Raw genomic sequence first — 144,179 nt, forward strand, 5'->3', positions numbered from 1 at the left:
GCCCAAGGACAGAACTCAAATGCCCTTTTCTGTATAATTTCCGTTCTATTTCGCTTTAGCAAAGCAGCTTAATGAATTCAGTGTGTCAGTCAAGGCCTCCCCAGCTGACTGACTCCCTGGAGGCCTGGCTGCTTCCTGCAGGATTACACAGCACAGGCCACCATCCTGGGAGTCAAGTCAGGGGGAGCATCTCAGCAGGCTTTCTGCCCTGCAGCAAAGCTCTGCCATGCCAGAAGCTTCTGCAGAAGCCACTGACTCCCCTGCAGCTGATTTGGGCTGCTGCAGAGTTTGAGGGCTCGGTCCATCACAAGTATTCTGGAGTCTCTTGAGCACATGGTCTTCAGCAGATGTGCTTAAAAGAAGTCCACAAATGCCTAATTATTTCCCTCCACGCCTTCTCCATGACCTAATTAGGACCTGCTCATGGATACTCCTGAACTCTGCACAGTGATGCCAGACTTGTCTTGCATCTCCAAGATAGTCAGAACTAATCCTGGTGATCTTGCCCTTGTGTTTTTGGGCATTACCACTGTGTCTTCTGTATCATCTTTTTTTACCTACTCTCGTTGGTGAGAGGGAGGCCTGTCTCCATTTTCCTCCATTATCTGAGGGAGTGCTACACTCAGGAATGGGTTGTTCAGGAACAGAAGGGAACATTCAGTGTTTCTGGAGAAAACAGCTTGATTTTGCACAGAATAATTCAATACTCATTGGCAGTACAGAGAGAGGCTTATTTGACTGGAACAGAAAGCTATGGAGCCTCTGCCCCACAGAGTGCCTCATGAGGAAAGCATAAATGGGCGAGGAGACACTGGGGCAGACACTGGAAGGCTGGCCTTTGTTTGCCTGGAGTGCTGTGCTTTTACCACTTCCCTGCAACGGCAGGCGGGGCAGATACTCCGTGGTGAGCACCCTCACCTGAGGGTGGGCAGTGCAAGTTCAGACAACTGCTGCACTACTGCATTGCAAAAGCTGTGATAAAGCTTCTCTGGATGCCCCTGAGTGAGGTGCTGTGGTGCCAGGGGCTGATAGTCCTGAGCTGTTTGCCTTGAACACCTGGGCTGGGTCACATCAAGTGGCCCTTGGCCGCCACACACTGGGATCCCGACACCCACCTTCCTCTGACATGACTGTAAAAGGGGTGTGCAGCCAACTCCCTCTGAGGGGCTGGGCAAATGCTTGTTTATCCTTCTTAGTGCATCTGTTCACTCTGGTAGTAAGCTGTTTATAACATTTCAAATGTTTTCGGGGATTAATTTCCTTCAAGGGGCTGTTCTTTTCCCCTGGTGCTTTGATAGGTGGAGGTAAATATGTTTTTGTCTGCAAGTAGCTTGAGGGAGAGAATTGTTCTTACAATGTAAGAGCAGAGGCTGGTTTTAAAACAGTCTCCCATCAGATGTGAACTGGTGTCTGCAGGAAAAATTCTGCTACACTGGGGATTATCACTCAAACCCTACACCTGTGATGTGCTAAACACAGTTCAAGCATTCGGTGTGCGTGGAATCAAATACAGCTTGTTTTCATTTGCAGGATGCTTTGCACCAGCTGTATCCTTGCATTTGGAGAAAAGGGAATTGAGTTTGCAAAGCATCCTCTTTTCTGCTGTCGTGCAAGACAGGATTTCATCTTTCTAGGGTTCACTTGGTGAGTGCTTTCTGCATTGTCTCAGCCAGTGTCTAAAACTGAAACAGAGGATGCTGGGATATGGTCAAAGCACAGTGTGATCCCATCAACCCAGGGTGATCAATCTGTGTTTTCCCACTATGAAGGAGGAAGGGGGAGAGGGATTGAGATCCACTTTGTAGGTGGAGAGTAGCATCAATGTCTCTCTGAGAAGGGACGTGATTGATGCAGGTATTTAGGAGATGCTAGAATCTGAAAACCTCATTTTCAGTTTTTAACTTAGATAACAAGTGCCTTAGTGCAAGCATGTTGTCAAAATTGCAGAGGTCCCTGATAGGTCCTTTCTCTAATTCAAACACTGATCTTCTCCTGCTGTATATTCTTGGGAAAGGGATGAATTTCACCAGCCTTCCTCTGACAGTTCAATGTCAGGCAGCTGGATAGAGGAGCATAGCCTTCAATTTAGATGCAAAAGTTTCCATTAAAATTCCAGCACATAGCCTAAAGATTTCTGGCTCCTGTTGAGTGGCTGACTGGCTTGGTAGGGGTGTGCTGCATTCTCCATTAGTCACAAACTCACTCCCCAGCTGGAGGCAGCAGGAGCAGCTCGGGGCTTCTCCCTGCATCCACAATCCCCGACAGCTGAACCACAAGGAGTGGGAGGAGTGCAAGAAGCACCCAGCAGATGTCTCTGCCATGCAGCATTCCTTGCCCACATTGCTTTTGGTGTCTGACAAATACCTGCAGATTCATATAAAGTATATTAACCTTTAGCAGTAGTTATACAAAGTCTTGTAAAGGCGTAAGTCATGAAAACGGTGCCACATTTTCATTACAGTTTCTTTAATTGCTTTAAAATACCCATTTCACCAAACCCTCATGAAATAATTTTGAGATTAACACTGAAATTACTATTTCCCCTTTCATGAATACAGTTGCAGTGATACCAGTATAATGTAACCCAGTAGGTGTCTAGGAAAAACAATTTGGAAGAGAAAAGAGATTTTCACAGATTTTTTTTTTATCTGTCCCACTTTTCTCTTTGAATTTCAGTTGGTCTGAATGTTGATGCAGCTTTCTGTGGTGTGAAAAATAAAAACCATTTTATTGAAGAGAGAAAGCAGTTTGGCACTTCCTGGTCTGGTAACTGAGAGTTTCTCTTCCTGCTTGACCATGGTGAAGTGGGCCAGAGTTGCAAGGCCAAAAGGCAGCTGTGAAAAGGCTGAATTCTCCCCAGCCACATCAGCCTGGGGTAGTGGGCCCGAATCGTGGCTTGGCTTGGATTCATGCTGGAGCCTGGAACACATCATCCACCTTGTGCTCAGCTTGGGTGTCCTGTGTGGGAGCAGAGAGAGTGGTGCTGCACAGGGTGCAGCAGGGTGCAGCAGGGTGCACGAAAAGGATCACTCACAGCAGTGTTTGCAGCACTTTGCTCTCTGAAGGGCTGCAGAGCTCAAGGATGGGAGGGCTGGGAGCCTCATCATCTGCACCAATCATCAAGGTGATAATGATAATGAATAAGAGTTCCAGCAGTCTCCCAAGAGACCACTTTACCTCATTCATGTTGTTGCTGTGTATATGAAATCCATACAGATGTCAGTCAGGCTTGTCAATTTGGTCTATTGTAAATGACAACAAAAGGATAAACACAAGAATGCACTCAAATATTGCTGCCTAAACAGTGAACTCCCCAGGCAGAGGAGAAGTTTTACTATATGTGTGGATAGAGAAAAGATCTGTTCTGGTTTTTGCTTTTTTTTTTTTTTTTTTGGGGGGGGGGGGGTTGGTTGTTTCTTGGTTTTTTGTTGTTTTGGGTTTTCTTGTGGAGTACTGAGGCTGAAGTAACAGAGTATCTGTTTTACATTTGTTCTTTTCCTGGAGGTATCACCTACAGTGCCTCAGTGGGTTTGTACACTGGATAAGAACTTTTGGGCCTTTACTGTGAATCTTTTGACTGGCACAGAAGATCTATTTCAGTCATCACTTAGAAGCAGTGTTATGGTACTCCAGGAGCAGCTATGCTCTGCCTATTTTCCTAGTAGACCTAGCTCCCTAGCCCATATTGTTTCCAATTCAGGAAGAAATAACTGGTAAGAGCATATATTCCTCTTTACACTGCGTGAAGCAAAGGAACACTGAAGGTCAGTGACTCAAGAATAAATAACAAGCCTGGAGGGACAATACAGTTTGAGAAGAGATGTCTCAAACACTGTTCCAGAGTTCTCACAACAGCATCAACCTTCTTCCATTATTTTTAGGAATCTCTATTAAGCAGTATCATCAAAGATTTGATGGGAGAGAAGTGTCCTCTCCTTGGCTGCTCATTGGGCAAGGTAGTAGTGACATTTCCTAATGATCTTTGTAGTACACATGTGTCCTGCAGGAACCAGAGTTGCCATTATTGTGTAAATGCCCAGCTTACTTCAGTTTAGTGGATACATGGTTCAGCTACAACTGAGATGTGAGCAAGCTCATCCAGCATTATACAAACTCAGTTTTGGTGTCACTCATTCCTGAGTGCCATATGTAAAACCAATAGTACTTGACAGCATAGCCCACCATGCTTCTTTCATACCCTCTGAAATAGGGGTTGAAATGTTGAGAACACAGAGGAAGGAAACTGTGTCATCAGCCTAAGTCAAGGTCCTTAGTGTTGCTATGTACCTTCCCAGAACCTCTGGTCAATTGGCAACCACTTTGCATTAGTTGTTCCCTGTGCCAAGGCTTGCAACCTACCTGGAGGGCTCCGAAACCTGTTTCTGACAGTATTGATGGAATCGTTCCGACGTTACTCAGATTACTCTTACAAGCCAAGCAAAGATGTCAGCCACACCATGTCTTCTTTTTTCAGCATCACTGCCCCGTGCACTGTCGTGTGAGTAGCAAGTGTCTGTTTAGCCTGAGAGAAGTTGGAAGCAGATACTGTAAGTTAGAGCCATTCCAGAAGAAGTGTGTGCAGCTAGGGAAAATGATCCATCCACAGAAGCAGAGATTAGCCTTTCTGTGCAATCACAATGAAATAAAAGTCCCATGCCAGTTTCCTCTCTCTTTCTTGAATGATTGCACTGTGTGTAGGTCTGCTGGACTGTACCAACACCTTCGTGCAGCCCATAATTCATTGCCATGCTTTTGGCTCAGTCCTGCAGCTCAGATATGAAGTGTTTGAAAAATCAGCCACTGCTTATGCACGCTCAAGCACAGGCAGAGACTTTACAAGATATGCAAAATCTGTGTGCCAGCATATTTGTGGGCGCTGAGCCCTTAAGTTTCAGAATATTTTTACCAAATACAAAATACTGATAAAAATGCAACAATATGTTTATGCATGGTTCTAAGAAAAATTTCTGACTGTGTGCAAACAGTCTCATTGGGCTGGACTGCCTTTTTTTTTTTTTTCTTTCTGTTTACAGTACATAGCACGGAGGACTCTGTGGCTGTGATCACACTAAGGTGCTCCCACAGCACCCACAGCTGCAATTAAACAGTGTGTTGGAGGTATTTCACAGGCTCAGGAAGAGGTAGTAGAAGTATGTCAATTTCTGCCGAATTGTTGGGGCAGAGAATGCGACTCTTATGGTCTGTAGAAGTCCCAAATGTTTCCCATCTTAGTATAATGCTCTTCTCTTGCTGTCAGTCAGTCCCAAAGTGAGCAGAGCTGACAGATGTCAATTCTTTCAGATTTTCCCTTTCCTAAGGACCTTGACAGCTTCAGCAGCTGAACAACAAACTTACCCTTTTTTTTTCTCCTTACCTGTTTACTCTCACTGTAGCTGTACTCTCTCTCATGAGGAGATGTAGATTCAGTTCACATCATGCAACATCAATACTTTCCACTCACTTTGCTGAAAAGGATCCAAGAAACAATACAACGAACTATCTGTCCTTTTCTGTCTGCTGTTTATTGCAGTCACCATCATCTGTGCTTTCATTTCAGAAGCAGTTAGGTATGACAGAAGCACTTTAGGATAGACACAGATATACAGTGCTGTGCCAATCAAAACAAATACAGTTAAAAACCTGCAATATGCTTAACAGCAAAATAAAACAAATGGAAACAAAAGGTGTTGCAATTTCAGTAGTAATGAGTAACCCAAATTGCAAGATCTGTCTGCATCCTTGCTGCTACTACATTAATTGAAAGCAAAACAGTAGTTGTATGTCATACTCTGAATGGTCACAGCTGCTAATACACAGCTTTTTGAAGATGGATTACACATTCTGGGTCAATATATGGAAAATATGGCATGTCTGGATAGTTCCAAAGTGTATGGCATTGAGAGCCAAATTGGTAATTTGATTTTGTACGTGGGATCTCCCATAAAATAATATTGAGTTGTCTGTAATCTGCAGATACAGACAACTCAATTAGTAATTCACTGTCATTTTGTTTCTTCTTTCTGATTATTCTGTGGGTAAGAATTCTGCAGATGAGCCTCTTTCTGTGTTACTTTTATGTATTTTTGTTTCAAATTCCGTGGCCCTAAAATCTGAGTAGGACAAGCAAAGATTTTTTTTTTTTCTTTTTTTAAATTAGACAAAAAGCTCTACTAGCTGAAACTTTTTCCCAATTCTCAGAGCTCCTTTTTTTTTTTTTTAATGCAGATTGATAGATTTTAGTTCAAGTGTGTGATAAACAGCAGCAGAGCTCTTCCTGTAAAAGACAGTCCTGAGAAAATGCAGCTTAGTTTTCAGCCTGCGATAATGAGGTTATTCATGGAGGGCCTGTCAGGAAAAGCAGCTTGCCATCTCTATGCCGTTTTTAAACAATGTGTATTATCTATTTTTCCCCTCTACTTTTTACAGAAATACTAAGCTTTCTCTATTTTACACTGAAGGATGACAACACAAATGGAGAAAAAAAGCACTTTTGTTTTAAACACAAACATTTTAATCAACCTGGGGGAAGTGACTTCTCTTGGGTAATAGATCCACCTCTCTGCTCCTCTTGCTGCTGATCCCCACCCAGTTGGGCACTTTTTAGCCTCTCTTGCACTGAGATTGTGTGGCACCACTGGCTTTTCCAGCTGGTGGAGCATCAGCAGAGCCCTACACATGAACACAGTGACTCACACTCCTGCCCCTCTGGGGGGAGTGCAAAGCCCAGTTATGCTGTCTGGTAGCAGAGTCTTCAGGTCTCCTTTTCAGCAGTTAACCCAAAAGTCCATTGCAAACCCATCTATGCAACAATATTTTGTGCTAAAAAAACCCTGAGAAAGTCAGGACTGGGGAGAAAACTGTTCATGATAGAAGAAAAAGCCTGCATTTGTTGGGTAGTGCTTTAAACTAGCAGAACTATCTGGTTCAGCCTGCCCTCTCCACTCTTAGGTTTTTTCCATATCTATTTTCCAGCTCTTATTTTTTAATATAGAATAAATGTTTTTTCTGTAATTACATTTAACTTATTTTATGAGATTATAACATTCTGCTTTCCTGTCTGAGCAGGGTCTGTTCCATCTAAATTGCAAAATGGATATAAGATTGCAGTAGTTAGAGAAGGAAAAGCCATATTAGACTGGAGTCCATCATACTGTAAGGGTGTGATATAACACTGTGACAGAGGCCATATCAGATATTAAATTGCTATAATACAGAAGTGTTTTACACTTTCTTAAATTACAATGAGAAAGAGCAGCTCAGGAGTGGATTTCTTATCAGTGCAAGAGCTGGGTTACCATAAGAGAGAGGTAATGCACAGACTATTAGAAGGAACAGTCTGCCAGGTTGGTTCACGTGCTTAAACCTTCTCCAGCCTGAGCCCTTAATATTTGGGACCATACGGTCCTGGGTGACCTGCTCTCATACTTCCAAGCAGAAGATCCTGTTCTTGGGTCTTGGAAAAAAATCTGTGAAAACCCAGTGGGTCTTTGCCTGTTCGTTTGGAGCAAAGCAATTCCTGGCTCTGCACTTCCCAGAGGCAGGAGTGGCTCTGTACCCTGGTACATCCACTGTGTTCCCAGCTCCATGCCCTCACAGGAGGCACTGGGCAGCTGGAGGTGGTGGGTTTGTGCTTAGTACCTGAAGGCAACTTTGTCTTGCTGGGAAGATGAAAAATCCCATGCCATGTTTGCACAGGAAGAGATATAAACCTTTTGGCATCCTGGCTGATCCCAAAATTCAATGGCTCAATTCTGTTTAATTTCTCCTGCATTTTAATTGATGCAGCTGTAACTGGTGCCCTTGTTTCACCCAGAGTGAAGCAGAATTTGAAACAGCACTTTAAATGTATGTACACTCCCCTCCATCCCCCCAAATGCCAAGTAAAACAGCCTTTTAACACATCTTGTTAACTGGTACTGCACATTAATGCAGTTGTGGAAACTGCCACTTTACAAATATCCTCTTTTGTAACTATTGTTTGTATATTTGCTTTCAGCAGAGTATGAAACCATGGGATAGAAATGCTTTTATAGTTTTCTGCTTCAGGATGTATTATTGAGAAACAAGGAATATCTTTAGTGCAGAGCTTTAAACTCTCACAACAGTTTTTTTTTTTTCCTCTCTCAAAACACTTGTAACAAAAATACATTGCACCAGGTGCCCTGGTTTCATTTCTGCATGCTCCCTTCTCAGAGGTTTCACATAACTCAGAAATGGAAAGTCAAACTACACAGTGTGTATTTGCTGCTGATGGGCATATACACAGGGGCAGACTAATAAAAATACTGTATTTTTTCTCCATACAGTGTACATTTCCAGTGCTGGGTAAATACTAAATGCAATGGCTGAAAGATCCTGTTACTAAGGCAACCAACTCCCATGTTATCCTTAAATATATACACACAGTCTGTCTGCTACTTGCAAAGAAAAATTCTTGTCAAGATTTGCTGAACTGAATTCTTGATGAGGTTTGTCTTATAGAAGGCTAAATGTTGTGGGTGCCTCAGACTGGACTTTCAGGTGGACAACAAGAGCAAGAACAGAAGCTGATGAAGAGGATAAGGATTTTCAAGTTGCAGAGTTATGACCAACTTGTACAAAATTGTGGCAGGACAAAACTTTTGTAAGGCCTATGCATGCCGTAGGTGACTCCAGAGAATTAATGTGTGTAAATATTTCATAGCACCTTCTTCTGAGACAGCTCTTGTAACTTGCTGTGTTGGACAACAAGTTTATTTCTATGGTAATTCCTGTAAGGAATGAGCCTAAGCAAAGCAATGCCCAGTGGGATGGAGGTGGTGTGCAGCCTGTACATTTTGCTGTTACTATTTCTTTCCAAATACATATTTTTGATGTTAGAGCACATCATATCCTACAGCTGGCAAGAGGTTATAATTCAGTGTTGCTCCAAAAAAGTGAAGAGTATAGGTGAGGCACCACATGCACAGTAGATCTTTCCCAGCTTTTTCAGCTATGACTGACTTTTTTTTTTTTTTTTTTTTGCCATAAATGTTAATTTTGTGGGCCGCTCAACTGTAGTTTTCACCCAATGTAAAAAAAAAAAAAAGAGTTCTCTCACTGAAGGTTTAGTTCTTATGCAGGTGCAGTGTCACTTTACTTCAGGACTGAAAATTAACTCAGCAGCAGCACCCCAGCAGAGAGGAAGGCTGAAAGCCCATAGCTTCATGGCCTGACCTAAACCATCCTTGGAGGCAACCTTTGGTTTCATGGCAGGGGGCCTGTGGAGTAGAAATGTTTCAGTGGACCTTGGACTGGACAAGTTTGAAGCTTCTTGACCTCATCATGTCTTCAGTGAAGCACTACATATAATAATGAGTTCTGTATTCAAGCTTTAGGAGTTACCTAAAAAAAAAATTAAATGGCTCCAGCTTAGTGCCTTATCCCAGTAGCTTGGGACATTAAATGAAGTTATGTATGATGGTGTTAATCACCCCATATGTCTCTGAAGAGCAGATAATAAAGCAGATATAAAAGAGGTTACAGAATAAGCTTGAGGAACAGTGAAATGGTATTAGGTGAGACTTCCTCCTCCTAGTGAAGTCTTAACCCCAGTCTGTCTCTCAGAAACATAAGTAGTGAGGCAATTCACAAATACTTTTTCCATATTCTATGTTAAGTCTAAGAATTTTTTGTCCTGAACCGGGGAAATTCACCTGTGGGGCACAAAGATCTCTCACTGCTTTGCTTTCCTTTTTTCAACACTGAGTGAAGTGTCTGTGCCTTCTCTCAAATAATGTCATAAGGCTAGGAGGTCCTTATCCATGTCCCTCAGTTGGGTTGCTCTCTCTCCGTGGCTTGAGTCCAAGTACTTTCAGCTCTTTTCAACATCTCAGAAGTGACACCATTCTGTTCCCATTTTTAGAAAATACCAGGGATACGCTGAGACTGAGAAAAATCCTTGCTCCTAAATAAGCTGTTCTGGATAAAACTTTCCTTGTCTCATTTCTAAGTCTTTTCAGAGGCTTCCCTAGTGTGGTCGTAAAGGCGGTGCTTGTAATTAGGGAAACTCATCGTTCCAAGCCCAATTGATACAGTGCTTTTGTCAGTTATCCCCCAATAGGGATAATAGTATTTTATCCTTAAATCCAGAGGTTAAATGCATTTTAACCAAAGTCCCTAAACCCGATGCTTAACTGCAATGTGTCTGAGGTCTGTCCCATACAGTCTTCTGGCTCACCAGCAGATGCTCGAGGAATGCACCCCTCCCCTTGGAGACCTCCATCCATCTGGAGTTCCCAAGCAGCCCTTAGGCTGCACTTCTCCCTTTTCATCAACAATAAGCTCCTTGCTCTCAAAACCATCAGGGAATGTGGATTACACAGGCATGGAAATGGGATTTTTAGTAACAAGTGGCCAAATGCTCAGACATCTCCTCTAAAGACATTTGTGCTTCTAGTGGAAAAAAAGAGCCTGATCCCAATAAGAAGTCTATTTCTAAATTAATAATATTTTTAAACCCCCTCAAGTCTGTGATATATTAAAATACAAGGTGACATTTGAATATGTGCTGTGGGTCAGACTCTGATGCTCTAAGGCACATGGAGTACTGTTTTACTTGCAAGTAGTTCCATTAATTTCAGTGACCCAGTTATGGAGTAAGACACCACTCAGTAAGAGAAGAGATGTTAAAAATCTGTCCACACTATTTGATGATAATTTGATTTCTCTACTGCCTTCCCAGACCCAGTTGCCCCATTCTGCTTTCACCATAGTGCAGCATCTCTTTCATAGATGCTGACATCTCTACATGGCTGTCAGCCTTTGTGATGAAGAATATCAGAATAACATTGCAGCTGTGTCAATAAAGCAGATACACATCCATTCATGAAGAGGATATTTTAGAGCAATTCTTGTAAAATTCCTTGGTTTTTTCTCTTCTAAGTGGTTTTTCAGGTTTCTGTGGTAACTTCTGTGCATTTGCGTATTGTAGGCTGTGCAGCCGCAAAAGGAAATAATTGATTTTCTCCCCAAAGTAATTTGGTGCTCTTCACTTCAGAGATCATCCTTTGGATTATCGACTCCTTATTATTAGTCATTTGCAAAATTATTGCTATAGCTAAGAGGTTCATAGCCTCATCAGACTTTTGGCTTTTTTTCCTGTGGGTTTTCTTCCTGACCAGGAAGGTTTTAATCCTCTTGTACTTGAGAAAAAGAAAAAGAAAAAAGAAAAAAAGCCAGCCAGCTGTACTGGCACCTCCTCCCATAAGGCTGACATTTCAAATCAGTTCTTTATCAGCACATGCTTCTTGCTTGCCTTTACGATAGCCTTAAAAAATGTTGCAAAGAGCTTGGTCAGTGGTGATAACCTCTCCAAAGCAGTGACCTACAGCAAAGAGAGGAGTGTTTCTGAGCAGCCATAGTATAGTACCAAATAAGCAGTTTGTACTTGACTGCACTGTCACTCTTCTCAGTGTTCACATTTGAACTAACACTGTGCATATGCCCACTTTTTTTTTTTCTTTTGTATTTCAAATATATTTATAAAACTTCAGCATAAAGCCTCATTCCAGGTTAGATGGTACGTCAACATTATTTGTATTATTTAGTCCAAAATTTTTGAAATTCTCAGATTAGCTTTTGAAGACTCAGAATGGACCTCGTGTGAGAGCCTTTGTAGTATGGGCTGGAAATTCTTTTAATGACAAACGGTAAAGTTAATGTTTTAGGGGGGAAAAAAGTATTGATAGCACAGGACCTACTTGCAAGTGTAATTTTCAAAGCATTTAGGACTTTGCAGAAGTGGTAGGGATACTATGAATTCAAGGTAATATTTGAGCTTCAGATACAGCTATTTCTCTCCACTCTATATTCATAGTGGCATTTCTCAGGCTTTGCACTGTTCTAAAACTGCAGGTAGCAGTGGGAGTGACTCAGTGCTTCCCTTTCTGTCTGTGGTTCCCCACCTGCGCCTTTGTTGATTTCTGGGTTGTAGTTAAGGTAACCATTGAGTACAAAGGGCCTGGTGTCGTGCAGTTGTATCTGAACTAGCATAGAGGTGAAATGATGGAGCTGTCACAGTAAGCCTCCATGGCACTAGCATGGTTGGCCATCCATGGCACTTGCACATTGTGTGCTATTTTTGGTTGTAAATCAAGCTCTGTGAGCTTCCTGCCAAGCTTATCATCCTGTGGGACAAATAATGTAGAACTGGAACCCAAATATGCATGTACGGTTTTACTGATATTACAGTCATGACTTCCCTAGTGTTGGAGAAAGACTGATGTGGAGAGATGGTGTTTTGGAACAAAACATGGAATAACAATAAGGGCTGTGACTACTGATAGCATTTCTTTTGTTGTATAGTGTTAATTACAGCAGTATTCATAAACATGGGCATTCATGTACAAATACACAAACCCCTTGTTTTCCTTTCTGTTTATTAGGAGCTGTGCTTGTCTGCCTGTGAAGGACTCAGGATCACCTCTGTACAGTGGAGAAGAGCTCTGTATGTCCTTAGTCTTAGCCTAGCCCTGACAGACAGGTTTCTCATCTCAGCCACATATTTCTCCAGTAAAGGTGATTCTGCAAACTTTATTGTAAACTTGTTCCGTAACCTAACTTTTCCAATAGTTATAACATTTGCCTATTATTTAATCTAAATTCCCCCTTGCTGCATCTTAAACCCATTGCTTCTTGTTCTGTTCTTGTTCTCTAATGAGAATAATTGGTCTATGTCGTCTCTGTAACAGCCCTTTGCATATCTGCAGACAGTAATGCTTCCCCTCAGTCCTCTTTCCTCCAGACTGAGCAGCCCCTGCTCTCATAACCTTTTCTCAGAGGTCTTATTTACTAACTCTTAAATCATTTTTGTTGCTCTCATCTGAACTCTCTCCAGCGTCTCTGTCTGTTTTAAAATGCAGTGCTCCAAAATGAGCGTTGTTCTCTGAATGAGGCCTAGCTGGTGCTAAGTAGAGCAGAATAATTATCCTGCTTGTTTAACATGAGGTATTCCTCAGCATGGCTCTTGCCTCAGCTGCCAGGGCTCTGTTCCCTGGCCTCCCCACCCATTTGTTATCCTCTGAAACCTTGCAGAAAACAGGAGCTTTCTAACACAACATTTTTAGGATAAAAATAAATAAATTAAATCCTGATGTCTTAATTATTCCCTGTTCCAAAGGGAAGGTGCTCCCCTCTTCATCTGCTCACAGCATGGAGGGGCTGGCAGTGTCTCTGCTGTCTCCCCACAGTTCCATGTTGGCTCTTGGATAAATCCAAGCCTGGGGTAGCGGCTGCAGGCCCAGGGCACAGAGCTGTGTATGAGCAGGGCTGACCCAGGGCTCACCTTTGGCTGAGACGCACCCCAGCATTTTTTAGTGTGGGTGTGCTGTTAACCTCTTGGCCAAGCCTTGTGACTTAGCCATTGCATTTTCCCAGTCCACTGCAGCTCTGGAGGCCTGCACAGGAGCCTTGTGGAGGTGGGAAGGACAGGTCTGGGGAGTGGGGGGTGGCTGCCACCAGAAACAGCAGAGTCAGAGGAGGAAGAGCGCCTTAATTTTTTCAGTCCCATTCAGCGAGTGCAGGATAACTTCAAAAGAAGTTATCAAAAGTTTTATTTTGTTTTTATGCCCATAGCAGGAACAATTTGCTGGAGCATCATTTCTGATATTTGTTTGGGCACTTAGTGTTTAAGGCTTGAGGGGTGAGGCTGTCCAGCAGCATGGGAGCTGCAGGGGCAGCATGGCCTCGCAGGGATGGCTCAGTGCTGGTGACCGGCAGGCACTGACTCACAGCTCCCTTGCGGACAGAAGCTAAGAGGTTATTTCCAATTCTGTGTGGGCTCTCACCTGTGAGGGCTGAGGTGCTGATACTCCCAGAGGTACATCATCCAAGGAGAACATGGACAAACATGGGATATCACTCTTAATATCAGCCACCACCACTTTGTAGGAGCCTGTAGCAAAACTTGTGTCCCTTTATGTTACAATTTACACCCAAAACACAGGGACAGCGATACTTCCAATGAGTGCCATGTGACACAAACTGTTTGAAAGACTTTGTAGCTAAATCCAGAGCCTATAGTAATGTTGAGATAGTTTTGATGAGGGGAGAGAATGAGGACGATTTTGTTTTATTAGAAGGTTAAATAATTATTTTATTATATTATGTATATTTTATTAAAATTGAATTTGTTAGGTATTTACTTTTGTTTATGATTGTTTATACTCTATTTGTTATTTGATTTCTTGTGATTGTTTGTAATAGTTTGGACACACACACTCTCTTGGTCGTGACAGGACAAGGGAATAAAACATTTTTACTTTGGGTAAATAATTTCTTATATTTGATTTTATTTTTGGTACAATATAGGTATAGTAAGTGAGACAAGAATTGTGGGTTTGTTTTTTTTTTTTTGATGTTTAGAGAATGTGAATTTTAGAAATATTTTTGGGAAGTATTGTGCTTTGTTTTTTTTTTTTTATGAAGAGAAATGTGGCAACAAGAGCCCTCTCTTTCAAACGTGCCCTTTGACTTTGCAGAGCTTGGAGTCGACCCTGGAGACCCTCTGACTGGAAGAGCTGCTGAAGATGATTACTTCTTTCAGAGAGCAAGACAACACCTGCTGACACTTTGTTTCGCCTGCAAAGAATTAAAAACTCAGCAAATGAATTCTGCATAAATGTTCCAGTCAGACTTCAAGAGAGAATGAGAGTGGTAAAAATACAACCACATCTCAGGCTCTGTGTTCAGCAAAGGCGCTGGGCCAGAGCTTCGGCTTTGCTGAGTCTACGTTTGTTGAAGCAGAGTGAGGAGCTGTTTATGACTTCCTAACTCTGTATCTCTGGCTGCCAGCCCACACCAGAGTGGGGAAGCCATGGAGTTGTTCCTGTGTAGCATCTAACAGCATGTCCAGGGCCTTAGTCCCAATGCATACGGATGGTATAACCTGGGCACATCCCCTTGCCCTTCCTTCCCTTTCTTGTCTCTGCCTCCCCTGCTGACATGGGCCTTGGAGCGAAGGTGGCAAAGGAGCAGCAGCACAGTGTGAGGGAACATTTCAGTGCTGGCAGTCAATCATATATGCAGGTAGCACAGCTTTTCTTTTTTACCTCAGCACCTCTTAGGCGATGCAGAGAATGTGCCCAGGATTTACGAGGCTCGTGCTGAATGCAGCCAGCATCACTGCCTGCTACATTTTTCCACCTCGGTGCACCAGTATGCTGCTTAATAGACCTCTGGCATAATGTGCAACAGTACCCAGATCTGTACCTTAGAGCTAAAAATGAGGAGACAGGAAGAGATGAACAGCATAGCTGTTTTTCATGCTGCACTAAGGGAAATTACACAGGAAGTAAGTCACCTCCTGAAGAGACTAGACACAAGAGGAGTTCTCTTTCTCCATTAAATTAAAAAGAATGATTAAATGCCAGATAGTTCAAGCACCTTGGGCAGATACTGCACAAGCTCTTTTCTTGCTAAGAAAGTAACCACGTAAGTTACTGGCTGACTTTAAAACAACTGAGAAAGTGTACTTGTAAAAAAATCACCATTGCTAATTTACCTTCTGGCAGGTGTAGGAACCAGTTTTGGCTCTGAGTAGCACTTCATGCAGTACTACAATGCTGCAGCTTGTAAAGAGTACCTGAACATGTGAGGACATGGTGTCTGGGTTGCTCCATGCTTGACTGCTGAACTTGAATGGCCCTCACAAAAGCATCACATATTGAGCAAAGAACTGTGAAACCCAGCCCCAGTCTGCTGTCTCTTTTTGGCTTTGCTAAGGTATGCAACACTGGATTCACTTAAACTGACTGAAGCTGGGGCACTGAAGCAAGGTATCCTCAAATCTCTTATCACATCCAGCATCTCTTTGGCATTTCTTGTTAGCTAGGTCAATACACCTGCCAGAGGAAATCCTTTTCTCTTGCTGTCTCAACACTAACCCTGTTCTGTCTCATTCACAGCAAGTAAACTAAACCAGAAGGGTCCCTCCAAGGTGTTAGAGGGTTTTCAGCACAGACTACATATCAAAAATCTCTGTATCAAATCTTGTACCCAAGGAAAGATTTTTTTTTCATCTTTCTATTTTTGTCCCTTTTATTTCTCACCAGCTAGCACATTAGTCATACTTAAAGGAAAAGTACAGTTCATTTGAAAGACTATCCCATCCCAGTCTGCATGAAAACCTTTCCATTCATCTCAGCAGATATTTGCAAGTTGTAAACCTGACTACTAAAGGACAGACCCATAGGGAAAAGGATTCATCCCATCTGTAAGCTCTCTGAGTCTGGGATTTAGCAATTTTCTCTTAGTGAAGATTTGCCTCCACCAAGAAATATGTGCAAGAGGGGTTTTGTAGCTAGGGTTTAATTGGAACTGATCTGTACAAAAACTTCCCTTAAAACCCTAGTTTCCTCATAAAGACGAAATAATTACTACAGCCGAATAAAATTGTCTGCACTGAGACCTGGCACAGTATTGCTACCCCACACTTGCCATTTCATGCGATCAAGATTTAGGTAACACCTACAGGCCTTTCAGCTTCCCAAGCAGCAGGAAAATTAGAGGAACTTCCTCGTAGTCTCCTGCTCTTTCAAACTCCCAACATTACCAAAAAATTCTCTGTGTCAGTGGAATTGTAGTAAAAATAAAGTAGTGGTGTCTGAACTTGTCTCTCTGGTGTCCCAGGCTGGAGAGAGAAACAGAAAAACTTTGTTATTCAGATCAGCTGCTTGTCTTAGGTTACTGCTCTGACTTCAGTCTAAAGGCAGTAGGGGAAGGAGAACAGCAAAACATATCATTTGCAGCTCATACCAAAAGCTGACCAAGCCAAAGCAGCCTCTTTCTCCCCCACTCTTATAAATGATAGTGATAACTTTTATGGGATAGGATAGGAAGGGATCAAACTGTTGTTATTGTACCCTGCTCTTTTGAAATATATACTTCTAGTTGCCCATATATACTTTGCTACTCAGGTCCTAACAACATGATGGGCTATCTATAACCCTTTTTAAAAATAATCTTTGAAGGATGAGTGGGACAGAAAGCCCCCATATTTTTTAGATACCAGCCCTAAAAGAAGATTCCTTCTAAATCCGTCTATTCCAGTTAATAGGGCTTGGCACAGCCACTATGTCTACTATTCCAGACCTTAAAAGATAATTTATAACAGAACTTTGAATGTTTCCTGGCTCAATGCATTTTTTAATATACTGGATCATTTGCATTAGTGTCTCTGTTCACCTTATATTTCATGAGTAAGTAAATTGTGAAAGGTTAACCTCTTCTATAAAAAAAAATAAGGCTTTATGTGGAAGTCAATATTGGCACAGTCTGGAGAAGAACTCTGTCTCAGCTGTCAGGATGAATGTTTTGTCTGGTCTTCATTGCAATTCTTTTAGTTTTACTCAGTCTTTCTTTCCTTTTCCTTTTTTTTTCCCCCCTAATGTTAAAAAAAGAAATTTAATAAACAAACATTAGCATCAAATTCTCTAAATTGCCAAGTCATACTCTGGCTAGCTTTTCCCCCATGCTGTGCACCACAGTGAACATTTATGCTTACTCCACATCCCGTCTTGAGTAATTTATAGCATTTAAAAGCTTAGCTGATCTTGTGGGCTGCTGGGTTCCTTGGTGCCTAAGTGGACTCTTGGCTCTGAGGCAGTAGCTCCAGGTCTAGCAGGCAGCAGTGCCCCCTCAGTGTTTGATTGCTCCCCTCCTCATCCAAGGACATAACTAGCAGTATGAAAGATTTCTCCCCAGACTGATGCACACAATTAACTGAATTACTTCAACAGGGTGTAGATAGGATAGATTTAAAGTGGAACCTGTTACTGTGCCAGTGGCTGGATGAGGATCCCGCTGTGCCATCACAGGGGAAGAAAATCCTTCTCTGCCAGTTCTCGGTGAAAAAGTTCTTGCTGTGACAGCAGATCCAGCTCACACGCTTGATATAATGCCCTCAATTACCATATCTTTGTAATTATCATCCCTGTCTGATAAGTCTTGTGGAAACTATCAGATCTTGAGTAGAGGATCTAGGAGACTTGTAAGAATATAATGTCTTGAATTGATCTGTCTGTTTAATGTTTCATCACTCTGCCACCGATTGATCATTCTTTGAATAAAATGATAGCATAGCTGTATGCCAACACTTGTGATTCATTTTCACTTAGCTAATCAAAATGTTGTTTCACAAGACCCTGATGATGTTTAGGATGCCTTTTAAGAGGTATTGGCTTACACCAAGCTGGCTGACTCAGATGGTCTTTTGCTTATAATGTTACTAGACCAAGCCCCATGATTTATGAGGCATGCTTTCCTCTAGCAAGTTCCTACAAGGGTGCAGAACAGTTTGATTTAAAAGTTTATCAGCTTGAGAGAAATCATAGTAAATATGATTTTTTTTGAGTTGAAGGAACTACAACATCCCCACATATCCTGGATCAATAATTGAACATTTTCTATTTTTACATGAAACCTAAGGATTTTCTGAAGATTTCTGCCAGGTCTGTACAGATTACCCATTCATCTTTAGCTAGACAAGCCAAGCATCTGTTTTCACTCTATCTCATGCTGAAACTGTAATGCTAAGATTCAGAAACTGACCTGTTTTTAGGAGGGCTTCTTTTAGCAATGTGAAAAAATGCAAAGCAAACTTCTTGCTGCTTCTTTAGTCATGAACTGTGTTCACGTTTGTAGCTGAGCTTTGAAAGCATGCACCCATCAGCCAGGGAAGTGACTCTTACTTTTTTTATGAATGCTAGTTGTTCTTTTTACTGCTGTAATCCTGATGAGTTAACCAGTGTAATGCAGTTTGATGTTTGCTGTAGCAATGAAGGGGTAAGTAAAAATCACCCCTAGGAAGAATTAAGCACTGAAGTAGAATGAAGCAGTGAGTCAGGATACTCTAAAGTAGTTAAGAGACTGTAGTTTTCAGACTACAGTTGTAGGCGAGTATTGCATAGGCCTTAGGGACACAGGTGAATTTTACCCAGAAAACAAAGCCTTTTCTAACAGGTTTATTTCTGGTATAATTATGTTCTAAAGTTCTGGTTTTTTTTTTTTAAATATTCTGTGAGCCTCAGTAGCAGTATCAGTGGAAAAATTGCTCTGTAGCACTGAACACTGTCAGCCTACAGCAAAGGCAAAGTTCATAAAGGACACAGAAAGCACAGAGCCACTGTTAACCTTCTGAGAAGGAAGGTGTGTTTGTATGCGCTGAGAAAGCAATCTTTTTTTGCCTTAGGTCTTTGTACAGTCTCCTATGATTTCCTTCTACAGAGAGAAGACACCCCTGTAGTCATTTTGTAACTATCATCCGCTTTAAAAAGACTGTAGAAGCATCTGGCAGGGCCAGAATTGTGATTCATCATGTCAGCCACCACCTTGCCCATTATTTTTTAAGAATTGAGTTACACAGCCTCTCAAACACTGACTGGTTGGATAGAAGCCTAGCTCAATGGCTGGTGGCTGGAACAGCCACTGGTGAATGTCCTGCAAAGTGATCAATAATCCATATAAGTTTTTTGGGGTTTGATTTGATTTGGGGTTTATTTTTGTGTGTGTTATTTTTCACGATTGTTTGCTTTGTTTGGTTGGTTTTTTTTGTTTTGTTTTGTTTTTTTTTTTTTTTTAATTAACAGTGTAATTATTAACTTTGAGAAAACCAGCATTTCTCTAAGTCCAGGAATTCACCTGTATTTTTGAGTGTGATTTCAGATATTTAATGCCTCTTTTACAGACCAATATGTCGACTTCTAACCACTTGCCTTTGCTTTCTACAACATTGATGGCCCTTTGAGTTAGTGATGCTTGTGCAATTCCAGTGCTCACGTGGTACCACTTCTTCCTGATTAAGCAGAACAAGTGAGCACCTGATTGACTTTTACCATAAATGCTGACATTCTGCAGCCAAAGGGGAGGGGGAAAGAACCCTTTTGATAGTGTTTAAAGCACACAGGCCATTTTCAGCAAGGATTTCCATTTCAAGAGATTTGTTAGTGTAGTCTTGGATTAGTATATGCATCGAAAGCTTTACTTAGGAAGATTTTCATCCTTTGAGGCACACACATACCAAAGCTCTTTGTTGTTTTGAATCCATGATTATGTGCTGAATAATGAATATTTTTAAAAGCCTTATGCAGCCACACTGTGATACCTTGACAATTTCAGCCAATCTCACTGTCTTTTTTCTTTTTTTTTTTTTTTGACATTTGCTAACATAAAACTTTTTTGCAAAGACTTTTAGCAATTTAGAAGTTTTTTCAGTGCCAGGCAACTGAATTACTGAGATGCTGATTTAAAAAAATGAAAGGTATCTTATGTTGATTTTGTTTTAGAACAAGCTGACTAGCTGCAGTTGAGGTTAATTGACCTTTATAATGGATACACAGGACAGTGCTAAAGCTGTACACATAAACTGCAAGTTTATTTGATAGCAAATTGTCTTAATTGACATTCATTGTGCATCTTTCTGTTGTTTATTGCTAGTTGCTCATGTGAATAGTTTGTTGATATTATAGATAGGACAAACATTTGTTTCAGATAAATAGGATTTTCAGTTGAATAGGTTTTAATTAAATGATCCCCTGTATTCAATTTTGAAACTCTGAAGTACTGTACAGTATGTACCTAAACCTCTTATCCGGGATCTTATGTTGCTGAATCATGTCTCACACAAATTTGTTTATTTTTTTGTCAAAAAATGCCTAATTTTTCTTCTAGTTGGGCAAGATTTAGGTCTTTTGCCAGAGAAAACAACAAAATTACAGTGTTGGAGAGACTGAATTTATGCAAGAATTACAGGTGACTGGTCTGCATATGCTCATGCCCAGCTCCTGTTTTGCTGGACACTCAGCCATTGTTTTCCACTCACCTCACTAAACAGCTGTAGGGCTGACCCATTTAGCTACAGTCTTTGTGCTTTTCACAACACACAAAGTTTCTCATACCTTAGCTATGTGTTAAATATATCTACGAATTCAGTCCAAACCAGTCAATTTTCCCAATTTTTTTCTCTAACAAAATGAAACTGTGGCTGGCAAAGTCACTGGTGACACAGCCCCTTCCACTGATGATGGCTTTCCCTCCACGCTGCAAGCAAAATGAAAAAGCAGCCCCTCCAAAGCCTTTTCTAGGTCACAAAGCATGCTTTTCTTAACCAAGTTAAAATAAGAAAAGACTGCTGTTACATTTTGGCTGAAAAGTGAAGCAGAACTAAGACAGGTAGATGTCCTGTGGGTATGTTCATACAATTGAGTGGTGCACAGCTATTAGTTAGCTGTTATGATCTTTTAGCTCCTTCTGATACTTCAGCACTCTCTTTAAATATCCTTGTAGCTCAAAACATCAATAAGGAAGTATTTGCTGTATATTTTTACCAAAGAGACATTTAAAGAGAAATAACTGTTCTTGAGTAAGTTCCATTTTATTTTAATATGCTGGGGTAAATAATGATAGTCATTCACCTCTTATGTTGGAGATGAGAGCAAACTTAGGAGGCAAAGGAGTTAGGTAATAATGTACAGAGAGATTTCTTTAAAAGAGTGCAAGTTCCTCGGGTTTGCTGTATTCATTTTTCTCTAAAGTGTTTTTTTCCCCACATGAGTGGCTTTCTATTTCCACTTCTTTTACATTTGCACTCTCTAAAGTCTAAGGTTATTGCCAACAGTATTTTGAGAAGTGCCTTCCCTGGAGGATTTTTTTTTTTTTTTGATAGGCAGCAAGGGACTGCTCTCAAATATGATGGTGAACATTTTAGAGAGATTTGTGATATAATGTGCATCACAGGCATAAAGACCTTGTTTCTTTTCAAAGAAAAGTGGCAAAAGGCTGGGGCCTGATTTTCAGCTCTGGCTGAGCTAACCAGCTGCAGGAGCTGTCACTGAGACCTGCGCTGGGTACTGGGCATCAGAGCAAAGCAGTCCAGAAGTGTCTGGATGAGGTGCTTCAGGAGATGGGAATAGAAGCAGCACAGGCTGTCTGTCCTGATGGCAGAGTATACACTGCACACAAACTCCACCCCAAGTCACTGAGGAACCCTCAACACTTTATATTTGTTTGCATTCAGAGTATCTACAATTCACACAGTTTTGTTCCTTCTGCAGGAAAGCTGAGGCTTGGGAACGATTCAGGTTGAAGCCCTCCCATGCGCTCCCTCCCTCAGCCATATGGACATAACTGGTAGCCAAAAGGTGTCACCAGCTTGGCCACAGTCTGCCAGAATTACCTGATGGCCCTGCACAGTCCTGATCTGTCTCCACGTCCTAATGCTGAGGTGCACAACATGGCTATACATTTGGTGTTCCACCCTAGAAACCTGTGTATGGCATACAGGATGAGAGGTCCTCCAGAGAAATATTCTGGACTGACAATGGGGAAAGGGCCCTAGGATCTGAGGACATGTGTGCTTTGCCCAGGAAACACACATTTTGTGGGACACTGGCCATGCTTAAATTAAGCAGCCAAGGTATGTGAGCTGTTAAGGAACACCACTTGCCCTCCAGCCCTCTTGTCCCTCATTTGTGCATGACTTCTTGGCACTGGCAGACTTTCTGTGCTCTTGCTGTCAGCAGACAGTTCTCATGCCTAACAGAGATTTCTGAGCATGTCAGACCTAATTCTGCCTAGCCACGAAAAATAAAATGAGCCTCTCAGACCCTCCAGTCCTATCATGGACCTCCTCCCACTTGTGTCCTCCTTCTTGAGAATATGTATTTCCCTGAATACCTAGTTCATGTTCATTGCAATGACTGCTGTTTATGCATACATGATGCAACTCTGTAGATTCAACAGCTGTGTTTCCGTGAATTTATTACTGTTCTCCAGCCCCTTTTGCCTATGTGTCTGTAGTGGCATTTGTTGGCCTTTCCTAGCCAGGAGAAAATAAAAGGTTTGAAACCACTTCTATTGGTTTTGCAGTGAACTGACCAGCCCTTCCGCTAGGATCAGTTAATCATAGAACCACAGAATTACAGAACCATAGAATGCTTTGGAAGGAACCTTACAAATCATCTATTCCAACCCCCTACCTCCCTCTGAGCACCTTGGTGCCTCCTCTGGACTGGCTCAAACAGGTCCTTCCTATGCTGGGAATCCCAAAACTGGGTTCAGTTTATGGGTTGTCAACCTGCAGCAAGGATTTCAGCCTGTGCCTGTAGCAAGGATTCCTGCCAGTGTCAGTCCTCTGGCCAATCCTCAGGAAATCCCAGGCAGATGAGGAGCTGCAGGCTGGTGGGTTCATCGGGTGATACTGGGTACATACAAACTGAATGCTCCACACAGCCATATTATAGCCTCCTCCACGTTCTCCTCAGTTGTAGGCAAAAATGTGCTCATTGCCTCCCAGGAACCGAGGATCAGGGACACAAATGAACATCTCATGCAGGATCTCTTAAACCAAAGGGATATACTTGTGCCATTCTATGTCACCTATTCCTGGACCAGCACAAAGCAGTACTACAACATACGCAGCTAGCAGGCAGAGCATGATGCAAATAATCTATTCAAAAGCTAACATAGCCCAAAACCTCATCTTTGAGCTGTGAAAAAGGCACAGAATGTTTGCCATGCTGTTACTAGACATGTTGAGACTGCTTCTCTCTGACTGACAAAAGGCTCAGGCATCTGTGACACTGAGACTCAGATGCACTACTGCCATCAAAGCTGTCTTAGGACAGATACCAAACTGCCATTGTGACCCAAGGCACTGGGGCAGCCTGTGGCACATCTTTCCTTACGTGTTGTCCACAGATCTGTGCGTGTTTGTGTGGGCAGAAAGAACTGTACTGGCCTTGACTTGATGGAAAAACTGATTTCCAGGCAAGGAGCAGGTTGTACTCATCCAGTGAACACTGTGACATCTACAAACTGGCCTGTCTGTTTCACAGCACCCATTTATTCTTTCAATATTGCCTTGTTATCTCTGCACCAGCCTACTACAAATGGGTCTACCAGTGTGATGCAGCTCCATGGCAATGCCAGAAAGTATTTCAATTGCCACTACGTGGGAGAAAGTGCTGTGGTTCAAAGGCGCCCTGTGTATCACAGCTGATAGCCGTGGGCTTCTGCACATCACAGACCAGACACTCAGGGGTAGAATTGGTGAGCTATGGGATGGAAAACTGAGTGGTAAGGTGGGTGGAAAATTGGCTGGGCCAATTGGCAGGGTTGTGTGAGAGCTGTGAAGTCCAGCTGGCAGTGTGTAGTTAGTTGAGTCCCTCAGAGATGAATCTTCTCCAGAATTTCCACAGAACTGCCCAAATTCTTCTTTGCACTTCCTGTGCTCATGGGCACCTCAGCAAAATGAAAGCAAGCCCTTCCTTGCTGGTAGCCCCTATGTTGGGACTCACCCCCAGATTGGGGTGACCCCGAAAGATGGAAAAGTCTCTCCTCCAACCCGTGCCTTCAAAGAAAGACTTTGAAGGTAGTCCTCAGTGGTCCGGTCTCAAGGTTGTTTATTGTTGGTTATCTAAAAGATTCTCTTCCCGAACTGCTGTGGCCCGTTCAGCAGGTCAGACAAAGGCACACTGCCCTCCCAGGGGGCTGGTGCCATCTTTTATATCATATATTACGTACTACATGTTTATACCTTTTCCCCAATGCCTACTATCTATATTGAATGGTGACTTTCTACTCTAAACCAACCTGTGAGTGCCAACATCACCAAAGACATGGAGGTTAGGAAGGAGAAAGAAAGAGGACAGGGCACACCCAAATCCCTCCATCTTAGATCTTCTGACCCCCATGTACAAAACCTGGACCCCTGTCTATAAGGCTTAAAACCCCCCTGTACAGCACTCAAAAATCCTTCCTTTCACTTCGTGACTACTTCTACTACAATATCTAAACTTTTGTGACTTCTTGTTCTTTCTGCAAGGTTGGTAAATTGTTCCATGGGTCAGATTCAAAGCCACAGGGGTTTCTGGATACATGCCAGGGTCTCAGATGCTTCTGACCTGGGTCTGGAACATCCAAGAATGTCTGATGGACATTCTGGGTTCCGACATCCCTACACTGCTGCATTCATGCACTCTGACTTTCAGAAGTGTTGTTGCAAATTCTGGAGAGCAGGATGCCTCCAGGGATCTGCAGGCTAGTCCGCATGGATCATGCATGGCCTGGCACTCAGCTCCTTTTTTTAATGGTAGAGCAGCCCTCCTTTAACGTGATGCCAGCTGTGCATGGCAGTCACATGGGGCTGAGCATGGGGCAGCGCTGTTAAACACTGCTAACTTAGACCAGAGATGGTTTTGCTTTGGGAAGGAGGAGGCCTGCCCCCACCTGAATTTTTGTGGGGGTCATTCAAGTCTTTCTGAGTTGTGGCTTTCTGCTGTGGGCAGCAGCAGCACGTGTGTCAGTAGTCAGCTCTGGGGGAGTCTGCTGCACCTGCACCACAGCCCTGTGCAGCCAGGAAATCCCCACTGCCTAAAGGCTACAAGGGCTGCCCCTCATCAGCTTTGCCTCTGCTATTACTGACTGGTTTTGCATGTCTGTGTAACTGCAGGATCCAAATAAGAGACTTGCAAATGTCTTAGTCCTCCTTAAATGTAGAGGAAGGTTAATAAAAATGAAAAGGGACATGACACTCTTGAGCAAGTGACAGAGAGGAACAAAACATCTACTGCTTTCTTCTCTTCCCTATCTCAGGGACATTTTAAAGATTACTTGAACATCACTTAGATCTCCACCAGACTTTTTCCAAGAACTCCTAGAATAACCTTTTATTCAGATTACCCAGCACTTAAACCAGTTGGAGAAATGCTTCTGCTATTCCAAACATTTTAATCCATAATCATTGTGATTAACAAGACCACTAAGAGAGGAAAGCAAGTTGGGTCTGCTGCTTGTAGGAAATACATATTTTTCTTTGTGGTACAAAATTTCCTCATTCTTTTTCTCGGAACAGTGTGAGAGAGCGGAAGTGTCTCAGTTTGAGATCTAATCTGCTCTGCATTCACAGGAAGCTACAAAAGTCTCAAACAAGCTTTCGGTTGAAATATTTTTCTAAATAAGAGGCCCTTTGGACAAAGTACTGATTAGAGATCAGAGCAGTTGCAACTCATGCTCTTCGTTCCCAACTATTTTACCTTGCGCCTGCATCCCCTTGCCATCAGCCCAATAGGCAGAGTATAATTCCTGTAAAATATAGCAGCTGTTGGGTATTTTGCTCTGTTGAAAGCTTTGCCTGTCTCTCTGCAACTGTTTAGGGAGGCCTATTTTCATTTGCAAACCTGTGCAAATTAACATTTGTCAGAGTATTTATATCAGGGCACAGCTCTGGCTGGTCTCTGTGGCTGTTAGTCCTTGACCCAGCTAACTTAACTGCTTCTTGACAGTCACAATCATATTTAAACTCACCTCAACATACTTTTATAGGTTCAGCAATTTTGCAGATGTCTTCAGAACCTGAAGACTAAGTGCATCTGCCACAAAAGCCAAAAGATAAGCCTCTCTGAGAGAAATTCAAGCTAAATTTAGTCCTTCTCTAGAACGAGGAGATGACAGAAGCTAATTCAAACTCATTATTTCAGAAGTTAAGTAATATTAAGTAATGTCAGTACTGCATGTCATGATGCAGTACTGGCTGGAAAAGCTTTAAGAAACAAATATAGCTGCTTGATACAAGCTCTCACATTCTTCATCCCACCAAGGGTTCTGCATCCCCACCATGCCTGGCACTATGGGGTCATTGCTGCTAAATGATGACATTTGTTGCTGGTATGAAAAGTAGAGCTAAAACCAGAAACAAATCATAGTAGCTCCCTTTCTGGTGTTTTTGGTTGGTTGGTTTTTTGGTTTGTTTATTTTTTTCCCCTAAACAGAGTTTATTTACTCCAAATCTTTGAAATCTTATTAATGCAATTTTCTAAAATTGGAATTTTATACTACAGCCTTCAAAGCAGATTTGTATGTTAGGAGTCTGACAGCAGCAGACTTTTGAGAAGTCAGGAAAAGTACAGAAAACACTCGCATTGGGGAAAAGAAAAAGAAAGGGAAAAAAAGCTTTCCATTTGTTTAAAGCTTCTTCAGAAATAATCTTTTAGGGGTGGAACTTTTTGTGTTTCATCTCTTCTGAAGGTGATTTTCTTTGGAGCTGTCAGCAATATGTGGAAGCTCTTTAACATAAATGCAAAATTCGTTAAATTATGAAAATTTTGTGACTAATGACTGAGCAAAAAGTCCCCCTATTGACTTGATACACAGATTCTTATGCATGCTAAAAATACTCAGTGGAATTACTATTTACTGTGTTAATCTTAGAAGAGAGCAGTCTTTGAAATGTAATGACCACATTAAAAGTCAAGTATTTTTAAAGGGCTTAAACACATGATTCTGTTTATTATTGAAGGAAGTACTCTAAAAGAAGACAGGCAGTTAAAATGTGTATTCCAGTGTGAAATATACTGGGAAAAGACGATAAAATCTCATATGAAAGACAGTCAGGTACAATAACCATGTTAGCTTCTGAGTTCTGTATACAAACATATACTCTATTGACAAACTTCACACCACACACAAAAGGCAACACCTTCACAAAACGTCATCAAAAAAGCATAGCACTGATCCTGATGGCTTTTTTCTCTGAGTTTGAATTCTCTGTGTAATGCTTGGGACAAATGAGAACACGTGTGAAAAGAGCCATAAAAAAATTGCCACTGCACAAGCCATTCGGATGGCTCTGTTCTCCCACAACATGAGGACCACAGAGAACTGAATTCAGATTCACCCTACAGTTCTCTCATGCCTCCAGGATAAAGTACAGGAAATGACAGTCCACTTTAGAGCTCATTTTGGAGAAAAGTGGTGTGAAACAGCTTTAATATTAGTGAGAATTGGCTTGGTACTTTTCAAAATAGGGTGTGACTGTATCCACCTTTTTATTATGATGATCAATGAAAATGCATTCTGTACACAAATCAGCGAAACAGAGCTCAAAATAGAGACAGTGTGATTAATCCATATATTTTTAAAATAAATATATACAATATTTACATTTTGGACAGTTCCAGAAATTAACATCTCCAGATTATGAACCACTACCTAAAAAAATTTCCTACTATTATAGAAAATGCATTTGCTGTACAAATATTTATAAATACTTTTGTATAAACTTTTTCAGGGAAATACCTGTGGATTCATTGAAAAGAAAAACATGAGAAATTCTTATCATCAACTAACATTTATCTATCAAGTGTCCACATATGAAACAGTTTAGAGCATCATGAATCAGAAAAAAGTAGATTTTCAGTGCTGAGAATATTTTGTATTCTGCTTCTGTGCCACCATACTGACAAATGTGATTGTCTTTTCTGAAAATCTGCAGAAAAGCAGCAGGACTGAATCAGTTTGACTCACTGATTGTTATTGACTGCACCATGTCAGACAGGGCTTCTGGGTCTGCTTCTTCTTTACCATTATCTGAATTTTCTGATGAGATGTAACAGCCAGAATCTCTTGGACAGTCATTTAACTGTGATTTGTCAAAACTCTGCTGAGGGCTTAAGTTCTGCGTCTCCTGACCATCCTCACTTTTCTGCTGTTCTTCAGCTAGAAAGAACAGAAAAAGAAAGAAAAAAATGTCAATACAAGTACCTTGGGAATGAACTGAGACAGCAGCATGACTGATCTTGAAGAACTTTGGAAACAGAACTGGTAATCTACACATGACTGCATTAATATATTTTGTCCATCAGAAACAGAAACAGAAAAAAATTCTCAGCATCAGAGAACTAAAAGTACGATTACACGAGTGTTAACAACATCTGAGTTGACAATGAGGTTGGTCTTTTTCCCTCTGCATGTTTCTCAGAGATGAATGCTGGGGGCTTTGTCCTGATCCTTTATGCTGAGGTCCTTCAGGCTGTGCAGAGTGCAGCAGTCACTGTGCGTGGTCACCGTGCCCACAGCAGGGATGGAGCCTTTTCCCCTCCCGAGCTCATGTATCACAGAGTGGGATACTGAATCAACCACAGGGCCCACTGAGCCTTGTCTAAAACAGACTTCTCTATAGATCTGTATCTTTGGAGTGCAACCCCCACCACCTGATGTGCTCTCTGCGGGAGAGAGAATGCGCTGCCCTTCAGAAGCGCTTGGCACAAAGACGTGGTAACCAGCTTTTCTAAAGCGCCGAGCTTTTCAGCAGGAGTGGGTGGCTGATGGAAACTTCCACCAAGCCTAGCCTGATATCCAGAAGGTTATTTTCCAAAACACAGAAACCTCAGAGGAAGCTAAGAAGCCTAATTTCTCTGTATGATTTTTGAACACTGTTCCAAAACTAAGTAGAAGCAAATTATCTTGCAAATAATTTGCCCTTGTTTAGCTGCTGTACGACTAATCTGTTCAAATTCAAAAACCTGGAACTCAGTGGCAGTATCAACAGACCTCTCAAGAAAAGTTCAGCAGGAGAGGACATACAAGTATACGACTCTGGTTCTAAATTTCCTTATCCTGTTCTCTAGCTGTGAAGTTCATGTTTACTCACAGTAAATTTCTTAAGAAAATAAGCTATAAAATATAAATCTTTCCATTTCCTACTTTTTTCTTGTGCTGTTACCAACCACCTGTAGCTGTAGTTTTACTTCAAACTGTATTTGGCTTTCTGAACAAAGTATAGGGAACACATCTGAGAGGAAACAGATGGTATTGCTCCAGGTTTTTAGCCCTTCAGAAAAATTGTACCTTTTTGCTTTTGCAAAGACAGTTTCCTTCTTCCACTTGTTTTGTTACTCTTTGGTTAAACAGTCAGTTCTGGATCTTTGGTCGTATTTAAACTGTCTCAGTTCAAGTTCAGGCAGAATGGAAGTCCAAAGATATGAAGGATTTAATGCTGTGTCAAAATCTAGATCTATTTTAGTTCCTAGAATGTTAAAATTTCCACAAAGACCATTCATACTGACTTTTATTTCAATTGTTGGAAATTATAAGATTTGGTAAAATAGGAAAGATTTTAAATTTGATTTTTTTCTATCTTGTATTGAATAACAGAGACTGAATTAGAAATGAAAGACTGAAATTTTTCCGTTTTACAGTGAAATGGAACAGGGGGAGAGTTTCTTTGGAGACCTTTTTCATTGTGTGAGATTTCCACAAGCTTCACAAAGCATTTTGATTTACTGAGAAGCATTTTGAGGTCTTGATGGAAGATTTGTTTGGCCTGATTAAATCTGCTTAATATCTTCTAAGTTCCAATTGCCTAATAAATTGAAAAACTTAGCTGATTTTTTTTTAAAGAATCCAAAGTCTCAACTTAGTTATTTTTTCAATAAAGTCTGAGGGTATAGGCGTAACCAGATGTATTTTGAAGAATAATAAAAAAAATTACTTTAAATATTTTCCAAGGAATAAATGTTCCACCTTGTTCTCAAATAAATTAATTGTTAATTGTACTTGCATGAAAGAGCACATGTTGCAGCAGATTTAATTGATATCTGTAACTGTTTGATCCCCTTCTCACTTTACAGAACACAGTTTGTCATGTCAAATGTTATCTCTCTCTTTGCAGGGAAAATATTTGATCATGTAGGGTCCAATTGATTTCTGATTGAAGTCAGGAAGGAATTACAAAGGCATTGCACCGGTGAAGGTATTCCTGCTGCTGTTGGCAGCGACAGAAGTAGCTCAGCACAAAAGCCAGCGATGCCCCAGCAAAGCCTTGTCCTGGGTGTGTCCTCAGCTCCTCGCAGCATCATCCCACGGGGCAAAGGGAACCAAGGCTTGTGCACCACTGGGAGCCCTCCTGCCTTGCTGCCTCCCCCTAATCCCCTCGGCCACCTAATGCTGCTCACTGCCCTTTCAATCTGCTGCTCCAGATCCTCTACTGCCCTGGCAAGCACTGACCTAAAAAGTGTTAATCCTGTTTACATTTTCAAGGTCAGAGAGGAGCCTCCATCCACTTTGTTTGTTTTACAATGGAAAGAAGACCGAGTAGCCAGTGGTTTAAAAGGAAAATGATATCTCAGTCTCTGTATTAGTGCCTTGTAACTCGTTGTCTATATAATCTAAACAGTTCCTATGTGAACAACACATCCTAATTTTTTTGTCAATGTCCCTCTACTGTGTTTCAGGGAAAAATGCACAGACAAGCCTGGAACTGTGATTTCTTTTTTTTTGTTTTTTTTTAATCTGAATTTAGGTCAATTAGGAAAATGAGAAATTTCTATTTAGAACACATACATAAACTAGTTAAATTTTCTTACATGAAAAACTGAAAATCAAAAATATTCAGGTGTTTGAGACAGAAAAAATGTTATATTGTCTATTTTTCATTCTAAGCAGAAAAAGTTGGAAGAACACCCCTCCCCCTCCATTTTTTTGAAGAAAAGACTGAGCAAAGATTGGTGCCTTTTTTTCTCTTTAAAGCAGTCTTAAATATAATGCAGTAACTACTAAACCATTTGAACAGGGTCCTGAGTATTATAAAAATACATATCGTGCAATTTTAGGAGTTTCTTCATGAGAAGAGCAAAGGACCTTTTGCTCTTTTTCTTTTTCTTTTTCTTTTTTTTTTTTTTTTTTTAAGCTGTTGGCTCTTTCATTCTACTTAAGTCCTTTCTCTAACATGTATACACTCAAGTTCTACATTAGGAAAGGTAAGTTTGCTGCCTTAATCTTTTGGACATCAGAAGAAAGCCATGCTGCACAGAAAACAGGAATTGATAAAATTAAACTGCCGTTAGATGTTGCGGAATCATCAGAAATAACTATCTTATCAACAAATGGAAGTCCTATCATTTTTCTACAGTAAAACAGTTTCACATAAGATAAATGGCTCTCAGTCACTGTTGTCTATGATATGGCCAGAAGAGCCCAAGATATGCATCATTTTGACACATATATTCCACTACTCTTTTAGACAGTAGGATTATATTCAGACTTCTGAAAAAAATGTGAGGCCTTTAGCCTTAGTAAGAGATGTGTGATGCATCCTTTATCTTCCTCACTACTTAGACCTTTAAAATGAGTTTTTGTTATTCAATGACTTAGATGTGCATGACACGTGCAAGGATAGATTTTTTTTCCTTCACCAGCACTTTTCCCCTTTCTAATGAGGTTAAAGTCCTGATTAGGGAAGCACTTTAAGCTTGGGTTTAAGGGAATTCAACTCAAGAATACACAGAGGTCACTCTGACTCCTGTGCAGTTATGTCAGTTTAAACGAGATGAGTGGCAGGAGGCTTGGATTTTGTCTTGGACAAAAAGAAGGTCACCCAAGAGCAAACCAAACTTCATGAGTGGGCTCTCTGAGAGTTTGCCTTTGTGAGTTTTGTCATCTGGGCTAGGAGCACTGTGCTTAGGCTGAGTCATTCACCTGCCCTCCTGGGAGGTGCAGCGGTGTACTGAGCAGCACCTTTCAATAACTAAAGGCTCAAAATCACAGAATCGCAGGATACTTGGAACAGACCTCTGGAGATCATCTGGTCCAACCCCTCTGCCAAGGCAGGGTCACCTGGGGCAGGTGACACAGGAATGTGTCCAAGTGGGTTTGGAGTGACTCCAGAGAGGGAGACTCTGCACCTGTCTGGGCAGCTGTTCCAGTGCTCTGCCTCCCTCAGTGTAAAGAAGTTCTTCATGTTGAGATGAGACATTCTTGTGTTTTAATTTATGGCCATTGCTCCTTGCCCTGGCACTGGACCCCACTAAACAAAGTCAGTTTTGGAGGATGAAGCCAGACCTCCTATGTATGTACTCAGGCCATGTATCACCTGTACCAGTTAGACCATTTAAGTGTGAAAATGAAATGAGATCTCACAATGCATCAAACTCAGAAAGGATCATTAGGGAGCAGTGAAGGGCAGTAATTCTTGGCAAAGATGCAGAGAAACCTGAAGTGCTTTGTGCAGTACTTTGGACATTCAAAATACTAAATATTTTGCTTATATTTACAGGTACGGAACTTCAAACGTTGCATTCGCTGAAATCAGTGGCACAGCTTTTGTGGGAAGAAAAAGTTATTGAACTGATGTGAGAACTTGTGGTGAAAACAGAAATGAGAAGCTTCTTTTTTTTAATCTAAAATCTGGAAGCAAATAGATGTGCCTGAAAAAAGAAAAAAGGTGAAAAATACTAATACTCATGCAAGGATGAGCTTCCTTGGGAAATCTGGAAATATTATGTTCAGGCCAATGTGTTGTACCACAGTACAGAAAGGGAGATTGTCTCTGAGCACAATTTGACCTTAACAAGATACTGTATGATCCCATGTATTGAAAGGCACTGCCCAGTGTAAAATGGAACTCTTGGTCCCTGATTCTCACATAAGGGATGTGAATGAGAACTGAAAGTCATGTCCTTATCTATCTCCTATCTTGCTGTCCAAGAACAATAAATAAAGGGTTAACCTTATTTGGTATTAGTAGTGGCATTTAAAAGTATGACCTGCGCTTAAATATGAAAAGTAAGCTAAGGAAATTGATTTGGGGAGATAAGTTAAAAATATTATCCCCCAAATTGCACATATTCACCTATTGGGGTTTTTCCATAAAATGAACTGTATGCACATATCCAATGGAGTCTAATTTTTCTTTAGCTCAGAGTAGCTTTGGACTAGTGTAACCCAGTGGATTTCAGGGATGAACCTCTTGATTTAAATCATCTATGTGAAAAAAGAATCAAGCCTATTTTGCACACACAGAAACGTGTGTCCCAGGAAGTGGTCAAGAAAATAAGTTCCAAACTTCTTTTATTACTTTATTCATTAACCATCCAGCAACTGCTTCGCTTTAAAAATAGCATCCTACAAAAGCACAGACATCCATCTCCTGTCTAGAAGCCATCTGGGAGAAGAATGGAAAGCTATTAAGAAATACTTTATGAAAAAGCCTTTTTTTTTTTTCCCTCACAGCCATGAATTCATGGAAACCAAGACTTGCCCCAAATATATAGATTTGACCAAATTATAGAAAATCAAAAAAAAATGTCTGAGAAGGGGGGAAGGTCATGAGGAGCTTACAAATCCTTGCAGTTCTAGGATAGCCTTGCTACATGAAGTACTTGAAGATGATGAATTTGGGCCTGGACTCCCAGGAAAGGAGGAAAGAAGACAGTGCAGTAATAGAAAGAAAAATCTGCTTTAAAAACACTGTGTGGTAGCAATTGCTAAAAAAATTTACTTTTTAAAATTCATAATATGAAATGGGTAAAATTTATTCTTTCAAATTCACTCAGATCTAAATCAAATGTAAGTTTAAAAAAACTGTCACTGCCAAAATCCTATATTTTGCATGGCTTTAAGTAGCATATAATGTGGAAAATACTGCTGCAGGTCTTTTGGTTAGAAAACTCAATAAATTTTTATTCAGCGAGATGAATTATACACCGCGAGTAAGTGTCATGAAGAAATTACTCAGTATAACATACAATAAATGTCAAGAAAAAGCCAACGAATGACAAAGAAATTAAAAGCCTTGTAAAAACCTCTGAATATCTCACAAGATCAGATTTCACATTAGAGAAATGTGAAATCTTGTTTTACTGCATTTATAGGAGGATCTAGTAAAATGAGTCTGTGTACCAGCACACTTGGTTGTTCTGAGTAATGGCAGTGTCACAAAAACTCAGAAATCCTTGTACTTCAACTCTGGGCCATACCTGCCTCTCCATCCATTTATCAAACACGTGCTTCATGGAAGCATGAATGGAATGCAGAGACATGGAAGTCTTCCAAGCTCTGTGAGAAAGATGGGCCTAGAACAGTAAATACAGTCTTACCATTTCATAAAGCTTATTTTTAAAAAGTGAACTTTTTACTTGGAAAGTGCTGAAATTCTATCTAGAATTCTCTTGGCCAGTAAACAGATTATGTTGTAGCTGTGGGTAATTATGCAGCTCACTTCTAAGCAATGCACAAAATCAATTTTAATTAAAAAATCATTTATGCTGGACTGAGCCATGCCCATTTAGGAGAAAAAAAATATTGACCCAGGAAAGTTCAGTCCAGATGCAGAATTCACTTTCACAGTAGCACCCACCTCTTTCAACCCAATTTTCCAATCTGATTGACAGAAGGACAAAGAGGTCAAATGATTCGTACAACGTCAGACTCATGCGGATCTTATCCCCAAGATCATCTTGACACCCTGTCTTTTGTTATAACAGCTTAACAGATAGCTACTATCCATTTTGGTCTTTAGTATCCTCCTTTCTGGAACAGGTTGTTCAGTTTTGTCCCCACCAGTCATGTGACAAATGCTCTGATCCCTTTGCAACCAGACACAGCAAGGATTCAGGAATCAAACTAGGACAGTATTTACTCATAGCTTACCTTAAAATATACACAAATCTTACGAAGTTTAACTAGACTTAAATGAATGCTTATAGCTGGTATGACACAAAAAGATGCTGTGGTTCTGTCCCTGTGAGCATTCCTAAATTATGGTAAAATTATTTGATTAAATTTGAATACAGAAATTATTTGCTGTACCTATCTAAAGTGCATGTGAGACAAATATTCATTTCATCTCTTGAAATAAGACTACAGTGTCGTCACTGATTCTGAAGCATGGACCCCTTTATAAGATTTAATGTTATTATTCCCAGAGCTGTTACAAGAATTTGAACTATTAAACCATGCAGATAACATCAGGGACACTGTTTTGCCTGGAGAAGTGACTTAATCCTATGCTGCCAACATAGGAAGAACCCAATTTGGATAATAAGGGTGAATATATTAATTTTCAAAATATGGGACATATAAGGACCTTGTTAGGTTTGGTTCTTGCACAGGTGCATGTAGAACTTTAGGGGTTAAGACACATTCAGTATCGAAAGCTGCTTGCTCTGCTTTTTGTTACCCAGCAAACACAAATAGCAAACCATACTCTCACCACTACAGAACAGTTCAACACTCATGTGGTCTGTTAGAAACCATGTTTCAGTTTGGCTTTCGCACTGAGGCAAAACTGCAAAATTACAATCTAACATTTTTCTTTACTATTTTTCTGGTGTTAAATGTGGAAAAACATTTGCAGTAATATGTGCAGAAAGTGCAGCAAGGCTGGTTCCCACAGCAAATACACTATACTCAGTATATACATTTTCAGGCGTCTTCCTGGCAGATCCCTGCAATAAAACTTGTGCAAAATGTAACTCTTTTCTTTTCTGGATTCAGTCTTTCAGTCATTGCTTCTGCATAGACAGCCCTTCAAGAGTTCTTTTCAAACCTGTCATCTCACAAAGCTATAGACCAGAAAGAACTTCTGAACCCGGAGGGCAAAGAAAACCTTTCTAATGGCACTCCAACATATTTGCAAGAGCCTTTCACTGGAAGCTGAATAAGAACAGGAACAACTTAATGTACAAATGGGGTTCCAAAAAAAGCCCAAACATTCAGGAAAAAAATGGAAAGCTGTCTACATACTGAGGAAATAATAAGTGGATGCCTGAAAAAAATTGCTATTAAACTATCCCAGGAAGACATTGTTTATCCTTCTCTCTCTTTTTTCTATGCTTCTCAGCTGCAAGTGCACATTTGATGACATGACTGCTCAGTATAGGGGGAGTATGCACAAATATTAATGAAGATGAAAACCCCTCCCTCCTGTTTTGGCTGAGTATCTAATTAAGTAGATGCTTAGCTGTAGTTTCTACAAAATTGACATAAAGTATTTATAATCCAAAGTCAGACTGGAAATGTCATAAGAAAAGTTTTTCCTGTTCTGTATCCTAGCTTTTCCACTCCCCACAAAAGAAACAATGAAGAAAACAAAATGGTGATCAATACATGTGCATAAGCAAAATGGTGACCAATACATGTGCATATACACACCCCGTATGTTCAACTCTTGGAAGCTCACCAGAAACAGAAGTTAGATTAACTTTGAGAGAAGAATGCAAATCAGCTATTTTATATATATATATATATATATATATATATATATATATATGCCTGTATGTATATTTTTTTTACAATACTTTCCTACAAAAAAAGATAATTTGAATAGGATTTAAGTGTGGGATGAAGCGAGGGACAAAAACATTTGTAATTATCTGCAGAATGTTGTTTAAAAAAAATTAAAGACAATTCTTTATTAGAGCTGTTTGACCTAAGCTCTCTTTTGCTTAAGATACTAGTGCATGTACTCTTGACAAATCTTAAACACTTACTGTCACAGTCCTGCAGATTTTCAATTGCTGATAACAATCTTGCCCTGTCGTCTGGGTTAGAAATATTTAATTCAATAAGGTGGCTTTCCTGTAGATCCTTTAAGTCCTCTAGAGTTTCGTAGCCATTCAGCAGGAGGGTTGAGGAATATTCCTACAAAAGGAAACAAGCAAATCCTCTCATGGAAACAAGCACTGTGTTTAGTAGAGGAATAGGCACGATTTCACTTTTTCTTTTTGGCCAGGTTGAGATGGTCTCTGTTCTCCAGTCCAATTGACTTTCCTTTGGCAGAGGTGGAGAGCCAGAGGGAACACAGGCAGAGATACCTGGGAGTCCTCATGGACATGCCAGCATCTGTGCCTGAACTCCCTAGCACAGCCCACCAGCAAAGAGGACCAGGGCAGAGCTCTGCCAGAAATTATTTAATTTGCTGAGTGTCTGGACTTTTGTGGGTCACTCCATGAGTGTCTCCCATGCTGAGCCCAGGAGGGCCTCTGAGGAAAGGAGTGCTCTGCCTTTTCACAAGAGGAACCCCTCAATACGAGCAAGGGGAGAACAGAGGGAGCCCTCGGCCCTGCTGTGTCACACAAGGTCCCCCTTGAGCTGTGCATCGACTCAGTACAAAGCTCTGTGCACGCTCCAGGGAAAGGAGTGTTTGCATCAGCAGCAAAGCAATTACCCTTATTAAAAATGTTACTTGTAAATCATGACCTCATTACACTTTGACACTCAGTCAAGATCTAGGGTTGCAGAGAGGGAGAGAGGTGCAACATGAGCGTGGTGCAAAAATACTATTGCTCCCTAAACATCACAAGAAATTAGAAACACAAATTCTCAATTTTGGCTCTAGAGTCAGACTGCAGCCCTGCCCCTGAAACATCCACAGACACACATTTCCTGTACTTAGGCACACAACTGCAGCCAGGCTGACCTGACAAGTCACCAGTGTCCCTCTCTGAGTGGGACAGGGCTAGGAGTTTGTCCCTCCTAGCCCAGCCACGTGATGAGGTAAAATGCAGTTCTATAAGCCACTTATGATGCCTTTCCTGGTCTTAAAAACTGAGAACCAGACACAGTTAAGGGATAAGGGGGTTTTAACTCAGTATTTAATAAGGATCCTTATTGGTGCACACTTCACCAGTGTGGAATGTGCCGCAATGCACCCACACCATTGATTGTATATACAATTTATAGACTTCACAAATTAGCATATCTAACAAGGATGCCCCATGGGAGCCCTGGATGAATGGTGTGATATTCCCCCATCCATGTAATTCCCCCCTGGATGGGCCAAATCTCTAGTTTACAGGATATTTTCTAGGGAGGACCTTGGTTTCTCAAGATAGTGTAGGGTTTTCTGGCCTCCTACTACGACATCTTTAGGATGTTTAGTCTTCTGGTCTAACAAAATACTAGGACTACACTGTTATCAGACTTAAGGAATTACATGTATGCATGCCAAGAATACTGAGGTTACACAGAAGTTATATAAAAGGTACATGAAAGAAAAGGCAAAAAATCATCTTGGCATTACTCACATCAGATAAAAGACAGACACGAGGTTGCTTTGCTTTGCTTTGCTTTGCTTTGCTTTGCTTTGCTGACATCAAAACTGCTGAAACCTGCCTTTCTCCTTCTGCCTGCAAATGACATTCAAACCCAAGTGCACAGAAAGGGAATGTTTCAAATAGAGCTGGGAAATGCCTTGGCTGACCTGCAGGTGGACACATTCCAGGAGCTCTTGCAATGTTTTAGGCTTGGTCCTTTTGCTTCCTCTGTGTGGGTTTATCTTTCTGGGTGTAGTTTCTTCTTCCAAGATAATATCCACATAAATGAACTTGAAATTTCCAACTTTGTTGTTCAGCATGCCTGTCCATATGCCCATGGGAGTTTTGCAGATGATATCTATGATGTCTCCTTTCTAGAACAATAAAAAAAGCACATCACTGCTTACACCTCTGGTTTGTTATGTGTAGCTTTTCCTCTATGGACCAAAACCAGCACTATTCAGTGTGAAGTAACTTTTTTTTAATTACCTAGATTTAGTGCCTTTGCTTTTATAAAATCCCAGGAAATTAATTACAGAAAGTGGAGCTAGTCCTTATCTCCAAACCTTTGTGAAGGAGAGGTGAGCACAAGCAGCCCCTCTCACTATTTTTGTGCTCCACTTGGTCCCTGAAAAGGGATAGGGTTGCATCAGCAATTAACTTTTGTCATGGGCAGTGGGCATGGTTTGGCAAAAAGCAAGTGATTACTATAAGGTTATTTTCAAAATATGTGCCATAGCATTTACAGAATAATCTTATTATCTAGCTTCTCAAGGGTCTCCAAAACCAGATAGCTGATCTATGTGAAAGGTGGACTCCTACCCATTTTACAGTAAAAAATACTGGCTGCATTTCTCAAAGATAATAAGGAACATTTAACTCCCTTAACAAATATGAGTGCTTAAAAGGATGACAACGCAGCTATTTCAAGAAGGTTTTTTGGTGAAGGTGCTCACAGCCATGCTGTGAGAACCAAGGTCTCAGCTCAGGAAAACAGTTATTCTGAGTAATTCTCATAGTAAAAAGGCTCTTACAAAGTCATGGACCCCACACAACTTGCTCCCAAGGACCTCAAAAGTGAGCCCTCTCCCCTGGCACGTATCACAGAAAAGTGTTGAAAGCCTTTGAAGAGTTATCCAACAAATACCTGCTTCTTTTGGGATTCTGTTACAAAGTTAGAAATCAAACTCAGTTTGTTAGGATGTGTCTACAGCTCCATGATGTACATCTTTTCTGGTCTGGTCAAGGAACAGCAAGTCAAGTGGTCACCCGAGTTTTGGTACAAACCCAAGTACAAAATTGACTGTGAGCTGGTGACCTGGTTTAGTTAGAACATGGGGCTCAGAGCTGTGAGTACATTTGAAATGGGAACTAAACAAACATTTATTTAAAGCTCAATAAGTACATGTTATTCTACAAACTTGTGCAGGCTCAGGAGCTTCAGATGTGGATGCAGGTCAGGATTAGGCAGTGGCTCCAAGCCAAGATGCAGATGCACTTTGAATTCAGATTCAGGGTCCTGAAATTTTGTGTGATAAATACAGGGGATTTCAACCCTATGTATTAGCTTATAATTCCAAAATACACTACCTTAATGAATAAAAAAGGAACCTATATGAGCCAGCAGATATTTGTCATTTCATGACCAGTTAAATAGTCAAAACTGTTAAACTGTATTACAAGAATTGCCCTAGATGTGGGTGGAAGTGGAGGGCCAGTGCTGAAGACTGTAAGTACCAGTAGAGCAACAGCTCTCATGTAGGCCAGAGGGAAGGTGAGGGAATCTGTGTGAGATACAGGATTTGGCAAAATGAAGAAGCTGTGAAGAAGAAAAGAGTCTGAAAGGCTGGGGTTTTTAAGTAATGTTCAACTGGGCCCCTGTTTGTTGCTCTTTTTGCTCACTCACACAGCCCAGACTCCCCTTGCCATGTCTGGGCTGAAGAATGTTCACAGCTCAAACATAGGCTTAGAGAAAAGTTTAATGGAAAGGCAATCTGGTTTTATTAAAGGCAATGGGTGCCACTGAGCTTTGGATATATCCTAGTTGTGACTGGGAAAGCTTGGGAAGACAACTTCACATTCCATGGGACTTTACTCTTTCTTACTCCAGACCGTTAATGTTGGAAGCAACATGTATTTTACTCTGAGGAATACTGGGGTAGGTAGGGAGATACCATGAAGGGGTTCCTACCTGGAATCTGTGCCTTAAAAAGCCTTTAGCAGCACTTGGCTTTGCAGCCTTGTCTGAACTAAGTCCTTATAGAAGCATTGAGAAACCAGATCAGCCTTGCTTTTAGTGTTCCATGTGCTTAAGCAGGTAAAAAATTCACTATTAAATGTATTATTTGCGTGTAAAAAAATTGTCCCCCTGGCATTGCTAGGGGGAGAGAAGGAGTCCTGGTGGTTGTCTTACCTTGATTTTCAGCGAGTCAGTGTCGTAAGGACTGGGTGTGAAATCGGTGTGGACTTTGGCTCGGCCGCAGAAGGGGCCATTGTAGGGGACCTCGTCATCAAAGCGGAGGCTGTCCCTGTTGCTCATGCCATCGGAGCAGCTGGTCACCCCACCTGGGAGAGAGGCAGCTTGAGAGACCCCTGCCCCAAATGCCCAGACATACAACTCTGCACAGCAGCCCAAGGGAAGGGGTTCAAAACCACAGAATCAGAGGCATAGCATATTCTGTGTGAGTTTGACACGTTCCAGGATAACTACATTCAATAAAAATCATGCTACAAGAGACAGAACAAAATGGGTAGGAGATCTTTCATTCATATCTTCCCTAAAGTAATCTTTTTCTGATGATGATACTAATAGACTATGCATTTTATTTACAGACTTTTTGAAATATTACCTCTGCAGATTAATAAAGTGTACCCTAAAAGAGCAATTTAAGGAATGAATTCTGCTGAACTTCTCCTGTTTATTCAGAGAAATGAAAACAAGTACTGTAGAAGTTATTTTATTTCATTCCAGAGCTAGCTGAAACATCAAAGGAACCTGCATTGCAGAGGGAAATTTTAATCTTATCAACATTTTTGCCTGTCATTTTATCCAAGTTAAGCAATAAAATATCAGCAGAGTAATTCAAGCAAATTTGAGCAAGCTCTGCAATATCCCATCCAAATATGTTTTTAGATAAGAGCAGCAGTGTATTGGAAGTAAACTCCCATATACGATTTTCACAAATCACGTCACAGAAAATGATCATAAAAATGGTTTTGTTTGAGGTGATTGCTTGAGTGCACAGTTCCATCTCAGGGCCAGATTAACTCTAAGTGCAAATGGTCTGAGCTGCAGCTCCAGTCTGCACTCAGTGCTGGGGCAGTGCCTGCAGGGTGGCACAGCAGTGTAACCAGGGATAGCTGTGGCCTGCCTCCCAGCAGATATCCACAGCAGGGCAACACAGGGAGGTGGAGGCACATTTCTCATCAGAGACTCCTCTGACCAAGGATGGAGGAGGGTTTTCAGTGGGTTTCAGGTGGACTGTGTCTCTCTGCATCATGTCCCAAAGCTGCCAGGTCAGACCCACATCCCCCACCATCTCAGAGAGACTTTGTCTGCCTCTGTCTGCCTCACATCTCCAGGGCAAAGAATGAACTCACAGCCAGGCCGCCAGTAGAGGACGTTTTTGTGGCTGCATCTAGCGATTGCAAACCCAGCACTAAGGCAGGGATAACCCCACAAAAATGTATGGTGTATGTATACCAGCACTATGCCCTAAAATTCATGTTATTTTTTTTTTCTTCAGTTAGTATTTTCACTCTTAAAAACACTCAATTTATTTCTGGATAGATGTATATCTACCTTAGCTGCTACCCATTTAACCAAATTGCACTTTTGTCTGCCAGAATGAAGAGCTCTCTACCATCACATTTTTGATCACCAGCTCTGATTCCACAGGCATAAGCAATATTGATCCAGTGACAGAATAAGAAGTATAGGTGTCTTGTACTTACTAGATGAGCTCTGGCCACTGTTCAGACTATAGAGACTTTCCAAAGAGTCACTGGCTTTTAGGGAGACCTTCTCAGTGTGTGTTCCACCACCAGGATCACTGTCTTCTTTTCCCTCTTCATTCTTTAACACAAAAATCAAATGTTAGCCCCAAAGAAATATATTTTACACAATTTTTTGTTTGTTTGTTTTAAAGCATCATTGGAGAATAGCTCATCATTGCACTTTATTAAGAACTCCTTTGAGAGAGAAGGCATTTTAGAAGTTGATGCCTGGTACTAACCATGCCTAACAATCACCCCAGTATTTTATGAGCCTGGAGAAATTCCCTCTTGTTTCTGCCCCACTCCTTCATCCCCTCTCTGCTCAAACAGCTAAGCTAGGAAGACTGCAACACACCATGGCAGAGCTGAAAGCTCGTAACGGGAAATTTGTGGGCAGCCTGATAAGATTTTGTCTCCTTGTCTCAGAGAAGGAAATATAAAGCTCGGCTCCGAAAGCAGGTGGTGAAGAGCTGGCTGACACAGCTGTGTTTTGCACTGAACTTCTGAAGATCGTGGTTGCTAGGTGGCAGGCTGGGGACAGCTTGCATGCGTGTAGGGCACTGGTGTGTTCTAGCACCGTGCTCACCACACTGCCCACATTCACCCCGTCCTCAAAATCCAGGGCATTTCAGAATTAACAGCTACATGTTTCTCTCACAAAGTCTAATGGTGTATGAAATTGGCCCCTCGAGTTTATCCCAGTAAATCACACCTCAGGAATCACAGCCTGTTCAAAACAATAGGATCCATATTTCAGTCACAGTTAAGTTAGAGATGATGTAACAGATAAATTAAATAGGGATGATCTTTCAAAGGGAGGGATTTTTCAGTAGAATCCATCATGTTGCCAGTGCATGTGATATCCTGATGCAACTGAAACTTCCTTCAGTACATTGTATTTGGGGAAAAATTAGTTATTCACCAGTTGGATAGTGAAGCAAAGATGACAGTGCATGTGTGAATTAGAGACCCAAAGAAATGAAGAACTATACTGGTTTTCAACAAGAGCTGTGCTTGTTACAGCAGCCAGGAGCATAACAGATTAATCAGGAGGCTGGTATTGATTGCCATCATCTCCTGCAGGAAGGAAGATCATGCTACATGTGTGTCCAACCAGATAATCCATTGAATTTCTGTCGTGGGAATTGTTGCTTTAAATGTGCAGAAAGGAAATATAAAAATATAATATAAATATCATCGATTGCCCTTTAGGGAAAAAAAAAAAAAAAGAAAACTAAACTAATGAAGTATGGATCCTTGTCTTGGTCCTTCAAAAGGTATTTAAAGGTATCCTGTGAAAAATTATTTTCTACTTGTGGCATTCCTCATTGATTTTCCTTACTTACTTGATATTGACACATGAGATAGGATGCAGACTAGATAGATTTTTTAGAATTGTTAAGTGTGACAAGTTTTTTTCTTATGGTTTTCAATTTTGGAACTTACGGAACAAACGGAAAAAACTGAGAAAACAGGGTTTGCAGTACATGCAAGATTATGTTTTTTTATATTTAATAAAGATAGCTTCACTAAGATTAGATAAGGTAAAAGGAGATCAGGTATATGAGTTGGAATTCTCTAGGATGCTGGCTGACCTTTACAAAGTGGACTTCAGAAATAATTCTTGTATTGGGAGATAAATTCTTTTAATGAAGCTCTTTGTACAAACTGAGCATCAGACTGATGATTGGGTTCAACCAATACTCCCTTGTGTCCACATGAGGAGGGTTTTTGTGCTCTTACACACATGCTCATACAGATGTTCCTTGATGAAAAAGCAAAATTAAATGAAGTAAAATGCTTATGAGTCTCTTGGGCCCTTACTATGTGATTTGTGTGTACACTAAAATGCACATGAAAGAGCAGGTACATACCAGAAGCTGGCTTAATTCAGTATGTGTTGTTACCCTGGTTTTGTGGTTTGTCACAACTGAGGATAGTTGAAACATGAACAGAAAAAATGCACATAATATTTTTGCTACTTAACGTGTATTTCCAACAAACACAAGGCTCTTAGGCTGTATTTACCATCTCCTCCGAGAGTGCCTTGATGTATTTTTTACCCATCTTTTTCTTCATGGTAAGTGAAATGGCTCTCATCTTCTTACTCAGGCTTCCTCCGTTGTTTGCTGCTTTAATTTGTACTGCTTCCCCAATGTCACTTATAGTCTCCAGCTCAGATATCTGTTTTGAAATCAAAAAGTAAGCAATAACTCACCCCAAAAATAAAACACAGCAAGCTGAAGGAGAAATTGAAGGGAAATATTAAGGACACTAACACAGTTATCATGACAATATTCAGCCATGACCATTTTCCTTGGAAACTGTGTACCTAAAGAGGTTTGCAGCACAATATTCTATGGATGAATGACAGACAAAAAATATATTTTATGGTAGGTAATATTGTTTCCCATTATTTATTGTCCCTAATATCAATAAGAATTGAGGGAATTTCTGCAGAGGTCTTGAAAACAAAAGTGAGACATCTGTGGGTTACTTGTAAAGTGCTGGTTACGTTGGGCATGCACCAATGTGAAGTGCACTTTTTTTTTTTCTTAATTGTTTCGATTTTCACATCAAAGTGCCAAAGTTTAGGTGTGATTCTCTTGGGTTTTTTTGTCAAGGCTTCAATGACTGAACAGATACAGGTATACAAGTAAAGTTCTCAGTGCTGCAAAATTTACACAATAGCTTCCCAATGTTTTTGCATAACTGTCATGGGAAAGTGAACTGCAGCAATTTAAACTTTGTGTTCTACAGACCTCAGCTGAATCATCTGTCTTTGATATCGAGTGATGCCTAAAACGGTCAAAGCTCCCAAAGCTGCTTGTGCGCTGAAAAAGAAGAGAAGACAAACCTTGAGTCATTGGTGCTGTTTTGCTTTGTTCTGTTATAAAGACTTAAATAAAACTGTCAAGCCACCTGTTGGTGTTAAAAATCCCTCCCATACCAGTGGACCATGAACTGCTGCATCCAACTAGAAACAAAATATGAGGTGACTGTAGGGGGAAAAAAATTATGACTGTACAGGCAGAGGTAGAAAAATAAGTAAGAGAAACAATACTGCTTCAAATACTAATTAGGTAATGGATGTCATTATGAGTTCTTCTACATCTGTTTCACATTACTTATGTGTATAAATAACCATGCATTATTTGCAGGTAAGAAAGACTTGTTTATGAGTTTCAAAAAAAAAAAAAAGTCATCATAAATATGATTCAAGCAATAGACTTGGTTGTGGTGGTGTAAATTGTGACAATTTATACAATGTATTTTTGCAGCTGGGAGGACAATTTATGACTCTTTACCATCAGGAATGAGCAAGGACTGCTGAGGATTATGAATACAACTTGTCCAAAATGCACACATTGCAGAGGGAATAAGTAACAGAATAATCAGGCAGGCCTTGTGCTTTTCTTCTCAATTTTCCAATTAGAAATTCTGATTTTTAAACATAGATGGGTACAATTTTCTGCTATGCCACAGCTTTACTTGGCTTAACAAAGCTCCATCAGCTTAGAAGTGTATTAAGAGACAGTGAATGGATGCTCTGCCTTCCTTCTAGTTTTCACTCTTTCTGCATGTGGATAAATGACATGGACAGGAGGGAGGCGGCAGAGCAGATTTTGAGGAGTGGGGTTGTACAGAAAGACCTGTCAGACATGCTCAGGCACAGCTGCCTGACACTGCACTGCCTATGGGGGAAAAATGCATAAAATCCCATTGATGCCAACTTGATGCCAAGTTGGGAGTCCCTTTAAATGTGGCCCTAGAAACAGCCAGAATTTGGACATCTATCAACTCTACAGTGTCTTTAAGTGCTTGCTTTTATGTCTTCACCAATATTCACAGCTAGATCTAGAATGGCTTGGGTTTTTTTAAGTACTTCCTTCTTCCATACTAAATGAAAATCTTTAATGCAGTATGAGAGTTCTTATGCGGGATTTACTATTATACATGAGGCAATATAAACTCAGTCTATTTTTGAGTATTCAAAATCCCCTCTGGAGGAAAAAAAAACACTGAACCAAATAGTAAACCACAAATTAAATACATTCTGTCTGATTTAATAAGTGATTTCAGAGTATCTGGGCTACAGCTTTTCCTGTACTTGTTCATCCTTTTTCCTTGCCCATGTGATTTCAACCAAACTAGTTCCTTGTTCCATTGCTTTCTTCCCCCACCCCCAGCCACATGAGTCATATTTTCATCTCCCCCAGATTTCTAAAGCACCCACTGAGCACTTTTCACCTGGCATCTCCAGCTTCCTCCTTTTGCTGCAAATCCAGGAACTTCACAAAAGGCTTGTGAGCTCCCACCTTTCCTATTACTGAATTTCAATCTTCTCCACCAGGCAAGAATGGTCATGAGGCAGCCTCAGAAGCAACAGTGGTAGAATACCCTTTGGGTGGCAAAAGAGGGGGAAAAAAGGACTGGTTTGGGAGCCAGTGCCTTTGCCTGCCTTCATAGTGCAGGCACGCTTAGTCCTGGCATGGACCGGCTTCCAGAGAAGTTAAGGAGGAATACCTTCTTGATGTATTTCCCTGTTTTCCCAGACTTATTTATTAATCAGTTCTGCCACTGCCCCCAAAAAATAACTGTGGACATAGCAGTGGGAACCTGAGCAGAGTCAGATGGAAAAGTCTACCCATATTTTAGTTCCAGATTCTAAGCAGTGCAGCTTAAAAGAATAACATCCTCTTTTCCCCCCTGCCCTATATTTCTAGGCACATCTAACCTGAAAAATATTTCCAGCCAAAAGTTATTTGAAGAAATTGACCCAGATTTGTGAATATTTTTGGACAACTATATAGACATTTACCATTCACTGAGGAGAAAACAAAAAAGAGAAGAAAAAAATCACTCTTTATTGATTGTAAAATCTCTGGTGTCTAAACACTGTGGTTTGTTTGCTTTTTTTTTTTTTTTTTTTACATTGTGGAACTGAAAATTACAATTTGAATTGTACATTTAATTATATCTAAAATTCCCATAAAGAGCTTTGCTATTAAGTAGATGAAGAACATCCTGTGACAAGGGGTTAGCTCAATAGTATGATATAAAAACACAGCCCTGAGGATTATGGTTCTATTAGACAGGATTAACACCTTTGACTAGCTTGTCAGCCCAGCCAAATGTGCCCTACAGCACAGAGCAGGAGGGAGAAGGGAGTCTGGGATTCACAGCAACACTGGGAAGGGAAAGTATAAAATTATCTCAGCAATCTCTAAACATACACTGACCTTTCTGTTGCATTCCAACACTTCAATATGTCTAGTAGGAATAAGTGCATATTAAAGTGCAGATGTGCTGGAAATAGTTTAAAAGGAACAAGAGGGAAAACATTGTTTAGTGTTGGTCTTGCCTATAAACAGGTTGAGCATAGTTATTCTTTTTTGACCCTCGAAACAACCTTATATCCTACACGTGCAGGAGCCTGGGGCTATTTGGTAGTGTACTTCAATGTTGCTTCATCCTTATTAAATATTAATAAGGGTTACAGGATGATTTCCACTGTTCTAGATAATGGTGTTGCTGCACCAGAGAGCACTGAATAGGGCTGCTTCAGCAGTTCTCTATACTAACTTTTTCCATTAAGTAATCAATAGGCACTACCTTTTAAAAATGAATCCAACCCCATTATACTGATAACGAAAAGCAGATTTAGGAGCTTCTGGCTGCAAAGGGAATGGGACTATTACTTTCAGTAGTGTCAGTCACTGCATTAGTGTCAGGGAACACCTACTTTGTGAAGATATGCACAGGCCTTATTTCCAGGTGAAGGGAAGCTTTTAAAGGAAATGCAAAGCTACTAAGAGAAAATATGCTATTGACTTTTGATACCAGGATTCAGCATCCTATAAAGTTAAGTGGTTTTTCTGGCTCAATTCATGCAAGAGCTACCCAGGTATATGTTAAGCAAGTATGAATTTGCTCAGTAAAATCTAATGGAGGTATGGGCAGAGGAAGAAACAACTGTGTTTCCCGCACAAGGACTGATCAAAAAATTTCTATAAATCAACGCATCGACTTTCATCTCTTCCCATTCAGTATTCCAAACTAACATAATAGAAAATATCACAGATACTTTTCAGTATTTGAAAACCTTCTTCCTTCTCCTATATCATTTATTCCCTGAAATCCAGGAATTTTAAATAATCCTTTTAAGAGGATAAGTGCTATGTAATTGTTGTTTATTTTAATCTGGACAGTCTGCAGTTGATTGTCTGGTTTGACTGTAAATAGCCTATAATTTTCCCTGGAAAATAATATGGTATGATATGCAAATAGTAGGACAACAACAGGTTCTGCAATCCATGTCTTTCTGTTATGAAACATCCTTCCCTTGTAGGACATATCATAGGAGAAGTAAGTTCTTGTCTGTGACAAACTAGTCAGAGCTTCCCTGTGTCTAAAGACAACCTTTGAGCCAAAACTGACTGCAGTTATCCCGATAAATAATCATTATGGGAGATATTCATCCCGTATTTTTCTTTGGACAATTCACACTGCTCAGCAATGTGGTTGCCTGCTGTCATAAATTCTGGCCCTTTATATTTTGCTTCAAGTCCTATTCAAAATATCTTTTAAATCCTGCATGTGTCAAAGGCTTTGTACTGACCCTCTCACACAAGTAAATCTCTTCAAATTCCTCCATGCATTTTAATTTTTAGCTTCCATTCATCCTTAGACTACCCAAGCCATGTAAGCTGTATAGTGGCAAACGTGGACACTGGAAGTAATAAAAAGGGAGCTCAGCATGTTGCTCAATTTCCTTGCCTGCCACAGACACTTGTCTTCTTCCCTCTTTTTTGAGAGCAAATACAGCAGCCCTAAAGAGAACAGCCTGTTCTTGCTGCTCTGATTGATGGAGATAAGTGGAGATCAGGATTTGATTCATTTGTTCTATTCCCTGATGGTTCTAGTCCCTTCAGAAGGAGGAGACCACTCTGAGAATGAAAGAGTTCTCAAGTAGGGATGAATATTTCCACTCTGCTAGCTTATCTTCTTGCATAGATAATCAAAAGAATTGTCTCCTACTTTCCCAGATGGCAAGATAGCAATTTATAGCTTTTTGGATGTTCTGTGGAAAAAAACCCCACAAACCAAACACCACCAAAAAAATCCTCACTTCTGTATAAAGAATGAGAATTTGCATAAAAGATTAAGCAACTCTCCAAAGGGTAAGGGAAGCAACAAAATAAAAAACATCATGACCTCTGTACCACAGGGAATTTTTCCTATTTACACATTAGTTACACATACAGAACTTCTGACCACTAACCAACACATTAATATAACTTTATAGCCCACATGAAACACGGCCTAAACCTTGCACTTCACCAGTCAAAAGCAATAAAAAAGATACAGCTTGTTCCGGCTAACTCAAATAGAGCAATCTACTGAAATGGCATTTTTAACTGGCTTAAAAATTACTCTATAAAAGACTGGTTGTTATCATGGCCTGGTGTTTAGTAGCTGCATGGAGGTGGGGGAGAGAGGGGAGCAAAGTGGACTTTGAACAGAACTGCCACCACGAAGCTTCAGCTCAAACACCCTAATTTTAACAGTGGAAAAGGACTGGAAAAGCGAAGCTGAATTTAAAAAATGAGTTAATCATAACTAACACTCCTCCAGGTGAACAAATTGCGCTCTCCAAAGTAAACACTGAGCAGCTGTTTTATCAGTGCCTCTAACTGGTACCAGCCTCGGTCTCTCAGCCCTACCTCCCTGCTGACACGAGGCACGTAGTTCCCAAAAACCCAGTGAGAGTCACCACTAGAAACCCAGTCTCCAGTGCTTTCCAGGGGCACCTTGCCCTGTGCAGGCACTGGGGCAGCTGAGAGAAGGGCAGAGCTGCTGTTCCTGAAGTTAAATGAGGGTGGGATTTTTTGCAAGGTCTGTAAGTCTTCTTCTGGAAGAGGCAGCCATGTAGGACATCTGAGCAAAGAGGCAGTTTGGTCAGGCAAAAAAATGTGCTGTGTTGATTAAACAACTTTGTGAGGGACTAAATAAAGAAGCAATTTAGGAAGCACCAGTCTTAACACTCAGAAAGTTTTATGCAAGTGAGTATTGCAAAATGTGCAAAGGGGGGAAGGGACCTGACTCCACTTTCTTTAAATGCACAATGACCCTGAATTTTGAGCACCATTGTTCCTGCCCAGTTGCTGCAGAGCACTCTCAGTTCCCAGTGGGAAAAGTCACTCCAAGTGCTCTTCTGACAGTCTGTCCAATTCTGGGAGTGTGCACACAGGTATTTGCAATAATTATGTAATTAAGACTTTATTATTTATATGACATTTAATTAAAAGTGACTTTCAGTGGCACACAAAACCATGAAAAGAAAATGACTTTAAAAGAAGGTTAAAGATGTGTGACAAACTCAGAGGAGCTATGAAAATGACTGTTAAGGATTTGGCATGATGTGCACTTCCACTTCCCTGTTATCCTTTTTCTACCCTTCATTTACACATGGGCAGAAAGACCGAGGGATGAGCCTTGAAATCCACCCTCCACAAAACCATCACTGCAGTAGAGGGGAGCGCTGCCTGAGTAAAGGCTGGTTAAACACTACATAAGCATTGCAGGCTTTGATCTTTAATCCCTTAAATACCAACATCTTTCCTCTCCTGAAACTTCCTCCTCTTCAAACCCACTGAATTCACAGACGAATTCTCACATTTTAAAACCAAATCACCTAGCAGCTTCAATTAAAGTCCTTTCCCTGCTAACTTAAATGGCATGATTTTAATAATGCTGTGTGTTATCTAGGTCCTGACCTTGCAGGGTTTTGCTGGATTTCCTGTGAGAGAAATTATTCATAAGCATGTTTACCTCAAGTTAAGACAAAAATACATATGCCCAAAGAGGAGCTGAGAAGAATCCAGCCCCAAAGGTTCAGTTTTACAGGGACCCCCAGGCCTGGCCAGCACACCCACAAGTGGGGCGACCAGCATGCACTGGCAGAGGAGTTGGGAATGTGGCTGTTCAGTGAAAGGTGTTCCTTCAAACGACCTTCCAGATGAAAACAAGATTAAAAAAAATAACCTCTAAGCCACGGTCAAGCCTGTCCATCCCAAAAGCTCGTTTGTTCTTTTTTTGAAGAGTAAGCAAACTTCAGAAAGCCCTTACATGAGTTTCACTGCCCTACTGCAGTCTTACCCTTGACAACAGGTAATGACCAACAATAAGCTAATTCTAAGAAACTTGGGGAAGGGGGGCAGAAGGAGAGTTAGTTTTTATTACTTTTAAATGAGTGTTTGATACATCATCTTGGTTCCTCTGATTAATGTTCGCAGCAAACTCAGCCACTGGAGTTGTAATGTTTCTGCAAGCTTCCCTACAGCAAAGCCCAGCCATTAATTCAGTGGCATATGTCAGCTCAGCAGAGCAAGGTCACTCTTCCCTTTCAAGGGGAACCTTTTTAGAAATAATAAAACTGACAGAAAGTTCTTTTTTGCATGCTTTATGTCACCTGAGGTTGAGTGCTGCAGTTAATATCACAGAGCTTATAAACATTCCCATCTTCAGCAGTCTCCAAACCCACTGGGCTCTTAGAACCTCAACTTTTTTTTTTTTTAAAGTAATATAGTGACAGCTTTATGTGGGGCAGATATACAGTATGTAATCCTAAATGAGTAAAAAGTAAGTAAAAAATGAACACATCTTTTCTTGAGCATTTTAAAGGAGAAATTTTGGAAGCCACTAAGGACTGCTGATACTGCAGGATGTTAGTGCTTAGAGAAAAAGATGTGGGATTAGGGACTTTATCTCTGTGGATGCTTGCATCTTTGGATAAAGGGAGGAAATTTTAAAATGCACCAGTCCACCTTGTTTCCATTTCACTGCTAACTGATACTGTATAGGCATGTGATGTAAAGAGAGCCCAAATTTAATTGATCTATTATGGAATGATTTTGAATTTGTAAGTAAAGATGTCCTATTCATCTGCTATGATAACTAATTGCAACTGGAACTTATTTATCAGGATACAAATATTATGGAACATGATAAACAAAATAACTAGCTGAAGAATAAGAGCCAAACAATAGGCCATTTTTCCCCCTCATTATCTCCCTTCAGACATCCTGACTACACTTGATTAATGAATCCATAGTGAGATTAGCTGAAATTGCCTTAATGGAGATGCACTACAGTAGAGAAGCAAAATTCAGTGCAGTATCTATAATCAGTCACTGTGAATTTGAGTGCTTCATCAGATCTATCTGTCCATTTATTTAAATCATTTTTATATTGGAAAACAAAGCAAAAAAAAACAACAAAGAAATAAAATACTAGGTTCATTAGAGGGGGTTAACTTTTGAATCCTTTGCACTCTAGACAAGGGTCACTGTTTTTGCTCTTTCTTGTGTCCTCCCTCGTTAAATGGCTGTGTTCCAGTGTTGGCTTGTTGTCATCCACAGGCCAAAGTTATCCTTATTGTCCAGTTGAAGAATGCACACATTGCAGCTTCTCAGGCTTCAAAAACTGGGCATGCTCACACAATTTATGCCTGGGAGTCCTAAATATGCTCCTGGGACTTTTGAACTCAGCAAGCTTTTGATTTTGTACGGAAGCTGAAAGAAGGTGGGCAGCTCAGGGTTTCCATATGATTTGAGAGTGTGTAAGAATCCTTCCTAGTGCACAAGTTATAATTTATTAAATTCCATGTTTGCTTTGTAGTGTAAGCTCTATAATTGCAATCCTAGGGGAAAAAATCTAGGAATCTGAAGATACCATTCTGATTCTGTTCAGGTCACTCCAGAAAAGGAATTAATACAATCAACAGCTCAGTGGGATACCAGTAAGGGCACATCAATTCCCCTCTCTCCATTTGATTATCTCTGTGGCATGAGTTGTTGTCATCACAGCTCAGTGGAAAACTACAGCTTCATTTCATGAAAAACAAGTGTACGAGGTGCCTGAAGTGTGTTTTCATTCTGACACATGGGAAGAGTGAGACTGAGCATTTTCCCCCTCCCCTGCTCCAGCAGCCTTCACGAGAGCAACACATAGTGGAGAGATGCTCACCAGTGAGGTGCTGCTCCTGAGGCAGCGGCACCAGTGAGGGCTTTGAGGTGTTCTTTGAACCCCAGATTTAAGGACATACTCCAAATCCTACTGAAATCAGCCCTATCACTGCAAAGGGAACTCTACCAACTAGATTCTTTTAAGCTGTCTTGAAGGGGTAGGAAGATGTTGCCTCTTCCCGTTCCTTCAGCTACTGGCTAAAATTGCAAACACAAAGACATTTTCAAACATTTTACCACAATTACCAAGACGTATTAGTCAAGCAAATGCAAACTCCATTACAGACACAGGAAGAAAAGAATGTCAACATGCCAGTAATCAACATCAGAAGAACCCTGCCACATGCTTGTGCTAGAGCTGAATGCCTGCTCTACCATCATCAGCCATTTCATGCAACCTCTCCACAGGTTCTGAGCTGCTTAACCAGCAGTGAACCACGTCCCCTTTCCAGCTTTTTGAAGTGGTTTTTGAAGATTACATCTGATCTTAAGGAGGCAGAGAGACAGAAGTGTTAGAGCAAAACAGCACAGCTGTTTCACAGCCAGTGAAACCATTCAGGAGCGGTAGAGCCGAGCATCCCCTTTGCACAGGTGCAGGCAGCAGAAAAGCCATGTGAGCTCGCTCAGCTGGCTCAGCCACTGTTTTCCCCTCCTCACACATCTGCTTTGGGCTGTGCTGTCACTAAGTGAAGCTGATTTCTTTGTCTCATGGCTGCAGCCTGTCAGTGACACATCTCCATCTCTGTCTCAAATATAATGGCAGAGGGAAGACATGAAGCTGCAGCAGAACTGGTTTCTGGTTGAACAGAACTCCTCTGGTGTTTATCCTCTCCCTGAAGAAGCCATGAGGAGCACTGCAGAAAAACCTAAAGCCAAGTATTCAGGTATTCAGGGACTCATGTCCCACTTGTTCTTCAATAAACTGGAAGAACAGCAAACCTACCACAGCTTCTGATGAGGTCCACATGGACAAGTAGAGGAACTTTCACTTCTTACAGTTCTCAGGGAAGTGACCATTCAGCACCTCATGGAAATCAAGTTCAGCAGTGTTAGGTTACATGGCTGTTCTGTGAAGATGATAAAAGAGATGAAGACAAAGAAGGGTAGGAAAAGGACTAAAACTCCTCCCAGAAAACATAATGGTGTAAAATAGCAAGTCACTAGAGCTTCTTGCCAGAGAACACTTGTCAGCTCAGTGCTGGGTGATGAGATAGAAGACCCTTTGCTCTTGACATTCAGCTTTCCAGAAAGGGGCCAGAAGATGTTATGACTGGCAATTAAGCAGCCTGAAGACTCTGTACAGGTGAAGTCATTATCCAGATTTCTGTGTATCCATGGAATAAACTAAAGAAACTATGGAGAGGAAAAGTGGCAGAAAGGTATATATTGTGCATAGTCAAAAAAGCAGCTTCCCTGAAGAAGTCTCCTAGCTTTTCCACTGGCTGGAATTTCACTCTCAGCTTTAAGAAGAAGAAAAATAGGAAAATACTCTTGTGTGCACTGTAAGTGGAACAAAATTTTTTAAAAAGCTACAAGGGTTAGAGTAAGCATCAATGCAGAAGAGATTTCACTTACAAAAAAAGTGGTCTTTCATCTTCCTGTGGAATAACACACATACAACACACCCCTGATTCATGAAACAAAGTTTTCCATTAGGATGGTTTAAAGGATATAAGATCTGCTAAATATTCAGAGCATATATAATCTGTAGCCTGGTGCCAAGCAGCAAATCACTGACACTGCCAGTTTGTGGAACAGAATATAACTGTTTCTAACAACTGGAGTAACTCTGCTGTCTTTGTTGCAGCCTTTCAGAAGAGAAAGCTTAAGGGATATGGTGATTACAGAGACCCAGAAGACTTTTTTTCCCCTTCTCAGGAGTGGGTATTCTCAGCAGGTTCTACCCACATAGCGAGGGGTTGATTCTTCTGACTGAAGTGTTTGTGGCCACCCAGAAAATGCCTTTACAGCTGCCAAGTGATGGCTTTATAACAGCTTTTGTCTGAATTTATGCTGTGACATAGATTACTAGATGAATATGGAAGTACAGGAAACTGTAGGCCACATCTTCTGCCAGTCCTACCCATACAGTTTTACTGCTTTTTTCCCAGCAATGACAGATATCCTGACCAATGTTTACTTTGGGGTATTTAGGTTTTCCTAGAAGCACAGTAAGTAAGTCAACTGCTCTTAAACAACTCTTAAAGAATTAGGAGGCAGCTAATGCTGATTTGTGTCACCTTGGTAGCTGTGATATGTTATTTATCAGAGAGCACAGTTATAAATACTGTGGCTGATAGTCTGGTTTCTAAAAATGCCTGGACAAGGTGTTTCAGACAGACCTTTTGAAATGTTCCTACTTGCTTAAGAAAACAAACAAAACCCTGGATTTGTTACTGTAAGCAAAATGAATATTAATGTGTAAATATTCCCTTCAGAAGGTTGCTCTCACTTGTTTTAAAATATTCTGCTCATAAGGACTTAAGCCTGGCTAGTGAAGGAAACCAAGACAGGGAAGAAAAAAGACATTAAATGAGTATTGTGCAAAGCTGACACAAATGTCAAAAGATGCTTTAATCAAGGGAACACACAAAATACATCAGTACTGGAAGAGAACAGGGATATAATTTTTCCATTGTTACAAAAGCTAACCAAGAGTCGTGAGACTATGTGAGCATCAAAATGGGGAGTCTGGTCATCCTAATCAGCCTCCTGCCAAGGGCCAGGTGAGAGATGACTGCTCTTTCCCCACAAACACTCTGGACCTTTACTTCCTGCTAAGAAAACAAAATTCCTCAAACTTCAATAGCCTTCTAGAAGAGTTATGTTAACATATATGTTAAGACACAATTTTCTGAAGCTACTCATGAAAATAAAAAATAATTAGCTGATGACCGAGAAGCATGATGATAATATAAATAAAGAAAAAAATAGCAGAAGTGAGAGAAGCAGTAATATGATTGTAGAACCGCCCACTGACACAAGGAAAATAACCCAAGGTTCACTCTAACCTTGTTTCAGTATTTTATGAAGCCTAGGGGAGACAGAAAACACCTTTTGAAGTGTCACCTGCAATCCCTCCTTTCCCCATCTACACGCGCATGGTTTTTACAAGTATCATTATTTTTCTCTGAACCCCCCACTAAAGACCCACAGGTATTTACACCACAAAGCAGGTTCTTAAAAATACTTCCCAGATGTTGTCATCTGTTCCTGCTTATTTACCAGAGTTCAAATGGATTTTGACAAACAGTCTTTGCTCAAGAGGCAATGCAGTAAAGCCCTTTAATGACAGAACTATGTGTCATCTTTGCCTATAAGCATAAATTTGCACAGCGGGCAGTGTGGTGAAAACAGCTTATCATCAACTCATCACCTCTCATCATTGTTAGAATGAAATGCAAATGGAAACGAACATCACTTCAGTCATGGTTGTGAAAATTAGCGTCTGTGACATTAGCAGTACCTCATTTATTATGCACTCAAAATTTCAGGGGGAAAGAAAAGAATATAAAACTTCATAACTTGACCAGTCTTTACCTTTGAAATAAAATTAAAACCTTCAGCTTTCCCCACTCAAGGATAAATCCTAGTTAATATTCATTAACACCAAGCAATCTCTTCATTGCAGATCTTGTCCTCCAGAAGTTCTAATCATGTCTGGAATTATTTTTGGTGTTTAGGTTTGCTGTACCTATTTTCTATTTTCTTTTCTTTAATAAGTATTCCCCATTGGAGAGGCACGAGCCACCGTCCGAGAAAAATGCGGCACCAAAAACTTGCTTATAGCATCTGTCTGCATTACAGGCTCCAAGCACCTAGGCAAGCAATAAACTTTACTCAGATAATCCTGCTGAAATCAATGGGATCACAGCTAATTTATTCATTTAAGTCAGAATCAGGATCAGGCCTTTTGTGAAGAAAACATAAATAGGTGAAATTCTGGCCTCAAGAATATGGCAAAAATGTGCATTGATTTCTGCAATGTTAGGGTTTCATTTTAAGCTTATAAAAAGTAAAATTACTGGTATGAAATTGTACTAGGGAACAAATTTGCATATTAAAATGTTTCCTCCCGTTGGATTTGCAATTCTTTTCTCATAACCCTGAAAACAAATAATGGTTTATCACCTAAGTAAGCAAATATTGATTTAATTAGAAGATTGGACATCTATTTGCCTAAACGAAATGCAGAGGCATTGACCCTGAATTGTCTTACACACCAGAAGTAAGCTGAGTTTAAAGCACCAAGTGCATTTGGAAGCAGAATAAGGAAACAAAAATGTCTCAAACCTTTAGCATAAACATAGATCAACTGTCATGTAGAATAATGACACAAGACTTTCTTCAGTCAAGCCAGAAAAAATGGCACAAAGTCGTCTTTGCTTCATGTTGAAGTAAAGCCAAGAATCATCAGGCAGTTCTCAAGTTTGCTGTGTCTGGAGGAATGGGGAAAAGAGAAAAAGAGAGAGAGAGAGAGAGAGAGAGAGAGAGAGAGAGAGAGAGGGAGAGAGAGAGAAAGGAGTAGGTTCTGTCCCAGCACATTACATGTGCTGGCAAGTGGGCAAGACAATGCAGGGATGTCTTGCAGATTTTTTGCACCTTGACAAATGTGTAAAACAGTGTGAAGTGGAATGCAGAATAGCTGTGAAGGGCTTTAATGGGGTTTTGTCTGTGGGGTGCTGCCTGAAGGGTGTACAAAAGAGAAGACTAGAACCTGTATCATTTGTTAGAGTGTTTTTTTCTTACCGTCATTCTAAATCTGCTTCATTCCACTCCCAGATGCACTGACATCTGTAACATCATAAGGCTCAGAGAGGCTGAAATCCAGGTGATTTCAGGGCTCTTTCCTTCATCATCCAAATCAACTGCTCTCCTCCTCCCAGCTCTCTGAGGAATGGTGGGACAGACTGCACAGACCCATAGCTGAAGCACATCCAGGATACGTGTCCTTTCCTGCTCTGCCAGGCTCCAGGAATGCAGGAGCCACAGTGAGCCACTCCAGCCATCGGCATGACCATGGACCTCAGGGCTTTGTGCAAGACCTACTTTGTCTAACCTCACCTGCCCGCAGATAATTCTGCAGCTCTGAGCAGCTACACTGTGTAAACCAAGCTGTGTCTCATCTGGCAGAAATGAAAGGAGGGCAGGTAAGGACTCCCTTAAAGGGAGGGATGGGAGATGCACACATTCTGTTGTGGTAGAAAGTCATTTAAGGTCCTGGATAGACCGATTGGTTAGTTTAGATAAGCTTGGAATAGAGAGCTTAGCCCTTCAATTGGTTGACTTTCTTCAACATAAAGCAGGGTATTTTTAACCCTGAAGATTTTTCCTTTATAATTCAGCTTCCTAAGCTGTTATAGAAAGTATAAATGTGCACTAGTATGAAAAGCTACAATGATAAACATTTGCAAAGGATCAGAATCCTTCCAGTATCTCTTTTGAATGCATTTCTGTCTCATTTCTCTCCCAGTTTTTTCTGCGATTACACCTGGTTTCAATGTCTTTTTGCCTAACAATGAATGTTTATTTATATAAATGCATTCAGTAGTTATACGCATATCCATGAATACACAAGAGCTGCCAGACATTGAAAGAAGTTATTAGCATGGCTGCTGCACCACTGAAATCTTGCTGAATGACAAAAAAAAACCCCTGCAAAACTATTCTTTTGTGGCACAGATTAACTTTTTCATAGTGTACACTGAGAGCATTAAAATAGATTTTTGTCTATGCAGCATCTAACACATCTGCAGAAGTCCCTTAAGCACCACAATGATAAATAAGGAACAGCATTGCACATAGTGAACAGTGAGATACTGAACCTGTATTACTTTGGCATTGGTCATTGAATTGCCCACCTCCATGAGGGGTTTTATACAGGGACAGCAAGTTGCCTTGAGAAAGGCTTTGATACAGCCCCTTGAGAAAGGCTTTAGCACCAGCCCGTTGAGAAAGGCTTTAGCACCAGCCTTGTGTGATATTCATTCATCTTTATCAAAAGGCATCAATTCATGCCGGTATTCTTCACATTAGAAAATAATAAAACCAAAAGGATAAAAAAGAAAATATTGGTGAAACACTCTGATAAACACACAGAAATTCGTACAGTTGTAATAAAGACAAGTAGCCACCATGGTTAAGATTCAATTACCTAAAAAGATCTTTTTGGTGTCCCCTTTGAGAGTCTAAGGCTGCAAACCTGATTTTCATTTAAAATGAAAAACAGGCCTTATGGCTTTCTCACAGGTCTATGTGGATATGTTAGAGACACTGGGATGTCTCTGTGGCCTAAAGGCAAGATGAAGTAGTCCAAGACTTGCCCAGTGGCAATGGTATCGTGTCGTGTGAGCATGAGGAGGTACCAAATGTGGCCAGCACAGAGCAGGGCCTGCCAGGACATGACCCACAGAGGTCACTTGTGAAATCCTGTAACTTCTCTAAGAGGTGAGGACTTGTGTCCCATCTTACCCAACTCAACATTAAGCAACTTGAGTATTTACGTTGCTTCCCTGGGACAAGTTTTGAAACATGCTACAACAAGCCAAGATTCCTGTTCTATGCAACGTGGGGCTGTCTGCTCCCCTGCCCTGATTGTGAGCGGCACATTTAGCAAAGGCATTCCACTTGTGGAAAGTTTACACAGTTCTGTACAAAAGCGGGCCTTTAAAAATAAAAGTCAGACTATTTGGAAGAGGAGAGTGGCCAAAACTGGCTTTTGAAAATATTTTACAGACAGAGAAACAAAGCCCATCCCCAGAATCTCTCATAGCCATTTCTTGTTTAATCAATAATGTAACTAGGTATTAATTTTAATTCTTCCCTGCCATTAAAACACAATATTATGAATGAGCAGAAAAAAATGCATACCAAGCCAACCAGTGCAATGCTTAAAAAAAATTAAAATGTGGAGGGAAATAGTATCAAAATCACTTCAAATCTATGGAAAAAGCTCTTAATTTTAACTATTAATGAGTCATGGTCTAAAATTGCAAGCATAGTCTACAAAAGCCAATTCTGTGTGAACCCAGAAGACCTCCTTGCTGAAACAGTGTCTGCAGTAATCTCTGAGGATGCAGAAGTCGCTAAGGGAGGTCTAGTCCCAAACAGTGAGAAGGTGGATCTGTAAACTGGGAAACACCAGTTGTTGAGAGCAGAGAAATAATAAAAGGCTTTTCTAATCTCTTTGGTAAATTTTCAGCACTGATAAACTGAGGCAGAAATGGAGGCTGAAGCAGTCAGGTTGAGCAGCAGCTGTTGCGCTGCAGCCTTAAAATATTCTACAGTACTTGTACAATACAGTGCATGGAGGTCATTTTGCACTCAATCCATGGCAGGGACTGAAAATAAATTTCAAGCATCGAACACATCCTTATGCATCTTGCAAAACTCTCACTTCCTTTCTTACAATTCCAGATTGTGGAAAGTGTCCAATGTGGGACGTAGTCAGTTTGCCTAGAGTATTTCTTTCAGGCTGATATTTTAATGATTCCCAGAGAAATTAAGATGACAAGCACTGATTGCCAAGTACCCTCTTCTCCTGTGGTTATGGTGATGCAAAAGCAAATTTATTAAAATTAGGAACAAATTTAATAGCTTTTCTAATTCTTTATTGATTCTCACACTCCTTTCTGGGACATCATTGGTTTATCAGAGATGAAATTGACAGAGGGGATTTTGAGTGCCCATCTGCTAAAAGACTGATGCAGAGCATAAAACTACAAGACAAAGTCCAGCACCAGAATTCTTTAGCACATCTACAGCAGCTATACAATGATGATTCCTTGAATTGGATCTTAACTATTATAAAGTGAGTATATGCAGACAGATTCCTGAGCTTATAGCACTGAGGTACTTGCAAGCAAATAAGAAAATCCTGAAGCAAGGATTTAAGAGGAAACCCTCGCATTAAAAATTGTTAAGAATTCCTGTTATTAATATTAATTGGCAACAAAAACGAGGCATTCTTACCTTTGGCTTTTGACTTTTCTCCTTCTCCGAGGCGTTAGATGGTTTTCTCTTCAGCATGTTTAACTCAGTTAATCCACTGGACGTGCAACTGCTATGAATTTGTGACCAAACTAAGTGCAAGGGAGGGCACTCCGGACGTGTGCATTGGTTATGCAGTTCCTTATTCTATCAGGATGTGACTTCACAGCTGCCTTGTGGCATGGGGCAGCAAACTGAATTCTTCCTTTGGGGAGGGGGTGAGGAAGGAAGGGAGGAAGTGACGGGGACAAGAAAGAGAGGTGCACCAAGGAGATGAGTTGAAAATTAGGGCAGGGGTCAAAGTAGAAATGCTTTATAAAACTTATCTGCTGCTGTGTCACCATCAGGCCTTAGAAGGATTTTGGACAACCTCAAGAAAATCATTCTCTTTTCCTCTCTCAATTTTTCTCTCCCTAGTCTTATGGCACTAAAGGCATCTTTATTTCCACCAGCACTGAGACTTGTTTGTGAAGAAGGCATGCTGATATTCAGAGGACCAAGAACTATTTTTGACATCAGATGTGAGCTACACTGTGGATGTAATTGGCCCCTAACTCCTCCATTCCTCTCTTGGCTCTCCAGCAATTCAATAAAAGAAATGAGATTAAAGGTTGCTGTTTGTTAGAGAAGGGAATTATCTAAAGCCATCTTTTACTTTTGCATGGTGGAATAATTTCTTTGCCATTCATCACAGAACTGGGACTCCCTGAAACAGCATTTTTCAGTGCTCCATTTTCCTTGATTTGCTGGAAAAGTCACTGGGAGAAAAGGCAACTCTTACAGAAGACTTTAAACAAAGAGGCTGAGGGAAATGGCAGAGGTCCTCTACAATCTCTTGAAAATCAGCCCAAAAGCTAAAAGAAAGTAAAGCTATTAAAAGAGCTGAAATTCCTGCTTCATTGTGCTTGAAATTTTTTATCTTAGAGAAAAACGTAAGTCTTGAGCATCCTTAGTGAAACTTCTTTGTTGTGAATCATAAACCACAAACCTTGAAACTATGAAATATTCCCAACATTTTGCTGAGCAACGGAGGCAAATTCTCAGTTTCAAACCCCAAATTTTCAGGCTCCTCACAGAACTTCAATTAAATCTTCATTTAATATTACTGCACATGTAAAAGAATTATCTTGGTAAGTTTCAAGAAAAACGTTTAGGAGTACCTGTCAAAAAAAAAACTTTGGCAATTTTTTTTTCAAAATTTTGTTATTTTTTCAAAATTATCTTTTTCTAGGCAGCCTTAACTCATAATTTTGGCATAAATAAAGCTCTTTTAAAAATACTCTTCTTTTTCTTCTACCATATGAATATTCCCAGGAGGGATAAGACATGCTCATCAGATGAATTCCCATTTTGGCTTGCTATTTGAACTTCTTTTTAAATGCTTAAAAGAAGCTTTGGAGGGTTTTTTGGGTTCTGATGGATGGGCAGCTGGATGGACTGAGACTGACTGATGAAGGAATAATTGTTATACACTAATGGTATTATGAGGGTTTTCCTTTCCAGGCCTTCTAAGATGGGGGTTGGTAAGAAGGGGAGGAGTAATTTGGGTTAAGATACCGAAATTTTGTCAAATACAGGCCCAAAACTCTCTGGGTTGGTGGGCTGCAGTGGACTAAGTTTTGAACATCAGCCTATGAAGCTTCACTTCACATTTTAATCAGAACAACACTAATTCAAACCACAGTTGAATGTGAGGGTTTTATTATTGAAAATAACATATCCATTAGAGTCCCTATTTATTGAGAGTATTAATAATTATTTTATTTATAATAATGGTGAACTCAGAGATATTTTTCCCTAAATTTGAAAAGACCACCTGAAACATCAGTTTAAGTTTCTAAGCAGAAGGAGGTTTTACCATGGATATTTAATCAGCCTCAGTAATTCAGTAGGGCAATAAGTTGTTACAAAAGCTGCATGTATGTTTAATAGTAATTAAACTTGATTATTATCTCCATAGATTTACATTGCAGTATATTGGTTTTCTTTTTAATCTGATCCAAACGTGAGGATTAAATCAGACTCTGCTGATCATTAGACTGTGATTTCCTGTCTCAGGCCACTGTTAAAATCTTCATGATTAATAAAATAGGAACTCAGCTGAAGAGTAATATATGAGCTTCCTTTCTGTAGAATATTTATTGTTAAACAGGAAGAAAGAGGCTATTTCAAGAGATATAGTACCCACCCATATCTATTTCCTTTCCTCATCCACATATCAGAAAAATTATAGCGGCTTGAAGGCTGACCTGATTATGTTCTTGCCCTTGGAAGGCTGACCCACCAGTTTTAAAAAGTAACAAAGTGAAGAAAATCAAACATATATAACATTAAGTTCATTTAAATTAGTTAACCATTAGGTTTCAAAAGGAGCCTTCTTGAATTAAAAATTAATAATAAGCTTTGTGCTTATATCCTCTGTATTTGAAGCGAATTTTTCAAAGGGGAATGAGTACCTGTGTAAAATTTAAAGAAAAATTCTTACACTTAGTATTCTGTTGGACATGACTGCATGTAACTTATTTCATTTCCTTGCTGGACTTTGAATCTGATCCAAATTCCAGTGAAATCAATAGGAGTTTTTCAGGTAATTTTTATGGGGCTTGGACTGACTCCTCTATCCTGAAACAACCAGGCAATGTCACTCTTTTATCAGGAAAGTCTTACAGGCAAAAAGGCTATCCACTTAAAAATAATTAAGATGACCCCATGAGAATGATTCTCACTGTCATTATATTTATAAAAGGCAACATCCCTAACAGCTTATTATTATCATTACTCACTTTTAATGAATGGACCGTGATGAATGGTCCTGGATGTTCAAGTGCTTTATGTGCCTCCCTCCCACATGGTATCTTATTCCCTCAGGGGCTCCATCCAGTTACCTTCCCTGAGAGGAGAGATCACGTCCAGACTAAACTGCAAGAGTAAACTTATCCTTTCAATATTTGATTATTCTGATAAAATCAGAAAGTAGGGCGTGAAGTAGGTTGAAGTAGGATTTAGCACTCTGGCCACCAGTCAAAAAGCAAATGAAATGAGACTTTCTCTGTGTTAGCGACTCGTTTTTCATTGTCCGTCAGACAAAACCTGCCCAAGTTTAACTGGAGGCTCAAAGATATCTTGGGGCTCTATATTGCTTTCCATAATACTAAAAAAGCCCAGAGTGTCTTAGTCTGTTTATTTTAATTAAAAGAAAACGTATTTTGAACAAGAAAGGAGCTCTGCCTTCAGCCTGTGATTTTATGGCCGTGCGTCTCCCTGTGCCATCTAACTTGCTTAGATATTGGAGAAATCTCAGAATAGCAAGTTAAGCTGAGTGAATAATTGTAGTGAATAATTTACTCAACAAATTTAATCTTTATTTCCTCAAGGAATGTTCGTGAGCAGAACATAATTTCCTCAAATGTATTAATTATGGGCCAGAATTTAACTAGATACTTCCCTCTCCTGGTCTGATCTGAGCCAGCCACAGCCACAGTCACTGCTAATCCTCAGCAGAGCTCTCTCCATAAACTACCACAGCAAAAACTCTTCAGAAACTAAAAGGAAAAAGTGTGAAAAGTCAAATCAAGCCCTCTCTCCACTGACAACCCATGAAAGAAGACAGAGGTTGAGGCCTGAGCTGTAACTATTTAAACAAGATTCTCCCTTTAATTTTAATGCCAAAGATCGAGGTTGTGATTTTCCACTGGATTGCTGGGGAATGGAACTGGATGCTTAAAGTCCCATCTTTAAGGCTCCCACTTGCTCTGAAAACTCCTCATACAGAACTTAGTATTGAAAATTGGTCCAAAATATTTACACACAACAAGGTGCATGATTTCCTATTGAATAGGCTCCCATGTGCTTTTCTCATCAGGAATAGAAAATGGAGAAGCTACAGAACCTCAGAGTCTTAGAGAGACAGGACATGATTAAAGAATATTTTAAAGTTACAATTTTGATTTGTGACTGTGTTGACCCCATATCAAGAAGACTTCTATCCCATACAAAGTATAATACTTATGAAACCTGGCTATGCAGCCAAGGGAATAACTAACACCTAAATTCAAAAACGTAATTTTTGCTTCAAAAACTTAATTTTTGTTGAATAATTTACATTGGGTGGATTTTTAATGACATCCATAAAATGGAAAGGCATAAGACACCATGAAGAGTGGGAGTCAAAGCTTGTTTGAGCAACCACCAGGGTGCACAACAGCAGGAATACCCTCATCATGCCAGGTCCCAGGAGATGGATTTTAGCCTCCCAGATTATTGGGCTTCCTTCTCTTCCTGAAAAAAAAGTTACTGTGATTCTTCCTTCTTTTATGCTAACCCTTAGCCTTTAAGGTCAATGGAGTCATGAAGAATTATGGCAGGGACAGGCTATAGAACACCACTACCAGAGTTTAAAGAGGTGTTTGGTCCAGAAGAGTGGCTGATGCTCTGTGAGTAAGAAAAAGTGTCTCATTGCCAGGCCCTCAGACTGTGTCCTTGGCATGTTCCCAACACCACTGGACTAAAGGGAAATTGAAGTACCAGGAACTTATCTCAAGCTTTGATCCCAGCACATTCCCTTGCATTAGCAGTAGATGAACAGATCAGTCATACCTACACTATGTCAGGTTAGCCCTAACACTAATAAAAATCTATACTACTGTGACATAAGGATTCTCAAGGAGATTGGCTTTCACCTATTGAACAAATCCCTCTCTTATTAGCTCAAAGACTAAGAGCCAAAGTTGTGTCTAAATCTTCTAGGTGTTCCTATTGAGAAAGCTCAAAGTCAGCAAGGTTGGTGTCTTGTAAAGCAGAAGCCAGAGACTTACCCAGCATCTCTGTAAAATCTGCTGCAGAAATGTGCGTCACTGGTGGTTTTCCTGTGCAATTCCTGTACTCTGCAAGCAGAGTGCACTTTCCAGTTTGTGATGAACAGCAGAAAGCAACTGGCAGGATGCTGCTGCTGTGAGTTCAGACGTGCAGGGGAGCAGCCACGCTGTTTCTCAGAGCGAATGTTAAAATCAATGTTAAAATCCACTGCAGTGTTTGTACCTAGAACATCTCAATGGATTCCATTGGTGAGCGCTGTGATTACTAATCAGCTACAAGGGCATTTTATCCCATGAAATTTGCAGGTTTGTATGACTTGTTTTATAGTTATCCAGCTGAAGCTCAGCCTCCCAGAAATGCATTTACACATATATAGTGATGGTTGCCTTGTAGATCTATTAAAAAAGCTCAGATATGTGATTTTCAATAAAGGAAACTGATATCAAAATAAATTTAGGCTCTCTGTTTTAATCTCATACACAGAACATGACATGCTTCATTTGGTATCTAGAAGACCAGCTTAACACAGGAGCACTGACAGTGCAGGAGGGGATTTTCCAAGGTATGTACATGACGTCTGCCAGCCTATCTCTGATTAGAATCAAGATCAATAGAAGTAAATTCTGATTAACTCTAATGCCAGCCTGCTGTCAGAGCACTCTGCAGTCAAAACCATCTTTTCCCAGTAAACATCTCCTGCTGAATTTCTTCACTGGTGTCAGAGTGTCACATTGCTGTGTCATCACAGTGTTAGGACTGCTATGCAAAGGCTAACAGGAAAAGGAATAACACAGCACACTGCACACCCATTCGCTTAAAGGGCTTGGATTTCATACTGATTCTAGAGGAAAGTGTTGTTCTCCCTTTCTCCTTTAACATGGTTTAAAGTGGGTGAAAATCCTAATTTGGAAGTGACAGAGAGGGACAAGACAGTTTAATTTGTAATTGGTTTTTAAAATCTATTTCTACCTATTTAAATGATGTGATACCTGACTGATAGCCAGCAGAGACACAAATAGTCTCCAACATTGAAAAAAGGTGATCATTTGCAACCTTCACCATCCCTTCCCTCCTCCCTACGCTCTGTACCAGAGCAGTGGGCTTCTGCAGCAAAACTTAATTCAGGTGCTAACATTAATGGCAATACCTTCAAAATCTGGCAGGATGTGGGTCCAAATAGCTCCATCAGCAGACCTCCCAAGTCACATACACTGGGAATGAGACTTGAGAGGCTGATTTTCTCTTCCTTCCAGGTCTGAACCTCAGTGTAGGGTGGCTTGGCTCATGCTCTGTGCTGGTCTGGCAGGTGTAGGAGGTTACCTGGATCCCTCAGCTGCTTGCTCCAGGGCAGGAGTGAGGGAGGGTGGGAAAGATATAGTCGTGCTGAGCTCCCTGAAAAATGAGAGGAGATGCTTTTCTTGCTGGATTTTGGCACTGAGGAGTGGCAAGGTGATTGCTGCACCCTGTGCTGGTCATGGCCAGTGCTCCTCTTGCCCCACTCAGGATTTCATGGGATGCTTCAGGCTGTGTCTGCATGGTCACAACTGACTAAGCTGCCCCAGATCAGCTGAGCCTTACTAGCAGGGTGGGGGGCTTGCTCTTAGCCCATGAACAAGATGAAGTGAAGCACAGTCACATAAATTTATTTCATTGAGGGTTTTAGATAACATGCTTTGTCTCAGCCTGTAGGCTAAAGGCACTCACAGGGACAGTCATAGTGCTCAGTAAGTTTAAGGTAATTACTTATGTGTCAGTAACTTGTCTTTGGGGAGACAAGGGAATGGAAATGGAAAGCTGTCTCCAAAGCTGTGCTTCGTAGAAAGAGAGTAATGCTTTGCCTCTTCACAAACTTCCCCCTTTTCTTCCATATTCCTTCCACCAATCTTTACCTTTTTCCATTCTATTATCCAAGTCCTTCCCCTCTCACTTCCCACAGTGTATGAGCTTTTGACTCATACCTTGCATACCTCTTCTCTAGAGAACATTGTTTTACCATCTATTCTCATTTATGTGATATTTTTTTGTTCTATCACATGTATTATTTTGTATGGTTTCTGTTTCCTTTGCCTTCCTGCTGCCACAGAAAGGAGAAGCTGATGAAAAGGCAGCAAAACCTTTCCTGCGAACAGCTTCATGGTCTGCTAAATGTTCTACTGAGCTACAGATAGCAAACTGGAGAGGATCCTCACTCTATGAGGAAACTCAAAAAGCTAGATTTAGGCCTTCTAGTTTAAAAGTTTTTTGTTTTTGTTTTTGTTTTTTTATTATATGTAGAAACTGGTAGAGAGAAACATTGATATTATGCTCCTCTGGTTTGTGAGAAGAAAGTTCACAAGCACCTTTGAAATATCTTTGGGTTCCAACACCCCTAGAGGTGGAAAGAGTAATACCTAAACCCATAAAAAATCAGCACCCTTATGTACAATATACACCCAAAGTCATTAGAGGAAGAAAACAAACTTTTGAAGCCAAGGAAGGGCAGAATTATTGCTATCTGTGATACCTGATTCTCACTCCTACACATGTGTTTCATGGTGCAGTTTTAATAAGACAGCTTCAACATTTACCCCATTTTCTCTACTGAATGTCTGTCTAATTTAGTGTGAACTATGAATCTGAATGACAGTGTCAGGCCCTGCAAATAAACTGTTTGAACTGCTGCCCTTCTGGGGCACAGGCTGGTGTGTGCATCCTTGCTCGTGTAACAACCAACTGACGTGTACAAGAACACACCATCCTCATTTTGCAAATGAAGCCCGAGGCAGACAAGTGAAGAGATTTGTCTAATTTCACACAAGAGGTCTGTAGTAGTGCAGGGAGTTGAATCTGCATTATCTACAGCGTTAATCACTGGATCATGATTCATGGGTTTAAATAACCTATGCTGCTATAAGGAATTGGAGTAAGGATTTATTTTGGCCTTCTAGTTCAGGGGAGCACTAAGAAATTGTGTTAAAAGTTATTTACTTTGCAATTGATCATTGACTGCATGTAATTCTCAGGGTGTGACCCTGTGGTTAGGTGTGCAGAAAATTTGAGCAAATATAGCTGCAAGCAAAGTTTGGGGAGTTTGATTTCAGTCTTTCAGACTGGAAAATCTGAATGCTATCCTGCCATAATTCTTAGGGGAATTATGTTGAAGAGTAAATGTGAAGAAGGAAATCTAGGTATTAAAACACTTACACAATCTAGAACTAAATATAGAAACCCTCAAGATAGCTGCAAAAAGTTTCTGTTTCATGATCTTAAACTATCTGAACTCCTGATTTTCCTACTTCCCACACACTGTTTGTCATCATTTCTTGTGCTATGCTATCAAAGGTAAGTTGTAAGTAGAAGTGAACAAGAAGTTTCACGTCATTTAACCTAATTAATTTGGTTCTTCTGTAAAAGTTATTCAGCCAGATTTTTTCAAATGGATTGGAGTGTAAGCACTTCCAGCAAGAATTATGTTATGTTCAAGTTTCCAATTTGCTTTCCTTATGTATTAGGGAAGGTGAACTTCTTCAATCAATTAAATGTCTACAGAAAAAACGGTCCAGAAATTTCATTACAATATGTGAATTCCTTTCAAAATAAAAGTGAATACTCAGATGCAAATCACTGTCCATTTTTTCTGAAAAGCCCTGGTCTTTGTCCTCCAATGATCTGTCCATATATCTGAGAATATTTAAATACCAGAATTACAGGTGTGTCTACTCTATGTTCATTGTTTCATTTCCAGTCTTATTTTTCAGGCCCCGTTCTTGTTCATTTCACCCACAAGTACTTTTTCCAAGCTGGATGAACACACAGTTTTCACATTAAATTTTCAGTTTCTAAAAAACAAGTTTGGAATTATGCAAGACATGCCCTGATTTTGGAGAATGTCACACCAGAAGTGCTTCTTTTAAAGGGCTTTGAAATACATTCATTATAATAATGCTGCAGCCCTGGAAACCTTAGTACCTTTCTGGCACTGAAAATCCTCCCTCTTCCATTTGTGCCATTGCTGAGCACTGATACCATGTGAGTTTCCTTTCACTTCTGTGTGAGGGAGATGTAAACAGAACTAAACTTCTGATTTATTAAAGGCTTATTTCACAAATAGTCTTTAGGGAGCACTTTAAAGTATACAAAATTGACTTACCAAAGAGAATAACAAGCCTAATCTAAACTGCTAAAAGAAGCAAGAAAACATACCCAGGTTCTGAGCCATCTCAGAACTTCCAGAAAATTGCTGTCCCCAAAAGAAGAGCCATTTGGATCAGCTAGAGGAGAAGACAAGGAGTATCAGGCATTGTGGGGGGCACTGCTAGCCACCACTTAGCTATTCTTGGAACTTAAGGTCAGTGAGGATCCTTGAGTCATCTTCAGCCATGGCTTCCTTACCAAAGCCTCAAAATCCTTACCTAATTAGCACTTTAATTTTAGTTTCATCAGGGATTCTGAGGAAACCTGAAGCTAAGTTTGCTCATTCTCCTACATGAAGATGAGCACACTCAGGGAGTGCACTGAGCTACTGCAAGCACAGTGAAGATTAAACATTTTGGCTACAAATGGGAAGCTTGTCACCAGCTCAACAAGCACGAGATCTAGAAAATATTTATGTTTCAAAAGTGAATCTACACAGAAGTAAAACTGCATTACTTTGTATGAGGAGACAAACTGCATTGTAAAAATCGTAGAAGTTGCCTGATGGTTTCATTGGTCAAGATATCCCTGTCAGCACCAGGACCTAATGCATTAACACAACACAGCATGAAAACACAGCCTGTATTAGCTGATTCATTCAGCAGGAGCACTGATCAAGCAAAGTAATGTGTATTTTCCTTTTTTTTTTTTTTTTCGTATGGTGTATGGGAAGAAATGATAGCCTTAAATGCATTTTTTAAAAAATAAAAAACAACAAGAAGAATGTCTTTTATACTGGACTGATAGCAGATCCACATAAGAATGATATTGTCACAGACTAGGTAAATAAAGCAGCAAACAGGCAATGCAATCTATTTCCTTCAGTATGCAAAAGTCCATCATTTTGGCAATTCTAAAGTAGGCTAGCAGGAAGTCATCCTTTCACTAGACAGTTTGCTACCAACAACTTCACTTAGCTTAATTATATTTTGACTCTTAATCATGTTTCATGAAGCAGGTAGCACTCTTTCTATTGAGAAGTCATATGCCATTTACAAAGAATAAGTCTAGGAAATGCACAGTTTTCCCTGCAATTTCAATGATCACGTTGCCTTTCATACTACATTTGTGACAGTAATTCAAAATCTTTCATTTCTCTCTCTAGCTGTAGCTCTGCAGGACCTAGCAGCTATGGCAGAAGCAAACCCATGAAATCTGCTGAGGTGAATAGCAATGTTCTTCTGCAGTTATCTGTAACGATATTAAAAATATTGTGGTACTCTAAAATATATTTTAGTGCAAATAAATTCACTTCATTATTGTTCTGCCTCATATATACTAGCAAGTACTAGCAATCCAACTTCACAAAGCAGCCCAGAGGTTTGTGGCAGAAAAAGTTTTGGAAGCTTTTTGGTAGAGTTGGGTATACATGCCTCTAAGATTAATGGAAAGTATGATATCATTCCCTATATAGCTATGAAAATTCTAGTCAGGTATTAAAAATAAAAAATAGGACAAGAGTTACCATAGTGAAGAATAACAGCATCAGACTTTTCACATTTTTTAAAACCTGCTTTAAGACTGCATGGTCAAAGTCATCACAGATGAGGACCAAATTTTTCACATTACTATGCAAGAAATAGCAAAAATCACTGTAGGAAGTGGAATGGCCCTGACAGATATTTGCTATCAACACAGTGCAATGGTGTATCTTTAGAGAGGCTGGACACCCTCCCAGTTTCCTGTCTTCCCAGCACAAAGCTTGTGAGAAACCTTGCACTTTAGGAGGTGATTTTCTCTCACTTTTTGTATTTAACTGAAGCAGGCCTTATAATGTTTACCAACTTGTTGCTGTAACTGTTTCTTGAATAAAGGTTCTTGTGACTGTAGAAAAAGTAAAACTCTACAGACTCTGAAGCATCAAGAAAATGAGTGTTCTTAAGTTCACTAGTACTTGTGTCTTTTTTTTCTGAGTCCATTTTTTTTATATTTCCAGGAAAAGTAGACACTGAAAATTTAGTTGTGCCTCTTGGCTTTTCATCAGTTTAAAAATCAAAGCCATTCAAATGTCACCAGCACTTTACTACCATAGATTTGCATAAGTCTCAATCCCTACCCACTCACAAATCTTAAAATTCAAAATAAGTTTTCACAAGGTTCTGGAACAGAGTTTGAATGGGGAAAAGATGAGTGCCTTTGTAGCACTGATCCTTTTTGTCTATCAGTTCCTATATATCTCATAGCTGCAGTCTGGGGAACATGGGGGTGTTTCTGGCTGTCTCTTTACCTTGCAAGAGAGGTGCTGAATGCAGAGGGAGAAGGGCTGAGCTGGTGGACCAATGGGGAGAGCACTGTAATTAGCTAGAATGTTATAAAAAGCAACAGGAAACCTGTTGAGGGCTTTGTAAATGAAGATATGACAAGATGAAAGAGAAGCAGCTGGGGACAGTTTCATATCTTAGGAAACAAATCCTGTTTTTGTGTCTTAGCCACAGCTTGTCACCTGAACATGCATATCATGGTCTTGATTGGTTCTGTTTACTGCCTCTTTCAGCTGCCCTTTATCTCTTCCCTGGGCAAAGACTTTGGGCCTCAGCTTGGCTGCAGCTGAGCAGGACTTTCTAACACCCATGGAAAATAGATTTATACTTGGTGAGGATCTGGCTTCCTACCTTCTCACTGAAATAGGAACAAGAGCCATAAAAGCACCACTTATTACTGACAGTAAAGCAGCCAGAGTGACCGGAGCAGCTGAAAATTGGTGTCTCAGAAAAGCAATTTGGGGATTTCCAGGCATTCTTTTAGTGCTATATTTGAGCCAAATGAGGATTCAAAATGCAATTGAGAACGCTCTTCTAAGGCATGTTCAGGTGTCTCTCAACAGAAAGACATTATCTGAAGAAAGGAAAAACTGCAGAAAACAGTCAAATTGCTTAAGAAATTGAGCAGTCAGAAAGTCCATTAAAGCCCACAGCATTCTGGTGTGCAGCAGAAACTGCTGGCTGAAATGGAGCAGAAATCTTCCCACAGCAATTCTCTGGGCAGTGCAAATATAACTTTCAGCTTTGGAGCACATTTTACTGAAGAAGAGCACTGTGCCCTGTCTGTTCATTACCAGCTGCCTTCCTCCCCACTCCACCAGTCTAGGGAGCAGTGGTCAGTCCCTGGTATCACAGACACCCCACACCTGCATAAACCTCCAGGCAACATGCAGCTCATTTTTGAGAACCAAAATGATCAGGGGCAGCAGAGGAGGTGCAGAGGGCAGGGTAAGAGCAACCACAGCAAGGAAGCAAAGCTGCGATGGGGCAACCAGCAGCCAGAACCTATGCACAATGTGTCAGGAAAAGTTGGAGTAAGGAAATGTACAAAACCAGGGTTGACAATTAGAGTGTTTCTTCATCAAAAAAATGAGTGTCAAAGCAGCCATGTCTCCTAGGGATCAAAGGGAGATGCTGAGAAATGGCTTATCTGTATAGGAAGCAAGCCAGACCAGGAGGGAAGGAAAAAGCCACAAGGTCACTGAAATGGCAGAGAACCATGGCCAGTAACAGCAGGGCAAATGTAATTGTGATAAGATCACAACACTTTCCTGAGAGGAACATGGAGATAATGAACAGAGGAATTGGCATAAAATCTTTCGCAGTTTCCCCAAACTTATTGTTCATTCTACCACAATGCAACACATTCATATCAGATAGAAACCAATCTTTTGAAGCTTTCTAATCTTCTCTTAACCTGAAAATGGGAGAGAAAATGTATCGTCCTCTGCAGTACCTTTAGATTTTTTTTTCTTTCTCCTCATCAAAATCCTAGGTCTTTTTAGTCTTGGGAAATGTCCCTCATACTTCATTCTCACTGAATGCCAAACACTGGTTGGACCAAATAAATATTCTTATGGTATCAATGACTAAATCCTTCTTCTGTAAAACTTAACCATGCTGCTAAGATGTGTGAAGAAGAGAAACCCACTTCCAGTAACTCTCTGCTGATTTGTCTCCAACTGAGGATGTTGTCTCCTCTCCTTTTCCTGTAAAGGAAGCCTGTGTGATTCTACAAATGCATCTTCCATATTTCACAGATCTTGGGAGAGTGGATGGGTTAGCCAGTGATATAGCATATTAAAGTATTGAGGGAGAGGAGAAAAGGACTCATCTGCTTTTCTTCTCTTTGTCTCGGACTGTCCAGGATAGTTTTGTGAAGAGGACCTCAGCTGTGACCTCACTGGGCTCCACTGTGCCTTTCAGGTCCATTCAAGCCTAGCAAGCTTCTGTAGTTTACAGCCTTCTGACTCTAGATTTTTCCTGCTTCATGAGGTTGCAAAAGTCTTATGCAATTGCACAGATTGAGAAAAAGCAACAGAAGGCTGAAAGAGCTTCTATAAAAGTCATATGGACATGGCACTTCTAAGTATACCACTTTGTAGGGGTATGTTGGGGTACTGAGTATCTTAGCATACAAATGACAGAAGGGCAGCTTTTAGTAAACACAAAAAAAAAAGGAGAAAAAACTAGTCTGAGACAGATAGCTTAACTGTTTTCTGCAGGGCTAAGCCTGAGGAATAAAAACAAGTATAAAGATCCAATAACCTTTCCCATTGGGGTCAAGTGGTTGTTAAAGTGGTGTCTGGTCAATCTTTTCTTCTATTCTCTGCCTGCTTTTCAGCTGATTCATATCACAAACATCAGCCCAGATATCCCCAATATACTTTGTGATAATAGAAAAATATGCAGCACAGTAGTTACTTTAGCCAAGCATGCAAGAATGTTTTTCTTTTTTTTTCCCCTCAAGTACTCTGTATTTTTTTAAATATACTCTTCCACTTTCTAAGGAAGAAGTATTTATAAATTACATGTCTCTGGAAAGAATATCAGTAACAATAATTTCACATGGCAAGCTTGACACACCAAAAAAAGCAATGCTTTATGTTGCCCCTAGCAAAATTTTGGCCAACCACTAATCATATTTTAAAAAGCTGAATTATTATAATATATATATATATATATATATATATATATATATATATATATATATACATATATATAAAACACCTGTGGTTAAGTTAACTCTGCACAAAGAATCTAATGGTGGCACCATGGCAGGATGGGTGAAATGTGGGTGGTCTGCAATGTCCCTGTGCCAGAGGCTGTCCAGCTAATGCAGGTGGTTACCGAGGGCTTAACTGGGGGAGGCTGAAGGAAGAGTGACTGGAGAAGCCTGTTGGAGCTGAAGAGGAATATGATTTTGGAGTCTGTTCTCACAGTCATTGCCTAGATGACCTCTGTCAGCATTTTTACTGGTTTAGGTGACAAAAACTGGCAATATGAAGTGCCATGAGGGAGGCTGTGTAAAGTGCAGAAGAAAGGAAGGAGTCGAGGGAAGAAAGGTATCCTGGGAAGAAATTGGAGGAAGGGAGTTAGGATTATTCATATTTTGTATCCCTAAACAGCAATCTGTCATGGAGAGATCCATGTCTTTCCTTGTGATTACAGGAAAGCTCGGCTTAATTCACTATCTGCCATTCAAGCTTTAATAAAGGCCAGGCCTGATCAGCTTTGCGTGCATTGCTATGGTATGTCTGGATAATATTTGTCTGATCTAGATATTTGTCTGTCCCCCAAGCCAGATCAGCAGCAGCTTGCTGATGGAATAGCAGAGTCTTGGATCTTTGTCTTGCATCTACCATTTTAGTCTCAATTTGGGACATACCAACAAGCATTTTGATAGTTCATCTCCAGCTATCTCCTCCGCAACTTGCTGCAGCAGACACAATAGAGGAGTCACCAAGTCAAGAAAATGAATCCATACCTTCTTTCTGACAGAATAGGGAAGAATATAATGGAATATATTGGTTTTACTCTAATAAGTAAATCAACATCAGGAAGAACATCTGCACCACCCCCTCTGTCTGATCCTCTCATAGCAAAACCACCAGTGTCTGCTTTTTGATCCTTAAACAGCAAAACTGAAAATCCAACCTTTGTAATCTTCAATTGAGCCAGTTGGTAGAATGCAGATGCAAAGAATGAGATGTCTTGCTATTGGCTGTAACCTAAATCTAAAGACACTAAGCCCACAGAGATACATTAAAGTCAGAGAGCCCGTCAGGAAAGCAGATGGCAAAATAAACAATTCAGGAAAAAAAAAAGCACAAAACCCCTTGCTGGCACTTAATAGTAACATGGGTAGGACAAATCTCACCAGGGCAGGAAACATTAACAGCCTGTTTGTGACAAAATGAAATAAAATTATTTGAATTGACATTTATGTTCTCATAAATCTGACCAACACCTCTGTTATTGTTTTTACCTGCGACTTCAGCCTTCACTTGGGATGCTGACAGCTGCTTGCATAAAGTAGCGAGGCATATGATGGAGGCCAGCATCCCTGACACAATTCACTTTCTGCAGCGTCTCCTGTTTCCTGGCATGCAGGGGGACTCCTCTGACAGACCACAGCCTTTGCATAGCCTTTGTTCATGGCTCCCAGAACATTTCTGCCAACTCTCTGTCCTGCAGGTCTGTCTGCAGGTGCTCTTCCTGGGAGTGTGCAGGTCTGAGGGTGTCCAGGGTTTCTTTGATGCATCTCCCTGAGCTTTTTTTAGGGGTAGTTTCCTTCCTTTCTTTTTATATTTATCCATCAGTCAAAGTTTCAGATTTTATTTTCTACATCAAATCCCAGGAAAATCTACAGCTAGATAAATCCCATATTTCAGGTCCTGCCTGGTATGTCAGCTACTGTGTCATTGGAAAGGAGCTGAATTACCTCCTCCATGAATTCAGAAATATGGCTGCTGTACAGACCCCCATCTATTACCTTTCTAATGCTATATGGCACATGTTACAGATCATGCTGCTCTCAGCAGGACACACTCTGATCTGAGGCTGTGCTTGCTCAGGCCTGCATTTGAACACTCAGCTGGCTCAGGTTTCTGTAGATGTCTCACCTCCTGTGGTTTGGCTGTACTTCCCTGGGAGCTGGTCTTATTCCACAATGAGAGACAGTTCTGTCCCTGGAGCACTATAGAGGGAACAGGCAGAAAGGGAAAAGTGGCTACTTTTTACTGCTTCCCTGATGAATTTCACTACCAGTCACCCTCCATGTGCTCACCACTATGTGGAGTGCCAGAAGAAGACCTGACGTGCCCAGTGAGGAGAGGGAGAAATCCTTTTTCCAGTGTCTGTATTTTGTATATCTTACCAAAAAGGGTTTATATTGGCTTTGTTCTTCTAGTTTTGAATATCACTTTTTTAAAAAGCCTGCAATTAAACCACAAAAACCTCCTCAAGAGATCTGCCCAGGAAGATAATTTCAGAACAAGGTTAAACTCTGCTTCTTTGTTTCTGTCCAAAGAATCTTCTTGCTGCCACATGGGTAATTGCAAAAATACGCTCCACCAGCTAAGCTGACGAAGACAGAAACACAGATACCTCTGCAACCTCTGACATTTGCCTAAATAACTCTAGAGTCCTTTACTAGTTTTGCAGTGACCTCTAGGATCCTGCTCCAAGTCCATTGGCTTAATTATCTCTCACTGACTTAGCCCAGACTTCCAGAAAGTTTTCTAAGCCTGGAAGGATGAGCATAGTACAGATGAAAAAACCCAAAAAACATGAGTGTGCTGATGAGAAACAGAATAGCCTAGAGCCTTCTATCTCTAAGCTGCTGATGTCTGCATGGTTAAAAATGAACTACCTAGGGCTATACGAAACCCTGGTGTTAGCCTGAACAATGCATTCACATCCATTTACCTGAAATCTAAATTTGGTTTATAGCATTTCACAACCACACAGAAGATGACTGTATCTCTTTAATGCTGAATCAGAGCAAAAAGTTTCCAATTTTTATGCATATCAGCACAAAAGAAACCACTTCCACTCACCCAGGAGTACTGTAGATCCATATCTGTTAGGGAATATGTAAGATGTGGCTGATGAGAAGAGCAAGTACAGTTTTCCCATTCTTCTATTTTTGAAATTAAAAAGTCACAAGGACAGAGCTGGTTGTCAGGAAACGGCTTCCAGTCACTCCACAAGTGAAATTCTGTTTCAGAATGAATTGAAATGGTTCCTAAGTTATTAAGTCTGGAAGTGTATGAGCGGCCCAGAGATGCAGAAATAAAATCTGTCCTGGTCTCAGGCTCTTCTTTTCTTCTTGTGTTATCTTTCCATGTCTTCTTTTCCTGGGGCTTTGCCAGCTTCATGCAAGAAGTTAGAGCTTCTTCATCCTCTTCAGAGAGATAAGCATCTTCTAAGGTATCTTCAAAAATCCAAATACTTGTTATAATATGTTACAATTTACAGAGAAAGTAGTACACTTTTTTTTTTTAATTTAATAGCTGTCTTTCACTCTATATAATGAAGAAGTCAAGGACTCCATTTAAAAAAATTAACAACAAAAAAAAAACTCCCACAAACATAACCCCAAAACAAACAAACAAACAACAAAAAAACCCAAAACCCACACATGCGCACAAAAACAAAAAACCTCCACAAACAAACAAATCCCTAACAAAACCAAAACCAAGTGATAACTGGGGAGATGGAAAGGATTTTTTACTGGGTCAGGCATCTGAGCCAAAAGTGAGATTTATTCTCCATTTGGCATATTCGTCTTGTTCCCTCAAAGGTGTGGAAAATTTTGTTAGTTCTGCCCATGTAAATTTGCTAACTGAATGTCATATTGCTGATAGTTTCAGACAGCATGAGTTGAGCTGGAAAAGTTCAGGAAGCTTTCTAGACAATTGCTCTCCTATCCCTTTTATGTATGTTGTGTTACAAAAATCCCTATTTCCTCATGTGTTTCAGCCCAAGCAGTGATTTGGCTGGAGCAGTAGTTCAACAGTTTAAACTCATTTTAATACTAATACTGGATTAATAAATAATAATATTGGATAATAAATAATACTGAGTTATAAATAATCATCAAACAAGTGCATTGCACAAGCAATGTATGTGCTGTTAAAACAATGTTGGCAAAACAAGTTCAGAGGAAGAACGGTTGCACAGTCAGACCAGAGAACCATAGGAAACTCCAGAAAATCAGCTGAGGCCAGAATCAGTTCAGAATTCCTGTGTCTTACAGCCCTGGGCACTCAGGTATGATGAGAGACAGACTTGCTTATCATACCTCAGACCTTCCTGCACTCACAGACACTACTACTACCATGGATCAGCACTGGAAATTGTCTACCCGTTTGTGAATTTTGCCTTTCTGACCCGAAATGTGATACAAAACTAGAAAGCCCAAAGAGTCCCCAGCATGGAGGCCCCGCTGTTATACAATTCTATTTATCTAGAATCCCCACTTGCGAGATCTACTGTTACAAAACTCCAGCTAGTGCGACAGGAAACTGGTTTTCACACTAGGAGGAAGTCAGCGCTGGAGTGATATCACAGTAACATCTCAGTTGAGGGTTGAAAATTGTGGGTGGTGAATGACAGACCAGGACAGGATTGTTTACAGTTATGTTCAATCCAGTGTCATTTGCCAAATGTTGGAAAGAATGCTGATGTGATGCTGTACTTACTGAGGGGAACCAGAACATGCTTGACATCTTCCAAGCTTTGTGTGCTTGTTTTCTTTGTTCGGACCAATTTCTGCAATCTTTTTAATGTTCCCCTGGACTCAACTTTATTGTCTGGTTCTGTACCCTGCCAAAAAAAAAAAAAAAAAAAAAAAAAAAGACATTAAAATAATTCAAACCCTAAAAATAAAAACTAAGGGTAACATGGTGTTTATCTTGAGAATGACAGTGTTGGATTCGAAGAACTGATCATTGACACAATGCTTTGAAAGTTAGGCTTTTCCTTGCTTCAGACTAATAGGTAAAAAAAGGGGAAAAGGCAACTCACAAGAAACATCAAGCTTAGGCCAGTGTTCATATTGCTGTTTACATAGTAATTTTCTTGAATACCTGAGCATTACTGAACACAAGCAGGACCTACTAAAATAAACATATACCCACACCCCAAAAAAATCTGAAACTGCTTTATTCGTTCAGGCACTGTTGCGATAAAATACTCTTAGTTATGTAAAAGAATAATAATAATAATAATAATAATAATAATAATAATAATAATAATAATAATAATAATAATAATAATAATAATAACAATAAATGTTGTTGCTGTTGTGGTTGTAGTTGTTGTTATATGTGTCTAGATACACCTTTCAGGGCTATCTTCATGGATGATATAAATCACACTGATGCTGATGGAGCCTATGCTGACTTCTTTCCTTAAATATAGGACCCTAGGAGTCCTCCTTCTTTAATCACAATAATGCAAAAGTTCTCATAGTGGAACTTGGGTTTAGACTCCCCCTTCTCAGCAGCAAGCTATATTTCATGAAATCTGCAGTGTTCTGGAAACTGGGAATCAACCACAGGAGCAGAGCAGGAAGCTAGAGAGTTGACACCTTTTCATGTCTCCAGTGTCTCTTGTAAGTCATGGCTTCATTAGTGTCTCAGTTTTGCAGTGGACTTCGCAGCTCTCCCTGAAAGCTGCACTTTGGTCTCAAAGTGCCGCAACCTGAACTTGTTACAGATGAAATTAAAACAAAAGACACTTTCCAGAAGTTCAGCTGATGACCTCCAGCTTCTTGTTGGTGTCCAACAGAGATGATGTGAGTACAGGTACACCCCTCATGGGACACAGTGTGGACATCAGCTCATCAGCACCAACTGTTCTGCTGTGCTTTTTTCTGTCCTTCACCTGTGTGTAGATTTCTTTCCCCTTCCAAATTCAAGATAGCAGGAATGCATTTTTACCTCAGCTAACAAGAGAAACTGAGGTGTAATTTTTCAGTCTCTTGTTGTGAGATGTCTTTGCAAAATAAATCACAGTGGTTTAAAATGCTAATATTGCTCTCATATTAGATCTCTTGTAGCAATAATAATTTGTTCACTTGTAAGTAATGACACAAAAGCAACATGATGACTTTGATTTATGATCTGGGATTTCCATCATGGAGACATCAAGATAAATGGAAGATAATCTATTCAGATAATTTCATTAATGGCAAACTCTAATCCTCTTTTCCTTAAAAGCACTCATTTCATAGAGTTCATTGTTAGGGAAAAGTCATAAGTGCTTAAATAATAAATGCAGTAACTCTCTTTCATGGAGAAAAAAGCTCATGCAGTATCAGCTGGTGGTGAGACAGCTTTTAAATTTACAGTATTTTATTTTGGCTTACCTAAGCATTAAAATATGGATTTTTATCTGCCTATCCAAACATTCTTTGGTGTAGAAACCAGACAATCAGGTGAACTGTGCTTTGCCCCAATCTATAAGCAAAGCTATCTATAAGGAAGGAATTCCCGCATGAACAAGAACCAAGAATATTATTGATTTCCCTACTTAATGGGTTTTAGTGATGAAAAAATCATGCCACCTCACAAATCAAAATGAATTGTATAAAAAAATAAATCACAGGCTTCCCTTTAATTGCAAATAATTTGCATGAAGTGTGCAGAAATACTTAAGCACAAAAAATATACATTTAAAAAATGCATTCTAAAATGCCTTTAGAAAGAAAGACCTAAATTGTGTCTGATAAACTGTTTCCAGTTTATACAAAGGTATTTTAAATACCTTAGAAATCTTTGTACAGTGAGATGTTATGAGGATTAACCTGGTGACAGCAATACAGCAATTTGGAAGCTGAGTGTAAAACACTGCTGGTCAGATTCCTCCAATCTCAGTCCTGTAGAGCACTCTCTTTCCTGGGTGTAACTGCATTAATTTCAATAAAACTACTTGAACAGCATGTCACTTCTCAGCATAAAGAATTTACTCATGGCACAGTCTAATCGCTGTGATTTTTCTTCAGCTGCTTGGCCTTTCTCAAAGAAGTGCAATGATTTAATCATGACTATCAATGCACTTAAATTCAGAGTACAGAATAATAGCGCGAAGATAAATGTTAGTGTGTGTTTACTGTGTCCAAGGTGCTAATTGTTAGGGTACCTTAAAAATGCTTGGGAAGCTTCAATAATAACATGGCTGCACATAATTAATATTAAAATAGTATGTGGTGATAGACAATTTCTTGCTCTGTTTAAAAGAGCTCTGTAAGACACACTAAATTTGGATAAATTTTTTTGTTAAAAAATGTCATTAAAGCCATGGTCAGCCAGTGTATAGAGAAGCACTGTGCAGACTTTCATGTGCTCCTGCCCATATACATCTGACCTTTAAATATTCCCATGATGTTGGTCTGGTACTCCAACTAGCTTAAAATCAGTGCAAAGCAGAATAAGCAGCCTAAGATAATAGGCAGATTCTGTCTTGAGAATCACAGCAATAATACAATATTCTATAAATTATAAAGAAATATAATGACTAATAGCAGAGCAATAATAAAATATTCTACAGAAGACAAAGAGATATCATGATTAATAACATGGATATGGATAAGGATCTTTCAGCTTTTGGAGGAGGAACATACAGCACAGGAAAAACCAGCCTGTTCTTCCCAGCTACTGGTGAAAGAAATTTACAATTTTCATGGCCACTTACCATTTCACTGTTACCAGGCACACCTGGATTGTGAACTCGTGGTGGGATCCATTGCTCATAGTTTATCACCTAGACAGTAAGAAAAGTAATATAAAAAAAATTACAACTTACATATGATGAATAAGCATAATTAGCACCATGTAATTAAATATAGACAAGAGCTCAGCAGTTTTTTATGCTGGTACTGTGTGGATATGAAAGTATAAGACTGACATACATCTGCCACCCACTGAAATTGTTTTGGTATCGAGCTATCTTGATTTCCTTAGTTATCTGGGACTCAGTAATGTCTTAGAGACATCACAGTGAAAGTGGCACCATGGCAGAGCTGTGCATTATAGTATGGGATCCTTGGATCTCATCCTAGATCTTGGCTTTCCTTGCTCAATGAACAGGAAAGCCAGAGAAGACTTCCCTCAGCAGCACCCTCCCCAGCTGATGCGGTTCAAAAAAGGGTCTTGCTTAGTTCATCTCATTTTTCCTAGGATGTTGAGCACCAAAGGTGTGAATTTGAACTGGATTAACAATGTGGAGAAAATGGGATAATCCTTAGAACTAAGACAAGACTATTTACACTTTGATCATCTGCCCATAATGTGTTTGTTGGTCACAGTGTCCTCAGGAGAGGAACACCAGGGGAATGCACCTTCCTTGGGGCACTGCTGCAGTCCCTAGGGGTCAAGCCTGGCAGTGCCTACAGCTCAGCAGGAAAGCGATGAACACTGGCCTTTTTCCTTCATGAATATGAATGGCACGTTGAAGGCTGAATGCAACCTATGAATTTACGTGAGAAATGAGGCATGAAACATTTTTGAAAATGTATTAGCCCAAAGACTGCATTACTTGGTATTTTATGTCCTTCCCAATATGCTACAAAGGCTTCAAGCCATCAAGGGAGCCCTACTAGACATGAGTAAATAAGAACAAAGGTACAAAAAATAAATGCAGAAAATAAAGGCAATGGTACCTTTTATGGTAAGGTACAATTATTGCAGCGGTGCTCATGCTATATCCCTCAACCTGTACTTCTGTTTTAAGCCCCATTTTCCAGCACTTACAGAATGAATGGAATGAATGAATGTCAATTTAGGAAATGGAGAAGGATTAAAGCTTTTTGTGAAGCACTCAGGGAAACTTATTTGCTTTCTCTTTATTTTTTTTTCCTTCAATGAGAGGAAAAAACATCTGAGGTGTTCATCTATTCTGTTTACTCCTGCTTGTAAATTTGCCTCTTCCATGGCACACAGAATCACAAACTCCCTTAGACCAGCTGAGGTAGGAATGCACTTTTGGGGCTTGTCTAGTTTAACTCCCTGCTCAGAACTGGTCACCAGAGCAAGTTGCATAGGTCCATCTCCTCACAGGAACATCTCCAAAGATTAACTTCTCATATCCTCTCTAGGAAGCTTCATCAGTGTCTAACCACCTAGAAGAGTGCTTTCTTTATGTTCAGTGAAATTTCCTGTATCTCAGTTTGTGCCCATTGTTCCATCGCATTCCTGGGAGTAGCAGCCTGTAATTCCCTGGACTTTCTGGGACAGGTGAGTTGTATGAGCTATCCCACCCAGTTTTGTGATCCTGAGGCTGCAGTTGTGCAATTATATGCCGACTTCTAATTCCCCCTGTCTGTTCCCCATGCTGTGTGCATCAGCAGACAGGCACTTCATGAGGACACTCATTTGTGCTGATTTTGCAGAAAAAGAGTGCTGTTCTCTCAGAATTTCCTTGTTTGTGTGCATAGTGTAGTGCAGCAAATGAAAACAGATATAATTAGACTATTTTGGAAGCTTAAAAGAGAATTATATCAATGATGATATATGATAAAGAAGCCATGAGGTAACAATCACTAAAATTCAAAATAATTCCATTAAACTTGAATTTTTTTATAAAGCAAGCTCAATAGGTCTTGAACTGATTCCAAAGTTTGGAGGGACCAAAATCCCTATAGTTCATCATTCTTGCACCTGAAAAAAACTCTTCTAATGCTTTGAGAAGTCAAAAGAAGGACCTTGCTTCTAAAATGAGGCAAATAGTTCATGGGGAAAAGTTTTAAGGGATTTTATGGGAAATTGTACTTAAAGCAATCATAGGCCTTATTCTCTTTTCACTTCCATAGTCTGTCATGTGCGAGGAATGACCTCCTGGACCTTTTTCAGGAGGCAGTTGTCCAAAAGCTGTCATGGCAGGATAGGGACAGAGCCAGAGATCCCTCACACTAAGGGAAGGACTATTGTAGGTAATCAAAGACTAATCTTTCTCCATAATTCTTAGAGAATGAGAGAAAGAAATCAGAGAAAGACAATGAGAGATGCAAAAGAAAGAGTTCTTTTCTCCTTTCTTTCCTCCTCATATACTCTTTTGTCAGCTGGGAGAGGAGATAATCATGAGAACAAACTAACAGTGTAGAGACAGATAAAATTCTGAAGGAAAGCAGAAGGAACCTGGGACACAGTGACTTTCCAGGCACTGGTTTCCAATATGGAAATTTTCTGTTCCCCCAATATGCAGATCATTTGACTCTTTTTTTAACCCACATCTTGACTTTGACCTACACTGGAGCTGAGCACTGCCTAAACATTGGATCTTCACAGTTCTCTGTCCTATCTCAGATGCCTTGAGGATGATGAATGTACATTTTTTCTTGGTTTTAACCTAAACATCTAAAAGGACTCCTGACATTGTATAGAAATAACAGAGGAAGCTCAGCTCAGAGCTTTTTCTTAAGTTTAATTCTCACCTTGAATTTAAAACTTTTCTGCAAAGGAAAATTTAATAGATTTTCAGCTTCTAAATAATTTTATTGTATTCATTCCTTATTTAGAACACACACATATATACAGGTGTGTTACACATTTTTAGTCCCAAACTGTGTAAACTGTTGGGTCCTGTGAAATCAGCAGGTTTGTCACAGATAGGAACTGAAGTAAAACATAATCAGAGCAAACATTGGACTGGAAGTGAAATAAAACCTAAACACCAGTCATTCCAATTCCAGAGCTACCAGCCTTTCACCTCTGCTGTTCACCAGCTGATAGGCTGTTACCTAATTTTACGTTGTTGCTATGATTATGCAAACCCAGGGGTCAGAATTTGTTCATTCCTCATGCCAGTGGGATGACTAGTACAGATGTAGGCAGAAGAGATATGGTATACGTTGATAGAAATTCAGAAAGCTTTAGGATACATATGCCAATATGGATCATGCAAGACAGATCTAAACACTCAGGATGGATCTCGCCAGACACAGTTCTAGCGCATCAATTTAGCAGAAATGTATTCACTCAGGGAAGGAAAAGGTTTTCTAGGCAATGAAATCCATATGGCCTGCATAAGAAAAATCATGAACAACTTTGGAAGTCACCAGAGTCTTCTTTTAAAATCGCCTTCTAAAATACAGAGGCATACTGAGTATGAAGTTTAGGCTAGGCAAATGCTGAATGGAAACAAGAAATGAAATTTTAATTGAATAAAAAATTAGATTCTGAAAAAAAAAAAGAGCAGTTGTTTCACCTGACATGTTGTTTCTTCTATCTTCTTTCCTTGGAGCAAACGTATTCCATCAGCAATAATATTATCCTCTGTGAATTATGACCAAGAAAGAGAAAACATACTTTAAAATGTCCTGCTTTATGTTTTAATGAGGAATATCATTTGAATTGCACTTGATGCTTCGAGCTGACATTTTGACTCTCTGAAGTTAATCTTATATCATTTAAGCATACATTTTATTTTAAACTGCTTTGAAGTGAGACTGCAGAACAAATTGGCAAACTGACTGACAGAAAGAAAACTCATTCATGCTTATTTCTTCTCCTGTACTCAGTCCTCAGTTTACTAACCCAGAGCCCCACTGTGACTTTCCTCTTGCCCTGGTAATTTACAGCAGCCAAGTCTGGAATATTCATTCAAAAAATGAAGGGCAAAAATGATCTTTTCAACCGAAATCTGTTTAACTTAGATTAGATTAGAAATTGCTTTCAAAGGATGAGCATCCTTCCATCTCTTGCAATAAAGGAATGTTTGGATGTTTGGAGTATTAACCTTCACTACAACAATGAGCAATAATAGGTCAAACAAGTCTGAAAAAAATTATTTTAACCAAGCCTACTTTGAAAGATCTACTCTTATTCCCAGCCTTAAAGCAAAGCATCCACCACTGTGCAACTGTAGGACAACCCTAGTGATCAGATTTCATCAGAACAGATATCAAGATCACTCAGACATTGCAGGGAGAAAAAAAATATGAAGAAAAATATCTGCTAATCACACCACATTTTCTAAAGTCACTAGAAAACAGCAGGAAGGTTTTGGGTTTTTTTTCCTTATTAATCCTCATTTGTCATTTTTATTGCTTCTGTGGAATACCTTACAGCATCAGTAGTTCTTCTGTTTGCAGAAGGACAGTTTACTTAACATATAGCTCCACAAAAACCAACAGTATGCAGGCAAGACTGATTGCACTCCCTACTATTAACAGGAAGAGCAATTCAGGCAACAATTCTGAGTGACTTAGATTCTTTAGATATCACATGGGAAAAGTGTCTGATTGTGATTATTAAAATTTATATTCAAGGAGGCACATAAGATCCTGATCCAGATTTTGTCTTAAGCATCTACAAATCTCCCTGAAGTCACTGAGGGCCTGGCATTTGACAATCTGGTTGTTTATTTCATTATATAGCTAGCTGGACTTGCAGGTGCACCATGACTCAGGTTAAGCAGTGCTCATGCAACCCCACATTAACATAACGGGGTTCTTTCTGGTCCTCAGTATGACTTGTTTCCATCTCCTGCAGGCATCTCTGTACACCACATCCCTATGCTTTGTGAGCTTACTCTGGAAATTCAATCCTTTGCCCCAAAGTCCTGCCACAGTCTAACCCAAAATACTGCTATTGAGTAGCTGTTTGCAGCTGAATCACAAACAATTGTGGAGCAACATAGAAAGCCCATAACCTGACAGAGTACATACAGTGACACTGCTTTTGGCATAAAATTGTTCAAACCCAAATTAAAACAGCAAGTTATTAAAGCAAACCTTAGTGGTCCCCCCAAACCACAATGCCTTTTGTTAGCCACAATAATCTGCACCCACAGTGCTCTTGCATCTTGCTTAGATCAGCTCTCCATCCCACTGAATTATGGAATAAAGTGTTTGTGTAAAAAAACAACCAAATAACAACAAAACCAAAACAAAACAAAAACAAAAAACCCCCAACAAACACACAAAAAACCCATGCAAAATATATAAATGAACTTCAAATAGAGCTGCAGTGTTGTCTTCTTAGTCTGCCAACAGATATCAGTCACCCACTTGTGGAATGAATTAGGAGCAGTGGAGAATTACATCCACTGGCTCTGAGAGGTGTTGGCTCTTCCCTGTTTGTTTCCATAATCTTTCACGGAAGCTCAGTGACTGTGATTTCCACAGTCAACTTTTCAACAATGATGCTTTCAGGCTGGCAGATCTCATGGTGATGATTTGGGTTTGGCCTTATGAGCAAAGGCAGGTGTTTCCACTATTGTGTCTGTGGGATATGTGTGTGCTCACTGCATTTTCATCCTGGAAAACTTGGGTTTGAACATGTAATAATACACATACTGTCATCAAGTGCTTCATCCAAAGGCTACCAGGGTCTGTGGATCTCTGCAATTATTTCAGTGAGGTTTAAGGCAGGTTTGTGGATACAGCTAAGAAGTAAGCAGAGAAGTCTGTGGTGACCACCATACACAGCTTTTTAAATCCAACAGAAATTCATTTTATGCAGTAGACTTGCAAACCTTGAAGGATTATCTCTGCTAAGAGAAAAGTTTGATCAATAGTGACGAATTATCTTGATCGATAGTGATACACTGTAAATCTCCTTGCAAAGGTTTTCACCACTGTGTGAAGGGGACTTCCCTTGAAATAATTTTACTGCAGTAGGGGAAAGGGAGATTTTTATTTAGCGGCCAGCTTTGCTTCCTATTCCCTCTGGGCCCCTGCCCTTCAATTACAACACTTGTCAGCTTTTAAAATGTGCACTGCTTCTTTTGCATGCCTTGGATATTTAAAAGGGTAAAAAATGCCTGGAGTAGAAAAGACTTTGGAGGAAGGTCAAAAAGTTCTGCTTTCTTATTCAGCCTCTCCCCACTGCTTTCTTATTCAGCCTCTCCAATCCGGCAACCTCTGGAGTATCATTGGAAGAATCATTCCAAAATGGTTTTGGTTAAAAGTAAGACTTGTCAGGAGGGAAACACCTAATATTTGTTTCACCTATCATTAGAACCTGTTCCTTGCAAGCCAATGACATTTACTGAAGGTCCCTTTTCCCCTCTTATACTAGCTCAGTATAAGAATTCCTCTAAATCTTCCTGTCATCTCTTCTTTCTGGTTCTGGTTCAAGAAACCAAATTTGCCCATAGATGGGCAAATGCAATATATATTGCAATTTCAGATCTATTTCCAAACATTTAAGAGTTTAACTTCAAGTGGTGAACTAAATTCAACTGAACTAAATTCAGAAGGAAAATTGCCATCCTGTCCATTGCTTTCTTTGACATACCCAGGTAATAGTGGAATCTCCTATCAGTGGATGATCTCTAGACCATTTGTGCAGGAGAAATTCCCACTTTTTAGTTTAAATTGAGAACGACATACTTTCAATTTAATCTTACATATCTTGGTTTCTGCTTCTTCTTCTTCTTGTCTGCTTTGGTCTGATTAAACAACACCTGACAAACAAAACTGACACCTTTCTTAACTACCTAACTTTAACTACCTTAACTTTGAAAAGTGCGAATATAAATGCCATTCCTGGAAGCAACATCAAGCAGACTATCAAAGTACGTTGATTTTTAAAGTCCAGTTTGTGTTTAAATAGGTGAGGGGACTGCTCACTTGTTAATACTCAATGTTATTTTAATGAATTTATATTGGTACACTCTTAAGCAGTGCCATTAGCAACTTCCTAACATTAGCTGAAAGGCTGTTTTAATAAAGTTAGTCAGAACAGGTTTAAAAAGAGAAACAGACAAAGTAGTTGCATCCAAAATTTGGCCAACTCTCTTTTGCACCTGCCACACAAAATTTCTTCTGAGAAAATTTGCACCCTTTCTCTACTGGATATCTGGAGCTGTGTGAAATATCCAGGAAACATGGATTACAACAGCTGGCAAGCCATACACAACACAATTATAGCCATTTACTGCAGGGAAAGTCTCTTTTGGCCCATGGCCTAGAGAGTGAATTGGTCATAGACTGTGTTCTTATCTTCCAAGTTTTAAGATAAGCTTTCTTCTAACAACTTTTACCCCCCTTGAGGACAAAATAAATCTCTAAAAGACCTGAAAAATTATTTAGCTGGATTATTGGTAAAAAATGAGAAATTTTCCAAGGTGCCCTTTTAAATACTTTGTTGAAAATGCAAAATCAGCTGAAATATGTTTAGCAATTACCTTCAAGTTGGCAGTGCCTTCTGATGTACGAATCATTCTCTGGCTTTCTGGAACCCTGCCAAAGTGTGCCATTCACATTTTTCCTGTCTAAAGTAAAAGCACAGAGAGCAGTCACCTGAATTCATAGCAAACCTGTGAAATAACAGGAAATTCTATAAAAATAGTATCAGAATGCAAATCAAACAAGCTTGCAGAACACTGGAGCACCTGCTTAGACATGGAAATGAACAGATGATTTTGCAATATAGGAATTTGGATGGATGGATAGATGGATGGAAGGATGGATAATATTTATTATGGTCAGACTTCAAGTTTTATCATCTTTTGCTGTGGTCTAATACCTCATTTAACACTGTTAACACATGATCAGAATGATTGTTATCTTAACCCTGTATCTAAGACCAAGGATCCCTAGAAAATCTGTGACTGTGTTTTGTTTCCAGGAATTGTATAATTATTGTATTATATATTGTATATAGTATTAATTGTATTGTTATTATTATTATTGTGTTTATTAAGTCTATCATTACCGAGCTAGAGTGTTTGCAAGGAATAGTCTCAAAGATGCCCACAGGGGTGCCCTGTGGACTCCAAGGCTTGGACTGGACTGTCTCAGCCTGGCTGGCTGAACTAGGCTGGCTTTGAGAAGGAGATGGCCATTCTCCTGCTCCTTCAGTGAACTTCAGAGTGCTCGTGCTTCACAACATGTAGACAGCTATCTGGGGTTTGTGCTTTCTGGGTTTGTTTGGTTTCGTTTTGTTGAGTTTTATTTAATGCTGGGTTTCACTCAGAAAATTTTCTTTGTGAAAGCTCTTGTTGATCCTTTCAGGTGCTGGGAATTCATTACAGCCTATTTGCTGTAGACCAAATGACACTGTCCTGCATGAAAGTGTTCCCCATGCAGGGCTGCAGAGTGAAGCCTTAAAACAGGGGAGCTTTCATCTATCTGAGACACATTGTGGAAAAGAGCCACATCATTACAGCCACATACGATACCCTTTGTACTCAGCAAGGACTAGATACAACAACTGAACCAAAACTCCAAAGAATAAATGAAAGCATGATAACAGGAAGCTCTCACTAAAAAAAAAAAAAAAAAAAAAAAGAAAAACCCAAACCAGGAAATCTTACTTTTAAGAAGCTGATGATTATTTTCTATAGTGTATTTACAAGATAGAACCCATAGAAACACAAGCGTAGATAACAATACACAGTGTCAGGATGGGTTTAACAAAACCCCTGAATTTCCTTCTTGGTGATCTTGTTTGTGAAAATTCTCACAAAGTAGTTTAAAATGGGAAAGGGCAGGGACCTGAATTTTCTTAGATCAGAGATATTTCAGGGTTATATTGACATGATTAAAAGAAACACAGGACACGCTGAGTATTTCTACTGTTGTCCCATACGAGGTTCTTCATCTCAATGTGGTTTCTATATTTAACTAGTTTGTTTTCAATATCTACCAACATGTGTGTGTGGAAAGCAGGGAAGAGGGGAGAATATATTGATAGCTTAATTCTGTTTTTTCCTTTCCTTTGCATTTGCTCCAACAGCTGTAAAACAAATCAGACCTTTAATTAAAGTTGGCTCTGTGAGATTAGCAAGTAAACAGTAGATGATTTAAGCAGCTACTAACCAAATGCTTCATTTTCAGACATGGACTTCTGGATGGATCTAAAAGAATTAAAAGAATTTACCATTAGTTGAAAGTCAGAATGAAAAAAATAAAGCATGTTTAATCAAATATGGGTATTTTCAAAGTAATTCTGCAAAGCAGGCACAGGGATTTAGCTGTGTTATTCCCACTGGCCTTAATTGGAGTTACTTGTCTCATTCACCCAATCATCTACTCCCACATGCCCACACAAAGCTCTGAAAGCATCTGAGGCTCCATTCTGCAAGAATATGTGACTCATGTTTCTTTTTGAAATGAAGAATTCATGCTGGAATCCAAGGAACCCATCAGGAAGAAAAGAAGAGATACTTTCCTTTAGACATGATCTGAAGTGTCCTACAACTTTGAGAATTATTGCCTTAAGTTTGCTGACATGATAAGGGATTGAACCAAAGAGCTACCTATGGACATACCATGCCCAGGACCCGTAGTGACATTTTTTTCCCCAGTAAACCTTGAGGTTTTTGCCCATTTACATCAAGGATTAGTCCTAGTTCATGCTTCCATCTGTGGTCAGTACTTCATAGAGGACAACTTCAAGAATAGATAACAGAGGGGGAAAAATCTTTTAATAAAGGTTAATTTGTTTCATTTTATCCATCAAAAACCCAGTGGAGAGTAGTTTATGAGCAGTGGTTAGAGTAGGTGAGAGCAGGGACTGTCTAATCTGTGACAATGATCAGCAGACGGGAAAGAGCACAAAATCTGGGACCTCTCTCCCATCCTCAGTCATGCAGGTGCTAAAAGGTTTCCTGAGGAAGAGGGTGCAGCCAAACAGTTGTGGTATTTGTAAGGAACTGGTCTGTACCCACAAGTTCCTTTTAAAATGATTGGATTTTGTGATTCCAGAATTCCACAGTTTAATTCTTATTCTCTAAACAATGAATACTTAGTTATTTCTCCTACTCCATATAATTTGGTGCTTCCTTGTTTCCCCATTGTGGGGAACAGAGAATGATTAATTCCTCATTCGCTTCATCCATATCTGCATGAAAGATTAATGGGGAAATTTCTGCATTATCACTGGGAGTGCCATGCCAGGACAGTGATGGCTGGACACAATGAAAAATTTTTCATTACAAATTATTTTCATGTTGATTCAAACTATTTTCTTCCAGCTCACTTTTTTTTTTTAATTGATCACTCAAATTATTTCAACAGTGCTTCTAAATTATGATAATTTTTTTAATTGGATTAGGTTTCAAAACGCATAATTTTATTTGCATTGTAAAATTTGACATTTTTATCTACAGACTGCTATTTTTTTCCATGGGGCAGACCTAGTTCTGATCTATGCAGGACACTTTTAGACATCCAGGTGATTTCAGCATATCTGGTAGAGCTTGATAAGGCCTACACAATAGTTTGACTTCCTTTAAAGTGTAAAGAGAATGATGAGAATCCATGAGTACTAGAGCTATGTCCATATTTTAATTAATGAAATTTTGGGAGGAGTTTCAGAGTCCTGACTGGTGACATAGAGTTGAGATCTCACAGATGAGTGTACATCTTTGTGTTTGAAGCTGGTAAGTCACTAGTGTTTTTATCAGATGACCAGAAATAGATTAAAACTCTTATTTGAGACAAAAGAGCTCTTAATTTTCTTAGAAATCTTTACCCGTTTTGAGATTTTTCAGCTACAGACACTGATAACATTGATGTTCTGAGTCTAGTGGGGCCCCACCTACAAATGAAAAAAACAAAAACCAACAAAATCTCCAGGGATTTTCATGTCTGTCACAGCAGACAGATAAGATTTGTCTGTATCATTCCATTAGGCAGGATTTCAGATTTCATTTGAAGGGGTCCACTTCAGTAATGCAATAGATTTCAACATGAAGCAAAAAAAAAAAAAAAAGAATTTTCAAAATAAATTCCTCTGCCTGCTAATAAATATTGATCATTAGCTCAAATCATTGTGTCCATGAATGGATCCAAAACATGTTGCTGTCACGAAAATGATTCATAAAACTGTATCTGGCCTGCTTTATCCAAATCATTTTGCAAACAAAATTTTTACTTGGATTAAAACCACAAAAAAAAAAAAAAAAAAAACCAAACAAAAAAAATCTCTTCAGGAGATTATCAGGTCAATGGTGCAAACATGCTATAAAATAGGTTACCACTTCAATCTCTCAGAAAAGCAGACATATGGTTAAACTAAGCTCAGATTAACTGCATTTGATTTTAGCTGTCCTGGTTCTGATATTTTGGAAGAAAGCTGTGTGGATATAAAAAAGTCATGGCAAAAGAGCCTTAGTAATGCATTACAAGCTTGTTATGTGCTCTTCAACTGCAACATTAATACATGTACTCTATGAGGATGAAAGCAACATTGGCAAACCTGAATAAAACAACAAGGATGAAAGGTACAGACAAATAGTGACACTGTGTAGACCTTGAACTGGTCTCAACTTACTTTCTTTTTTTGGTCAGTGTGTTCTCAAAGTCAGGAAACTCCTTTTAAAAAGATAGAGAAAAAAGGTCTATGAAAATCAAAAATGTTTAATCCAAATCTATTATTTTTGTCACTGAAAAGACAATGAATTATATACTTTTGATGTGTGCTTTTTAAAATCCACTAACATTTCTAGTCTTTCTTTTTCCAACAGCTGGAGCTGTGGAGGACACAGTGCAACAGAGAATATATGTAATTATGTAATTATGTAATTATTTCAGCAGGCTTGAGTTATCCATAGCTCCCAGGAAGCTGACAACCATAATAACCCTAAAAAACCAGAGAACCATGCTCATACCCCAGGAATGAATATCATATTTCTCCCATAGTAGGACTCTTTGGAACTTTATGAGGATTAAAATACCCACACGTTGCAATGGGATGTGGTTTCCTGATGGAGACAGCACACAGACCCTGTAAACCCAAATGTGCAGGGGAATGTGCAAGAGGGCAGGAAACTGAAAATAAAATTGAAAACTCTGAAGGGGACCAAATCAGAATCAAACACTGGCCTGGAAGCAAGATCACACAGCCTCCAGGGCCCAGACAATAAATATTTATACCTTGACAAGTGTGAGAAGGAGAAGAAGTGATGTACATGTTGAAAGAGAGAACAAAAAGGCGCCTTGCTGGGCAAATGACACCAAAACATCTCAAAGCATGTTTGCCATGCAGTTAACCATGGACTTCAGGTTAGTTTTAACTGCGGAAAACCTAAGGATGTCATGCTAGGACAGAAGAGATCTCTGTCCCTATATTACTGTGCTATCTCCTGAGACAGGATATCAAAGCACTGTATCACTTTCTTCTTATTTATTTCTTCCACCCTGAAAAGCAGCAACTGGGTTAAATGTCCATGATGATACCACTTCAATCTGTTCTGCTATAAGAGGCATTAAAATAAATGATACAACCATTCATTATTTTGTAAATCTGTAAATTTAGTCTAACTAGACCTATTTCTCATGGTATTAAGTTTAATTTATTTCCTTCTTGTAGAAATAACTACATCTGCATGACTCTGACCACACTATTTAAAGATGCCATCCAGGTTGCATGATAAAAAACCAAAACCTGTACTACATAAAACCATCTAAGTGCATAATTGAGCATTTTATACTTCTCCCCCTCCTCTCAGTAAAACTCATCATAGAGTTTTTTAAGCTTTTTCAGGGAGTGCATTAAGAAAAGGCTGTTTCCCTGTGCTAAGTTATTTTAGCTGAGTGTAAGAGGCTCTTTTAGCATGGATATTTGTGAATGTTAATAACTGCATGCAGTTTCAACATCTCTTTTTTTTTTTTGCCTATGTCAATTTGCTCACAGATGCTGTATGTAGATCAAAAGAGTATACAAAATTTATCACTCTCTTTGAAATAATGTAGGCAATGTAAGACAAATTTCTTGCTGAAAAAAATGTCAGCATTTTAGTCTTGGGACAAATATTTTCAATAACTCAAGAGGAATTACTAACTGAGGTGCCCAAACACAGAGAAGTTAAAAAAAAAAAAAAATTGAAAGTGTTTTTAAGGCTTCTTTAAAAAGGTAGTGTCAAAATTTCATTGAAAAATATTTGGTTTCAAACAGGTTTGTTAAAGGAAGCATTATCCATGGAGGTCAGAGACCAAAGGATATTGTAATATAAAGTCTGTATACAATCCAGGGAAAAAATTGGAGACAGACCCCATTGTGACCTGTCAATATGGCCTAGCAATATACCTAAAAATATTTGATTCATATCTATCTTCACACACCAAACAGCTGGTGTAGACCATGAAGCAGGGTTTAATCTTTTGCTCCACAACTTGAAACCAATTCCTAAAGTCCAGCAAATTTTCATTGATGACAGCACATCATATATTGAGGTGATGACTAATGTGAGTTCACAGGTTGTCATGGGAAGCAGTGCCAAAATGAAATAGGTAGTGGATTTAAATGGCCATTTAAAAATGGCACCTTTCATTCAACACATTCTTCCTGCTGTCTCTGAATCAGGTGGCTAAATTGGGGTACAACAATAAATTATTCTGGTTTGTACTTTTTCAAAGTATCTTTTCAGTATTAACTATATTTAAAATTATATGTAACTTTAAAATGAAACTAGTTTCTAAAAACATATGTTATCTTAGAATGTAAATAAAGGTTCTCCTTGGCTCTACTCTCCACATTCTCTAAAGAGCATGATTATCTTGTTTATAGGAACAATTCTTTCCTTCCTTATCCCAAATGTTTCCTAGGAAAAAACTGTGTATGGGGAAACCCTTCATGATGAAATTATTGATAAAGTCCTTCTCTTCCTGATTTTATCAAATAACTCCGAACTCAGGAATTGAATTAAACCCTCTGGTGCTTCCAAGCTGGCTGAGAAAAGCTAGAGCTCCTGTATATTAAGAATTGCAATCAGGGAAATGACCGTTTCAGATAACCACCCCTCTTCTTGCCCTCACTGGGATCAAAGGCCAATTACAACACTGCAGATTAAGGCAGGTATCACAACTGCTTTGATATTCCTGGCAACAGCTTAGAATGACTGATAAATTTTTTTGGCACTCTTCTGATATACAGGATAGTCAATCATATCACGGTCATCAAGTCAAAAATATGTGGATCTTATGACATTTGATGATTTCAGCCTGACAAGATATGTATATGAAAATGTTTTTATATTGCAGGTATGGTTTTCATACTGAAGGTATGTTTTTTATAAAAACATAAAAATGGTTCTAATACTGAAGATGTATTAAAGCTTCTCCCTGAGAAGCTGGAGACAGCTCATGAGGTAGAAGACTGTGACACCAGGTGACAAGAGGTAGAAAGTCACTTTCCCAGTTAATAGCATTGTTACAGGCAAAGAGTACCCATGCGATTCATTATGTGCTCATGGCTACCAGCTGTTTCTGAGGAAGGTCCAATTCAGATTTGCTATGCATGTAGTGCAACAACAACTTCTTAAATCTATTGTTTTCTTTCTTTCTGAGACTATCACTGAAGCTGAGCAACAGGCAAAGTAATCACAAGGTTAACAGGCCAATTCTCCAGGAGAATTAAAATCAAAACACAAGTGTACATTACAAGCTCATGATTGTACTACAGGAACCCAGAGTGGAAACATCCCTGGCAAATAATTCTGGATACTGAACAGGTCTCTGGAGTTACATGAAGCAGAAGAACAGTGTACATGAAAGACAGCTTTTTCTTCATACAGGATGCGTTATTTAGGCCGATGCTTGGCCAGAGCCATGGTTCAAAAAGAAATGTCCAAAGACTGTGTTCAGTGAATGATGGCCTGCACAGCTTCAGTTATCACACTACCCTGTATTTCCCACATCTCCAGAAGAACTTCACAGCCCAGCTAGGATTAGGACAAATCACAACAGATGAGTTCACTGCAAGAAAATCACTACCTTGTTGCATTACGAGGAAGAATTTTCTCTAGCCCTGGTCACCCTTTTTATATGTGAGGGGAGCTGATCCTGCATGCCTACCCAGTTGATTTTGAAGTTATATAGGAAAAAGGAAGGGTCAAAGCCTCCTGAGGAGGAAGTGTGCCATGCCAGGCTGCTCCACCCTTTGGAGATTTAGCAGCTCTGTGGAACCTGCCGTGCTTCAGCCAACCATTTAAAGACTCACTCGAGTCCATACCTACTTAGCAGTGCACTTATGTACGTGCATTACTGGGTAATGATGGATGGCTAAATGGAGGCAATAATGTCCTGAATTTATCATGCTGTGGGGGCTGCCCCGCAGCCTGGAACCGAGTGACGGAATTAAAAATGGGAGAGAAGTACAAATGGGCTCAGTTAATAAGCTTAACGGCTTCATCCAAGGTGTAGCTGTAATAACTCAGAGGCCAGAAATAGCAGATAAGATTACACACAGGCCTCTGGCCTTAGCCCCATTTTTCCATAGGTCTTACTGCCGACACGTCATCACTAATCTTGTTTTCCATTTCTAGAAAGTATTTTATAAATAATCGTGTTGATTCTACAGCCAGCACAGTGACGCAGCATCCAGCCGTTATTTTTAGTTAAGTGCTGAGCTTGAATCTTTTATTTTCTCTTAAACCAGAAAAGAAAACCTAGAGCCAGCCTTGGGAAGCTTCTTGTTAGTACCTAGTGAGCCAAGTGTGCCTACTCCATTTAGTGTTGTCTTTATTGAAAATGAACCGTATATTTAATGACGAACAAATGTGCCATCACCATAATATATACTTTAAGAAAACAAAAATACATAAGAGGTAGCAGAAACCAAAGTGCTGGATTCTTCTATTCAGTGTTATACATGTACCTTCATGGGCTATGCAGTACTATCCCCCAATATGAAAGATGTTTTGCTAAAATTTGTTCACATTTAAGGTATGGGATTTTCTAATCCTGCCCCAGTAGCAGATCTGCTTCTGCAGGCTGGCTCAAGGACTACAGAATTCTTTACTGGATAGGTTGATTATTTTTCTTTAGCCAAATAATTTACAAAGCCTACCTCTAACCCAATACAATGAAAAGTCTGAACATGCCGCCGTATAAAAAGCAGAATAAAACAAGAAAAAACAAGGACAGCCTCATATAAACAACCACTGCAGTTTTAAGTCTTAGTTTTACACATTGTGGAAACCATAGCGGAGCACAGTCCTATAGGTGTGTCTTCACCATACCTTGAGAAAATATAGGGCAATTTCTATTAGTTTTCTATTGCGAAGTCCATTAGGATATCATATGTCCAATTCTGGGTATGAACCAAAAAAACAAATCTGCCTTTTTCATTTTCATTTTATGTTGTCTAAATACTGCTTCTAACAGATGAACATCCATTGGCCAAGGAACTATTAGTGTATCAGTCATTGAAAATTAAGTTGGTTTGGTGTCATGGCAAAGGGATGGATGTAGGAACTGTACTATACTATTCATCTTTGGGCATGTAGAGTGGCATGGAGTACACAAATACAAATAACTAGAGCTTCCCACAACGAACATATTCCAGTCAAGCTAGGATGAGGTTACAGCCATATTTCACAACCACAATTATACACTCTTAACTGGTAGCTCATTTGTTATTGTGACAAGACAACAGCCTGGTAATGGGGAAAAACCATGTCACTCAGAAGAGCATCTCCCACGTATTGCAGGAAAATTATAATGTAGGGACATTTCAGAACCCAGGCTCATAGATCTGTGCTGATGCTATAAGGAATCATCTTGAGATCTCTGCACTGCTACACTTTCAAAACCAGGACCATTATTTACAGTCCCAAGGTGATTATGTGGAAGAGAGGAACATGCACAAAGTGAGGTGGTTACAGCAGATGGGTCTGAGAACAAGTTGTTTTCAGTCCTTTAGCAATTTAACAAGTGCATGCCACAATTCCCCAGGCATTCTCCCACCCCACCAGCTCCAGCACTTTCTCCAGGCAAAGCCTGTGTGCAAACCTGCTGTGTGATATTGCAACACTAAAGGCCCAGCAGGATCATAGGTACATGGTACCTAACCCAGAGTGCATGTGGGTAAAACTTGGCACAATATCCGAAGGGAAGACAGTCTCCTCTGAATGATGAACATCCTGATTTCCCCTTCATTCAATCACCAGACTGCATCTTACATTGAAATAGAAACAGTAATTACAAGCAAAGGCACATTGCAAAGCAGAGAACAGAGATTCTGAAATAAATAAGATTATGAAATTTAATATACAATGTTAAAGTATTAGTCAAAGCATCGTCTATTATACCAATAACATGCAAATAAGGAAGGATTAAGTAGGGTAACATCATTTAGGAAGGGAAAAAAAAGCCCAGAAGACAACCTTCTTCACATGTTTGCCTAATGAGGTCTTGTAAAATGTCAAGTTTATTCCAGAGGCCATCAGTTACAAAATTCATGCAGCTCACGCTTTAGAAATGCATTTTTCTGTATTAATAAAAAGGACAACCAAAGACAGTGATAGTATATTCTTTAGAGACAAACCATAGCAATGACCGTACCCAGAGCTTTCATATACTGTTACTTGCAAAGAAAAATTCCCTTGTCCAGTGCAGCTGCACTAATCTCCCTTTGCTGTAGAGAAACTCATGACCTGCTTTTCAAGTGTGCTGGTTGTGACTGGACAGAAATCAGGTCATTGGCTACAGAGATGAAATGTGAACAGTGGCTCTGAAGAGCCTAAATAGTTCAAACTGGCAGATAAGCCAGCAGAACACACGTACCCATGTACACAGCAAGAGTTTGTTGCAAAATGCATTGCATGCTTTGCAATCAAATGTTACTTACCAAAGACATAGACCTGTCAGGTGGCCCACAGTTTCCATGTGGGCTCACTGGAGTGCTAGCCTGGCTTTCAAGAGTAGTTGTATCCTTGGCTTCCTGATGTTCTGGGACAGGCTCATACAGGCTGTCCATCGAGCCCTCCTAAAATACATATAAACAGAGATGAACACTTGCAAATATATTCAATTAACTGTAATTTAAAAAGGAAGATGTTTGTGTGATTTGAATAATGGAATGTGTTTTACCTCCCCTGTCTTTTGAAATCCTTTACTTAGTTTTTTTTTCGCTGAAAAGGCATAAAGATGTTGATTTTAGTAAGTATCCAAATGCTGGAGTTCACAGCATCATGACTTAGACACCACAGATTGCCATGTTAAAGCTGAGGGTACAGTAAAAATGAATATTATCTGCTCAGAAAGAGTAAAACCAGGTATATATCTCCAACTGAACACTACATGAAAATTCCAGTGAAAACTATGAAAACCATATACCATGAAAGCTTTTATATGAACCATAAAAATGTTTTCTAGCTAGTACTTCTACACAGAAAAAAAAAAAAAAAAAGTTAATTTGATGCAGAAAGATAACCCCATTACTTAGAATTAGAGAGAAATGGTTCTGCCAGCACCCAGAATTTGACAATTATAGTTTAGGTCCCCAAAATGATGATAATGGCTAGAATTAAAAATTCAATTTGCATTTAAATTTTTGAACTCTGGGTTTTAATGCACGTGTAAGGTTCTTTTTTTATCCAAACACCAAGAATATAAACATTTTAATAGAAACTTAGATTTTCACATTTATCCCACAGCTCCAAGAGCTAGGATTACATATACACACTGCCATTTCATAATTCAAGAGTTAAGTGAAAGCAGATGGCAAAACTAAAGACACTCTAACTGATGATCCTAAAGTTTAGATGTTGCCATTTTGATCTGCACTGAATATTTTCCCAATGAATTTTGATTACTAATTTTAAATGCATTAATTAAGGAATAAATCAAATTTATAGCAGTGTGACTTACAGCAGAGCAACACCATTGAAATTAACATAGTATATTATTATTTAAAGGCATTTGTTCCTTTATTACAGAAGATAAACACAGATGTATATTTGAAGTTATATTATTAATACATAAAGCTTTACAGGCAATATTTTTGACTGGTGGAGCAGCAGTTCAAAGACATGACTAATTTTTGCAAGCACAATGTTTATCAATGGATATTTATTTGCCTCAGTCTGCTAGATTCTTGATAAACCAAAATAAATATTTTGGGAGAAATATTTCATGGTGAACTTCTTGAAAATACTCAAGTTACATACTTGAGCCTATTCTAGGAACTAATGAGTTAATGCTTCTTGGGAAATTGGTTCCTAGTTTATGAAACACATGGAAGTGCTGAACATCCAGCTGAGCCTGGGTTTTGACAGCAACTGCATTTTTTTTTATTACTGCATTTATTTTTTATCACCAAAAGTATTTTGCCATATAGCAGTGATGGTTCAGCCTCCTCATCTGAAGTTGTGGATTGAGCAGTTCTAGACAAAAATTGTAGGTTTAAAAACTTGTTATACACTTCCAGGGTTCTGCAATGTGAAATGCAACCATATACTTCTCTCTCAAAACACAACTTTGGTGAAGAGAGTATTTAATGAAGAGGTGGAAGCATATAAGAGAGATCCTGTGAAAGAGAGAGTATGAGAGAGCTAAAAAGGGAGAGGAAAGATAGGGCAAGGAACAGCGAAAGGAGAGAGTAGTGGGGGGGAGGAAAAGGGTAAGAAAATACACCAAAAGGATACAGAAAGAGAGAAGGGAAGGAAGAAGAGAGGAAGAATAAGAGAGGGAGGAGAGGGGGAATTAGAGAAGAGAAATGGAGAAAAAGCGTAATGGGGAGCGTGCGAGAATTAGTGCTTGAAAGAGGAAAAATGTGAGAAAGAGCTCAGGCAAGAAAGGGAGAGAAAGATGTGTGAGAAAAATGGAGCTCCAGGGTGTGAGAAAGGGTGAGCACGTAAGAAAAAGCCAGTGTGCAGAAAAAACAGCAGGTCCATGTGAAAGAGTGAGGGCACAAGGAGTAGGATGTGCATGAAGAATTGCCAGGGTATGAGGAAGAGGATGCATGCAAGTGGAGCACACGGGAAAGCACAACTGCTGTGAGAAAGAACACAAGAAAAAGCGAGTGCACAAAGAGCCAGCACACAAAACAGGGAGTAGGGGGAGAAGAGAAAGAAAGAGATGAGGTAGCAAGGGAGAGCCAGGGAATGTGTGAAAGTGAGAGGAGCCGTGAATGAGAGCGGGAGAAGACAAGAAAGAGAGCATGAGACAGAGATGTTGGATGAGAAGTAAAGCTTTTCTGAGGAAGAGTGAACATAAGGGACTGGAAAGGTTGTGAGTGCAGGAGGAAGCACAGGAGCGTGTGGAGAGTAAGCACATGGGAAACAGCAAGTGTAGGGGAAGAGCCAGGAAACGAGGATGTGTGAGCACATGAGAGAGGGAGGGCACCACAAAGATCAAGTGCAGGGAAATGAGCAAGGGTGTGACAAAGGGAGGACATGGGCAAGGAAGCAAGCAAGAAAGCAAAAGTGTGAGAAAGGGTGGCCACAAGAAAAGAAAGCAAAAGAGTGTGACAAAGCCCATGGTATGTGGCAGCATGTTTGCAGGAGAAACTGCCAGCATGTACAAGGAGGTGGAAAGAAAGAGGTCACAAAAGAAGCAAGGCCACAAAAAAGGGGGAGCACTCCAGAAAAGGAATGCAAAAGAAATGAGGAGAGAGAAAGCACAAAGAGATGGGCAGAGAAATGGAGTGAGAAAGCAAGCATCAAGGTTTGAAAATAGTTAAGCACAAGGTCATGGAAAAGAGTGTGAGGGCACAAGAAAGGGAATGTAAGGGAAATCAAGGTGTGAGAAAAGGAGAGGGCATGAGAAAGTATCCCTGCATGAAATAGTGAGATGTGAGAAAGGAAGTGTGCGCAAGATAGATTAAGAAAGCAAATATGACTGTAAGGCAGAGCAAGCCCACATCAGAGGGAATGCCCACATAACAGAGAACACTCGTGAGAAAGCAGGAGGGCACAGGAAGAGAGGACGCAAGAAAGGGCAGGGTCGCAGGCAGGAGAGAAGGAGAGCACACAAAGGAAAGCACAAAGGGTAGAGCAAGGGTGCAAGAAAAGCACCATCATGAGAAAGGGCAAGTGCTTGAGAAAGGAAGTGTGCAAAGAAGCACAAGCATGCACAAACAAGGCTGCAAGAAAGTGCACATGTGAGAGAAAGACAAGAAAGAGAGTGTGAGAAAAAGGGAGAAACAACATGAGAAAGAGAGTGTGCTGGGAAAATATGGCATGCAAAAAAAACCCAGCAAAGACATGGAAGCAAGACTGGGGGCCTGAGAAAAAGGGAGCGAGAATAGCACAGAGAAGAGTGAGGAAGAGATGGTGAGCACAAGAGAGATTGTTCAAGGAAGAGAAGCATGTGCAAGGAGCATGTGCAGGCAGGAGAGACAGTGAGAATGAGGTTGAGAGGAAGGGGTGAGGTCATGAGAAAGGGGGGGACAGTGCAAGGCCACAAGAAAGAGGAGCGGTGAGGAAGGGGATAAGAAAGAGCAGGACAACTTGTGAGAAACAGTGAATATGTGAGAAATGGTGGACAAGGAATCCTTGGGACAAACAGAGCTCTCAGGAAAGAAGGAGAAAGGGTGCAAGAAAGTGAGCACCAGGGCATGAGATTGAGTGGCCATGAAGTAGTAAGCAAAGCAGAAAGGGAATGATGGTGCAGAAAAGAGAGTGAGGTCACATGAAGAGAGAAAAGGGGTGGCAGAGCATAATTACATGTTCTAGACAAAAAGGATGAGTTTAAAACCTTTCCAGGATTCTGCAACGTAAAGTGTAACCATATGCTTCTTCACAATAGGGAATACTACATGGTATTGTTGAAGTAAGGGAGAAGCATAAAGAGAGCTCATGTGAAAGAGAAGCATTAGAAAGATAAATAGGGGGAGAAAAGGCAAGAAACAGTGAAAAGAGGGAGTGCAGGGAGAATTAAAAGATAAGAAAGGGACACAAAAGAAGATGGAGTGGAGACAGGAAGGGAGGCTTTTGTGGGCTCAGGTGAGTGCAGACACAGGAAAGAGTGAAACGCATGGCAGAGAGGGAAAGGATGTGAGAGAGGACAACCAGGAAAGCAAGTGCAAGAAAGAAAACTCACACAAAAAAAGCAGAGGAGTGAGAAGGATGGCACCCAAAAAAGAGAAAATACATCTTCAGTTTTCAAAATAGTTTTCTTTGCTTGCTGGTTATATACTTTACAAGAGTATGTTTTCCTTGTAGTAATTGCCTTTCTTTGAGGGCAACTCAAAGTATTTAACTGAAATTGAAATTTTCTTGTTCCCCTTTATTTTATGTTATTTTAAAGTTAAATCTACTTTTATACTAAAACCTGCCAAGTCAGTAAAGTTTTTTCATTTCATACGTTAATTCTTTTAGTAGTCCTGAGCACAGTAAACATCACAGAGGAAAATGAGAGACAGCAGAATAAAATATGAGCTTAATTCTGGAGTGGTTAGTGCATTTTCTTTATCCTACATGGAATAAGAAAGCTTTCTGAAGCTCTTTGCTTCAGGAGTTTTAGGGGAGAAAACACCCAAAATATTCTAGTTCAGATCTAGAGGAAAATAGTTGCCTGTAGCTCTTCCCTTTGCATGATATTATTATCATCATGGCATGCAGAGACTAGGTTGATCATAAGGTAGAGAAGGAGAATTTAGTAATGCATCCAGGTCATTTTCCATCTCAGGTTTAGGGGTGGAACTCTGTCTATGGTGGGATGATAGCAATCCATCTATAAGGAACAAGGGCTATATAGAGATGATTACATAGGAAGCACTACAAAGTTGAACCACTTAGATCTCTTCTCATCACGCACCACTTAAGAGGAAGGTCTTTCCACATTCAGCCAATCCTTCTTTGGTAAAACATATTTTTGAGTCCAGTCCATTCCCAAGTACCACCATGTCCCACTAGTCAGAGCAGCATTAGCACATTTCTATGGTTTCTTTAACATAGAGGCTCCAGCTAATTCACAATTTATCCACTACATCACTTTTATTAATACTTATTCTCTCTGCATTTTGCACTACAGAAACATTAGCTTTTAGTGCCAAGGGCTTTTTCAGCTTATAACATTACATGTAATATGTTTTACATTGTGCTGTCAGCACATCTTTAAAACAATCAAAATAAAACATAACTAGTCCAATGCTACTGAAAATCACTAAGAGGATTAGACTTTCACTCAGTACTTAACTTTACATTTTACTAGCAAAAGTGGTAGTTAGAAAGGCACCATATGGGAAAGAAATGGACAAATGAAAGGGATCTTGTTTGGCTTAAATCCTAAGAGCAGTGCTCAACTTGAATAACTGATGTGAACAACACTGTGACTAGGAATGTCACAGCCTTTCTCTGCTGGCCTTCTTACACAGGTTTCTGCTGCGCTTTCTTATGAAAACTTTACTGAAGGGCAGGGATTGTGAGTGTAAGTCAGGAATTGGTTTAACAGGTACTGTTCCAGGTGAATTGGGGCAAATCCTGGTGTGTGTATCCTTGATGCTGGAGAGCCAACTTAGGAAAATAATGCAGAAAAAATATTCTACCTTAACTAAAGGAATTCACGGTTCAATAATAAATGTCATTTATCAGATTTGTAAGATTTTGATATTTATTAGAATATCAGTGTATGAAAATAGATGGTTTGGCAGCATAATTTCTTGCAATTCATATAAAAACAGGGCTTGGTTTGGGACTCTCTCTGTATATTGCCCATAATACAAAGATTATTGTTCTGATTTAATTGTCTGACATGCTAAGCAACATGAGATGGAAAAGACACAGCAAATTTAGGGTCTAAGTTTGACCTTTTAACATAATATATCTATTAAAAAAGGGACATTTACCCTGCTGATCATTTTGTAAATGGAAAAGGGACACAAGGTTTTGAAGGCAAATCTAATTTGCCTGGAAATCTCTTGAGAACAAGGCAATGAGCCTGATGAGAAAAATAATCTCAGTTGAAAAACCAAATCATTCTGAAGTCAACTCAGGACACAAAGTATGGCTGGTGAAACACCCCATGCTGGAGCACACAAACTAGAAGATCAGAGGACTCCCAGGTGGTGACAACTGGAGTAATTCCTGTTTGCCTCACTGGGAAAGGGAGAATCCAGTTCAGGCTCTAAAACCTCATCACAATCATCTTGTGACTATTATGTGTCGCCAGCCTCCACATCACCACTTTCTAGACTGGCCCATAACACTGTGTCTCATGCTAGAACTACGTCTCAGTTTTATGGACAGGTATGAAAGCAAACACAAATTAAAATTCAACAGTATGAACAGATGTTCCTCTAACAACCTGGTTGTTACACCCCTTTGGATTAGCCAGAAGTCTGGTTAAACAAAATATTATTGTCATTCTCTTAGGTTGTAGATTACTTCAACCACTATACTCCACTATAGGGTAGAAAGGTATTTTCTGAGCTATAAACCAGTGCATTTTAACAGTATATGCATATGCACACATAAGTACACACACACACACACACAATCTTTGCAGTCTGAAATCTTGCCAGTCAGTCTACATGAGATAAATAGTTTGATGAGAATATTATTTTATTTGTACATCTCTTTTTGTTCTGTCTGTCAATAGTCTGAATTTCTCTTCCACAGTTTCAGGTTTAGCAGATGCTCCACGTGTTCACTCGATGTAAATCAACCATGATTTCTATTCCTTGGTGGCTACTTGCATCTACTAAGGAACTTTCTCCCCTAACACCTTTAAAACTTGCCTTTGAATCCTAATTATGCTGTTGCTGTTCATTATTTCTGGCTTGACTCCCTTGAAGGGAAAAATACCCTTATATTGATACTCCAACTACTTTGTAGCCAGCCTCTCCACGGTCACAGGGTGACAGAGTAAAAGGGGCCCGTGCACATACTCGGATCACCAGCTCATTTCCAAGCTAGACAATCTGAATACTGAAAGCTACTGCCCCATGTCACAGGCACAGGGAGGACTGCACAAGGCTCTCCTTTTATGAAACCCATTCATGATCTATAAATTATATTTAGATGTTGATAACTTGTGAGGTGTTTTGCTGGCTGAGAAGAAGATTACCAAAGCGGACAGAATGGCTCCCATGCAAATCTTGTAAAGAAGGGAGGTTATCTTCTTAGCAGCAATCTTTAAGCAGAACTAATTATTTCATTACAGAAACTATCATGGTACCAGCTTTCACTTGTCTGAACTATCCATTATCACAGCAGTCATTGCCTCTCCCACAGAAATCCTGGGTGCTGCATACCAAGTCTAACAGGGGAACGGGAACTTGACCTGCTCTCACCCACACAATCTACCTGACATTTCATCTAAATGTTGGTTTCTCTACCAATACAAGGCTCAACACCTTTTTTAAAAGTGAACTACTTAGAAAACAAGAAGCTGCTCCAACAGAACAGTAAAATATTGATAGAACATTTCTTTCCCAAAGAACTTCTGAAATTAGTGTTTTCAAGCTGTTACAGGCTGTACCATAAAGCCATTGTTAACTTTGTAGAAATACATAGGCATTCACACTAAACTATGATCAAAACTGGCACTGAGTTCCCAGGGAATTTAGTTTTTTGAGAGACTCTTGTCACAGATTCCTGAAATACCACTGCATTTTACTTTAAGTACAAACCAGCTTTTAATCCTTATGATCTGGAAAACACCAGGACTCTGCACTAAGATAGTATTAGCAATCAGGAGCAATGATTTACACAAGGCAGTTGCCCTATTTGAGCTTGTATTAGTGCAGCTTGAATATTGATTTTTATTGTTCTTTCTAAATGTATGGGAAAGATATACTAAACATCAGGACAAAAGATGAAAAATGAGCAAACAGATCTAGTGTGCTGCGTAAATACAGCAAATATACTCAGCTAATTACCATTACTAATACTGGGCATTGGTATTGGCAGATGGTTAAGCTCTTAAAACAGAAACAGTTTCTATGGATTTCCTATCCTGATTTACCTGTTCATTCTGAACAGTTGCCTTGGGGCAAGGAAAGCCGTAGGAAAAGGAAGGAAAAAGGAAATCAAAGGGGAAAAAAAAAGAAAAAATCCCAAAAACCAACCAACCAACCAACCAAAACAAATAAACAAACAAACAGACAGAAAGAAAAAGTGTAAAAAAGCAACACCAACTAAAGAGGGTCATAAATCAAGTCCTCTGTCTGTGTGCAAATAATGCCATGACTAAATTTTCTCTGATGACTGTGTTCTCATGTTTGACTAATAGAAAACTACTGCTTGAAAAGTTCCAGCAGTTCCCCCAAGCTACTGAAGAAGCAAGAGGGATACTGTTATCTAAAAAAAAAAAAAAAATCCCTTGTGTAAAACAAATTATAACATACATATATTTAGTAATTTTATCTTATTTCTCAGGTGTTTGCCGTATTTGGATTAAATGCAACATTACTAAATCTGCATGTTTTTGCAATAGTCACAGATAGTGCATGGCACATTTATTATACATTCTTTGCTTTATATTTTTACTTAATCATATTTTGCTACGTACAATTTTTACACAAAAACTCCTTCTTCTAGGCTAGAGAGACTCACTGTTGTTATACAACCCTTGTGCTGTTTGTGATATAAACCCTTAATTATTTTCCATAAAAGCACACCCACCAGTTCAGTTTATAAACTCAGTAACCCACTATAAAAAGAGTCTGTGCACACTTACCAGAGAAAAACAGAAAAGATTCATGTTGGTATTGAGATCCACTCCAGCACCCTAAAATTCTGCTCCACAAACTCCTGCAGCACAATGAGGTTCCTTCTTGCTCTCCCAGCTGTTTGTACATTTCTCCCTGGAGATTACTGCAAGATAAAATCCCTGCAATAATCCACTGGATTCAGAGCCCATTATCAAATGAGACAGGCTTCCCCAGGCCAATACAAACTGTTTTCTGAATTAAAGAGCAGTGTTTACTAGCAAAACAAAAGCATGGTTTGAATGATTTTCATGAACTCAGAAAATGCTCTCTTGCAGGCTGTTGTTTCCATTAAAGTTTATCATCTAAGAGAAATAAAACTTTTTCTGTCTGAGACTACTGGCACATACAACTAACTCCAAGGCAAATCTTCTCAATTTACTGAAATTATCAAAAGACAGAAATTCTCATGAAATGCTGGTTTTCTACACACATGAATTAATATGCAAAATTCAGTAATTATTAGTGACTACATTATGAATGGAACCTTCTTCCTTACAGATCTTAGGGGAAAAAAAACAACTTGTGAGCCACAAACAAATTATTGAAAATACCCACAACCAACCAATGAAAAACAAAGCAAAAACCTCAAACTGTACACCTGTACTCTAAAAAATAGTTACCAAGCTGCTGCCTAGCATGTTGATTGCTTGATGATGAAGATTAGGATTAAACCAATTTTTTCATTTGAAAACTTGGCAAATCTGGAAAATAAGAAAAATTGGGAGTGGTTAAAGCTGATCCATGGGTTATAGTGAGAGGTATTGCAATATATACAGACAAGCAGACAAAGGAGAAGTGATTGCAGAGAAAAACTCCAGTCTATGTCACTAGCTGGTATAAACCAGGAAAATTCCATCACCCATATTGGAGTAGAACAGTCTAACAAAGAATGAATGCTGAAAAAGTACTGTCAGTCTCAATTTTTGCAGATTATGAAATACCTGAAATTAGACTGTGTTTGGAATAATATTGCCCACCAACCCACAATTAATTTCTCATAAATTAATTTCTGACAGCTTTTATGTGAATGCTATGAAATTTGATTACATGAACAAGCAGCAATTGGTACTGAAGAGAAGCTGAAATTCCCCACAAATGGAGAGGCAGTGTTGTGTTGTGACCATGATCTTGATTTCCTTTCTTTGGGCCCACAGCTTCATATTTGTAAAGGACAGGGATCTCTTTCATCACTCCCACTTCTGACTGTTTCAGTTTATTCTAGTAATTTTGTAGTCTGAATCTGCATCCCAGCAGATTTGAAATGTCTGTACTTCGGCAGGATAAATACATTTTAACATAAGTTGGTTTCTACCATAAGCAAAACCCAAACAAGGCTCACACAAAAAAGCACAGATAAGATTCAGGACTTTAAAAGGAAAAACCTTAACTTACACTTTTCCAATTTGCTGTGAAGTATGTAAAAGTCTTCTCGAAGGCTTTTCCCAGGCCTCCTTTTCAGTAATAATTTCAGGTTGGTTTCACATATTAGTAAAATAAGGTTGGCTGTGAAGAGCTTTATGAAAAATGTTATAGTTTGGAAGCAAATTAATGAGACTTCTCATTTACTCCTTCTATAAACTTGAGGAATAGTAACAGATTTTGTCAATTACCACCTAGTGACACAAAAATAGACATTTGAGAGACCAAGCTTGCCACAGATGGGCTTGCATTTGCTTTATGGCTCACTTGCTAGTTTTCTTGTGAGGGAGCAAGTACTAATCCTTCCTGTGCCTCAAGTTCTCCAGCTGGAAAAATTAAAATACCAGCAGAAACCTCAAGTGCAGAGCACTATGAAAGTAATGACCAAAAGTACCCTTTCCAGCTACAGGGAATTAATTATTTTTTTTAATGCCTATTTACAGTAATAGCTAGCTGGAAAACTCCAGAAAGACTGAAGAGCTAGTAAAATGAAAATAAGTAATGCAGGGGGGAATGTGTCTTCCATTCAGACTGATTTAATTTCTTGATTTTGGGTTGTAGCTTTAGAGGTGATTTGGCTATAATCTCTGAAACATTTAGGAGGAAGTTTCTTGATTTTATACCACAGTTCCTCAAGGTAAGAGTAACTAAAAGGGAAAACCTTAAACTAAGCTATTAGGTTTTCATTCTGCCTATATTTGTAGACACACAGAACAGAGAATAATTTAAGAATAAACATTAAAATAGAAAAAACAGCCTGCACCCACAGTTACAGATACACATATATGGCAAGGAACCCGTGTAGGAAGGCAAAAATGCACATGTTATTAGAGGGTTTTGGGTACTGTCAGTGTTAAAACTCTTCTTATGAAAAAGTAGCACTTTAGATGTTTCTTATTCACTGATACAACTCTCTGTAAGGGTCAAGTTTGTTGATAGGCCTAAACTAGAGATGACATTAGACTACTAGATAAATTATAAACTGTAAGGAAACACCTACTAAAATAATTAAAATAAGAAGCAACAGATTATTATCAAGATGAATAATATAAATAAAATACTCAGCAAGAGTTCATAATGCCATTTGGCACCACAGCTCTCTGTGGAAAGAATTTGAGTTTTGAGAATAATTAAAAAACAGTAACTAAATAGATCAAATTTGAAGGTAACATCAGTGTTGTGACCTCTATGTATATTTTATCTGTTATAAATAGTGCATTTTTCTGCAGCAGTAGCATAACAGAACAGCAAACCCACTGTAACAGGAGGAGGGGAAAAAGTTTTTTATCAAATAGTTGAACCTTCACTTCCCAGCTTTAATCGAACATTATGGTTAGCATTTAATTCTCTTTTGTTGCTGCTCCATGATTTTCTACATGCTTGGGCTCTACATCCTCAAAAAAAAAAAAAAAAAAAAAAAAAAAAAAAAGGTTAAAAAAATAAAAGACACAAATTGAGACTTTTGTATATTGAGTTTTCTATTCCTGCACAATGAATAGACTTCATAGCTGAGATTTCAAGGCATCCTTGGCCTTTTCAGGAGACTGGATTTCAGCTGTGTGTTCACAGTAAGTGGCAATCCATAATCTAACATGGCATACAAGTAGTAAAGGTCGAGCTATGGTGCAGGTACTCTAAATTGAGCCCTAGCTCCAGGCTCCCCTTCTAATGACAGCCACTCTACTGGTGCAGCTTCATCTGCAACTAGGAAATTTCTTTGTGAGATGGACAAAGATAAAATAATGTATTATAGTTGTTAACTTTTAACAGTTAAAGCACACAAGTAGTATGTGTGTGTTTTACACATTTCAGTAAATATGGAAATAATACTTACTCCTATTTTCTTCCTCCTACATCTTTTCCTCTTACAGCATATCAATCCTTAATTAAAATTTCCATCTACTTCTCTTCTGATCATCACTTATTTGTCATCAGAATGTTTTCATACAGGTCTAAAACCAAAAGCAACACTCCTACTGCCTGATATAGTCTGAGTGTTAAGCATGCAACTGCTTGTAGGCTGAGTGGTCACATTTCTCTATTCACTCCACATAAAAGGCTGAATTATTACTTTAATACCATTTCAAAGTAAACATAGTGCATTGCTATTATCTTGGTGGAAAATGGGAAGTTCAGAAATTAAATCAGAGGCTTCCCTCTTGTTGTCCCGTTTCTTTGGAGAGAAGAAACTTCCTTTCAGCCAGTGCCTCCTCCATACCCCACTTGTTCCCTGACATGTGAGGGCAGTCCCATTGGTGCACAGTGGATAAAACCCCTGTCTCTTTTCAGGTCCTCCTGTTCCCTTCCAACAGGCAAGTGACAAAGCAGTTCTGTGCAGAGCTGTGTGACCCATGGCCAAGTGCTCCATGAGAAGTCCCTATCTGAACCTGGAAGACTTCTACTATAAGACAAGTTTAACATTTTCTGTCATGCACATCCCCTGAAGACACTCTAAATGGTAGAAAGCTCCATTTCAGACCACAAACACAATAGAGTCTCCAAGACAGAGCTACTAACATTTGATATTCCTGAATCAGATGTTCCAATCAGTGGCTCTAAATTACATCTACTTAATAGTTTGGAAAGGACCCATGAAGTACCAACTGAAAATCTGATTCCTTAAACGGTATTGATTTTTTTTCTTTTAGAATCTCCTTCAATTTAGAGGCAGCTTCTTCATTTCCTCCTTTTACATTCAGCAGCTAATTAAAAATTGGTAAGGAAAAAGCTTCACAATCTTCCTCACCTCTGCCAAATTGCAATAGTCTGGTCCTCCTCTGAAAAGAAAATCTTAGAGATGATCAATTCAATACAGCAGCTTTTACACCTTTGCAACAAGGATTTTCAACAGAATTTAGCTCAGTTAGAGACTATTTTAATCTTACTCAACATAAAATGCTATAACATTTACTTCACCCCAGAAAATCAAGCAAATAAAGACAAGATCAACTAACTCAAAATCAAATAGGCAAGTAAAATGCTTTCACAGTTTTCAGGATCCAAGGGAAGCTCTGTGCATATTAAAGTCACTGGCAAAATTCCCATCAAATTCTCTGTAATCAGAATTTCATGCACCTTCTCCTGCTAACTGATCACATTTAATCACAGCATCACAAAAGCCCATGGTGTTTTCCATATGATTCATTGTAACATTCAGCTATTCATTGAGGCTAACCTTCTTTTCAGGTTAAATAACCACATTATTCTTTCCCTTGTTCCAAAAGATTTAATTTTGTTTTTCAGAGCATTTATATTTTAATGAAAGGAAAAACTGCATCTCTGTTTTAGAGTTGAAATGTATATTTCCTAAACAGGAGGGCCAAATTCCCTGCATTATAATTTACAGAAACTCAATGAATCACCCCCACACATTCTTTATTGCTATCTAGCACTATACTGCAATTTCGAGTGAAAACTGCTAACTTCTATCATCAGGTCAATTTATGTATTATCAGACAAAACTGATGTCTACAGTGAATTATGGGTATAGGAGTCATTATCTTCCCAGAGCACCTTGAAAACGAGATGTCTAATCTCAGTAATGTAAGTTTCCTGGTTAAATAAATCCCTTGTGCTTAGTAATTCCATGCATTTATAGAAAAGATGTCACCCCCCACACACCTCCTTAGACTTTAAAAAACATTTTAAATCCTCAAGGGGATTTGAATCTTGACTAAACAGAATTGATTTCTGTACTTACTACTTAGTATTCTTAATCACATAGTTCATGCATTTTTGTTATGTAATGGATTTGGAAATTCAAAGAACTGGGCTGTTTTGCAAACATTTAGTTTTCCATCACCCCACTTCCCTTTTGCTTTGATGGCTTTTTTTTTTTTTTTTTTTTTTTAATATCAAGATGACAGCACCCTGCTGGAAAGAAAGAGCTCCAAACAATCAGTGCTGCCCTCTAAGTTTGCAGCCACCCAGGCCTGGTGGGAGCAGTTAGAACAGAATTTGGAAAGTCTAGCAGAGTTTTTCCTATCCGCTCTGCAAGAAAGATTACCTCTCCACTCTTGCCTGTGAGAATTCACGTTAAGTCCTGTAGACATCTATTTCTTCCTTGAGAGCATGATCCAAAGCTAAATGAAGCCAGGAAGAATCCATCTATCGATCTCAGCATTTCTGGCAATTTAATTCAGCGTTCCCTTAGCAATTTATATGTTATGTAGGACACAGCCTGAGGGTGGGTGGCTGTGGGTGACAGGACAGTGAGACTGAGCTCACCCTCAGCAGATTTGCTGAGGACACCAAGCTGTGTGGAGCTGTGAACACACTGGAGGGAAGGGATGCCATCCAGATGGGCCTTGACCAGCTCGAGAGGTGGGCCTGTGTGAACCTCATAAAGATCAACAAAGCCGAGTGCAAGGTCCTACACCTGGATCAAGGTAACCCCAAGCACAGAGACAGGCTGGGAGTAAAATGGACCCAGAGCAGCCCTGAGAAGGACTTGGGGGTGCTGGTGGGTGAGAGGCTGGCCATGCCCTGGCCATTGGGAGCCCAGAGCCCCCCGTGTGCTGGGCTCATCCAAAGCCCCGTGGGCGGCAGGGCAGGGAGGGAATTCTGCCCCTCTGCCCCCTCTGCTGAGACCCCACCTGCAGGGCTGCATCCAGCTCTGGGGTCCCAGTACAGGAAGGACAGGGACCTGCTAAAGCCAGGCCAGAGGAGGCACCAAGGTGATCAGAGGGATGGAGCAGCTCTGCTGTGAGGAAAGACTGAGAGAACTGGGGCTGCTCTGCCTAGAGAAGAAAAGTGAGGAGTCCTAAGAGCACCTTCCAGTACTTGAAGGGAACCTACAAGACAGGCAGAGAATTTACAAGAGCATGTGGGGAAATGGCTTCACACTGAGAGGGAGTAGGTTTAGATTCACTCTTAGGAAGAAATTCTTCCCTCTGAGGGTGGTGGGGCACTGACACAGGTTGCCCAGAGAAGCTGTGGCTGCCCCATCCCTGGAAGTGCTCAAGGCCTGGTTGGATGGGGCTCTGAGCAACCTGGGATAGGAGAAAGTGTTTCTGCCCATGGCGTGGGGGCTGGAATGACCTGATCCCATCCAATGCAAACCACTCCATAATTCTATGATTCTAGGACAGTCTATCCTAGCTTGCCCCCAGTTCCTGTGGCCATAGACACCTATTCCTCTTCCCAAGCTCTGCCTTATCTTCAGGACATACCCACAGATGGCTGCTGACAGCATCACACTCTGAGTGAAACAGGAGCCAGCTGCTTCTCACAGCCCACCCTCCACCCCTACATCTCCATGAGTGGCCTCTCAGCAGAATGTACTGTTTTGTCCATACCACCATATTTTCTGCTGTTTTCGGGGCTGGACCTGGCTCTTAGCCAGCCAGTTCAGATTTGCATCTACCTAAATTTGTAGACCGAACCCAAAATTATTCTTCTGTCCTCAGCAATCTTCCCCAACACTCTTTGACAGTCTCATCAAATCAGGAGGAACTCACTGGCAGACAGTGAAGCTGCAGGAGCATCTTGAATAAAAAATTATAAAGCCTAACAATTACACTGGTGAACTCCTGTCTCATGTTCTCATTTTCTTATCAGGTTTCTGGGAGACTCCCCATTTTGGAAATCAAATTAGAATCTCAGAAATTCCCCACTTAGTTTTTATTTACCTATCCCATGAATTCTTAGCTGATTGAAGCTGCCTGCAGCCAGTTCTTTTATATATCATTCCCAAAAAATTCTGCTGTACAAGAAACACATTTTTATTACACTAATTCTAACGTAGATTCAGGGGCTGTGTTAAACCATTTTTCTGATTAAAAAAGACAATTCTTTTATACAGCCTGAGGAGACCAGCAATCCATAGCAGTTATACATTAAGGAGTACAGAAATGCAACAGTTGCTGTTGTGTCAAATAAAGCTTTTCTCTAACACTCTGCAACTTAGGTTTCAGTCTCTACTCAGAAAAATCCAATGAGATTCTAATATTCTAGACAGCTTCTGAAGTGTGAGTAATAATGCCCAAGAAGTAGAAAATTTGCTTGAAACACAACAGTCCAAACACTTAAGGGCTTCAAATATAGTCATGAGCTGGAATAGACCACAAAAAATAGTTCATGCTTCAGCAAGTAATGGATGCTGCCCACAGAGCACTTCTTCCCACCTTGCTGTTTTGCACAGCTTACCAGCTCCACACTGTTTGGATGGAGCATTTCTATTCGTGGAAGTTGCTCTGGAGAGATCCTGAGCTGGTGGATATCAGCAAAGCTTCGTATTTCTCCCCTGGGCTGTGCCAGCTGATCTGGTGTCCCCAGGCAGTCACACCCGGGTAGCTAATCCTTAGGACAGGGTTATTTTTTAGAGGCAAGGAGACATCAACTGACACAGTGGCAATTTGAGCTGTTTACATCCCTGTGCATGTGATTGCAGAGCCTCCAGCTTGGAGTGTCCTCTTTTTTGACTATCCACGACCCTGCTAAACTGTCTTACTGCCTCTCCATGTGTTATAGCACTTCCCATCACTTCTACAAACATACTGTGCCATGTGAGAGACAAACTGTATTTGCCTTTTATGGCCCCTTTTAAAAAATGGCAGTTCTCATGCTCAGTGGCAAGTCATGACTTCATGTACCTCCAAAACAGGACCCGTCTGTACCAGCTATTGCAGCCTATTATTAAGGTAATCAAATATGCAGAAGAGGCATATTTGGGGAAGAAGTTCTTACACTACTGTCAGGACATGTTGTAAGAACAACACATGGCTGGTGTGTTCTAAAATATTTAGGGAAAACAAAATTTAAATTTGATTATCACATCCCATCAGTAAAAAAATTCCATCAGCTACACACTGTCTGCACCAGTCGCATTAAACCAGGCTTATACAGTGGGAACAGTAGATGCCATCTGCAGCCCTAGAATAATCTTGGCAGCACACCAGCACATATTCATTTCTGTGGAGAGCAGCCTTGCTTGCTGTAGCTGAGTCCTCATGGTACCTCAGATGGCCAAATTGTCTCAGAGCTAGTAACTGGATATTATCACTCATTTAATCATCCTGGTTAAACAAGATGCTTGGAGTTGGCAGTTCCAGAAACTTTAAAAAGGTTGAGCTGGGTAACCTTTCTTGCCCCTATGCCCTGATTTAGCAGAACATGATTACCTCAGGCAACTGACCAAAAGCCTGTGATGGTTAACTTGAAAACTGGAACATGCATCAAAAAAAACAAACAAACAAACAAAAAAAAAAAAACAAAAAAACAAAAAAAAAAAAAAAAAAAAAAAAACAAAAAAAAAAACAAAAAACAAACAAACAAAAAAAAAAACCAAAAAAAAAAACCCAAAAGGTAGGCAAAAACCCCCAAAACAATACAACAAAAAACCTGCTGCTGAGGAAATTTCAGTGTTGTTCTACATTAAGTAGAACAGAGTCTTTCAGCAGGACAATTAATATCATCCTAATGAATTACAGATGAATTGAGAGGAGAAACAGGGAAAAACCCAAGGCAGTATTTCTGTGTTTGAATAGGAATTTCTACCTGGATAGGTTAACTTCTTTTAATTTATGAGAGCAAGGAACAATTGAGACAGTTCTTGAGGAAGACTGGCATCCAGCAATCTGCAAAAAGCATGTGGACAGCAGGCAGAGTCACAGTTCAAAGGCTTGTACATCATTGTACATCAAAGAGGGACCCATTCCCTTGTGACTCTCTCTTATTACACTCAAATTCTTCAAAGTGGAATTCAGTGGAATAGATGACTGGTTTTTTTTTTGTTTTTTTTTTTAATCTTGGATAACCATGGAACGTTCAAAATTTACTCTAATGCTATTGAATCCACATGTAGCCCAAAAACCTGTTACCCTAAAAACACCAAAAGGAAAACGCTGCTGTATGCAGAAAGAAATGTTCACAAATAAACTCCAAATATCCATCAGGAATAGCTTAGTGAATCACACATATATTGGTTTAGTGCTACGAACATCTAGAAGCAATTTTGCTCAGGATAGTGGGTGAGTGGGACTCCAGAGGTGGCACTGTTGGCCATCCCTTCCCACCTTCATCACAAGCCCTCACATGGTACCAGTGGTATCAGATCTAGAACTTCACAATATTTAGCATGGTTTTCCTTTCAGTGTCCCCATGGCAGGGAATGTAGCACTACATCAATGTTGTTGTACAGTTGAGTTTATTGTCTCTATCACTAAAAACCAAAATCATATACATGTCACCTAGCAGTCACTGATGAGGGAATGTCTGAAGTCAAAATGCTGATTTTCATATCTGTGGTATCAGTTGCTTCCTCACTCTTAAGATGCTTAAAGATACTTAGAAATGTAAAGCCTGTCTGTGCAAAAATTCAGACACTGAAGATTTTTTGACAATATTTAGCAGCTAGACAGCTACCCTACATTTAAGCTAAATTAGGATCTATAATTTATGCATTCATGTTCCTATGGTATCTCTGCAATTAATCTGACTGCTTTCTTCAGAGCAACCTTACCCAAGGAAGCTTTGTAGAGAATAAGGGTAGAGGAATGGACAGGACTCGCCCTTCCTGCTGCAACCCACCAGTCACAGCATCCTTTCTCTCTAGGATTCAAATTTTCTTCTTGTTTTCTGTTCTCTCCTATGTGATTTCACCACACCAGGTGACTTTCTCCTTCTCCAGAACCTTGAATCAGCAGTTCTGCATTATGCAGGTTAATTAGACACCAGTGGAGCTAAGGAGAAGTGTGTATAAATGTGTAAGAGCTTGTGCATTACTTTTTTGGCCTGGTTGCCAGAGCAGTCATTTGACAGGGAATACAAGTGAATTCCCCAGTCAGAGCTCCAATAAACATTAAATATTGATTTCACTCAAGTAGAAATGAAAATTGTTGCAGCAAGTAAAATAGAACGTTTTGGAGGACTGGCTATGTGTACTCAGGGAAGAAGTCAGAAGAAAACCAAAATGTAAACCACAAACCAGATTTGTGTCCTAAGCATCCAGCAAAGATACTTGTTCATCCTCTGAATGAAACTGGAAACAGTCTAATTCTGCAGTTAGTTTGTAAACTGTATATTTAGTACAATTGCCAAGCTTTTTTTTTTCTTTATTACCTCTTTGTGACCTCTCGAGGAGCAAAGGCTGGCATGCATCTTACTCTGTCATCGCCCTCTGCTCATCACTGCATTCCTTCCTCCAGTCTCTGGGAATTTCCAGGAGAGAAACAGGGAGGGTGAGGAATGAATCATTTCAAAAAGGCAAAGCCAAATGCTATGGGCTGATTTTTAGTAGCTGGCTGCTGTGTGTAGCACTAACCACGGGGAAGTCAGTCCATTTTGTCACCAGTGCCTTGCTGGAAAAACCCAGCTGAATTGAGTGGATACAGGGAATCTTATTTAAAAGAAAATGATGGCACCATGTGAAAACTGAATAGGAGAAGATAAATGTGTGTGCACATATCCTGGCTTGGAAACTTCCACTGCTTCTGCAGGTGGTGTTTTGCTGGGTGTCAGTTTACACTTCCTTAAAGAAAGCATATTATTTATCTCACAGACATCAAGAAAGGCAGAATATATTATTAAGGGATTAGGTAGTCAAAAAGAAAAAAACACAATGTGAGGGCTGGAATTACATTTCTGAATATGACTAATAAAAATTTCAGTCACTGCTGGAGATTGGATACTCATCTGTTCTTGACCAAGCATCTCAGTGCAATGTGTCTGCTTGTGTAAGTACTCCAGAGATGTTTTCCCATTTTCAAATGATATCCTGCACCTCCATGTTACCTGTGGGTCTTGTACTAATTGTAGTAGCAGAAGATAAAGTCCAGCCTACAAAAGGAAACTGGGAACAGACATTAATAGAACAAGAGCTAGGAAAAGAGAAATAGATCTGTAGCAAGAGTTTCCAGTGGAAACTGAGAAAAAATACCATGTAAAAAGAGATTCAATGCAGCTGTCTGAGTGGTCCAGGCTTTCATGCAGAAATCCTATAGAATTTGGCAGAAAGATATAATGGAAAAATTTTCAATCAACTTACCACTTACAGGATTAAATGCATACTCTTGAGGCAGAGAAATCCTTGTGCATATCTATCTATCTATCTAAATATATATATATATACACTCATACACACACGCTGGGTTCCATAAACTGGTTTGTGACATCTAGAAAACCTGCAAGTACAGACCTTTTCTCTCTCTTCTTTTTTTTTTTTTTTTTTTAATTAAAATGCGTGTTATACGAACGGGCTTCTATTTACAAAATTAAGAACTACTCTGCAATGACATCTTTACAGAAAAACCACAGTACCCTTGCCACTTGATCATTACAACTTTGGATTTGTAGAAACTCAAAAATCATTAGAAAAATACTGCAGTCATAAAATTCTGCTAAATCCAAGTGCACAAATTAAACAGAAGTGTCTAGAAAAATTGCCAAAGCATCCAAGTGAAAACAAACATGAGGGAGATATAATTACAAGGGATAACAAGACTTTGGTTGTAATCTCTTGCATGTGTTGGTATTATCAGCTGAATCTTTGGGTGGGTCTGATCCAAAGGCTGCTAAATGTTAATGAGTGTATTCCTTCTGATTTTAATAGGTTCTCAACTAAATCCTAAACCATTTTAGTTGTGTGATGTGAAGCATGGTATATGAACATAAACCTTGCTTGGCATTAAGTATCAAAAACAGAGTCTCATTATTCTTTATTTTTAATGTAGCAAAAATAGGTTTTTTTTCAGAAATAAAGACTCCAGATAACAAATTTTTCAAGCAGTGCTTTTCTTGAGTCCACACACTTAGACTTTGGCTAAGATGTAAAGTGAAGCAATTAATTTCTTCTGTTTGGCAGGTGTACAAAACTCTTGCAATGCAACTTTGACTTTCATTTTAGTTGCAGTCTGTTATTGCTAATGAAAAAAATACTTCCTAGCTTTTCTACTGTATCAGCTGGATAAATTGTTAACACTTAAGAACTCCCTAGGCAGTAATGAATGACACAGTTTTCTGTGTTATCCCTGATAAAGTTTAGGATATGGAAAGCAGCTTAATCCTCTTTCTATACTCTCCCATCTGTGCTTTAGAGCCACCACAGTAAATTACTACATACTGAAGCACTGCTTCAGATGCAATTTCATATTTTCAAAGCTGAGATAATTTTACTCCACAGTGTATTTTTTAATCTTTGTAAAAAAAAAAAGTAAAATGTTTAAGGAAGCCAGGTCAGATAGAACTCTTGAATTTAAGAGATGGATGTAGTTTTCAGTAAAGTAAATTTTTTGCAAGAGTTACTTGGAACACAGAATTAAGCCAAACAAATTACTTTGTTTACAGAAAACCTGCAATGTGAAGTGTTAAGATTTAACTCAATTGTAATCTGCTGTTAATTATAAGACAGGAATAGTAGCTGACAAATATGGCTTGAGGCACTCTTTATTGTACCTTAAACATGCTATTGCCTGTGTCTAATGTCTTTGATCCTGCTTTCACTTTGCAGAATGATTTTACTTGGTACAGTTTTGCCATTAACCTGCTCAGTCACGGTTAGGGCTCATTTCTTTCTCCACGAGGAAAGCATAAGTTTTGTGTTGGATTTCTCCATGTTTTATCAGATGTGCCTTTTGCTGCTGTCTAATCATTAAGGATAAAGGGACTGATTTAGTATCTATTGGAGTAAATTGACTGACTCAGTTCAGAGGCTGAGCACAAGCAGCTGCTCCAAGAGTAGAAGTGAATGCAGTGAGAGATATTTTATAAACTTCTCCATCTTGCATTTTTCTGTATCCACATAAAATGCCACACTCAGTAAAATTGAAAAAATCTAGTCAGTTCAGTGTCTTGCTCAGGTCACCATATGTTTGTAGAACAGCTGGTTCATGTTAAACCTTCACAAGACTGAGATTATACTTAGAGGAAGTAGCAAATACTTTGAAGAATCTGCAGCCACAGTGCAGCATGTAAAGCAGCCTGCCACAAATCATCAAAACACTCTGACAGGGAAAGAGCTCTTCTGTAACCCTTTGTTACTTTGAGTTTCAAAACATCATCTTACTACCTATCCTATGTCGTGGGACTAACCTGAAGAATAGAGGCCATCCCACCTGGTGACCTGAACCCAGCTAAGCAAACATCTGTCACCCTACAACCGGATTATGGCAATCCAGTACTTTCTCTAAAATCTGTCAATTGCTTCTAAGACTAAAAGATGTCAAACCTGAGTTTAATCTCCTAATTCTGGGTGGGGAAAACAGACCATGGATTTTCCTGTGGGGGCAGGTAATCCAGCTCCGCCGAGTGTACCTTGCTGACATTGAAACAGAGCTGCTTCCCCCTGCCTATGCCCAGAAGAAACTCCTCTTTTTGTTCTATTTTCTTTAGGCCCTTGCCAAGTGCTGGCTGCTGGGATTGCAAAGGAGCAGGGCCCCATCCCCATCACCCGACCCACGCACATCTGCTCCTCCAGTGTGGTGTGGGGTGGGTGGGGAGCAAAGAGCACCTGAGTGGGCAAACCTGGATTTGTGCTCACCAGTGGGAGAAGTGACACATGGAGTCGAAACCAGCTTGGTAATGATAAAAAGCTACCCATTGTGGCTGACTTGTAATTGCATCTTGTTGAAGTAATAGTGAAGTAGCACGGCTATGCTACTGTAAAGATGGAAGTTTCAGAAAGCTCTTGAAAAAATAACAATACCTGAATATAAGGCATTCCTGTGGTCTTGACTTTGCCCCTTTGGGTACCTGGTGTGATGTTATCAATAAAGACAGTAATCCAAGGGATCATGTAGGAGAAGCAGGGATGGGTCTAAACCCTGCCTCTGGGAGGGAAGGAAAGCTCACTTCAAAGCTGGTGCCTCAAGAGGCAGGAGAATGGGTTACCTTGAGCCTGAGAAGGTCGAAGAATGGAAGGGCCTGCTAGCAACATCCTCCCCCCTGCTTCTCTCCACTCCTCACTCCCTAAGCTTTCCTTGGGAACCCCAACAGCAGCCCCCAGGGTCTGCCTGCCTCAAATTCCTGATCCCCAGGGACAGCATTCAGCCTCCTCCGTGCCCTGGGGGGCTCTGGGGAACAGCAGGTGCAACAAAAAAAGGAGAAGGACCTGGCTAATCTTCTGCAGTTTAACCTGAACATCGGTTCACAAAATTAAACAACAGATGCTTCCCAAGGGCATGACACGTAGAGGCCTCCTTGAAGTAGGGGAACAGCTTAAGCCTTCCAGCTAAGGCTGACAGATTTTCTGATAACAGAAAATGAAGCAATCTAAAAATATGCTCTTCCAGCTACCCCTACAATCAGTTACAGGTAGATCATAGCATATTTCATAAATGTCAAAGCAAGCTGTCCTGACATCATTAGTCCTTTATTTTAGACACTGAGAGTAAGAGATAATCTAATTATTTATGAGTATTCGAAGGACATACAAAGCATAGAAGTAGATTGATAGGAACACCCTTAATAACCTGATCCAAAGATAATTCATGTTTTCCAGTTGTTTGGGTTTTTTTTAACTTTTTGTGGCTATGATACTTCTTGACTATATGTTTTTTATTGTACTGCTCTAGACAGTAATGACATACAGTAATGAGGTATACAAACAGAAAGCAAGCAGGCTAAAAATTAGCTAGATTTATAGTTTGCTGATAGAAAAATAGAAATACCGTACTTGGTATAGTAGACATTAAGTTTAGGTCTTAGGTGCAAATTTACAGCAAGACATATGGCTTTCTTAATGGAACAGTAACATGAGTTCACCTATTAGTAAATTTGTGTTTGAGCTTGAAAATCATTGTAAACAAGGTAACTGAGATATTTTGGAAGTGAGCATTCATGTAAACTGCTAATGAAGTAATGCTGGAACTTCAGAAATGTGTGAAATTACTGCTTGAATAACACAGTGACTCTGCAAACATCACAATATAGGAGAGATGTAAATTAAATACTCTGTGTCTCCAAAATAGAAGTATTCACAACAAATTGTGGAGCAAACGGGTGGAACACCAGCAAACTGCATGATTTGGGCATAAAAGCAGCAGATCTTTTTAGTTACAGGAGGATTTATATCTTTGTCAAGGCTTGGGAAGGCATTGAAATCCTGCCCAGATTGCACAGGTCTTCTTAATTATAAAGAACATCAGTAATAAACAATCTTTAACTTGTACATCGCTGTGTCAACCATCCAACGGAACCATATTCCCTAATTTTATAGTAACATTCATGGAGCTGTTTAGAAGGCAGAGCTGCATTCAGTAGCCATCAGAGAGGTTCACCTTGTTTGCCATTATCTGACAACCAACACCTCACTGGAGCTTGAGACACAGGCAAGAGAACCTCACTGTGAAACCAGGATCTCTGTCATGAAAAGCTAAGGGAATATTTAACAATTGAGTAAAAAATACAAGTAAGAAGGTTGTGATAAACCTATGAAGAGAATTTGTGCTTTTTTAAAGGAATATTTGGGCTTCCTCTCAAAATGCTTTCAAGGAAATACTTATTTGCTAATCAGCTTAGTCATAAGTTATTATTAAGAGCACTAGTCTTTCTTTTTTTCCCTTTCTCAAAAGGAAAAAAAAATGTGAAACAGACATCATTAAATAGTATTACACATAAGCAGCACTTGAAAATATTGGTGTAACCAGCCAGATTACATTCATTCTCACAAAGAAGAGCAACAAGAAGGAAGGGGAGGGTAGGGCTGTTGGAGAAAGAAGAAGCAAAGGAGAACGCAAGGGAGCTCCATTCATTCCCTGCCTGGAGTTTCCTTGCAGACACAAGGCCCAGTCTGGTTCTGCAGCTTTGTAGGAATATCAAGGGAATTGAGAGCAGCATCCATCCTTTCACCAGGGAGGACAGGGCTCTGACCCTGCTCCCTGGTGCCCTGGCCCACAGGGCTGGCTGTGTATGGATGCTGGGTTTGTGCACTCCGTTAGGGAGACTCCATTGGGGCTACCTGGGGCCTTTCAGGAGAGCCATGGAAAACATTCCTCTGATTCCCCCTGCTCCACGCAGGTGGGGTAGCTAGCACAGACAGTCCCGAGAACCCCTGAACACCTTCCTATCATTACTGCTGTGCTCTCCACACAGTGTGAGTCGCCAGCCTATACACCGGGTTGAATAATTGCCGTTAATCAGTGGCAGCCTTAATTAAACTTTTGCCAAGCAAATTTAGTTAATCGTTCAAAACGCATTTGTGAGATTCTGCAAAATGAACAGCTTACCCTCCACCTTTGTGAAATTATGGTTAATCATTCACTAATGTCTGCATCATCCTATTTAAACCTTCCCCCTGTGGTTTTAGACTTCTTTCTGCTTGCTAAGCCACCACAGGGGAGTGATATGTAAACACGCAAATACATTATTGTAGGCTTTTCCTATTTGTGGAGCTGGGTTCTATCAAGCCATATTTACAGCCTCACCAAGAATGATCTATAATTCATTCGTCTCACATTCAATTGAATTAATTTGAAGGTATAATTCAATTTAATAAACATGCAGCTCAGTGTACTGAGCAGTGAGACACTGCAGCTGTTTTGGGCATGCTGAACTTCACCCCATCTTTCTGTTCCCAGCCAGCCTCCTGGCTCCTGGCATTCTTATATATCAAGCCAAGCACCCCACCAGAGCCACAATGGACCATAACAAGTCAAAACAGCTTTTGAACCTCCAAGCTGTGTAACTATTAACTGGCTGTCCCAAATTTCTTCAAATTCTCCTTCTCCATGAAGATCGTGTCCTTTACTGTGCAGCTATTTTAAAATCCTCTCAATTTGAACTGCTGCACTCTTGCTCCTAACTCTACTAAGTCCATTATAGACAACCCTTTTCTGTGATTTACGCCTCATTACAAAAATCAAATTTCTTAGTTGTCAAAAGTAAATTGACCGCAGCAAGCTGAAGGCACCAGATCCCTAGCATACAAAGCCATCACACCACTCTAAGGGTGCAACTTCAAGTGTGATGGAAGGATATCCTATACATACAGAGCTCTCATAGAGAGGAAAAATGAAAAACCAATTATCTAGTTGAGTGAAGTGCAAACTGTCTCTCTCCTTAACCCCAACCACCAGGATGGGCTGAGACTCAGCCCACACTCAAAAGCCATCACCCAGATGAAAAACCTGTCAGCAGATAAAATGTTCTACAGGATATTGCTCCTTGTGCCGACCCTTTTGCATCCTCACTACTTCTAGAGATTTAGGCATTGTGCCTCTCCTAATACTAAAATTTCTCTTTACTGCACTTTTAACCATAAGCCTAAATGAGTTTTGCTCTCAGCCATAGTCTGGGTCCCCAATATATGTTTGAGACGAAAATGTTATTACAAAATAAATAATTACATGGTACCATCGAAAAGGTCTCTGTGAAAACTAAAAAAATTATGTGTAATTATTGTAATTTCTGAGATGGGATTTTAGTTTTACATGTAAATAATTAATTTTTATAGCTTATTTGCTGAATTAAAATCAGAAGCAGAGTACATGTTCAACAGACTCTTCATTATATCTTTCTTCATTGATCTAATCAACCATTCCTCATCAGTGCTGAAATGCTACTTATATTCCAAACTTCCTTCCAACTATTGGCAATTCTAGCAAAAGAACAATTTTTTAAATTGACTAAGATATACTGTATGTGTCTTACACATAAAAGAAATCCAGGTTTATGTTTTTCCTTTTAAAATAGTGATATTACCATAAATTTATTTTCTTGGCAATTTTTTCCATTAATGTTACTGATATTATTTAATTGAATAAAGATGTGTAGTCTTCCTTACGCACACATAAATATTACAGATTCTATTCCTCTAGCATATTCCTCATAATTTCTGAATTTTCACCAGCTATTTTACAATTTTTTCTTGTCTACTGTCAGCTTTAAACCACTGTTTTTTTCTATTTACTTCAAGGTTATACAAGTTGGCTATCTGAGTGCACCAGCACTATCAGCAGTCCACAGGCTACCCCATACATACTGGGAAGTTCCATCAGCTCCTGCAGTAAATACCAATGGAGGTATCACACAGCCAGGTGCATTTTGGATGGTCTTTGACTTCCACACACACAGCCAAAGAGCTCTTGTCAGCAAGGTCACCCGCAGGCAGCTGTGGGGCTGGATCTGGACAGAGGTATGAACCCACAGCCCGTAGCTCTTGCAGTATAAAAACCTAGCTAAGTTATTAATGAACTTGGATTAATATTTTTAAGAGTCTGTCCTTGTGCTGCATGTATTAAATGGTAGTAGGTGACATGTGGCAATTCAGACTTTTTTTTTTTGCTACCTTTTTCCTATATCTAGGAAATCTTAGCATATTTTCACTATCTACACTATTCTCCTCTTCCCCATAAATCCTCTTCTCTCTGTTTGTGCTTGTGCACATGAAAACCCCTACTAGTTTTACCTTCTTTCTCTTCTGCTCAGCTTGGCCATTACCAATCTACCTCAGAACTTGGGAAAAGGAACATATTCCAGTCATTGCTCTGTGCATCCCACACCAACAGAGGGGCCTACATTAATTAAAAAAACAAGCAAAAACCCCAAACAAAACAAGCAACACCACAAAATCCTGAATATGCCAAAGGCTTTGCATTAATAAACTGAAGAAGAAAACATTTCTCCCAGTTTTTTCTGGTCTGGTATTTCTAGAATTGTCTGAAATAGAGGGGACCATATTTACACCCTGATATGGGATTCTTGTGTTGATGTGCCCCTTCAAACTTGGCCCTCTTAGCACAGATTCTGGCTTCAGCAGAACCTGAAATTAGCAACTATTCCAAGCTTTGGACAAAAATGGTTTATGAGTGGTCCATTCCCTGCCCCCATCATATCTGAGGAATGTCGTGGCCTTACAATGGCACACTTTTTGAACCCTTTCCAATTTCAGATATTTCCTTTCTCTTTTAATACCTCATTGCTTTTGCATCAATTACAGCCTGACCTAAAGCCACAGTGGCAGTGAATGTGATATATAGTAGAATCCATTTAAATGAATTTCTGATGAAAGAATAAAACTGTTAAAAGAATAAATTTACTCCACAGATTTATACAAATCCTGTATATGCACTGAAATCCTCTTAAAGGAAAAACTGATGGAAGATTAAAATGTTAAATGAATTAAACCCCAGCATCCTAGTGAAATATAATAATTATTTGACCTATTAAATGAATAGCTCCACTGACCATATAATAGTAAGTATTCAAATATATGTCAATTTTAAATATGAAGTGAAAAAATGTAAAGCAAACAGTGATCAATGAGAATATCTATTTAGACAATAAACCTACAGAACCACAGGAAAATGTTCTTGAAAGGTCTTTGTTCACCCAGCCTTAAAGCTAGAAAGTCCTTAATTTATTCTAAGAAAGAGAGAATTTTGATGATTATTAAAAGTTATTAACTGTACAGCATAAACATAATTTTTGCTTTGTTTAATTTCAGTATATTGAAATGTCTGAGAAAGCCATTCCCTTTCCTTCTGTCTGTGGTAAATTTTTAGGGATTTATTACAAAATAAAGATGCTGACCAACATCTGCATTAGAGTAGTCTGCATGCCATTTTACAGAAAGTATCTTTTAAAGCTGTGTTATATCTATCACCAGTAGCAAAAACATACAAAACCACACATTGTGAACACTGTAATATTTCTTTTAGCTTTTTTACTTTTAGTGCATAGTCAAGAACATAACATATAGATATGTTTCTGAGAAATATTACATCCGTGTATTTCTATATAATGCTAAAATAAAAACTAGGGACTTTGTCTTTCCCACCAAAAGCACTATCCTGGTAACATTAACATTCTGTGAGGTGATCCTACTTTGGAAAAAAAATATGCCTTATCTGTCTATCTTGGGTTTGGCCAACTCTTCCACTAACTGCTTTCAGGTTTAAATCCCAGATTAAACCACTAAAAATGTGCACTCTTAATCCCCTGGCAATGAGTTGAAAACAATTTTATCAGTTTCCTACCTGAGAAGAGTTGAGTTCATATTCAGTTTAGGTCATAGGTGAAATGAGTTTGTCAGTCACTATCTAGTCTGTAATAAATTTATATCTTGATCACAAAATTACTGTACTACTCAATTAAATATTGCCTGAAGGGACTGATCATTAGAGATGAAGACCCAATGATGATATTAGGGACTAAGGTCCATTTTCAGTGTATGAGGAAGTGTAAAATACCAAGACAGTCCATTATCAGTAGCAAGAGGCTGTGCATGGAAATGGCATCCTTCCTCCTGTCAAGTCTTCACATTTGCACCACTTTGTGATTATGTGACCCACCAGATTTCAAAAATTCCACACCAAGAAATACCACAACCCTTGAGTCACAGCCTTCTTTGCAGACAAGGCTTTGTAGAAATTCAAGAGAGCTTTTAGTGACTCCTTAGCCATTGTGATTATCCTTCTCCCATTTAGCCCAAATCCTGTATTTTTGAAGGATGCATGGATAAAGCAAAGTCTTTTCCAGAGGGGTCTGGCTGGCAGTGAAGCATCCTGAAAGCTCCAACTTCCCTATACTGAGGGAACAAAGAGTGTGTGCAAACTGCAGGCCACCAGAGGAATGCACCCGGAAGGGTGCAAATGTGTCAGTCCTTTCCTACAAAAAAAAGATGGCTTCTGCCTGCTCCCCTCCTAAAAGCAAAACCAGATGGATGTGAAAGGTCAGGAAGGGTACTTCAGCCCCCTAGGTGAGGTTAACTTCAAGTCCTTTCAATTTCTGATTCTCCCATAAACTTAAAAAAAAAAAAAAATTGAGGAAGGGAAAATTTGTTCGCTTGACTGGTAAAATACAAGGAAAAGAAGTCTTGAGAGATTGGACAGTGGAAACCTTTCAAGGTAGAATTTCTCTTTAATTTTCCCTTGTTACACGAACAGTATCCCCCTAATCTTACAGTTGCACTGAGATCAGAGACCACGAAGAAATTTTTTAATTTTCCAAAACTCCATCCACCATTAAATTCTGATAATCAATACACTGTAATAGCCATAAAGAAGAAAGCTGGAAATAACCATGCAAACCCTTCAGTCATCCCTTAAATTGTGTTCTACTGTACCTTGGAAAGCAAAAATGTAAACTGAAAATACAAATACATGGTAATAGGGAGACACAGGAGATTAAATTCCTGAATTAAAAAAATAGCTGGATGGCTGGGCCCAGAGAATGGTGATGAGTGGAGTCTAATCAGCTGGTGGGCAGTCACTCGAGGTGTTCCTCAGAGCTCAGTATTTGGGCCAATTCTATTTAACATCTTTATTGATGACCTGAATGGTGGGATCAAATGCACCCTCAGTTTGCAGATGAAACAAATTTGGGCTGGAGTGTTGATCTGCTGGAAGGCAGCAAGGCACTACAGGGGGAGCTGGACAGGCTGGATCCATGGGCTGGGGCCAGTGGTCAGAGGTTCAACAAAGCCAAGTGCCTGGTGTTGCCCTTGGGTCACAACAACCCCAGGCAGTGCTACAGGCTGGGGACAGTGTGGCTGGAAAGATTCCTGGTGAAAAAGGACCTGGGGGTGCTGTTGACAGCAGCTGAACATGAGCCAACTGTGCCCAGGTGGCCAAGAAGGCCAATGGCACCTGTGCTGGATCAGCAGTAGTGTGGCAGCAGGACCAGGGCAGTGATTGTCCCCTGTGCTGGGCACTGCTGAGGTCACACCTCAATCCTGTGTTCAGTTTTGGGCTTCTCACTGCAAGAAGGACATTGAGGGGCTGGAGTGTGTCTAGAGAAGGGCAATGGAGCTGGGGGAGGGTCTGGAGCACAAGTCTGATGAGAAGCATCTGAGGGAGCTGGGGGTGTTTGATCTGGAGGAAAGGAGGCTCAGGGGGAACAGTATCACTCTCTAAAACTGACTGAAAGGAGGGTACAGCCAGGTGGGGTCAGGCTTTTCTTCCAGGTGACAAGACCTGGGCAAGAGGAAATGGCCTCAAGTTATTTTAGTGGGGATTTAGATCAGGTGAATCAGAAATTAGAAAAAAATTTCTTCATGGAAACATTGGCAAACACTGGTGCAGGCTGCCCAGGGAAGTGGGGGAGTCACCGACACTGGAACCATTTAGAAGACATGCAGATGTGGCACTTAAGGAGACATTTTAGTGGTGGACTTGACAGTGTTAACACCTGGACACAGTGATCTTTAATGTCTTTGAAAACACATGTATTGGGTCAGGGTTTTGCCAGTTAGAAATTTGGTAAAGTGATGATTATTTTAAGTTTGACACTCATGTTAAGATAGTCTGTGAGACTGCCTAATTGAGAAGTACAAAGCAGTTGAGAGCTGGGAAATGAAGAGCTTTTGTTTACTAGACAGCCACTAAAAAAACCTGGAGATTGCTGCATAAGAAATAAAGAGTATCCAAGGCCAATTTGTAGTCAGCAAGGCTAAGATGAGAAGCTGAATGAGAAATATAGTCAGAGAACACTGTTTTGGTAAAGGTTTTACTGAGCCTGACAGAAAAAACCCTGTTTCTTAGTGATGCAATGATGACCTAGTTGAAGAGAGAAGCCCTTCAAAGCAAGGCACGAGAGGATGCTGCAAATACATGCAAGGCTTAAATACCTTTTTACAAATTTACAAATGTTACTGCCTTTACAGGACAGCAGAAAAATGTAAGCGTAAGGAGGGTCTTGATTGCTCCTTTGCCATACTTAAATAACAACTTGTAATAACCCAATATTCACACTAAAATCTTTGGCCACACATCAGAGAAAATCACATTTCCATCCTTGTCTCTTGGGAATCCTCTTCTGAAAAACTTCTTGCTTTTTTACAGTTCAGCCCACATCTGTATTAGTCAGCTCACCACATCTGATTATCCTTCTCAGTGAACACTCAGAAGAGGGGGCTGCAACCTATCCTATAACCCTTTCTTTGTCAAATTTTTCATTTATATCCTTAGTTTTGTTTTGTCTTGTCTTTGTCCAAAGACAAAAAAAAAAAAAAACAAAAAAAAAAAAACAAAAAAAAAACCAAAAAAAAACAGAAAAAAAAGAAAAACCCCACAAAACTGAATTAATAGAAGAACTTAAATATCTTTTAGCTTTGGGAAAAGAAAAAAACTGAATCAGGATCTGAGCTATGTTTAGTGGGTTAATCTGTTTTAATCCATGAAAATCAGTCTCAAGCCACGCTCATTAAGAGGAATTTAATTTTGTTTTCTGTTATTTAAGCAGCCTAGAAAACATGTGACCTTCCTGCCAATAATTTCCCTGTACTATTTATAAGCATTTTTGAAGGTGCTAATTACAGTGCTGAATGTCAATAGGATTCTGTCTACTACTGAAGTTATTACTATTGCTGTAGAACTTAGAGCAGCAGTTATGGAGCAAGACTGGAGTGAGCCACAGGATACACAGATCCAGAGTAAAAGACAGGCACTCTCACAAGAGCAATATTAGTACCATTAAGAGTTAACGTGGATCTACATGTGGAAAGCTGAAACAGTGTTGGTGAGAATGGCAGAGAGGAGTTGCATCACTGATGTCTTCATTGACAAAAGTTTTAAAGAAGGTTTGAAATGTGATAAGACAATAACCATGATGATTTGCAGGTATTTATTGGGACCATTGCCCAAGAACGAGGGCCATCATGAGAAAGGTTTGATATGTTTGATAGTTGATATGAGTGTTTGTGATGGGTCAAGAAGAATAAGCCCTGAATAACAGTCCTGGCCATTTCTGAGAGAAAAGGTTTTAGTGACCTCAGTAGGATTTGTCTGATAAAGCAAAAGGGGAAGAAAAGTAAGGATATAACTGAAAAGTAGATCTTCAAAGTTCTAAATTGCACCTGCAGTTACACATAAATGAAAAGGAGAAAGACAAAGGAGAACACATAAAGGCACATTAAAGCTAAGGGTATGAAATTTGTATTAGGAAAGACTGAAGCATGACTGTAGTGTGAAGGGAAAAGCTGGAGCACCATAGGAGAAAGGAAGGAAAGGAGGGAAAACATAGATACAAACTGAAGGCAAAACAGGATGGCACTGAGGCAGATGGAGATGATTAGAGTAAGGAGCATGCCTCAGGAACTTCCAACTGAATCAGGGGAGAAGATAACACAGAATCTTTACAAAGACTGCAAAGCAATCTGGTGGGGATGGGAAGCTGAAATGGTCTTTTCAGGATGGAAGGTTCTCATTGGAATATTACTCCAGTTTTCACTGGAATAAATTGCTGAAACTTGTACAGAGAAGTCAAGAATAAAAGGTGTGGAAGGTTTTGAAACAGGATGGAAGCTGGAAAAAATGTGACTGGGATTATAAGCATGGAATTTCAGCTGGAAGAGGAAAACTGGTCAGGAAGATGGGGGAATGGAAATAAGAAGGAAAGTATTTTGCAGCAGGAGGAGACAAGCATGGAGAAGCAGAATTCATTGTAACTCTGCAGTGTATAGACACAAATGCTGCAAGGTGAGCACCAAAAGTGGTTCTAAGCTGCAGCTTAGTTGGGCAGACCATGCAATTAGAAAACACATTGAAGAAAATAATGGCAAAAGGGAGTGAAATTAAAATGATGCATTAATGTACAAGTTAAAAAGAACAAGCAGCAAAGCAGATCCACACATAGCCTCCAAAAGGAAAAAGTCTTTCCCAAACCAGAAGAAAAGCCTGAGAGTGGATGAAAAATTGTCTGCAATTGCCTGTAAGAAATGACAGGGGAAAAGATCATCCAGGAAGGCCTGTGGGTAGCTGATCTCAGTATCTTGAGAATACTTTCTTACCATGTGTCCTCCGGGGTGGATAAATTCCACACTGCAGATGAATTCTATTAATGCAGAACAGGCATGTGCAGTGATTAAATGATTTGTGTGAGGTAACACAGAAATTAGAGCAAAACGTTGACTCCAAAACCCCAGGTCAGACAGTTTGTGAGTTAAGAACTCTCTCTGAGGTACAGACTGAAGTCTGATATCCCCCTGCTCTCTGCAGAGCCTCTTTTTATAGGTCTACTAATGGAAGAGCATCTTGTGAGGTGCAGATTCTGTCTCCAGATATTTTGACTTTCTCAATGTTCTATAAACAGTATGAACTCTGAAATTGTAGGAACAAAGGCATGCCCAGAAATGGCTCACTTTTTTATCTGCTGACAGTTGGTCAGGAGGGGAAATCAAACTACACCCCATCACATCATAGTATTGGGGAGCTAATGCACCCTATAGCATTAGGGAAGCAAATGTAAGAAGCAAAAAGTAAAAATTCACTACTCGTGAAGCATCTGCCTGTGCTGACAGCTAATTTAGGCCCAATATACATGCTATACAAAGAAAATAAATTCTTATGACATGTCAAGTCTGGAATCCAAGGAAGCCTGGCAATGATATTGAAGCAACACACTGTTTGCATACTGATTTCTTCGGTACCACTCTTTGTTTTGAAAAAACCATCTTTATACAGTTTCACTGGGAACAGAAGTACCATATTCAAATAAATGAGAAAAATCCAACCACAATCACTAGCTTGTTTACAGTTCATCCTACCACTGTACAGAAATCCATTCTAGGGTTTTGGGGTTTGTATTCTGGTTTGCAAAATGAAAATTAGGGATAGCCTCTTGGTCTCCTTTCAGATTTTTGAGATATAAAATATCTCCCCATCTAATTTTAGAGATTCTGTGTATCCTATAAACTCATTTCACATGTAGTTTTGATCTATCAATAGGTCACTGAACATTTAGAAACAACAAAATTCACTAGCTTCTAAATTTTTATTTGAATGATTTTTGAGACCTTTTTATCTGCTTCTTAGCTAAGTGCTTCTTTAGCCCCATGTGTTTGGTATTTTGAGAGCTGCCTTTAATAGACCTGCTCTTGCATGCACTTCATCTACAGAACTCCTCCTTGAGAAACCTACTGCACAATAAATAAATAAAAGAGCTTCACCTCAGTGTATCTCCCCAGTGGCTTTGCGTGACTTTTACTTCACCTCTTGAACCTCTTCAACACACTGTCAGGCTGACTGTGCTCTCTCCTTATCTGAGATTACTTTCTCTCCACCGAAATACAGTTCATTACTTTCTTCAATGGAATTCAAATCTGCTCTCTAATAGATTTCTAATCCTCGGCAAACCCATGCATTACGAAGCAAGCACTGTGCTTGCCATATGGTTAATCTGATTTTCAGTGACCCTGCCACATAATTTTCATTAGGAGCATGTGATTAGGAAAATACCACACCAACAACCAAGGATGTGATTCCCATTTCCGGCTTTCCCTCATTGTTCTGGGAGGATTGCGATTATCACGCACCCCTCAGTCTCTACGGAGAACTGCAGTTGCTTCCCCTCAGAAATCTGTTATTACTTTTAGATTATTCAAGAGTGTCACAGACTGCTTCTCAAGCTCAGAGCGATGGATGCACAGTTCCCTGGACACTGCACTCCACTTACTTGTAGAAGAATTAATAGATCAATAGATTTGTGAACTATCACAGCAAGGATGGGATGATAACACAAAGTGTGTTTCCAGGCTAGCACACTGTTAAAATAAAAATGGTGTGTTATTTTTATCCCATTTCTGAGCATGCAAAACATTCTGACCACTTGTGATCATTAATAATCTTATTTATTGCAGCTTCTCAGAGCAACAAAGGATATCATCAAAATGTCCTTGGAGAGTTCCTGGTTATATAACTCTATATCACCCAACTATATCCTTATTTCACCAACTGGGGGTTTCTAGCTCATGTCCTGTGACAAGCTGTTCTGAGATCATACTGAATAATTTTCCGTAGCAGCAACCATTAACCTTCAAAGTACAGGAATTTTGGTGTTGGAAGGAGAATAAAAATACATACACATCAGAGGATGTGTAAAAATCAGTAAATCAGTGATTTTTAAGTATCTGTTGCAATATGTAGAAGAAATCCTTTAGTATTTATAGCAACAAAAAATATAAACAAAGGCAAAATACAACTGAGCAAGTTTGAGACTTTGGGGTGGAAGATTTCACATAAATGTTGATGTTTTCATGCTTTGAATTATGGGGGTTTTGATTATTTATTATGATATGGAGATTTTTTTTTCTTATATGAATCACTTAATATTAATTTTAGAGATAATTCCCAGTGCTAGGCTGTTATCAGGCACCTTGGGAATGAGGCCTGCTGAAAACAGACATTTAGAAAGGAACAACTTTCAGGTGGGTGAACATGCTGTTCTTTTCACACATAAATATACACAACTTGATGTTTTCAATTAATATCCTCTCAGCATGGCAGAAAAACTGTCCTTGATGTTCTACATACACTATAGTTGGGACTGTAACAGCGGTAACCAGTGTGACACAGCCCCAAAAAATGATACAAACACACAATGTTACTCTGCTTAAGTAAACTCCTCTCTCAGCACTTTTTGAATCATCAGCTATTTATTTCAATATTCTGCATGTCACTGATGCTTTGGCAGCCCATTTTTTTTTTCTTTTTAATATTCCTTGTGTATAAACAGCACATATAAAATTTCTGTTTCGGAACAGTTCATTCTTAACTTGTTAAAGTCTGGTCTGGTAAATGCATCATTTGTGTCATGACATCACCCCAACTTGTGACAGTAAATGCTGTAAGAATTCATATCAAGGTGTTACAATTCTTTCATTTATATGTTTGACTGATAATTTCACAGTGGAAAAATATCTGGGTCATCACTTTCCGGAGGCACCAGTGCCTGTGTTTCTATTCCTGGTCAACATCAGAACGTGTTCCAGTGCCTGCTCGAGTGGTGTTTTCCCTGCTGACACAACTAGACAGACAGAACTGTAAATGTTATTGTGAGACACAGCAATTTCCATGTGGGAGAAGGGCTGATAAGTTTCAAACTATCCTCTTTTGGCTTAAAGAAGCCTTCAGTGCTTTTATTATGCCCTCTTGATTTAGCTGTTTCTGTTGACCTCCTACGAGTGCTGTAAACAAGCTGCATGCAGGTTTTCAAAGGTGCTCCCAGTTTGGGAGCATGTACAAAATCCATGTCAGCAGCTTGATTTACCTGCAACTTCAGTGGGTGGAAACCCACCCCGGACTGTCTGAAGTGGCTCAGTTTCAAATGTTATAGTGAGATTGAAAACTAGCAATGACACTTTTTTTTTTCTTCACCTTTGAATTGACTATTGATCTCGCTGACTGCAGCAAAGGAGGTTCCAGCACTGAAAGCTGCTTATGGAGAAGCACCTCCTTAGAGAGACAAGAATATTTCTCAGACTTGCTTCATAAACATTTCACTGAACTCAGCTGGGACAAGAGCCTCCAGAGCCCACTTGGAAAAAATGTTGCCTTTCAGAACCTGAGATTTCCCAGCTGGAACTGGATCTGTTTCTATGAAATCAAAAAAGCAAGTGTAGCTCATGGCTATTAAAGCATTTTTTTTTTTATGTGCATCCATCATTCATGCTGGTGACCTAATCTCTGTAAAGTTAATGGGAGAGAAGAAAAGAAGACAATTCACAGACCCTAAAACACCCACACATCTGCTCAGAACTCTTCCACAATGCCCCTTGCACACAAGTTAAAATGTGAAGCATTTGCAGGAAGAATTTGACAAATAATTTAAAGTAAGAGTTGAAAAAACTCTGGCCTCTCCCACAGAAAATTCATGAATGAATTAACAGAAAAAGAAACATCCACCATCTACATAATTCATAAATAATTACTTTTTCAGTTCTCTTCTCTGTCCATGCACTGCCAGGGAGGGACATGCCATTACCACAGCCATGAGTTTTTTCTCTTGTTTAATGTTTTTATCTCTTGTGTTCTTCGGAAGTCAGTTGTTAGTTTTGCTACCAGTGTAGTTAGGCATGTCTCACTGAGCTCAGCTATGTGATTCACACCAGCAAGGACCTCCAGCTCTACTTCTCTTTCTTTTTAGTTCATCAACTTGCATAAAGCATTAGTTGACTCACGTGCACAATCCCCCTGAACTATTCACCAGGGTAAGTAAAAGTTACATGTTTAGGCTCTCTGAGTCAGATTTCTGATATTACTTTAATTACAGACTTCCTTTTCATTTCCAAAGTGCCATTCAGGCCCTCATCACTGGTTGCCACCTGGCCACAGAGAAGCACAGTATCCTGGGTTCAAACCTGTACAATGCTGACAGCTGCTTTCAGCTGAGCTCCAGATATACTTCACCTGCAACCTTTGGTTCCCTTCCTCCTCACTGAGGTGTGTAAAACCTCCTAATAACCATCACTATGAGAAATAGGTCTTTTATCTAACTCTCTTGAGGAAATTATACACTTTTGGGAGCCTCTGAAAATAGCCTGTCCTATGAACCTGCAGTAACAAGGAAGCCACAGAGAGCAGGAGGACTAGAGATTCATGTTCATAAATTGTCAGGCCAGAAGGAAGAGGTACACTAAGGAGGCAAAGCCCTGCTTAGGTCAGGTAACCATCCCTGCCTCTAATGCCACTCCATGTAATGAGCTCCCTCACCAACACATTTGCCAAAAAAGCATTAAGTCACCCCCATCTGTCCCCGTCCATCCAGCATTACCTTTGTTGATCTTGCTCAGAGAAGAGGATCACTGGATTAACAGGTTATAAAACCAGAAGCTGCTTGGAGAAACTGAAATACAAAGCTGAGCTCCAGACCCTGAGTTGCTCCTTATTGAGCTAGGGCAGTTCTAAGACCCCTTGAAGCTAAACTGCCTTTTTTTTTTAATGTCAGTGTATCTCAGAGCTATTTTAAATTGGAGTCTGCAAAACTCCAAGGGGCCATTATGATAGAGATCACCAATGAATAAAGATTTTGGGTATGTCCCCTTTATAATACCTGCTGCAGGGTTGTAGGATGAAAATTAAGGGCACTATCTTCTTAAAGCTCTCCCACATTTTCTGACTTTTCAGATAATATTTCTCTTTACCAAATCCCTTTATCATTTTATCTCATTTCCCCTGGCTCCTTCCATTGGCCTCACCCCTGGTTTGTTCTACACTTTGCTTCCTTCCCCTCTCATGCTGCCTTCAGAAGCTCCATTTGTCTCTGAAAGCCCTCTCCAGTACTAGATTTTAGCTTTGCCTGGTATGCTTTAGGCCACTGTCAGCTTTCCTCATACTCAAGACTCATCTTTCTTCCTTCTCCCCATGTCTTTCCCCCTCCCCCAGCAAGTGCCATGAGCTGCTATGAGTTTTCACATGGATATGCTTCCCTCATGAGCTTGTTCAACATATGACCTGCAGTTCCTTTCACTTTATCCCTAATTAGTTTCAACAACCTGTATTTCTTTTTCCCAAACTGTGTGCACTATCAGATGCTCACTTTATCCATCAGAACTATTTGTCCTCCAAATCTTTTTTTAGTTTGTTTGTTTTTTGGTTGTTTTTTTTTTTTTTGTAGTGGTCTTCAAAATGATCAGTCTTATTGAAACACTCCTTAAAGTCCTGCTGTATCCTGTAATTTCAGGTTTTTTTAATGAATGGGTTGGTGTTGGTATAATTTACCTGTACTATTCATATTTCAAATGGCCTCATTTCTATTCAACAACACTCTTTCCAAAGAGAAGTGATATTCTGAAGCATGAACTGTATTTACATTTTTCTTTAAATGCAGTACCTCAGCTGTGAAGCTAAGCATGTTTTCCTCTTCCCTTTCCCAGCGGAGAAACTTTCACTTTCATTCCCTGTCCTATGACCTGAAAGTACTCTCTTTCTTTTTCTCACTTTTCTCATTACTGCTAGTCTGGATGTAGATGTCCCAGTAGAAAGTTGCCCCAACAGACACCAAATGGGATGGAAGTCACACCAGCAAAAAGCAGAAAATAAAGCAGATAAACCCCTGCTTAGTTAGAAACATTAAAAAACATACAAACAACAAAAAAAAACAACAACACAAAACACAACATCCTAAGCAAACAAGCAAAACAAAAAGCCAAACAAACAAAAAACCGCCACAAAATGACAAAAAACCCACCAAGGAAGTCAAATTAACCCATGTATCTTAGCTCTTCCTGAGCCCCCCTCCCAGTTGCAGTGGCAAAATACCTTAGAGTAGTTTCCCAAAGGTCAACACAATGCTGCAGTAATATTTCCTTTCCTTCCTTCAGTGGATTTATTTGGTCAATGATTGTTCTCTGCCTCAGCAAAACAGCTTCATCTCTTTTCTCTATTTAGCTCCTGTGGGGCTGAGCTCTGCAGCAGCAGTCCCAGTGAAGTCAGTGGGAGTGCTTACTCTGGAAGAACCAGATGTGTCCCATTGAATAATTATCCAGGGCTGAATGAGCTCCCAGAAGTTGTGTGTGAAGACAAGCATCCACATTGAGAGGCTGTTAACCAACACAGGAGTCCCACTAAAACAACATTCCCCACTGCCTCTCAACGATGCCCTCACTGACCTCTTCAAATAAATATTTCCACTAAAAATCCCAAACAGAGATAAGATTTCAACAAAGAGAAATGGTGTTATTAAAAAAGAGATTAGAACACTAAACCTTTCCCAACTGTAACTCAATTTGATCTTTAAACAGAGGTCAATTGGGTTTTTTCTGCTGTAGAAACACATGCAAACCTTCCTAGTAGAAATGCACTTTCTGAAGTTTTAATAAAGGTATGCCAGAGCCATAGGAATGTAGAAGTCTTATTAATATTGAGGAGTATTCAGTAACCACAGGATTCAGAAATTTAACTACAAGAGTAGTACCTTGTTGACACCTAGTTGCTGCCTATTGCTGTTGATTTTCTAGCTTATCTTCCACATTTTTCTCTCCAGCCACTGCAGATATATTCTGTGTGAAAAATAGGGGAAGAAATTGTTCTCCTGGTGAAATCAGTGAAGACTTAATGTCTCATTTAAATAAGTATTTAAAAATTACAATCAAGTGTTACAGACAGCCTTCAAAATTTAAAATATTCTTTAAAATATTCTTTCTAGTAAAAAATAGCATGAACTATTCAAAACCTGAAACAGTCGGAAAATGTTTCAAACATCTTGGTGATGATGATGAACTCACAGGTAGATAAGGACACCATTCACCTCTTTTTTTTCCCTACTTCTTTTAGGAGATGAAATCCAACAACCCAGAAGAAGAACCCTTTGCCACTGGTGGGATAGAGAAGAATATGGAGAGACATCTAAAATTCTGGAGGTTCATTCAAAGAACAAAATCCTTTTTATAGCCTTTCTGGCTAGGACCCAGTTTCCCAGGGGTTGAACATTGGTGCACTACACTTTTGCTCAGGGAAGAGGAACTTTATACCTTTTTCCAAGTGAGGAAGATTAACAGGGCAAAAAAAATATAATGCTCATTAAAAGACTCCCTCTGGAGCTTTTACCTGAAGGAGTCTGCTTGAAAATTAATGTCTTTGGGTCTCTGACTTGCCACCCTGAACCAAACTGGATCTTCTACTGCAAACCAGAGATTCTTCCAACTTCCACAGCTTTAGTTAAGCAACAAGTCCATGTTGTCAGAAGGTCCACATGACAAAGGAAAAACAAAATATTTGTCTTTCCACTCAATTGTTTTTTTTGATTATATCTTTCCTGCAAAGCCCATAAGGTGTATGGGTCTAAGCCTGCCATGGGTTTTGACTCAGCTTCAGCCAAGTACATTGAATTCATCAATCACAAATATTTAAATCCACAGAAAACATCTCCAGAAAGCCAATGGAACGTTTTGCACCATCAATTACCCTGCCATTGTCACCTGACTGGAACTCTGCAATTGCACTAGGATTAAAATTTACAGGAGCACTTCCATTTTGGTTTGGTTTGTTTTCTTTTTTTTTGTTTGTTTGCTTGTTTTGGTTTTGTTTTGGTTTTGTTGTTTGTTTGTTTGTTTGTTTGTTTTCAAAAAAATCTCCATTGAGAAGATAAATAGGGAAAAACCAACCAGAATAAATTGTGCAGGGAGACTCAAACGAGTTCTGCGGACAAACCCAGAAGTGTATTACTCCCAACACTGTAAGGCACCGCAGTGGAAAGGAGCAGGAGGTGGTCTCACTAACAAAGTGCCCCAGTGAAACTCATGGTGGGACAGGTGGGTTAAAACTGGAGCTTGGATTTCAGATGAGACATTATTGATCCTTCTCTGGCTTACCTTGAAAGCAGGGGCTAGGAGTCACACCAACACAGAGATACAGCTCAGCATGGAAGAATAAGGTTTTGGTGTTGTCCTGATCAAAGTGGCATCCCTGCCACGGGAAGCAGGGGAAAAGGTTGGACTTGATGATCTTGGAGTTCTTTTCCAACCTAAATGATTTTGTGTGGTTCTGTGTAGGGGGAAGGCTGTGTGGCCCTTGGGAGTGGTTGTGGCTTAGGTTCATTCTCCGACCTCTTTCTGGGGCAGGCTGGTATAATCCAGCCCTTTATATGCGAGTGGCTGGGGGAGAGAACCATAAATGTGGAACATCAAAATGTCATTTGCACAGTCACTTTAAACAGATATGTCCTAGCACTCTCTTTCTTCTGCACAGGAAAGATAATAATCTGTTAAACTTTCTCCCAGAACCGTATTTTAGCATTTTAGTTACAGACCCAACATATTCACCAAACACACTCAGTAAAGTCAGTACATCGTGCTGCTGTGACCCAGCAAGGTCAGTGCCTGCGAGGAATGGCCAAGGAGCCCGCTGGCAGCTGGCCAGGACAGCGGGACAGGGACGGGACCGGCTCAGGGCAGGGCAGGGCAGGGCAGGAGGGAGCTGCTGCCCCCGACCCGAGCCAGGGCTCCTCCACGGGCCGGCAGAGCGGCTGGAACGCGGTTCTTGTTTCTGATGGAGGGCTGCTGGCGGTGCTGCTGCTGGCCGTGGTGTCCCGGGAGAGCCCCAGCCTGTCCCGCTGCTTTGAGCGCTGCCTCCCTCTGCTGTCCTGCCGCAGCTCTGCGCTGGGGACACGCAGGGTGACCTCCGGGGAACAGCCCGAGCACGAGACTTGGACAAACGCCTTGGAAAAAAAAATTTGCTTGACGCTGTTTAGTTCCACGAGGAACACTTCAATGTCTGGAAGTATCAGTCCCAAGCGCTGGAGGCTTCACAGTGGGAAATACATAAATAAAGAACAGCCGGGAAATGCGTTTTCTCCTTACGGAGATGCCCAATCGGGTTTCCATTACTAGTAAGAAGTAATAACCACTAGCAGCTTCTTCTCTGAGAGAGAAGTAACGTGAATTTCTAAGCAGCAGAGATT

At 39.8% G+C, this 144,179-nt stretch overlaps 1 protein-coding gene across 6 annotated transcripts; it reads right to left on the reverse strand.

Annotated features, from left to right (window-relative positions):
• Positions 1-27,280: 27,280 nt before the first annotated feature.
• Positions 27,281-109,824, reverse strand: LOC119698542 (SAM domain-containing protein SAMSN-1-like). 6 transcript variants are annotated; one of them, XM_038130519.1, is made up of 16 exons: positions 109,679-109,824; positions 100,902-101,039; positions 94,605-94,645; positions 92,147-92,184; positions 90,511-90,597; positions 86,584-86,651; positions 83,074-83,142; positions 80,079-80,202; positions 78,432-78,808; positions 45,365-45,436; positions 44,631-44,786; positions 42,561-42,681; positions 41,020-41,171; positions 38,774-38,980; positions 37,062-37,212; positions 27,281-28,509 (listed from the first exon to the last, which is right to left on the reverse strand). In XM_038130519.1, exons 1-16 carry the CDS (start codon positions 109,700-109,702, stop codon positions 28,304-28,306), a joined length of 2,031 nt encoding a protein of 676 aa, XP_037986447.1. In that variant the 5' UTR covers positions 109,703-109,824; the 3' UTR covers positions 27,281-28,303. The 6 variants fall into 6 exon arrangements, with proteins under 6 accessions (XP_037986447.1, XP_037986454.1, XP_037986463.1 ...); XM_038130526.1 differs by lacking the exons at positions 94,605-94,645; positions 109,679-109,824 and having other exon boundaries at positions 100,902-101,015; XM_038130535.1 differs by lacking the exons at positions 86,584-86,651; positions 90,511-90,597; positions 92,147-92,184; positions 94,605-94,645.
• Positions 109,825-144,179: the final 34,355 nt, after the last annotated feature.

The sequence above is a fragment of the Motacilla alba genome, chromosome 1 (genome assembly GCF_015832195.1).
Source record: "Motacilla alba alba isolate MOTALB_02 chromosome 1, Motacilla_alba_V1.0_pri, whole genome shotgun sequence".
NCBI classification, from domain to species: Eukaryota; Metazoa; Chordata; class Aves; order Passeriformes; family Motacillidae; genus Motacilla; species Motacilla alba.

Coding starts and splice junctions, on each gene's coding strand:
- LOC119698542 (XM_038130519.1), bottom strand. CDS start 109,702: ATGAATCTTTTCTGTTTTTCTCTG. Junction 44,787..45,364: donor AGACAGATGATTCAGCTGAG/GTCTGTAGAACA, acceptor ATTTCAAAACAG/ATATCTGAGCTGGAGACTAT. Junction 37,213..38,773: donor TGGAATGTGTCCACCTGCAG/GTCAGCCAAGGC, acceptor TTCCTTTTGTAG/GAATATTCCTCAACCCTCCT.